The sequence below is a fragment of the Cavia porcellus genome, unplaced genomic scaffold (assembly GCF_034190915.1).
Source record: "Cavia porcellus strain 051 isolate PalLab524CR breed Dunkin Hartley unplaced genomic scaffold, mCavPor4.1 scaffold_14, whole genome shotgun sequence".
NCBI lineage: Eukaryota > Metazoa > Chordata > Mammalia > Rodentia > Caviidae > Cavia > Cavia porcellus.
The window spans coordinates 63,884,656-64,009,163 of record NW_026947497.1 but is presented as its reverse complement, the minus strand read 5'-3'; the positions used below and the strand labels follow the sequence as shown (position 1 = coordinate 64,009,163).

At 53.0% G+C, this 124,508-nt stretch overlaps 6 protein-coding genes, 1 long non-coding RNA gene and 1 other non-coding gene across 25 annotated transcripts in view; 3 read left to right on the top strand and 5 right to left on the bottom strand.

Annotated features, from left to right (window-relative positions):
• Positions 1-8,688: 8,688 nt before the first annotated feature.
• LOC100720816 (probable threonine protease PRSS50) lies at positions 8,689-12,641 on the top strand. The gene is made up of 6 exons (XM_063260504.1): positions 8,689-8,949; positions 9,028-9,306; positions 9,955-10,117; positions 10,853-11,136; positions 11,955-12,121; positions 12,379-12,641. Exons 1-6 carry the CDS (start codon positions 8,853-8,855, stop codon positions 12,613-12,615), a joined length of 1,227 nt encoding a protein of 408 aa, XP_063116574.1. The 5' UTR covers positions 8,689-8,852; the 3' UTR covers positions 12,616-12,641.
• A 783-nt stretch (positions 12,642-13,424) lies between these two features.
• Positions 13,425-20,519, bottom strand: Tmie (transmembrane inner ear). The gene is made up of 4 exons (XM_003477031.5): positions 20,059-20,519; positions 17,208-17,325; positions 14,584-14,733; positions 13,425-14,376 (listed from the first exon to the last, which is right to left on the bottom strand). Exons 1-4 carry the CDS (start codon positions 20,140-20,142, stop codon positions 14,276-14,278), a joined length of 453 nt encoding a protein of 150 aa, XP_003477079.3. The 5' UTR covers positions 20,143-20,519; the 3' UTR covers positions 13,425-14,275.
• Positions 20,520-24,354: 3,835 nt separating this feature from the next.
• Positions 24,355-41,924, top strand: Als2cl (ALS2 C-terminal like). Of its 16 annotated transcripts, XM_013160251.3 has the most exons (28): positions 24,721-24,738; positions 25,269-25,359; positions 25,908-26,107; positions 27,074-27,186; positions 27,736-27,934; positions 28,158-28,223; positions 28,532-28,697; positions 28,918-29,049; positions 29,712-29,831; positions 30,197-30,255; positions 30,365-30,431; positions 30,516-30,712; positions 31,119-31,184; positions 31,412-31,513; positions 31,604-31,765; positions 32,047-32,158; positions 32,614-32,691; positions 33,164-33,294; positions 34,430-34,603; positions 34,692-34,788; positions 34,873-35,030; positions 35,421-35,492; positions 35,696-35,869; positions 36,685-36,727; positions 36,971-37,032; positions 37,125-37,274; positions 37,461-37,557; positions 37,711-41,924. In XM_013160251.3, exons 3-28 carry the CDS (start codon positions 26,094-26,096, stop codon positions 37,789-37,791), a joined length of 2,892 nt encoding a protein of 963 aa, XP_013015705.1. In that variant the 5' UTR covers positions 24,721-24,738; positions 25,269-25,359; positions 25,908-26,093; the 3' UTR covers positions 37,792-41,924. The 16 variants fall into 16 exon arrangements, with proteins under 16 accessions (XP_063117129.1, XP_013015704.2, XP_023416069.1 ...); XM_063261059.1 differs by lacking the exons at positions 24,721-24,738; positions 25,908-26,107 and adding an exon at positions 24,355-24,370 and having other exon boundaries at positions 25,239-25,359; XM_013160250.3 differs by lacking the exons at positions 24,721-24,738; positions 25,908-26,107 and adding an exon at positions 24,451-24,621 and having other exon boundaries at positions 25,239-25,359; positions 37,136-37,274.
• A 3,688-nt stretch (positions 41,925-45,612) lies between these two features.
• Fam240a (family with sequence similarity 240 member A) lies at positions 45,613-52,000 on the bottom strand. Of its 2 annotated transcripts, none has more exons than XM_013160121.2 (3): positions 51,683-52,000; positions 46,469-46,614; positions 45,613-46,011 (listed from the first exon to the last, which is right to left on the bottom strand). In XM_013160121.2, exons 2-3 carry the CDS (start codon positions 46,609-46,611, stop codon positions 45,924-45,926), a joined length of 231 nt encoding a protein of 76 aa, XP_013015575.1. In that variant the 5' UTR covers positions 46,612-46,614; positions 51,683-52,000; the 3' UTR covers positions 45,613-45,923. The 2 variants fall into 2 exon arrangements, with proteins under 2 accessions (XP_013015575.1, XP_013015572.1); XM_013160118.2 differs by lacking the exon at positions 51,683-52,000 and adding an exon at positions 47,230-47,318.
• Positions 52,001-55,964: 3,964 nt separating this feature from the next.
• Cripto (cripto, EGF-CFC family member) lies at positions 55,965-57,643 on the bottom strand. The gene is made up of 4 exons (XR_010051368.1): positions 57,538-57,643; positions 57,249-57,358; positions 56,422-56,530; positions 55,965-56,150 (listed from the first exon to the last, which is right to left on the bottom strand). It is a non-coding gene; the product is annotated as a cripto, EGF-CFC family member (transcript).
• Positions 57,644-69,882: 12,239 nt separating this feature from the next.
• On the top strand, positions 69,883-105,845 carry Lrrc2 (leucine rich repeat containing 2). 2 transcript variants are annotated; one of them, XM_063261056.1, is made up of 10 exons: positions 69,883-70,522; positions 74,906-74,984; positions 77,067-77,212; positions 78,123-78,330; positions 80,275-80,431; positions 86,154-86,290; positions 97,475-97,620; positions 98,999-99,154; positions 102,494-102,630; positions 103,758-105,845. In XM_063261056.1, exons 3-10 carry the CDS (start codon positions 77,088-77,090, stop codon positions 103,805-103,807), a joined length of 1,116 nt encoding a protein of 371 aa, XP_063117126.1. In that variant the 5' UTR covers positions 69,883-70,522; positions 74,906-74,984; positions 77,067-77,087; the 3' UTR covers positions 103,808-105,845. The 2 variants fall into 2 exon arrangements, with proteins under 2 accessions (XP_063117126.1, XP_003477078.1); XM_003477030.5 differs by lacking the exon at positions 74,906-74,984 and having other exon boundaries at positions 69,884-70,522.
• On the bottom strand, positions 104,308-107,478 carry LOC106025072 (uncharacterized). The gene is made up of 2 exons (XR_001198663.2): positions 107,295-107,478; positions 104,308-106,588 (listed from the first exon to the last, which is right to left on the bottom strand). It is a non-coding gene; the product is annotated as an uncharacterized LOC106025072 (long non-coding RNA).
• Positions 107,479-121,487: 14,009 nt separating this feature from the next.
• Positions 121,488-124,508, bottom strand: part of Rtp3 (receptor transporter protein 3) — a 4,217-nt gene continuing 1,196 nt past the window's right edge. The window contains exon 2 of the mRNA XM_013160360.3: positions 121,488-123,379. Coding sequence (XP_013015814.2) covers positions 122,074-123,379 — 1,306 coding nt within the window. The 3' untranslated portion in view covers positions 121,488-122,073. The remainder of the gene's footprint in view (positions 123,380-124,508) is intronic.

Genomic DNA, 124,508 nt, shown 5'->3' with positions numbered 1-124,508 from the left:
ATCCTCCCGGCTCAGAAGTCCAGGTTGGTGGGATGGGTCCTCACCAGCCTCCTGCCCAGGCTGCCTGCTGGCTAAACCCCCAGCGCTGTGAGGAGCTTCACTTCACGAGTTTAGCTCTGTTGAATGTCATGTGGAATTGCACAGTCTGACTTCTGAACTGAGATGGTTTATGTTGCAGTGGCAAGCAGAAATTCCAAAACAACACCAAGATTTGGAGGCAGGTTTATTCAATATCGACAGGTGCTGGCCTCAAGAAAAAACATCAGGCCCAGAAGGCTCAGGGAGTGAGATTTTTACAGGGTTGTTGCAGAGGGGAAGTACAGAGGCAGAATGGCTGTCGACTGGGGATCAATTTGTATAACGTGCATCGTACTGAGTGGCCGTTCCTAGGAAACAGAGGTAACAGGAACTGTAACAGGAACTGAAGCAAACTAGTGGTTACCTGGGAAACTAACAGCAGTTGTGCAGTATACTGGCTGGTGGGGCAGCATTTTATGCTGCAATGTGACTGTGTAATAAAACAAGTAAAGAGTTCTGGTTCTGCCCATTGTTACCCAGAATTGAGCAAAATACTGGCCTTCTGAGTACACTCAAAGGGGCAGAGGCTTGCTCTGGGCTCAGTGTCTCATTCATGCTTTGCCCTGTGTCTCATCCACGTGCTTTCACCAGACACCACTGTTTCTAGTGGACGTGAAAATTGCATCATCACTCTGTGATACTGAGTGATGAAGGAGCCTTCTGTTTCTATGACTTCATTTCAAATGGTTTGTAAACATTTAAATGTGTGTGTGTATTTAATATGGAGAAAGAATATAAAGCAAGTATGTTAACATGCTGACATAATGAATTTGGGCTAAAATATTACACTCCTGTCTTTTCTGTGAGTCTCAAATTATTTCAAAATGAAAAACTTTGGGCACTAAGAATTTTAACCCTTTGTAAAATGCTTTATGATGTTTTATCCCATTTGTTCATCATTTACATTTTTGGGGTGTGTGTGGTTTTTTCCCCCCATAGAACTATATAAAATTTTTGTGTGCATCTTTATTGTTATTTCCCTTGATGTTTTTAGGGTTTTCCCCCCATGTTTAGTGATACTTTCCACACTCTCAAATTAAAAAACTATTTATCCATGATGTTCTATTTCCTTTTAAAATATATTGACTTTGATTAACTAGGAGGTTGAGAAAGAGAATCCAGTTTTATTTCTCTCCCCCTGAGTAGCTAGTTTTGTGGACATCTCTTACTAAACAGTAATTTTTGCTGATGAATTAGAAACTCTCCCTTATCACACTGTTGGTTAACTTGACTTTGGTCTATTTTTGCCTGTACCATCTTACCTCTATGCCACTGTCTATCTGTTTTTACTGTTGTAGTTTATAATTCTTGTTTGTGGTAAGGCTAGTCCTCTATTCTTCTTTTAAAGAATTTACCTGGCTATTCATTCTAATCAAACAATCTTAAATAATGTGGTCAAAAGAAAAATCACTTGAGGTTTTTGGTGGAAACTAAAAGATCAATTTGGAGAAAACTCACCCTATTTTGCCCTTTTCTGTACCCCTGAAGCAGGAGTTGGCAGGTTTCTCCATGTCATTACTGCTGCTGCTTAAGTTTATTCCTAGGTACCACATGCTATACCCTGACTGTGAGCCCTGTGATTTTGTTTCATTGTGATTTCCATTTGTATTGTAGATTTGTGTGTCTACTTTGTAATAAGCAACCTTCCTGAGCCTAGTCAATTCTCTTCAGTTTTATAGGCCCAGAGACAAAATGGGCATTTAAAAATGATGATGAATTTACTCCCTTTTCAATGCATTTATCTCTTCTTTCTTTTTCTTGTCTAATTGCAGAGTCCAGAGCTGATCCTCCAAAACAATCGCTGTCTTTAGGAGACATTGTGCATGTAATTTAGCTGTGTCTCTTGCAAACAGCATAAAATCAGTGCTATCTGCCCCCATCCCCACTAGATTCTCCTTAAACCTAGTTTCCAAGATTGTTTTTTGTTCTTGCATTTGGGGTTGAGTTTTCCCCTTCAGCGCCCTTTTCTCCTTTAGTGATCTGGAAGTCACACTTGCAAGTTTCAAGCTGTTACTGGTCACCTACAGTGGTTTGAACACAAGGGCTGAACTGTGTCCTTGGGGCACAGGCTGGTTCCACTAGGGGGCAGCAAACACTGGAGGAGGCGGGGTCTGGGGGAGTCGAGGTCAGCAGAGGTGCATTCTTCGAGGGCAGCTCTCAGGCAGCCCCTTGAATTTTTGCAAGGGGGCTGCTGTAGGCGGAGTGTGCCACTCCACTCTGTCTCTGCTTCCCTCGCTACCACCGCCTGCCTCAGGGCCCTCATCAAGCCATAATCAAGCCATGCCGGATGCAGGCACAGTGCTCTTGTACCTCCAAAACTGTGAGCTAAAGAAACCTCTTCTTCCTTGGGTGTAGGCTGTGCCAGCTATTTCACTGCAGTAATAAAAAGCCAACTGATACATAACCTTTCATTTTCCACACATGCATTCAAAACTGAATGAACACTGAGAGTCAGTCCACGTATGTGGCCTCCTTTGCAGCACCAGCACCTTCCTGCACCCATGCTGCACCCCGACTCCCTCTCTTGATGAAAACACCCATAGCTAAGTCCACTGAACCTCTGGAGTCTTCAGCAGACCCTCCAGGGCTTGGCAGCCCCTCCTGCAAATGGACTGCCATGGGCCATGATTCCCCCGGCTGCCGTGGTTCTTTCTCTTCCCTTGTTTTGGGTCCCACCACCCCAAACATCCTTAGTCAGGCGCTGTGCCTCTGTTTTGTTTGCTGCCAACCTTCACAGCAGTGCTTGCTCCGGTGAGCACGGATGGAGTCTGCTGGGCACATCGCTGAGAGGAGTGTGTGTGCCGCTAGGCCACCCCGTGGCCTGTCCTCCCCGGCCACTGCGGCCACTCTCAGCTCACAGTGCTGAAGATTCTGCCTGTCCCTTGCCCCTTCATCCCTGTTGGTCACACCCAGCTTTAGCCCCATTTATCTGTTGGATTTAAACTCATGTCTTTTTTAGAGCATACTTTAATTATGTTTTAAGGTCACTATCCTGACTATAAAAGACAGAAGCTTTCTAGGTTATAACAGTGAAAATAAAAAATAAATCTCTTTTGGAATAAAGGCTTGTATAAGAATAGCTGCCATTGGAATGCATAGTACTGGGCCAGCTGTCCACACAGAGGACTGTGATATGCACCTAGCTGCTCTGTTAGGACCCTGTGAAAAGCAGGCAGGGGTTCTTAGTGAAGCAGCCATATAGGTTTCTAGCTTCAATTAAACTTAAGGACTGTACTCCACTGCTCAGTTAGGCATCCTAACATCTGAGAAAACCTACTGATTAAGTTTATTTAAATCCAGCACCCAGGAGGTGCTGGGTCCAGGATAATGTCGATCCAGCCCACACAGGGTACTGGGCTCGGGAACACACAGTACCACCACATGGACATTTATCCCTCCGGCTTTAAGGAGCCAGAGGAAATCACTTTGCCAAGCTGTAGTATCAGGGATATCTGTGCATCATGCGAAAAGTATTTGTCCATGTTCTGGAACATTTGAAATAACATAAATTATCTCCTCCTTAAACACTGGAGAGAAGTTGCCTATGAAACCGCAAAGCTGTGTTTTCCTTTGAGTCGCTGTTCTTGGGCAATATTTTCAGTTGTTTTGTACATAGTTTACTGGGCAAACCAGGCTTTCTATCGCTGCTTAAGTTAGTCTAAGTGATTTGCATTTTCTTAGAAATTATTCACTTCATCCAGAGTTTAAATTCTCGAGGAGGAAATTGTAAACAGTCTTGAGATTCTGAGAAAATACATTTTACTCGACTGTGGTTCTGGTCTCCATTCAACTCAAACCACAAAGTATTTGTATTTCTTGCTCTCTTTCTCTCTTTATAAAACTTACAAGGTGTTTATCTATTTTGTTTTTTAAGAACTTGATTTCATTTCCAACTCCATGCTTTTTCTGGTTTGCCTTTGTCTTTCTTAATTCTTTCTCAGGTGTCTTGACTGAATGTGCAGTGATCCATAATTGTTGGTAATACTGAATAATTTATTTTCATCTTGTCTTGTTTGATGCTAAAAGTATTTTTTTTTTTTTTTGTCTTTTTCGGTACCAGGGATCGAACCCACAACTGCCTGCAGGCACTTATGCCGCTGCCTGCTTGCAAGGCAGGCGCTTATGCCGCTGAGCTAAATCCCCAGCCTCACTAAAAGTATTTTAGACCAGAGCTACCCTTTGTGCAATTTAGAGCTCTGTACCATGGGCTTTGTAATATGTGGTTGTTCTTATGTTTCTATATTCTAACTATAGATTTTAAATCTGATTTTTATTCTAACATTTGTGAAAGTTGATTTTTGGTTTCCATGGTGGGGGTGGGTCATATTTTATTTCTGAATTCCGGTTTTATTCCTCTAATGATGTTACTCCCCAGTTCTCTTCCCGCATGCTCTCTAGTCGCTGGGCCTCTAGGGTCTCCTCAAATCACGGATTTAGGCACAGGCCTTCTCACTACAGTCCTGATTTGATTAACATTGGCTTAATATTTCTCCTTCATCTTTCTTTTCTTTTCTTTTTTTTTTTTTTTGTCTTTTTCTTTTTTATCGGTACCGGGGATCGAACTCACAACTGCCTGCTTGCAAGGCAGGCACTTATGCCGCTGAGCTAAACCTCCAGCCCCCACTCTCCTTCATCTTTCATGTTCCCTCTTCCTAAAAAGGATCTATGACTAAGCACGGTCGTCCATAGCTCTAACCCTAGCTACTCAGAAGGCTGTGCCAGGAGGATCCAAGTGTGAGGCCAGCAATTTGGTGACTCTCCCAAAATAAAATGTTTAAAAAAGGCTGGGAATGTGGCTCAGTGGTAGAGCACCCCAAGCACGTGTGAGGCTCCGGGGTCAGTCTCGTGCAACACAGGAAAGAGCATGTGTCTGCTCAGATCTGCTCAGTACATCCCGAGCTATGGGTTCATTTGCACAAGCGCTACTGTGCTGTTTCCACCTCCATTTGTTTATGCAGGAATTTCAATGTATTTGGCTAAAAGTTTCATTCTTTGAAATCTCTGCCCCATATGTGCTGCGGACAAATCTTCCTTTGTCACCCCAACATCGTTCTAATCAGAATTCACAATTTTCGGTCACTTTAGTTCTTAAACACTGCCCCATTGAAGATCTTGACTTCATCGATTTGATCACAGTACACTTCACGCTGCTCCCCTCACACGGCTCTGCCTCACCCCAACAAGTCCCCTCCCTGCTTGTCATTTCTCCCGGACCCTTAGTTCCTCATCTGTGGTCAACGACACCTCAATCATCATCTGCCTTCACTGAATCCGTCACCTGCATTTTGCTGTAACTGAGCTGGACGTACTTTTCCTCTTCAGTTTTGTGACATTTGTTTTTTGTTTTTTGTTTTTTTTTTGAGACAGGGGCTCACTGTGTAGACCAAGTTGGCCTTGAACTCATAGCCATCCTCCTGTCTCAGCCTCCCAAGGATTACCTATGTATACCACCAAGTCCAGGCTTTGAATCTTGTTTCTGAAAAATGCCTTGTGTCATGGCATAAAGCCATGGCCCTGTATGCTTTCAATGAGACTTTTTCCTTTTCCCATTTAGAGTTTCACTTCCTTTGGATCACTTTATGGTAGGATGGAGCTTCATTTGTCTCCAGCTGGTGAGTCAGTTTCTCTATTGCTATCACAGAGTTTTCCTTCTCTGGGGACTCCATGCCTTCATAACACAAGCCAGATGCCCCGTGGGCACAATCAGCTTGGGGATGCCCCACTGCCCCCTTGACCTGTGTTTCTGCTTCTGTGCCAGTCCACCCTGTTTTTGTAATTGTGTTTAAATATGTATAGCTATCTGCTTGCCAAACCTGCCCCCAGCCCGACTCTTTGTTTTCTCTTTCTCAAAATTTACCAGTTCATGGGCTGTTACTCTTCATCATTATTTTAGAATCAGATTATAAAGCTTATGGGAAAAAACCTGCTCTAATTTCAACTGGATGCTCTTGATCTTTAGAGATGTATGTGAGAATGAGCCCTGTTATCATTTTTAATTGTTCTGCTCTATACTGAATGGAGATAATATGGTATGTAAGAAATATGTATGGAGAATAAAGAACAGCACAATACCCTCCCCCAGCTCTCAGAACAGTGCCTCACACAAACGGGGCTCAGGCCCAGGGGCGAGGCCCCATCCTAAGCCTTGGGGGCTCCAACTCTTGGTTTCTTGGGGGCACGTGGCTTGTAGTGCCTCAGTTTCCCTGTGTGCATGTGGTCTTTCAAGTATTATCTTGGGGATTGCCCTGAAAGGTATCGTGAAAGGTAGGCACTTGTTGCCAGGTGCCAGGAGGCACTGCCTGTACTTCCAGTGCCATCCATCCTCGGCCGAGACTTCTGAATCCCCAGACAGTATGAATCCAGGCTAAACATTCACACCAGGGCCATTTCCCGGTGTCCTGTGGGGTCCCTCTTCCTTGGAGGAGTCCCCTCCCTCACAGCCTCCTTTGGCTGGCTCTGGACTGGGTGTCTATCCCTGGCACTCAAGCACAAGGCTGTACACTGAGTGTGACGAGGGATTCTCCTTGCCCTTCTGGGGTCCAGTCCTCACTTAGTTGGGGCTCCGAGGAATCTAATCTCTGGAAAGCTTGTTTGCATACTTAAAATGATCCTTTTTGAAGCCTGCCCTGCCCTGTCACCCACCCAGCAGGTCAGACAGGGTATGTGTCCCCATTCTGCAGGAGGCCCACTTGTGAATCGGTGGCGTGCCCCCTGTGGGCAGCGTTGTGTGTGTGCAGGTCTTCTTTTGCATTCTTAAGAATATTGTTATTTTTTCCGTTCAGTGTCTTGTGGATTCTTGATTACATTTTGTCCCATAAATCTTGGCTTGTATTACATGAGGCAGATAAATCTAATGAGCTGCTTTTCTGCCTCATAAAATTTCCAGCACTGCAGACCAACATAAAGCTTCAGAAACGGCAAGGACCCCACCCTCACCAGCAACATCTGTGCTATAAACACTGTTCTGATATGAGCATTGATTTTTGCAGAAGAGGGGAGATGGTTTGCATTTCCAAGGGCTCACTTCCTAAACAGGACGGTGAGAAGGAAAGTCAGTGGCCACACCTAGGGGTGTACAGGAGTGGACCTGGTCCTGCAGGGTGGCCTCCTGCACCCCCTGAGGCCTCCCTCCCTGCCCCCACAGTACATCTCTGGCAGCTCCCTGGCCTGCCAGGTGAATGACATCTGGATGCAGGTGGGGGTGCTGAGCTGGAGCTTCGGTTGTGGCCAGCAGAACTACTTCCCCATGATCTACGCCAGCACCTCCCACTTCGTGCCCTGGATCTGGAAGCAGATGATCCGCCTGAACGCCTTCAACAGGGCCTGGCACGCCTTCCCGAGCCCACTGCTGATCGCTGGCCACACCCTGCTGGTCTCTTCGGCCCCGCTGTGGCTCCTATGAGCTGCGTCTCCAGGACAGGCACCTCAGAGAGATGCAGGGGGTATGGGGGGGACTTGGGGGAGGCCTTTGCCCTGCTGTGTCTCCTCAGTTCTTCAATGGAGAGGCTCCTGACTTTAACATCATCTCGTCTTTGACCCTGGCCGGGGCCTATCAGCCCACCTCCCCCACAGTCTTATCTTGTGTCCATGTGTTGGTTGCATGACCTTGGTAGCCTGTCCACCATCTCTGGGCGGCAGTTTCCTTTCTACCAATGGACTTGCAGTGCCTGCAGAGTCTCCCTGGTGACCTCTAGCAAACCCAGTCCCCAGGATCCCAACCCTGAGCTTATGGACGGCCTTCTAGAGCCCACAGGCTCAAATCCCACCTCCCATCCTAAAGGTCCGCAGCCTCAAGCAGGCTGCGTGCTGTGGGGCAGGGCTGAGTGCCTGCCTGGATGTGTGTGTGGTGACAGTGCCCTGGGCAGTGCAGGGGCCTCGGTAGCTCTGTTAGTCTCCAGAGAGCAGGCAGGTGAGGCCCAAACTGGCCAGGCTGAGTGGCAGTGAGGTCCCCCTCTCCCCAGTCTGGGAACCTCAGGGTCCATGAAGCCAAACACCACTGCTCCTAGGGCACCCAGCATCTCCAAGGTTCCTGTGCTGTCTTTCCAGAGGTTGGAGCACAAAATGGCCTCTCGAGTGTCTCTCCCCAACCAGAGGCCTTCGCGTGTTTCAACGTATCCTGGCTGGATTTGCCTTGTCTTTAATTAGGCTGGAATCTTCCAGCAGGTTTGTGTTCTGGCAGGATTCCCCCATACTACTCTTTAAAAGCACTACCTGTAATCGGGCCACAAACATCCTCCAAAATACCAGTGTCCAAAGTGACCCACTCCGACAGTGGCTCGGTGGGGACCCTCATTCTCTGCAGTGGGACATGGCTGGAGGGCTGAGAGTAGCTGCTTAAAAGGACACAGTGTTCCAAATAATAATAAAAATTATTATTTTGTACCAGGAATCGAACTCAGGACTTTGTGGTTGCCAGGCAGGCACTTGTGCCGCTGAGCTATGTCCCTGCTCCAAATCATTATTTAAGGACTAATCTGTTTCCTTTTTGCCAGCCAGGCTGGCAGGACCCCGGGGTGCTGTTGGAGCTACTGGTGCTACCCAGGGGCTTGGGTTGGGCTTCCTGTCACTCGCAGGGATGACAGCACAAAGAAACTCCTGTCACTGGCAGAGGTCAGGCTGTGACCCAGCTCCGGAGGAAGAAAGGGGCCGGGTGAGCACAGGGGCTCAACCAGGTGACTGCTGGGCACCGTTGCGGGGACCCGGCCTCCCAGGGCAGCGGCTGACCGGGGGGCGCTGTGGTCGCAACCCGGGAGGGCACCATCGCTGCTGCCCCGATGGAGCCCCGCTGCAGGACGCGGACATGCGGGCAGGGCTCCTGGGGTTACCGCGCGCTGCTCCTCCTGCTACTCCCGTTCCTGCTCCGGACCGCTGGTGAGACCCCGACCTCCCCCGGGCCCGGCCCCTCCTCCAGAACCCGCGCCCTTCCTGACCTCTCCGTATCCCCCTCAGGCAGTGTGATTGCAGGCCGCGCTCCCGGGGTGCTGTCCACCGAGGCCTCCACCGGCCCTGCCAAACCCTGTGCCCCAGGAGCCAGCTGTGCACCCGGAGGGGCTCGCCTTCCCCGCGAGGCCCCCTCACCAACGCCGGGGCCCTCGCCAACGCCGGGGCCCTCTCCATCGCAGGGGCCTAAGCCGCCGACACTGACATCTAAGCCACCAACGCCAGCGCTTAAGCCGCCAATGCCAACGCCACCAGGGGTTGCTACCGCCACTTCCTGGGCCAAGCCTTGTGAGTATGCGAGGCCGCCGCTGTGAGGCTGTGAGCGCTTGTCTTCAACTTGGTGTTGCCGCACCCACAACACCCGCCCCTCCCCGCCCCGCCCCGCCCCGCCCGTGGGGTCTCCCCTGCTGCCCTTTAACGTGCTTGCTCAGGGCTGGGTTGTCTCCAGGGGACCCTTGCATGAGGACCTGGGCTCCGTCCCCAGCATTGCGCACAAGAAACGAACAAATGCAGTGCTGCCCTGGGCCCACTGAACACTGATGACGCAGCCCTGCTTCTTTTAGAAACATCCTGGAGTCTGACCTTAGCTGGGGGTGGGGGTCTCTTCCATCTGAAAACACCCCTCCAGGGTTCGCAGGGTTTGGCACTCCAGCCATCAAAGAGAGCGGTCAGAACCAAAAGACGTACCAGTCCCGCTCCTGGGAACCTCGGAACCGCAGCCAGGCAGCTACTGGGGACATTCACCGCCAGCCTTTCCCTTCCCCCACGGGAGGGGGTGCCTGCTGCCTTGCGCGTGTGTCTGCCGGGTCACAGGAGCCTGGGGTTGGGTGCGGTTGTGGAACCTGGTGGACAGTGGAGGCCACCGTTCAGGGTCTGGCTCGTGTCCAGAGATGGCCAGGAGTACCCCAGTCATCAGGCCATCTCCTTCCTCCTCAGCCTGCGGCTTGTCATTTGAAGGAGACCCCCTGCTCCGAGACGCAGAAGCCATGGCCCGGAGGGCACCTTGGATGGTCAGCGTGCAGGCCAACAACACTCACCTCTGTGCGGGCACCCTCATTGCCTCCCGCTGGGTGCTAGTGGTGGCCCATTGTGTGGCCCAGTGAGTTGGAGCCGGGGGTAATGGTGGACAGACACTGGAGGGCAGGGAACGATGTCACCCCACCCGGCTGGTCCACCGTGGCAGCAGCATCCCCACCTGGCTTCACCCCCCACCCCCCTGGGCAGGCGGGATCTGAGTCCTGCAGATTCTCTCGAGGCCTGGGCTTGAGTGCCACGCAGTTGTCCCACGACAGGGAACAGAGTGCTGGAAGTGGCCTCTGCTACCTCCTCCGCTCTGCTGTCTTTCTCCTCCGACCCTCCCTCCTTGGAGCACAGAGGGCGGAGAGGGCCAGAAGGGGAGGCCCATGAAGGCAGTTGCTCCCTGAGGAGTCCCTTCAATCTGGGGACAAGAGAGAGGTTGACCCGTGTTCAGGGGCCTGGGAGCAGCACAAGGAGAGGGACCTTGCCTGTGGAGACACATGTTCCATGGCCACACAGGGACCCCAGTAGTGCACCAAGGAGGGCAACCTGAGAGCCAGACTGTGGGCACCTGCACAGGGCCTCTCCCACCTGCCAGTGCAGTATAGGATGCTGGGAAGAATCCACGTGCAGTTGCTAGCTGTGCAGCCCAGAGCAGGGCGCTGAGCTGGTACTAGCCTCCGTTTCCCCGTCATCGTACAGAAATGGGGAACACCGTTCACATTGTTGTGAGGAGCATGCTGGGGTTGGTCGGAGCAGGGGATAGGAGTAGGGTAGGAGGCAGAGCTGACAGCAGACCCCCTCCTACCTCCCCCAGGAACAATGTGAGCTACACAGTGAGGGTGGGGAGCCCGTGGATTGATCAGGTAACCAGGACCACCTCCGACGTCCCGGTGCTGCAGGTCATCCTGAACCCCAGTTACCAGCCCCAGCGCTACTGGTCCTGGGTCGGCCAGGCCAATGACATTGGCCTCCTCAAGCTCCAGCACGAGCTTAACTTCAGCAATTACGTGTGGCCCATCTGCCTGCCTGACCTCAACTTCCAGGTGGAAGAGGGTTGCCGCTGCACCGTGATGGGCTGGGGACTTTCAAAGGCTAAGGGTGAGTCCCAGCCACTCAGACCTGGGTGCAGGCCAGGGCGCTCTGGGGTGGATGTTTCTGGAACTCCTTCCCCAAGGGGCCTGCTGCCCAGGGTACTGTCCTGTTGGGTCTCCAAGGGCCCAGGAAAGGCACACAGCATAGCCATTTGAGCCTTGGGGATCCCAAATGCCCTTGAGTCCTCAGGCCCAGGCCAGGCGGATGGGCGGGACTTTCATGAAGGGCACATCTAATCAAGGACAATGTCTGCCAGGAGGCGAGCAAGCCCTATGTCTGCACCTAGGACCAGGGGTCACTTAGGGCCTATTCCAGCTCCTCCCATCTCTTTGGGGGCCTCCATCCTTTGTCATTCCTATGTGGGCCAGAAAGCAGGTGTATTCTCAGACCCATTTGGTTACCCCGCGAATGTCTACTCCCTCTGGAAACCTCCAGATGAGAGGGGTTGGTCCCTGTATCCCCAGGGGACCAACATACCCCAGAACTGCTGGGGAGGAGCTGGGAATGGCCAGGAGCCTCCTTTCCCAGCACACATGGAGCGGCTGCTGGGGAAGCTTGGGAAAGGAGGGCTTGGGAGAGGAGGCCTGACACAGCCAAGAGCCCGAGGTATCGAGGGAGGAGACAGAGACACCACAGGAAGCAAAGCCGGATGGCAGGGGTGGTGGCCTGCTCTGGGGTCTCCAGAACCAGGTGCCCGTGGAAAGTGCCGGCTGGAGGTGTGGGTGGGCTGTGCCACTGTGCAACAGGCAGCAGAGGCTGGTGGGAAGAGGAAAGAGAGGCCAAGCCGGTGGCCAAAAGCCGCAGTAAGCCAGGCCATCCTGCAGGCCTGCAGCCCCAGTTCCGGACCATCCAGAAGAAGGAAGTCACCATCCTGAGCAATGAGGAGTGCGACAGCTTCTACCGCAACTACTCCCACATCCCGAGTCTAGTCTGGATCATCACCTCCCAGATGATCTGTGCCTCGGACCCCAGCAGGGAACAGTTCTGCTATGTGAGTGTCCTGCCCTTCCCCCGAGGCCCAGGGACCTCCAGGAAGTGGAGTGGGTGGGACACAGAGAACAAGGACTAGGTGGGCACAGAAGGTGGAAGAGGGGAGCAGAGGGCGGAGGAGATAGGTGGGGATGGAGGGAGAGTGGGGGGGGAGGGGGAGTGCTGGGGTGTGAAGGTGTGTGCTTGGGGGTGCCTGAGCCAGGCCCATCCTCCTAAGCCTCTCCTGCTCCCCTTACCCTGTTTACTGTCCCCCTGCAGGAGGGGTCGGGTGAGCCCTTAGTGTGTTCCTTGGGGGCCACCTCCTACCTGGTGGGCTTGGTGAGCTGGGGTGCAGGCTGTGAGAAGAACATGACACCGCCCATCTTCCTCCGAGTCTCCCCCTACCAGTTCTGGATCAAGAACCAGCTCAGTGGGCAGCCCCCTCATCCGGGCGCCCCATCCCTGGCTCTGCTCCTGGCCCTGCCACTACCCCTCCACCTCCTGGCTGTTCTGTGATACTGGGCACCATTAAATGCTGCTCTTTCCTGGTCTCCTGCCTGGGTTCCCCCTCCGCTCCCCAGGGCTGGCTGCAGTGGGAGACAGGTGTACAGGGAGTGGGGAGTGGGTGGTGGCCGTTTATCCCGAAAAGCATGGGGCTGGGTCTGCCTCTGTCCTGCGGGACTTGGGATCTTGAGAGTGACATGGTGTTAGACCACAGTGGCTTAGAACATACTGTGTAGCCTGAAGCTGCGGGGACCCCCAAGCAGGGTGGGGCTGTGTCTCTGGGCTGGGAGGAGTGGGCTCTTCCCCTGAGCTTCATCCATCAGCAGCCAGCAGAGGGCCGGGGGCCAGACGGGGTCATGCATCACTAGGCTCCACCGAGGCTCTTGGTGGTCTCTTTCTCTGCCCCTTGGACTTCCCCAGCCCTGCTACATGCCAGGCTGCATCCTGAGGCCACAGGGCAGCAACTGCACCTGTCAGAAGGCAGGGTACCCAGCTCCCAGGGCAGCCCCCTGCCGTGTCTTCCACTCACTGTTGCTGAGTCCCTGAGCCCTTCCGGCCTGCCGGGATTAGCCTCGCCGTAGGCTGCTGATCTGCAAGTCCCCAGCACCAGGCTCAGGTGTTCAAGGCCACTGGAAGCCATGGGGCAGAGTCCTGGGGCTCCTCTGCCTTGATGGACCCAGGTGGCCACAGCTGCCCATCAGGCTCTGGGCCCCCTTTCCTTGTCACCCTCATTGGGCTGGGAGAAGAGTTGGGGAGAGAAGTCCTGCCTAATCTGTGCCACCTCTGTGTTGCCCCCACATAAGAGGCCCGAGGACAGAGTGTGCCAGGGTCTGAGAAGACACTGAGCTTTATTTACAAGTTGGCAGCTGCTTTTCCAGCAGCGCCCCTGCTCAGGAACCTCCTGTGCTGTCTCTTGAGTCCCCAGGCTCAGGTTTGAGAGCCGTGTGCAAAGTTTGGTGCCACGTGGAAGTCCCTGTGTCCCTCTCCCTGCCCCCCAGGGGTCAGGCCCCTTGGTCTTCGGCTCCTCTTCTTCCCAGAGATGCTGCTGTCACTAACGAAGAAGGAGGAGGCTGTCTCATGGAGCGGCTGCAAGCCTTGCCTTGACCCCCTAGGACCTTAAAATCTCCAGCCTCCTCAGGGTATAGTAAGAACCACCACAGCAGCCTGACACCCCTGAGTGTCTGCACCCAAAATGCGCCCTGGAGCGCTGAGTCCCAGGGCCTCACGTTAGTGTCTTGCTGCTGAGCTCCTTGGTGACAGGTGAGGCTTGTGCATGGCATGGTGCTGCGCTTGGATCCGCCGGGCCAGGGTCTCCAGTTCTGAGGCCCCTTCACCCCAGGAACAGTACCTTGCCAGGCTTGGGTCAGGCCCAGCAGCATCAGGGCAGCCTCTCTGCCTGCATCCAGCTGGATGTGACCCATCACTCCAGGCTGGTTGTTCGGAAGGTAACCACCCACTCCCCCTCACTGTGGGGAAGGGCAAGGTGGAGGCACAGCCGCTGGGGGCGGCAGTCCAGGAGCATGCCCTGTGGCTGGGAGGCCGATGCCTGCGTAGTCTTGGCCCTGCACCTGCCGGGCTGTGGGGACTGACCATGACCGTGGCTTCCCGGGACACAGCTCTGCAGGCCACATATGAGCTCGGAGTCCATGCTGCTGGCCTGTCCACCACTGCCTCATTTCTCTCCTTTCTTCTTCTTAGCCTCGCTCTTCTCATCCTCCTCTACCTTGATGGCTACCGTGTCCACACTGTCCTCCTTTTTCTTCTTCTTGTCCTCTATGGGGAAGGAGGAATGGCTGAGGTTGGGGTCTCCAGGAAAGGTCCCCAGAGCCTGCCTTGGCTTCACCTTTCTCCTGCTTCCTTCCCACCCAGCCTCGCCGCTGTAGCTTGTCGTTGCCACCCTGGTCCCCCTCCCTGACCCTGCTGCAGGTGCAAGGCAGGAGCAGAGTGACTGTGGAAGGCAGGCGGTGCCCGCCCACTCACCTCCGGGGATCTCCGTGAGCTCGTTGAGGGGCGGCACGGTCTCCAGCTTGTCCGTGTACATCTTGGCGGCCTTGCGCTGCAGGTACCGGGCCTCAATCTCCTTCCGGGTGCGGGGGACTCGGCAGTTGAAGACGCAGCACAGGGTGATAACTGTGGGGAGGACACGGAGCCTGGCCGGGGCTGGGCCTCACGTGACTCCGGGAAGGCTCCCAAACTTCAGGCCTGCTGGCATCCCCTCCGAGTGCCCCCTGCTCAGATGCAGGCCCGTGGAGCCCCCCTCAGGCCATGTGTGGCCATGGACTTTGATCTGAGTTTGATTTGAATCCTAGGCCTGATCTGGGCTGACACCAAGGCCACACTCTACCCCACGCTGTTCCCCTCCCCCAGGCCTCTGGGTTGCTCTGTGCACCTGGCTTTCCCGCCCAGGCTCTGGCAGCAGAGCCAGCATGGCCTCAGACCACGTGTCCTGTGGACCAGGGAGGGGCCAGGACCCTGCCCCAGACATTCACCTCAAGGTTATTCTAGGAGCGGTTTTCTGGCCAGGGCAGCTGCACCCACGCCAGTTGGGCCAAGGCACGGTGCTGGCCCGAGTAGTGAAGGCAGAACAGGGCGCTGCTGCCAGGACCTGGCGGGCCTGAGTTTATTTTTCTAAGGCCCCCACAGTCTGACCACCTTGGCTGTAGCTCTGGGGGAGGGGACAGAGCCTTTTCTTATAAGTCAGATGGGCAAACCAAGATTCTTGGCCAACTCCTGGGGAACAGAAGGGCCTAAGCAGCACCCGTCAGGTCTATTTTGAGGAAACGGATCAGACCTAGGTAGCCTGGGCTGGACAGTCCCAGTCTCATTAGCACTCATAGAGAAGCAGCAGCAGATGAGTGATGGGATGGCCCCAGAGCCTCCGCTGTGGGGACAGGGCTGGGCTGAGCAAAGGGGCTGGGCGCCAACAGCTCTGAGCCTGTGCAGCTGTCTCTGGTAGACCCTTGCAGTCAGCCGGCCTTCCTTGTCCAGAGACCTGGGCTCTGGCTCTCTGTCCTCTGTGCACACCCGAGATCCAGGCTTGGTCTCCCATCTGACCCTACTAGCTTGGGCCACTGCTCTTGGCCACCCATGGGCACCTCCTTGGACTGCCCACTCAGGCTGCGGGCAGGCCTGCTTGCTTCTCTTTAGCAAAGGGAAGAAAGTTTGAGTCTGTGGCTGCAGGAGACCCACATGGATATCCCTTGCCCCAGCCCCTCCAGCCACAGCGCCCTGGGCCAAGCAGCCTGGTGAGCAGAGGTTTCTTCGACACCTCGGGAGGAGTTGGGTGCCCACCGCACCTCAGGCCCCTGGGATTGAGCCTTCACTTCTGGAAACCGGGGTGGGGCAGAGGCTGCTCTGTGTGATTGATGTCCACGTGGAGGCTATGCTGGGCCACTCGATGCTGTGGCCCTCAGCAGTGATGCTCGAGGGCTGAGCACAGCCATGGAGGGGGGCTTGCAGCTCCTTCACCCCTGTTCTTGGGATGCCCCAGAGCTGCTCCCCAGACCTGTGTTCAGGGCTGCTCCAGGGGCTCCTTGGGACAGATGGGTCCCCAGCCCTGTCCCCTGCATATGGGGTTGGGGGTGTCTGTCCTTGGGGCCTCAGCAGGGAGCACAAGGCCGCCTCCCGCTCAGAGGGGGAGGAGACACTTTGTCTGGCACCATGAGAGGCACATGGGAGTCAGATGCTGCCTCTTTCATAGAGCTCCCCACATCCAGGCAGCTGGCCCTGAATATCTTGCCCTGCCCCTAGGCATCCCCTCCTGGAGAGCTGCTAGAATTCAAAGTGGGGTGCTCTGGGTGGACACCTCACAGGGGGTCTCCGAGCCCTGCCAGGGAGATGGTGCCCCTTCTCCTCTGTTCACCCCTTCCCTCCTCCTGGTGCCTTTCTGGCCAACCCCCTAGCACAGCCTGCCGTCCCCCTCTTCTGGCCTGGGCAGGGGAGTGAGTTTCCCCTCCCTTTACCACCTGCACCCCCACACTGCTCCCCATGGGACTCTGACATGACCCCGCCTTGCGCCCCGGCAGCCTCTTGCACCTGGCCTGTATTTCACGCACATTTTCTGTCCCCCTTCCCAACTCCAGACCCTGCCCAGGAGGAGGCCCAGGAAGGGTGCCTGCCAGGCTTGCCTGGCTCTGACTGCACAGAGCAGTGCCTAGAACCCAGGAGAGGAAGGCCTCCTGCTTTGATTTGAGTCACTCCCCGAAATGGAATTTGACGAGGCTGAGTTTGAGCCACATCTGCCAGGCATCTGGGATGTGTGGGCCCCTGGGTGTGGGCCCTGTGAGCTGGCCAAGCTGCGGGAGCAGCAGAAGAGGCCTCAGGGAAAATGGCTTGCCCCGCCCTCACAGGAGTCCCCTGTAATTATTCTAATTGCCGTGTGGTTGCCTCCTGCATCTAGCAGCAGCAGAAATCTTTGGGTCACCACAGGCCGTCAGCCCTCCCTGGGGACAGTGCACAGATCCAGAGATGCCAGAAGCCACAGTGGGCCTCTTGCGGGCGCCTGGCCTGCTTGCACTGCCCGGAATTGCTGCCCTGAGCCTCAGGGTGGAAGGGTCGGGGTGTGGGGTGCAGGCAGTGTGGGCAGGGGTGGAGCGGCTACTCACTGATGGACAGCACGAAGAGCGAGAAGATGCCCACCACGTGCCACAACCGCATGTCCCAGAACACCACGGTCTCCTTGGTCAGAGGGGGTGGCTTGGGCTTGGGCGGAGCAGTGCTGGGCTGTGGAGAGAGAAGAGTGAGTCAGGGGTGCCCAGCAAGTCGGGTCCCAGCTGAGAGGTCTCAGCAAGGACTCGGCCCAGTTTCAGAATCTCCTGGAATTCAGTGCCTGGGACCTTGGGCCTAGCAGCCTAGACCTCTGTCAGCTCAGACTGGGAACCAAAAGCTGAGTGGAGTCACAGACTGTAGCAGTGGGGTCCTGGAGGGCAGGCAGGGCTGGTGCTTGGGAAACTGAGGTGGCAACAAGTCCAGCCAGGTCCAGGGCCCCTGTGGACATGTCCTGAGTCCAGTCCAGAGCCCTCTCACAGGCTTCTGTGTTGGCCACAGGATTTACTCTCCAGCCTGTGTGGAGGAGCCAGGCCCAGGCTGTGCTGCTCTGCCCCGGGTACCCACCAGGTGGCCCCCCAGTGGCTGGTAGGGCCCAGCTAGCGTCCTCGGACGGGAGAAATAATTGTAATGCAATGGCGACATCTAGAGGCCAGAATATGTAAGCGAGGCTGTGATAGCCCGGGGTCAGGGTCCAGCAGGCCACCCCTCCCCCCACTGCCCTGCCCTGGGGGTTGTGGGGTCCGGACCCTGCTCTGGGTTTCTAGGAGACCCCATTCATGCTGCCCCAGGTTTGAGGGCCCTTCTCCAAGGGACACTCACCCACCTTGTGTTTCTAAAGGACACAGTCCTACCCCACAGAACAGGGGACATAGCCCTGGCCTGGGCATTTCAGAGGGCTGTGACCTTATCCCAGGCATCTGGAGGACTGTAACCTGGTCATGGGTGTCTGTGGGGGCCATGAGCTCATCCCAGGTGTCTTGAAAGGCTGTGACCTTTCCTTGGGTGTCTGCAGGGGCTGTGACCTTGTCTGGGGCATCTATGACCTTGTCCTGGGTGTCTGTGACCTTGTCCCAAGTATCTCAGGGATGTGACCTTGTCCCAGGCATCTGGAAGGTTGTGACCTTGTCCCAGGTGTGGGGGGGGGGGCATGACCTTGTCTAGGGCATTTTGGGGGGCGCTGTGGCCTTGTCCTGGACATCTGGGGACAGAGCTCTGCCCAGGGCACATGGCCCTGCTATGTGGAATCTGGGCAGAGCTGGCCTGACCAGAAGTAGTGCTGACCCTCTCCTGGTCACCAACTTTGAATGAGAGGCAGGAGTGGGAGCCAGAGCTCAGGGGAGCCAGGACCTTGAGCCTCCATGCACAAAGCCAGAGGGACAGACTGCTCTCCTCCCCACGTGCTGCACCCACACCCATGGCCTGGGCACCCCCACATGCCTGGCACCCCTCCTCAGGCAGATGCCACCCTGCAGCACAGTGGATCCCAGCCATGGGGTCCATGATTCCCTGGCTCTGTCTGCCTTCTTTCCTCTGGACCTGTTTCCCCGCCCTGCCTGGCCTCCAGCAGCTTGGGGGAGTCTCTGGTTGGCAAGATATGACCTCAGCATTGTCCCCCAGCTGCAGGTATGGGTCAGGCCTGTGGGGCAGGCACAGTTGGGGGTGAGTTGAGCCTGTGGAGCAGGCATGGGCTTGTGGATGCTGGGTATGAGTGGGTGTCACCAGTCTCCTGTCTGGTGGCAGGGCTGGTGTCTGGCCGGTGGCGGTGGTCTCTATTTCTAAGGCCCAGGCTGTGACCTGGCTGGCTGGTGAGCCTGAGTGAGGGCCCAGGTTCAGAGCTCACATGCTCCCCTTCCTGGCCTGGCCTGGGCAGCAGAGTGGGGCCTGCAGGGGACTGGGCCTGGCCCAGCAGTGGGTGGTAGGCCCTACAGGGGTCCGGATTCTGAAGGCTGGGGTGGATGACATGGACGTAGCCCTGTCATTCTCTGGTGCTTCTGGGGTGATAGGTGATGGGTTCTGAATGCCAGTCCTTTGGATGAGTGGGGGTAGAGGGTGGGGAGATGCATTCCAGGGGGTGGGGTGATAAGTCTTGGGCTCAGAATGCTCTGGACCCCTACCCAGCCTTCCTCTTGTGCCCAGGCCTGCTGGGTTTCTGCACTCAGGGCCCCGGGGCTGCTCTAGAGGCTCAGGCCAGCCTGGGTCCCCTTACAAGGACACTGGAGCTGACACTGGACCCAGCTTGCCCTCCCGTCATGCCCCCTGGTCAGCAGTAGTGGGGACAGGCTGAGTAACGGTGCGGGGCTCTGACCCTTGTCTCCCAGCCATTCCACTTCAAAGCTATATCCTTCAGACGCCTGGGCGTGGCTTTGTCCTCCCTCTCACCTCCTGTCCCCCAGCACAGCACTTTGGGGGTCCCCTGTATACCTTTCCCTGTCTCCTGCACTTCTGTCTCTCTTCAGTTAATGCCAAGATGCAACCAGGTCTCTACCTGGGTCCTGCCAGCTCCCTCCTGCTCAGCCAGAGGCCTCCACCTGGACTGGGACCACCTTGTTCCCAAGAGCAAAGCCTGTGTCCCCCAGGGCACCCCAAGTTCAGGGCCTGCCTCCCTCAGCAAACTCGAGATCAAAGGGACCAGTGCCTGTGCTCCCTGCCCAGGAGACCACAGGGTGGACCATAGGGGCTGGGTGTCCCTCCCATGGGGCAGGGCTGTGTCCTCAGGTGGACAGGGGGTCAGGCAGGAAGTGTCTCCCTGCTCCACTTGTCCTAAATCTTCAGACCAGGGGACCTAAGGCCTGGTCTCCCACACAACTCAGCCCCCTGGTCTCTCAGGTCAGAGAAAGAGATCAAACCAGCTCCCCACAGTGCCCTGCCTGGATCCGGACCCCCCACGCCCTCCGCATTCAGCCTTACCTCCACCAGCTGGCCGGCGACCCTTGAGAGGCACAGCCCCACTGCCCACAGGGGCCCTGTGCCCCACCACTGCCCGGCCATCATCTTCGGATGGCTGCAGCTGGGGTAGACAGGGTGAGGCAGGTGGGGGCCACCTGGGGACTGCCCTGGCCAGCGGTGCTGGCGCTGGGTGGTGGCGGTAGCCAGCAGCTCTGGCTGCAGCAGGGGAGCATCATTTATTCATCCTCAGTGTCAGGTTCCGGCTGCTGACATGGTCCCCGCCTGCTGTCCCTCCTGGGAGATCAGACTCCAGACACCCTCCCGGACCCAGCAAAGGCATGTCGAGGGGGAGGCAGGATGGGTGCGGGTCCTCAGTCAACAGGTTTCCCCCTCCTCCTTGCTCCTCTTGGGCCTCAGTTTCTCCACCTGGGACAGGGGAGGAGCTGGCATCGGCTGATCTCAGAGGCCCTTCCCATTCTGACGTACTGAATTTCAAAAAACCCTACTGGACTGAGGCAGGGTGTGTAGCAGGCACGTTGCCATGGTGACAGGCACTCAGGGATGTCCTGGGCTTTCTGGCTGGCTTCCTGCCCAGAGGCAGCTCTGGTCACCCTGGACACCAGAGCTGGGAGGGGGATGGACAGGGGAGGATGGCTCAGCCAGACCCCGCTGGTCGCTGGTGCTGTGGAAGGTTCTGGAAGGAGCTGGCATCTTCTGCCCCTGGGGTGCCACAGGTGCTCTTGTCTGACCCTGGGAGCTTTCCTTCTGTCCCACCTGAGTCTCCCTGGCCGACTTTAGCCTGGACACCGAGCCCCACTGAAGTCTGCCCTCTGCTTCCAACTCCTCCGAGCCCTGAGGGTTCTCAGTGCAGCCAGGGGAGGAGGGGGGTCCACAGGGGCTGCGAGACCTGGGGGAGAGGCAGAGGCGCCTGAGTAGGGGGCCCCCTCCTTTCCTCCTGTCCATTGTGGGTGACTTCCTGCCTGTGCAGCGCTAGGAGAAGGGCCCAGGTCTCGCGGATCAGCGAGGACGCGGCAGAGAGGGGGTGCGCAGAGAGGTGGGCACTGGGCTGTGGTCTGGAGCTCGGGGCTGGGGAGGTTCGAGGCTGGGGCCGGCCGCTTACTGAAAACAAACGACGGCGGCGCTCCTGGGGACCCCGAGCTTCTCCCCAGCACCAGCACCTCAGTCTCGACAGCCAGGGCGCACGTGTGGGACAGACTCTGGGACAGCGTGGGAACCCCGGGGCCACCATCTGTCCCCCCACTCCGCGCTGCTCTCTGCAGACCTGAGGCAGAGGAAGCGGGCGCACGGTTCCCCCAGGGCAGACCCACAGCCCTCGCTCGGCCTGCAGCTTCGCCCGCCCTGGAGGTGGCGCAGCTGGGCCACACAGGCCCTCAGCAGCCAGGGAGCTCCTCAGGCGAGGCGTGGGCCCTGAGACGTTACCTACGTTACCGCGCCGAAACTCCATTCCCTGACCGGTGGCTGAAACGGGGTGCAGAGCTGGCGGCGTTAGCTAGGCATGTGGGCACACGCCTGTTACCCCAGCACTCGGGAGGCTGAGACATAGGATCGCTGTGAGTTTAGAACCAGCTTGGACTAGAAGTGAGCTCAAGGCCAGCCTGAACTGCATGGTGAGACCTGGTCTCAAAAAGATGAGAAAAAAACCCAAAACCAATTGGGGACTCTCTCACACCTCACTCGGCCCCCTTCTCTCTTCGCTGTCTTCACCCTGCCCCCCCCCAAGCACTGCCCTTGCGGGGGTGGGGGCAGTGGGTGCAGGGCTTGGCCCCTGTCTGGTTTCTTCCATATTTGAGTCAAGCCCCCCCAACTCCCCCCTACAGGGGACCAAATATAGTTCTATCCCCGAGGATTCCGGTCAAATTGACTCAGTCTTAAATAGCAGGGTGTTCTGAGAGAATGCAGTTTTACACTTTAATAACCTCAGCGGCAGGAAGCTGCACACCAGAAGCTCCATGTGAAAATTGAATTAATTAAATTTGCTTTTTTGCCCTCTGAAGATGGCAAAAGTTGAATGGAAAAAACTCTTAAAATTAACTTACAATCCTAGTTTGTAATCGTGGAGGCTGAGGCAGGAGGATCAGAAGTTCTAGCCCAGTTGGGGTGACTTAGCGATTTAGTGAGAGTCTGTCTCACATAAAAAGAAAGAAAGAAAAAAGAAAAGAAAGAGCCAGGATGTAGATCAGCTTGAAGGGCCTGGAGTCAACACTTAGTATTGCAGGCAAAGTAAAACCCAAACCAAAACCTCCCAAGATGGGTCTTTTAAATTATTCACATATTGAGCTGGGGATTTAGCTCAGCAGCATAAGTGCCTGCCTTGCAAGCACATGGTTGTGAGTTCAATCCCCAGTACCAAAAAAAAAATCACATATTACACAACTGAATTAGCATAAAGAAAATTTAAATAATGGAACTTTTGAATTATAGTTCCTGCAAATGTGTTGCTTTATGCTTCATGACTTCTTTTTTAGTTCTGATTTTTATTGGCTCGTGTCTGCAGCATATCATGATCGCATGCCTCGCAAGGAATTGGTACCTCTGCAGAACATATCTCCAGTCTGATGCCAGCCCCCCCGCCCTTTTCTTTGTCTTCTGGTAACTTCTGAGGTTATTAAAGTCAAGAGCCAGGCACGATGACATATGCCTGTAATCCCAGCACGCAGGAGGCTGAGGCAGGAGAATCACTAGGAGTTCAAGGATAGCCTGGGCTATATAGTAAGACCCTGTCTCAAAAATAAATACCCTGTCTGCACTTGGGTCCAGTACTGAGCTCTCACAAGGCCCGAAATCAACCCCAGGTGAGTCCAGCGAGCCTGGCTTAGGGGAGCTCTAGGTGTCCACGCCCCTGAAAGACAGCGCCCCCTCTGTGCGTGTTAGCATGAACACTGGCCATAAACGTTACTTGTCCCTTCTGTACTATTCTTAGCTCCTGAGGGTTTCCATAGGGACTGGCCTGGCCTCCGGGGCCTCTGGGTTGGAACTATGGCCAGCCAGTGGGCGATGGCTGGGGGACCTGGGAACAACTCCCCCCACCCTGCAAACAGGAAGCTCTGGTGCTCGGGGTTTATCACTGGAGCTGTGGTGAGGGAGTGAGGATCTTCCGGTCACAGAGCCAGTCTGGGATCCAGGGTGGCAGGGACTCAGCCAGAGTGGGGGTGGAGAGGGCCTGACCTGTGACACAGCTACTGAGGCCTGCTGGGAGCTGGCTGCGGCTAGACTTGTTGGCCCCAGGCCAGGCCTGGAATAGCTAAGGTCCAGGCCAGGCCTGGGTCAGGCCTGTGTGTGCATGAGCGTGTGCTGGCTTGCACCAACAGCGCACTGTATGCAGGGACACGTGTGCATCCGTGTGTGAGTCCTGGTGTCCAGACTCACAGGCCATGGATGCATACACGTGCATCCGTAGCAGAGTGTCAGGCTGCATCCCTGCTGGGAACAGAGCTCCTACAGTGCCGCACAGGGGCCCAGGCAGCAGGCCCGGGAGCAGAGGGGTCCACAGGGCTGCATGTGTGTGCAAGGAGTGTGCACGGACCCTGTGTTACAGAGTGAGGTGAGGAGGAGGGGGAGAGGCAGGGCAGGCCTGCCCCATCTGGAAGGCAACAACACTGGGTCTGCAATGCCGTGAGGCAGCCTGAGAGTGCAGGCTGCTCCATAGGCCCAGGCTCAGCGGTCTCATTCCCTGCGTGTGGCTCGGCAGAAAGCCTGTGCCCTGGAGAGAAAACTGGATGAGATCGGCCTGTCTGGTCCTCCTCCCTCCGATGTGCACAGATGGGAAAACTGAGATGAGGTGGGGGGCAGAACAGGTCTAGAACCTAAGCTCTGCCCTGTGACTTGGCAAGGGAGCTGGGTAGCCCAGGCCCCCAGGCCTGGTTCCAGTTAGATTAGGGACTCTACCAGGCCACCCTTTTCCCCGGTCCCCAGTCACCTCTGGAGCCCTGGCCTTGTCACTTTATCTCAGCTCCGAAAGCCACAGTAGCAGCTCGGGCAGGCTGCTCAGCTCAGGAAGCTGGAGCCGGTGCCGCTGGCAGCGCTGGGTGACTGACCAGTGGCCGAGGGCTCCTTTGTTACAGATTTGCTCCCTCCTCTTTCTCAGACTCGGCGGCCTGGTCTTACCCAAACTTTCCAAGGTCTCAAGCCCTGGCAGGAAATGCGGACTTGGGCTCCACTGGGAAGCAGGCAGAGGGGCCGCCCCCAAGGTCACACCCAAGGACACTCAGCCTGGGTGGCTGCAGGGCCAACTTCTCTTTCAGTTACGGGTCCAACGGATCCACTGGCCTGAGGGGTGCAGAGCGGTCAGCGAGGGACTGCACCCCAGGCCAGGGTATAAGTATGGGGCCCACTCAGGGTGCAGGGCTAAGCCCCAGACTCCCCAGCTTTCCCCTGCCTGGGGTTCCAGCAGCCCTGGGAGCTCAGCAGTGGCCCGGAACCTTGGCGGGTGACTCTGGGTGCTGCATTCCGGCCCCTCCGAGGCCCTGCCCACAATGACACTGGGGCGGGACAGGGGCTGGGTGGGCTCAGCACCAGGGTGGGGCGGCGCAGCGCGACACAGCGGGGAGCAGCGGTTGCGTGCAGGTAAGGGGCGGGGCTGCCGCCGCCTCACACTGCTGGCTGCGGAGCGCCCAGTCAGGGCCGCTGCTGCCGCTGCGCGGCTGTGCTGCGCTCCGTCCCGCGGGCTCGCCTAGGACTGGGGTTTGTGCCTGCACCGTCCTCCCCGCCCTGTGGCCACCTTGTGGGGGTTTAAGGCAGCTTAGGGACAGTGCCTGAGCTATATCCAGCTGGAGGAGGACGCCGGCAAGCGCAGGGAGAAGGGCTGGACGGAGGGAAAAGCAGGATGCTGGCGTTATCTCACGGGGCAGCGTGGACGGTGCCTGACAGCGGGGACAGAGCTGAGTATTTGGAAGAGGCAGGGGACTACATAAGTGACCGCAGAGGCAGGAGGTGTCGGGAGCAGACACGACAGCTTCACGATTGCCTCGTGTGCTGGTTGACAGGGGCCAGCCAAGAATCGCAGGAGGCCCCTGCCTGTCTAGACCAGGAAATACCAGAGCAAGGGCGGGGACAGGGTGCGGCCAGGGCGATGGGGCTGGCAGGGAAGCAGGGAGGCCTGGTGACCTTAGCGGCCACCGAGTGTGGACAGGAGCTGGGCTTGTGGGAGAGAAGGCAGGTCTGACTGGGGCTGGTGGCCACAGGGACAGAGGTGACGCACCTGTGCATGCCAGGACTGGCTGCACCACACCCCGCTGTGACACTGAGTCAGCCCAGGGAGCTCCGAGGAGGCTGGGTGCTGCCGGGATCTCACTGTGCACTGGGGTGAGTCACCCAGCCTCTCTCAGAATGGTGGCCAAGGTCTGGGCTTGCACAGGCTCTGCAGAGAGCATCTGGGGACCTCCGATCTTTCCCAGGCCTCCATTTCCCCATTCGTGCATCATGCACAGCCTGCCCCTTAAGGGAACTTTGGACTGGAGAAAGGGAGAGAGGGCCTTGACCACAGTGGGCTGGGGCTGGGCAGTAGTGTACCTGGTGTGGGGTCCCCTAGGGGTGGCAACCTGGAAGGACCCCAGAGTGGGCAGTTGCCAACCTAGGTCCGCAGGACTCATTCTGAATGGTTCACAGGGGCTCAAGAACCAGGTCCCAGCCCCTAGAAGTTCCTTCCATGGTTAGCTCTTTGGAGGGGCGACTGTGGTAATTTGGAACGCTATGATCGCGTTGCACCTCCATTCCACCGAGTGAGGACAGGCTCAGAGAAGAGCAGGGCTGGGCAAAAGCCGGGGCATGGAAGGGGCCCATCGGGGAAGCGTGGGGCGACCTCGGGTAGTTTAAGGCTGGAAAGATGGACGTTCACTTCCATCCGTTTCCAGGAATGTGGGTGAGGGTCTATGAGCCTGGGCCACTCTTGCCCCGCCTCAGGCCTTGGAGCCCGTGTCCAGCTGCTTCCCCTTCCTGTGCAGAGCAGCAGCAGAGCAGGAAAGGTGGGGCGGGAATGAATGCCTGGCCCTGGGCCAGGTTCCGCCCCTCCAGCAGCTTGGCTGTGCTGAAGGAAGCCTATGGCATCCTTGGGGTGAGTCCCCTTCCTCTGTCACATGCCCACCATCGAGTGCCCTGCTGATGTCCCCACCCAGGCCAGCTAATTCCAGAGCCTCTGTTGGGATCAGGGAGAGACATGGCCCCAGGGGCTTGGGCTCGGAGCCCTTCCCCCACTCTCCATGACAAGGTTTCTGCCTGGGTCATTTGGGACCCTCGCTGTCCTCCCTCCAGCAGGGACACTCCATTTCCGGTGATCCTTGCATGCTTGGAAGCCCCTCTGGCTGGGGACAGGAAATCCTGCCTTCCTCCTGCAGCACATGGCTTCCTAAGGGGTCCCTTGCATAAGACTGAGCCCAGCTAGCGGTGGTGGGCTCTGGACCCTCACCTTCCTCACTGCCTGCACCGTCTCCTCTGTAGTGGTCACCAAGTCTGATGCTGGGTCCACTGTGACATTGCTGAGGCCCTCATGGCTCTCCATGGTGGACAGAGGCAAAATCAGGCCTCTGTGGGCCGAGTCAAGAGGCCGAGCCCGCAGGCCCTGAGCTTGACACTCCCCCAGCTGTGTTATGTCCTCCACGGCTCCAGCCAGAAGCCTCCAGATCCTCTGGTCCCATCCAACCTCTCCTGACTTACACGACCCTGTTGAGTGACAGATCCTGGGGGTCTCGAGGACAGGCCTGGCCCCTCTGACAGCACGTCCCTGCTTCTAGAGGCCGCAGGGTTCTGATGTGATGGTGAGGTGGCTAGGACCCCGTGACATGGCTCTTCCCAGGCACATGGGAGCCACAGCAGGTGTTTGAGTAGCTGGAATTGAAGGACGGGTATCCCGCAAGAAAGGAAGGGCGCTTCCCTTGGCGGTTCTGGGCTGTCTCACCTGCCCCTGCCCCGCTTTGCCTGCCAGGGTTTCCCCGGGGACATGAACCAGACTCCTGGCTCTGTCCAGATGTGGGTGGCCATGGGCCTTGCTGCTGTGCACTGGCTCTGGTCTGTATCCACCCAGGGGCGCCATGTGCAGCCGGGAGGTGGAAGCAGCCCTGCTGCGACTGGAGGAGACCTTCTCAGCCTCCCTGGCCCATGTCAACACACGCATCCTGCAGCCTTTGCTCTTGGCCGGTGAGTCCAGGCTCGAGGGGGTAGGTAGGGGACCAGGGCACAGTCCTTGGACAGGAGTTCCACCTTGCTGGGCCCTCTGAGCTGCAGGTTTCTCAGTGTCAAGGGGCAGTGCCAGCACTTGGTGTCATGGCCCAAAGTTGCTGGCTGCTCCCTTTGTAAAGTGACCCCAAGGGGTCAGGCTGTGAGTCCGGGCTGACACTCGGAGGTGCTGACCTCTCCTGGGTTGATGGGAGAGCTCTGACCGGAAGGCAGCACACCTGGGCTTTGCTCCTGTCTCTGGTCTCCCTTGTGGAGTGACCTTGGGCAGGTGTTGTCCTTTTGGGGCACCTGGACATCTGTGAGATAGCCAAGGACCATCTAGTGACACTCTGAGCTCTGAGTGGGTAGGGAAGCCACAGTCCCAAGGGGTCCCCAAGATTGCCAAAGTCACCCCGAGTTATCAGGTGGTGACCATGCACTGGAGTCTTCTGCAGGGTACTACCCACTGTCCTGGCTTGGCCCCCAGCCGCCAGGGCCATGTCCCATTCACCATGTGACTGCCCTGTGCAGACCCAGAGCCCTGGGAGCCCCGGGGGCGCGAGCACCTGCAACTCTTGCAGCAGCTGCTCAGGAGCTCCCAGCAGCTGCGCCAGCTGACGGAGCAGAGCCTGCAGTCCCTGCTGAAGAGGCTGCACCAGCCACGCACCACCGGCCTGGAGGCCCTGCCGCTGCTGGGTAGTGCTGACGGCGTCCTGCAGGTCCATCTGGAGTAAGAGGGCCAGGGCGGGTCTGGGGTGGGGCTCCCCAGGTGTGGGTGTTACCTAGTGGGGGGAACTTGGACATCCAGGCCTCAGCCTCAGAGCCTCCTGGGCATATGTGTCTCATTGGGTCACAACATGACGTTGCCCGTGGCCAAGCCTCTGCTGCTCAGTACGGAGGACTTGGGACGAGAAGGCAGAGGCTTGGGTCTGGAGCCAGGCTCTGTGCCACAGGTACATCGAGTCCTACACAAGCTGCCTGGTGGCGCAGGTCTTCCAACAGGTGGCAAAGGGGAAGAGGTGAGCAGGGGTGCTACAGGGGACCTCGAGTGGGAGCAGGGATTGGGGAGCCTTATCCCCAGAGCAGCAGGATCACAGCTGTGGAGCATCTTCTGGGCTGTAAGGGCTCCACACTGATCCCTTTGGGAAGCGGAAGGAGAAGACCAGTGAGAACGGCCTCCAGCCTCCAGCCCATTGTCACAGCCCTTCCTGCTCACAGTGACCCTGTACTCAGCCTGCCTTCCTTCAGCCTGGGCGCTGTGGATGGGGCAGTAGCCGGGGCAGGGCAGAAGGGAGGGTGATGGGGTGCATGCCCCACCTCTCCACAGAGAGCACTGGCTTGCTCAGTGCAGGCCGCTGCAGAAGTACCTGGCTGGCATGAGCTTCGAAGGCTCAGTGGACGCCGTGCTGGGCCAGGCCCTCTGCCAGCCACTTGCCCAGCACCTGCAGCAGTACATACTCCTCCTGCTGCGCCTCAGGGACACCCTCAGGAAGGTGGGTTAGGCTGGGTAGAGAGGTAGGGGAGAGGCTGGGGCCGAGGCTCAGGGGTCCCTGCCTCTCCTGAGGGGTCACAAATTCCCCACCCTGCCCTGAGGCTCCAAGGGGGTCACAGCTTTGCCTTGGAGGTGGGAGAAGACCCAGAGGGCAGAGGTGGAATCTCATTCCGGCTGCCCCCAGCCCTCCAGCCCCTCACAGTCTGTCCCACCCCTCACAGCACCACCCCGCCCAGGAGCTGGTGATAAATGCCATCACCCTCTATGGGAACCTGCAGTCCTTCCTGCAGCAGGCACTGGACCAGGCTGTGGCTACCCAAGCCCTAGGGCACAGCCTAAGCAGCCGCCTGAAGGTGGGTCTGGGGCCAGAGGGGTGGCCAGGCCAGGGGTCCACGTGGGCACGAGGATGAGGCTGCTGGCTGGCTCCAGCTGCTTGATGTATGCTCCCTGCCTCAATTTCCCCATTTGGGAGAGGCATTGGGGGCTGAACCAGAGAGCTGCTGGTCACCCCCATCCAGCCACTGAGCAGCTCGTGAACCAGCCTTGACCTGGCTCTGGGGAAAAGCAGTCAGAAAACTAGATGTGGAGGTGCATGCCTGCAATGTCACCACTCAGGAGGCTGAGGCAGGAAGATCATTGGCAGTTCAAGGCCAGGCAGGCTGCAACTGAGTTCAAGACCAGGGCAAACTACACTGCTAGACCCCATTTCACAAAAGCCAAATCTCCCACTCATGCTTAGTATGGCAAAAAACTGCAGAATGGGTTCTCTCTGGGTTGAGGGGTCACCAAGCACCCCTGAGTCCCTGCCAGCTTGTCACACCCTGCCCGGGGCACAGAGAGCCCTGTGTCTGAGAGGAAGTAGACCTGGGCACAGGGAGGGACAGCAGAGCTGGATGGAGCCAGCCGGCAGCAGAGGACACAGAGGAGCAGGTGGCGCCACTTGCTGGCGGTGCCTGTCACAGGCCTGGGCTCCCCTGGAGGTGTCTGGGGAGCCTGCCGATCCTGTATCTCCCAGGATGCACTCTGCACGCCTGGGCACCGCCTCTTGCAGGACAGCCAGGACATTCCGGTGACGGCCATCCCGTTGCGGGCTGAGCGCGTGCTGCTCTTCGATGACGCCCTGGTGCTGCTGAAGGTGGGGGCTGACCTGCTTCAGATTTCACACCCATGCCTGGGGTTGGGGGGATGCCCTGCCTATAACAGGCCACTGACCCCTGGGCCTTTGCATCGGCCACTGTCTTCCCTGGGCTTTTGTACTGGCTGCCATCTCTGTGGCTGGCCTGTGTCTGTCCAGCTCCTCCTCAGCCTTGGGCCTGGGCCTTGCACTCCTTTCTTGCTGGCCACGGAGCTGTGAGTGACCTGGCCAGGCTGATCCTGAGGACACAGCACAGATCTCTCCAGAGGCCTGGCTGGGGGTGAAGCCATCCAGAGTAGGCAGGCAGGAGGCAGCCTGGGACCACGTGCAGGGTCAATGCCAGGTGACTGAGCCATCCTTTGCAGGGCCCCAATATCCACTCCTTCGATCTGAGGCTGGTGTGGGTGCATCCCGTGCAGGACAGGTGAGCCCCTGCCCCCGCCCTCCCTCCACCCCTCAGTCCCTGCCTGGGAGCCCCAAGCTGCCACTCCACCCTGCCCGTGCACTGGGGCAGCTGTTCACCCCCACCCTAGGTGCATGCTCCGCGTCGTCACGCCAGAGGACGAGTTCTCCTTGTGTGTCAGGGACCCCCAGGACCTGGTGAGCACCGTGGGAATCGGGGATCTTGGGGGTGGGAGTGGAAGGGTCTCTGGTAGAGTGGCAACTGTCTCGTGTTCCTGTCAGGTGGTGTGGCAGTGGAAGGTGAGCCAGGCCGTGTGCCAGGCCCTGCGTGGAAAGAAGGACTTCCCAGTGCTGGGGGCCGGTCCTGCACCCTCCGAGCCCCCGGCCTGTCGCTCCGCAGCCTACACCTTCCGCACCAAGGGACACCTCTGCCGGGCCACCTATGAAGGCGAGTGGTACTCGGGCAGGCCCCACGGCAAGTGAGTAGCTGCTGGGGGCGTGGTGGGGTCAGGATCTCACCTGGAGGCCAGGCTGGCCTGGAACTCAAAGTGATCCTCCTGCCTCAGACTCAGGAGTGCTGAGATTACAGGCGGGCACCATCATGCCCCACAGCAGAGCAGTGCTCTTCCGTGGTGGTGTGGAGGGGCCCCCTGGGGCAGGCTCTCACCTCTTATAAGGGAATCTAGAGTGTCTGGGGCTCCCCAGGGGTCTGGTGAGTGCCCCCACCAGGCTGCTGGTGTGGAGAGGGTTAAAGGGATGTGGAGGGAGAAGGGGCTCAGCTCAGAGGTTGGTTTGGTGGTGGGGAGGACCTCCGTGGAGTCCCAGGGCTGTGGTAGGCTGGGTCTGGTGGCCTGATGGTTGGGGGTGCTGTCCGCCGTGTTCCAGGGGGACCCTGAAATGGCCGGATGGGCGGAATCACGTGGGGAATTTCCGCTGGGGGCTGGAGCACGGGTAAGGCCAGAGGAGAGAAGCGGGGTGCGTGTGGTCTGGCCCAGAAGCCCCATCTGAACCCCGAGCAGGAGCACAGAGACTGGGGAGCTGGGGCCCTGCGCTGAACAGAGAGGATCCTGCGGGGGAGGGACAGGCCCAGGGCCAGGAGGGTCTCAGGGCTTCACGGCCTGGGTGCAGAGACGGGCGTCCCGGTGGCAGGGTGGGCACTGACGCCTGCCTGCTCTCAGCAGCTTTGGCATTTACCTGGTGCCCAAGGCCATCGAGGACAAGTTCGACTGTTACAAGTGCCACTGGCAGGAGGGCACCATGCAGGGCTACGGCATCTGTGAGTAAGTGGCCCTCAGTGGCAGTGCTGGGCGGGCGGGGTGGCCCTGGGTGTCCTGGGAGGCGAGTGAGGCCAGCCTCTGTGAACCCTCCAGGTACAGCTCGGAGGAGGTGTACAGAGGCTACTTCCAGGCTGGCCTGCGGCACGGGTTTGGGGTCCTGGACAGTGCGCCCCAGGCTCCCCAGCCCTTCCGGTACACGGGCCACTGGGCAAAGGACCAGAGGAGTGGCTACGGCATCCAGGAGGATGGCAACAGGTGAAGCCACCACCCTGTTGTCCCCATGGCCCCCCAGCACCCCACTCCCTCTGAGCTCTGGTCCTGGCCTGGCATTCGAGGCCACACCTCTTCCTCACCCCACTGCAGCCCCCGCACCCCAGCCTCGCTCTGAATCCCTGGCCGCCCCCTCGGACCGTCTCAAGCTCTGGCCTCCACAGCCTGCACACTTGGGACTTGCACCCTCTTCTGCTGTCCCCCTGGGAAACCTTCCTCCCCAAGCCCTGGCCCAGCTGGATTCTGCCCCCCACCCTGTCCCCTAGTGGTGAGCGCTACATCGGCATGTGGCAGGCTGACCAGCGCAATGGCTCTGGCGTCGTGGTCACCCAGGCAGGCATCTGCTACCAGAGCACTTTCCAGGCGGACAAGATGGTGGTGAGCAGGAGTGGCCCAGTCTGTCCCATATGTCCCAACTCCCAGGGAGATAGGGAAAGCGCTGGAGGGATGCCACCTGCTGCCCATGTACCCTGATCTTGCTGAATCCCAGCCCCAGAGCGACTCAGGTTAGGAGTATTCCTTCAGAGCCCCAAAGCAGCGTGCAGTGACGCCCCTGTACCCTGGATCCCACCACCCTGTGGGGTCCTCAGGGAGCCTCAGGGGAAGAGACATGTAAATGACAAAGACAGAAAGCTTAGAGGGATCCGTGTGGCCCTGGGGCAGTGACGGGAGTTGGGGGAATCCCAGGGTGAAGAGCCAGGCTGGGCCGTGCATAGGGCACCCAGGAGGGAGATGCCCTGGGCTGGTACTCAGCAGCCCAAGGGTGAGGGTCCCCTCGGGGGTCCCTGCTGTCCTTTCCCACTCCTGATGCATCTCTCCCCCGCACCCCCCAGGGCCCTGGCGTCCTCCTCTCGGAAGACGACTCATTGTACGAGGGCACCTTCACCAAGGACCTGACCCCTGAGGGGAAGGTGGGACCACTGGACCTGGGGTGCAGTTTATTGGCTGCACCTCTGGGCCCCAAATTCAGGCTGGATGGAGGGCGGGGCAGAGTCCTCCTGTGATTGGGAGTGGACGGAAGCTGTGTCTTGCATCCAGAGGACACTGGTGGTCCCTGGCCATGTCTCCCCAATTCCCCCACCAAGTTCCGGGAGCTGTCCCTGGGATCACCGTCTGGTGAACACTCCTGCCTCAGCTGACCAGCCAGAGGCACTGGTGCTGCCGTGGGACTCTGGAAGCCTTTGACAGGGAAGAGCAGGCACTGCTGGCACAAAGGGGTGGACCCTGGGGTGCTGGCCCTGCCCGTCCTGTACCCGCTCATTCCTGGGCTCTGTCCTCCCTCATTAGGCTGGGGCCCCCATCCATCCTCAGCCCCTCTGACCTGAATGGCCAGGCATGAGGGCATCCTATCAGGTGACAGCCCTGCCTCTGCCCGCTCCCCAGGGCAAGATCACCTTCCCCAACGGCTTCACCCTGGAGGGCTGGTTTGGCAGTGGGACAGGCAGAGGGCTGAACACCCAGGGAGTGCTGGACACAGCTGCCCTCCCGCCGGACCCCAGCAGCACTTGCAAGAGGTGAGTGTGGCCGCTTGGTCTGGCTGTGCTGAGGCCTCTACAGAGACGCTGGGCGCTGCTGAGAGCCTGGGGGCCCAGTCACAGGCAGCTCCGGACAGGGGAGCTGCGTCCTCCACACACCTGTGGGGGACACGCGGGGGGTGGGCAGAGCTCAGGCTCGAGAGTTGTTCTAAAAGGGGCCCCTGAGTGTTTACAAAGCACACACACACACACACACACAAGAAAAGGGTGAAGCGAAGGAAATCGTGGATCAGCCATAGAGGAGACAGATAGACAGAGCCTGTGAGGGTGGTGGCCAGATGCTGGCCTGGCGCTGGTCCCCTGGCAGTCCTAGTCGGGGAGGGAACTTGCCAGCTGAACTCACTGTCACAGGGTAGTGTTGTTTTGTTTTTGTTTTGTTTTGACTTTTGGAGACAGGGTCTCAGGATGTAGTTCAGGCCAGCCTTGAGCTCACTTTGTAGCTAAGGCTGGTCTCAGACTCTCAAAGATCCTCCTGCCTCAGCCTCTCAAGTGAGGGGATCATAGGTGTGCACCACCATGCCCAGCTTCCTGTAGCAGTATTTGAGGGGCAGACAGACATTTTTCTCCCCTGTGAGGACCGAGTTCTGCCCTGGGGAACCGCAGTGACAGCAGCATCTCTTGGAGGCTCTGTCCTCTTGGAGGGACTTGGGGGACAGTGGTGTTCAGACACAAACAGGGGGTGGCGTCTGAGTGACCTGCAGTCCCTGCCCGCAGCTTCTCTCGGGCAGCAGGCATTGGAGTGCACAGTGGTCCCTTGGAGACGCCAGGTGGGGCACAGCTGTGACACACTGCCTACTGCACATGAGCCCAGCCGGGTGTCTTCCAGGGGTGACCCACCCCAGGCAGAGGCACCTGGGCTTTGGGCACTGGGCTTTTCTTGGGCTAAGACGCCTGCTGGCCTTCCTTGGCCTCAGCGCTCATTCCCTGCGTTTTCTGTCTCCTCTTTCTGGAGTCCTGGGATTCTCTGTCCCAGAGCTCATCCTCTTGGCCCCCCTTGTCGAGGCCACCCCATCTGCATGCTGCCGTCCACCCCCTTTCCCGGGGCCTGACCTCCCCAGGCCTGGGTCAGGGGCCTGCAGCTCACCTGTGACCTCCTCTCACTGTCCCTGGGCAGGCAGCTGGGTGTGGATGCCTTCCCCGTGGAAAGCCGCTGGCCTGGCGTCTATGGCCCCTTCCGGGTCTTCATGGTGGCCGGCTGCCCCGGGGAGCTGCAGGAGGCCCTGCTGGGCTTCCATGTCCAGAGATCTCGGGTGCCACGTCGTGCCCAGGACTACCTGCGCTGTGAGAGGTGAGGTGGGCAGGGGGACCGCAGGGTCTGGCTGTAGGTGTGAGCACAGGTGCAGGTGAGGGATGACACAGGGCTCCATACTGCCCAGGAGCTGCCTGGAGGACGAAGCAGGTCGGATGGAGGACGCCCTGGAGGAGCTGCTATGTCACCGGGAGCCCGCAGCCCTGCAGCGGTACCTCCAGAAGGTGAGGTCCTGGGCCCCCGCCCGGGAAGCCTCTGGGATGCAGAGTGGGTGCTGAATGTCCCTGTCACCTCCACCCTCGGCCCAGGCTCTGAACTCCACCTGGCACCCACTGGGGAAGCTTCTCCGCACCCTGATGCTGACCTTCCAGGCCACTTACGGGGGCTTCGGGGCCAACAAGCACCTGCAGGGGATGGCGCAGGGGGAGGTGAAGCAGCACGCCCGAGAGCTCTGGGCTGCCTACAGGTGAGCCTCCCTGGGACCCTCCCCACCTGTCCTATCCCTGCAGCTGGGGGCGTGGCTCCTCCGACTCCTCTGAGGGTAGCCAGTGTGCAGCTGTGAGCAGCAGAGGGGACTGGGACCACGGCCAGGCCATGGCAGCTCTGGACCAGCATCTGAGGCTGTCCTAGGCTCTGGGGACTTGGAGCCACTGTAGGCTGGGCTGTGATCCAGTGGTCACTGCAGACAGAAGTCCCCTGCTACTGGGCTAAGGACACTCCGGCCCGCGTCCCCTGGCGCCAGCCCTGAACCTGTGATGACTGAGGCGCTGACCTCAGTTGCCCCATATTCCTGGCTTTGGGAGAGGCAGCTGCCGACCACAGGTGGCCGCAGATGTGTCCCTCTCACTGGCCGCAGGGGTCTGCTGCGGGTGGCCTTACAGCGCAAAGGCCAGGCCCTAGAGGAGGAACCTGAAGACGCAGAAACAAGGTGACCAGCTGGCCAATCCCCTGGGGCCTCCCTGGGGAAAGGAAAGCCAGCTGGGCAGGGCTGGGCACCCGCACTGGTGGCCACACTTCACGTATTGGTCATTTGTGGATCACGGCAACCTATGACCTCTGTCCTGGGAGAGAGGGGGGACACACGCAGTGCACCGCCTGGGGTGGCGGTCCCCAACTGTCTCTATCTCTCAGGGACCTGCAGGTGCACAGGCTGATGTTGCCCCTGGTGCTGCCCAGCTTCTACTCCGAGCTCTTCACCCTCTACCTGCTCCTGCACGAGCCAGAGGACGCACTCTACAGCCAGGGCATTGCCAGCCTGAGCCTGTTTCCAGACAGCAAGCTTTTGGAGTTCCTGGACGTGCACAAGTGAGCCGCCCCTTCTGCCTCTACCGGCACCCCCTCGGGCTTCTGCGACACCCAGAAGGGTGCCAGGATCTGTGCCCAGGTGGGCTGGATCTAGGTGCCTGCAGAGCCCAGCGTCTGTCCTTCGCCTTTGGTTTTCCTCTGGCTCCCCCTGGTGATGATAGATGTTCCTGCAGCCGCTCCAAAGTCAGAGCCTTCCAGCCCAGGGTCCTGTGTCCCCGAGGGAAGCTGGCGTTTCCTTCCCAGCAGCTCAGGCAGGGCCCCCTTGAGTCCCTTACTGGCTTGGCCTGGGCCCTTGGGCCCACCCTGAATGCTGCCCTCACTGGTCAGGCTGGCCCCCGAATCCAGGCAGGTGTGGGCACTTGAACGGAGAGTAGGGACAGGAAGTCCCCTGTTTTTTTTTGTTTTCTGAGACAAGGTCTGGCTCTGCAGCTCAGGCTGGCCTTGAACTCACTATAGAGCCCTGGCTGGCTTGGACTCTCCGTGATCTTCCTGTCTCAGCCTCCCAAGTGCTGGGGTAACAGGCATGAGCTGCTAGGGTACCCGTCACTGAGAGAAGACCTTTTCTCCCTGGCCATGCTGATGCGTGGACACCACGGGTGACTACTTGGCCTCTCTCCCTATGGCCACACAGCCCCTCTTTCCAGCTGCACATGGACCCATTTGTCACACGGGCTGGAGGATCACTTCCTCCAGAATCTCTGGTTCCCTGCCTCGGCTCCGTGTGCGCACCAGGGTGGCGGAAGTGACTGAGGTAACTGATTCCCCGCCTGCCTGGCTGCCTATGCCTCCTCCCTGAGCCTTGTTTACTATTCCAGGCACCTGTGGCCCCTCAAGGACCTCCGGCTAACCAGCAATCAGGTAAGGGTCAGGACCCCGGTCACCCTGCTGTCACCGTGATTCCTGGATGCCCAGCCCGGAGCCCACCAGCCCCAGTCCTTGTTGCTTGGAGCCAGGCCAGCGGGGTAGCCAGGGTCACTGTGTCCTCTGCATCTGGGATAGCCAGGGTCACTGTGTCTTCTGCATGGCTGGGCTGTGTCTGCGAACATGGTGGGTGGCAGAGGGCTTGGCGCTGGGACCCAAGCTCACCCTGCTCCTCCACAGCGGAGCTCCCTGGTCAGGGACAGATGTTTCCTGTCAGCCACTGAGTGCCTACAGAAGATCATGTGAGTCTTCTGGGGAGGGGAGCATGGGGCGGGAGCGGGGGACAGCACCCCAGGGCTGCGACTTGGAGCCTGGAGCTGGCAACCTGCTGCAGCACCACCGTAGACCCCCGGGAGAAGCTGGAGGTGTTGGAGAAGACGTATGGGGAAATCGAGGCCACTGTGTCGCGAGTGCTGGGCAGGGAGCACAAGCTGCCCATGGACGACCTGCTGCCACTGCTCATCTACGTGGTGTCGCGGGCGCGGTGAGGCCCCCTGGTTCCTGCCCCTGGTCCCTGAAATCCATGAACATCGGGGTCAGGACAGGTGGGGAAGCTGAGGCCCGGAGAGGAGCCCCACCCCTCGGGCATCCAGCCCACGTCCCCCACATGACACTGCCTTGATGGCCCCCTCTCCCCTCCTCACCATCTTGGGGATGGGGTGTTCTCCAGAATCCAGCACCTGGGCGCCGAGATCCACCTGATCCGGGACATGATGGACCCAGTCCACACAGGCGGCCTGTATGATTTCTTGCTCACAGCCCTGGAGGTGAGCCTGGCGTGGAGCTGGGGTCACCATCCCGGAGACCTCCAGGCTGCGCCCTGGGCACAGTAGGAGGGGGAGCCCCACATCCCTCAAAGGGTGGAGCTGGAGCTGAGTGGGCCTCTTTGCGAATGATCCCAGCCTTGCCCCTCTCCCCAGTCCTGTTACGAGCACATCCAGAAGGGAGGCATGAGGCTGCGTCGCCTACCTGGCCACTGGGACCTCAGGGACCTCAGCTAGCTCTGCACCAGGACACGGACCGCCCCCACCCCCCAGACCAGCACTGGCCCGTCTCTGATGATCCTTGAAGCTGAGGCAATGAGCCGCTCTTGTTTTCACCTTAGCCCGTACGACAGGTCCCTGTGGCTGTGTTCCTGGGAAGCAGGCTCCGGGCTGTAGCATGCTGTCCCCAGGAGTGTCCCAGACCTGCCGCCTCCCTGACTCTGCCCTGGGCCTGTGGGGCAAGGGATTGGGGCCCAGGAATTGCAGTCTACTCACCTGTCATCACTGTCAGTGAGTTCCAAGTGGCCTGTGAAAGACATGCTGTGGTCTCTGTGGACCTTTCGGGGAGCACAGCAGACACCCTGAGGCCAGCCTGGGCCCTGACGGATAAACACCCTTCAAAGCCAGCTGGATCTTGGGCAGCCTTATTGCTGCAAGAACACTGCTTGCACTGAGCCAAGGCTGGGCTCCCCGAGCCCCTTTGTGCCCTCCTCCAGAAGGACCAGGAGAGACTTCTGGTCTGGTTCTACCCAGTGTGTCAGTCTGAACACAGGGCTGGAGCTGGCTTCTGCCAGTGACTGGTCGGCTTGTTGTGGCTGTGACAAAATTTCTGGGAGAGTGACCGAAAACAGGAGAGGGTTATTTGGGCTCAGGGTCTCAGAGGCTTCAGTTCATGGTAGGCCAGTGGACATGTGACTGAGGAGAGATGGAAGGGAGGAAAGGGGACGAGAAGAGGGTGACGGGGCAGAGGGAGGCAGGGTGAGAAGAAGCCGAGGACACAATCACTGACCCTGTTACACCCCCAGTGGCCCCTACTTTCAGCCAGGCCCCGCCTCCTGAGTTTCCACCTCTCTGTCATCAGTTGGGGACAGCTGTCCATGCAGGGGCCTGTGGGGTGCATTTCAGATCCAAACCATAATAGCTAGGAAGCTGTGGCATCCCCAAGAAAGTCCCTGGGGGGGGGACAGACCCACTGGAGAGGGAGGACAGGATCTCAGTCCTCTAGCTGTGGGCAGGAAGAACCCCTGCCTCCTGTCCTGCTGTGCCAAGGAGACCCCAGCACCATTCTGGCCTCCTTTGGGGGGTCCACCTTGCCCCCAACATGGCTTACAGTGGCCATAGCTGAACACGGGCGTGGAGGTGGGGGCAGCAGAGTGACCTGTAGAGCCAGGGCCTCCTCCCTGCCTCCCATGTAAACACTGTATTTGAGGGGTGCTTTTCTGGGGAATTCCCACAATTAGAACCACATATTTCTTCCATTTTTGTGAAGAGTCCATTTGATCTTTTAGTGGCATCTGCTGTAGGTGGTGGGGGTACTAACCATCTCACAGATGCCCACATAACTGCCCACTGTGGGAGTCCCAGCTGGGAGCCGAGCACCCTTGAATAACTGCTGGGCTCTGTATGTCAGGAATGCAATCCTGTCTGTGAACTGGCAGAGATCTGTCCCATGGCCAATGCCCAATGCTACTCTTGGGAGACTGTGTGCCAGGACTGGGTGGTACCCCTGCAGTGCCTTTGGCACTCAACCCCGGGGCTGGCACTCAGGCACATTTGCCAGCTGTTGTGGGCCTCATGTGTTGATCTGGACTCTCATGCTTGTGTGAGGCTGTGTGCGGGGGACTGAGGTCCTTCCCTGGGCTCTGCAGAGTGGGTCACCTTGCTGGTTCTGCTGATGTCCACTGCCATAGGGTCCTTTGCCACAGACAGCCATGTGTGTCATGAATAGAAGGCACGGGCCCGTGAAATCTGCTGCACAGATTTGGACTAGATCATCAAGTCACTCTGTGGTCACAGCCAGTACACTTGGTTAGCACACTGGCCACTAATGTGGAGGATGATGCATTTAAGAGGGAAAGGACTTTCCCAGGCATCTTAGCTTTCCCACTGCTGGACACTGTACCTGCCACCCACGATTTAAAGGAGGAGAGCTTGAGTTGGGCTCACGGTTTCAGAGGATTCAGTCCATGGTAGGGTACTCCAAGGCAGGAGCATTGTGCCAAGCTCTTTAAGCTAATTGTCCCTAGTGACTATTGCTCTTTCTTTTAAAGTGCCACTCTGGCACACCACTCAGGGACTTTGAGTAGGTTTATAGGACCTGCTGAGACAAGGCTGCCTGAGAAATATATAAAAGCAGATTGTAAGACCACTGGAGTGAGTTTGACTTTAACAGGGCCTGTGTGGGAGCACAGGATTCAGCACAGTGGACAGAGCCCTCCTAGTTTACCCAAGAGGTAGGAGGAGAGGCTGCTTATATGGCAGTTGCAGACCTCTGATTGGTTCAAGTGTAAGTTAGTGATTGGTTCAAATTTGGGTCTTTTGATTGGTCCAAGTACAAGCTGTGGTTGGTTCAAACAATTGGGCATCCAGGGAAGCCCAGCCCCCATGGTGACAGGTAAGCTGATTGCTTGACAGCTGTCAGACCTCCCTGAGTAAGGGGGAACTGAAATGAGCACTTTCAGGAGGATTATCTGTCCATCGTATCTATTGGGACTTGGGGGTGTTAACAATTTCAGCCGTGAGGTGCTGGGGATTTAGCTCAGTGGCATAAGCACCTGCCTTGCAAGCAGGTGGTTGTGAGTTCAATCCCTGGTACGGATAAAAAGTTAAAAAAAAAATAATAATAATTTCAGCCGTGGCAGGGTTGTCCCTTTCCTTCTTCAAAGAGGAGGCAGCGGTGGCCAAGCTGCACCTCCTGTTGGAGCAGCCTGGGTGGTGGCTACGAAACAGCTCCATGAGAAAGGCAGAAGGGAAGCTGTCCTGGTCCACTTGGGTGTGACAGCCATTGGCCAAACTGTGCCCCTCTCCTGCCTGCACAGGAAAAAGGGGGAGTCAGGGGCTCGCCATCTGTCTCATGCTGAGTGCCCTGGGGATCTAGGAGTTGCACACCTGGGAACCTGTGCCTGTTGAACCCAACAAGTTAACCTACATTTGAACATCAACTTGCTTTCTTCCCTGTCCCTGTCAGGGGCTCCATTTCCAAGAACAATTTCCAGAATGACCTTCAGACCCGTGGCCATGAAACGAGGCAGCCGGCTCGGCAGTTGTGTAGTCCTGGGCATGGGGAGAGGGGCGAGGCCAGGTGTTTCATGGCCTGATGCTGGAGGTCAGCAAATGCTCTGTCCCCAAACTGTCTGAGGCTGGCTCCATGTCCTGGTGCTGCCGCCCCCAAGCTCCTCCACTCCCCAACAGGCTGTCCCCAGCCGTGTAGGGGACCACACGGGTTTCCATTTCTGGTCTCTCTCCGCATCAGCCCCAGGATAAGCTGTGTGGGAGACTCAGAGTTAACGTGGGTGAAGAACCCTCACACAGGTGCCGTGGAGGCTGGATTAGCTCTTCTAATCTCGGATCAGTGGCTCAGCCTAGTTCTGGGTTCACCTTGGCTCTAAATAGCTGAGCTGGGCCTTGTGTACTTGAGCAGCTGCCATGGGCAAGGCTGATGCTGTGTGACCAGTGTGGGACATGGGAGGCCAACTCCTCGTGGAGGCCGGCTTCTCCCTCTCTGTGATGGTGACACTCGTCACCGTGTCCCCAGCTGGCTGTGCGGTTTCACCACTTTCCCGGGGCTGTGGTTTGAATGCCTCCTCTAGGGTTCATGTGTTGGGACAAGGTGACTGGGTCCCCAGGGCTCTGTCACGGCTGGAGTGGGTTTGCTAGCAACACCGTTTGTCCCTCTGCCGCTCCCTTCCTGTGCATATATTTTCTTGCTCTTTCCGCTTCTACCAGGGACGCTGCTGTGCTAACTTTCCTCACCCTTGGACTTCCCAGCTTCTGGGATTGTAAGAAGTAAATCTCCCTTCTTTATTCATTACCCAGTCTTGGTATTTTGTTACAGCAACACAGTACAGACTAAGAGGCTGTTACGGTTTGAGTCTGGATGCCCCCACAGCCTCGTGCAGTCAGGGAGGTGGGCATCTAGAGTGTGTGAATGACTGACAGTTCAGTGCTGGGATGGTGGGTGAGTGCTACACCCAGGTGATGTGGCCTGCATGCAATACAGGGACAGAAAGAGTCTTCTGTCCATGCTCCCCACATTTTGCCCTTGTCACCCTTGGTGCCTGGTGGTGCCCCTGTGCCATGTCACCCTGCCTTGTAGATAATGGACTGGAAGCTCCACAAACTGTAAGCTAAATAAACCTTTCCTTCCCTAATCTTGGGCATCAGGTATTTTGTCTCTGCAATGAGAGAAAAGTAACCAAGACAGACACCCAGCCTCCTGGAAGTCCTCTAGCACCATTTGTTGCCAAACTGCTGCCACACAAGTTGAGTTTACCTTGTGGTCACTCGCAATGTGAGTCTTAGTTTGCTATGTAACAACCCCTCCATTGCAGCAGCACCCAGGGGCGGCCAGGTCACTCTGCCTTGGGCAGGGGTGTGTGTCTGGGTCTGCAGGGATGACCTGCTTTTGGCTCCATGTTGCATTCAGTGTCACATCTGGGGGCCAAGGCAGCTACCTGGACGTCTGCATCTTATAGAGGTCAGGAACTGGCAGCACCCACGGTCTCCGAAGGCCACGGCTTGGACCTGGCTGCCAGTTACATTGATTAAAACAGGTCCTGTAGCCAAGCCCAGCCTTCTGTGGAGGTAGAATAAAACATATGTCCAAAATATTTTAAAATCTTTGCCAATTTGTTTTGCAAGGCTGGGGATGAACTCAGGGCCTCTTGTGTGGTAGACAAGCACTCTATTATTGAGCTCCTTTTTACCTGTAGGGGCTTGGTAACTGGTGGTGGACTTAAACACCAGCTGAAGTGCATCAGCGTGGTGCTGAGCGTGGACGGCCCACGGGAGGGCTGCTGTCAGCATAAAAGGAGACCTGGAGAGGAAGAGTAGCATTGTGAGTTCTCCTAAGTGTGGTTGTTTGGAGCTGTTGGTCCTCCTGGAGGAGCTTGTCATGCTGGCCTCACCTGCTGGCACAGATCCTTCACCCCACGGGCACAGACTTTTTAGCTTCGACTGCTGAGTTTTGGGCCTTCCCAGTGCAGATTTATGAAATAGACTTGCATGAGTCATTGTTGTGGGCTTCAGGTTTTCAGTTGAACTCAGGCAGGTTATTGCCAGGGGATCCAGGCCTTCGGCTGGATCTTCTAGGTCTTCAGTGTGTGGACAGATTTCCTGTACTTTCTCTGTATTTGACTCCTTGTGTGATCATTATAAATAATACTATAAATTAGGTGCGCTGCATGTAACTGTTCCCCTTGCAACCCCTGACCCACAACAGCACCTTTTATTTTGAGATAGGATTTTGCTAAATTGCCCAGACTGACCTGGAATTTGTGACCCTTTTGCCTCAGCTTCTCAAATAGCGGAGGTAATAGGCAGGTATCGTGCCCAGCTCTATTAACTTTTAAATTTTATTCCATGTATTTGATATTCACAATTTGGGATGCTCAAAAATAATCCTTAAGTCAGATTTCACTCTTTGGTACCATGCTTAGAAAATCTATCCTTCTATCGCATCTAATTCAACCCCTGAACCCCCTAATTTAAGAAGAAAGGTTAGGTAAGAGGGGGACCAAAGTCCAGGACACCCGTCATGTACGCAGGGGAAGTTCAGGAAGTGAGACCGTTTTCACAGCTTTGTTGAATACATGTGTAGCGTCCATTCTGTCATCCTGTAGGTGACTTGTTCCTTAAAATTGCTCATAAGAGACCTTTGAGGGCTTAAGGAAATAGCTCCTGTGGCTCATTCACCTCTCCGACAACTTCAGAGAACTCTCCAAAATGAACCCTCTTGGTCCCTGGGATACCTTTGTCCGTACACCATCTGGGCATTTTCCTCTATGCCAGTTTAAAAGGCTGCTGTGAAATCTGTCCTTTGTCTTTAGTTCCTTTTTTGTTACTGAGACATAGTACCCAGCATCTGCACTTGAAAGGAGGAGAGGTTGGAGGCTGAGGCAGGAGGATCGCTGTGAGTTGGAGGTCAGTCTGGGCTCCAAAGTGAGTTAAAGGCCAGCCTCAACTGTGTAGCCAAACCTTATCCTGAGAAAGGCAATAATAATAATAATAATAATAATAATAATAATAATAATAATTTTCCCAGAAAGGGAAGACCTTCAAGTTAACCACTACCATAGCAGGGACACACCTGGGAAAGCCATGTCACAACCCACGTGGGCCCTGCTGAGTCCTTCATGTGGGCTGCTGTGGGCCTCACGTGGTCCTCTCCTCCTCTTCTTTCTTCTTTACCCAACAGGCCCCTGATAGAATCAGCCAAGCTCAGGAATGAACTCTTCTGAACTCTGTGCAGATCTTTCTAGAAAGCTGTACTCTCTCCTAGTCAGCCATCTTGGCATTCTTCCCTGAGTTCCCTGTAGCCTCAGGAGCTGTCCCCATGGCAGCCTTCTGGGCCCAGGGAGGCTCTGAATGGGGACAACTGTCCAGAATGTCATGGAGCACCCACTGTGGGAGATCCACTGGGTAGGTGGGAGCTCCTAGTGGAGAAGTGGAGCAGAAATGGAGAGCAGGGCCCGACTTCAATGGGCCCAGTGGGAGAAGGCTCTAGAAGACCACGCCCTCAGCACACTCCCTTCCAGAGGCCAGATGGAAGGTCTGGGCAACTATAAAGGGTGAAGGCTTCCTGGTCAGCAAGTGGCCTTTGAAGCTGAGCGACCCAGTCTGTCCTGCGCTGACGGACTCACACAGCTAAACTATGCCCTCTGTGATGGGGAACATGCCTGGAGTGGACCCTTCATGCTCCTCAGCCTATTCTGGAAAACAGGAGCTGTGTGGAGCACAGGCCTCCATTCCTTCCTCAATGCACCGGTGCTGAGTCTAGGGACCCCGAGTTTCTGCGTCCACGCTCACACTCGGGGCCATGGGTGGGGCCCCTGCCTTCCTGGTGCTCCCTGGTCAGCCTGGCCGCGTGGCCACAGCCGTACTTCCCGTCCCTCACCCAGGACACCAGGTCCATGAGCTGCTTGACCTGCTGACCCTGTAGATGAGACAAGGGGAAGTAGGGTCTGCCCTTCTTCGGGTGCCAAGGCTGCCGGGCAGCAACCAGGACCATTCAGACCCCGAGGGTTACCAGGGAGCCCCTAGGATGGACTGAGAGCTGGACTTCTGAGCTGCTGTGAGCCTCCAGGGCTTTTCTAGAACTTGAGCAAACCAAACCTGTGTAACCCACCTACCAGGTTCCAGGGAAACATGTTTTTCCTGGAACACATGGTACATACCTATAATCCCAGTGCTTGGGAGGCTGAGGCAGGAGGATCTCTGTGAGTGTGAGGCCAGCCTGGACTACATAGTGAGTTCAAGGCCTGAAATTTAAGAAAGATGCACACCTATCAGTCCTTTAAAAACAACTTCATTCTGTGCATACTGATGAATGTAGATTTTGCAAACCACAACAAAAACAAAACATTGTAACCCAGACATACCAATCAGTGAAAATTAGATTCAGCCTGGAAGAGATTCGAGCCCCACCCCCACCAAGAAATCATGAACCGTTTCACCTGTTGGCCCATCTATACTAAGAAACCTCTCCCTACAAAAATGGTTTTCCCAGCCCAAAGCCTCTACTTCCCTCCCACCTCTTGAGGCAGAGTTCATCGCTGTCCTGGAAGAGGACTGTGGTGACCCACAGCTTCAATGGATCCAGCTGGGATCCCTGCAGATCTGTCCCTGGCAGGACAGCAGGCAGGCTGAGTAGCCAGCCAGGTTGCTGCCTTTGTGGTGAGACAGGGTCTCACTCTGCAGTTCAGGCTGGCCTTGGGGTTGGCATTCAGGCTGGACATGGGCAGGGGCATGCTGGGCCCATGCGGATTTTATCACCCCCACATTGAGGTCATCACTGCTTGTGTAGTTCTGAAAACCAGTTAAATTCACGCAAGGCTCAAGGAATTTCAAACCTGACTTTGTTTATTTACACTAGTGTGTTTCTGCAGGGGGCGCATTTCTCCTTCCTCCAAAGCAAGCAAGGGAAGGGTTACAGGGAATCAGGTTTCCTAGGAGGGGCAGAGACTGCGGTGCGGGGTGTAGGCTGAGCGCTGGGTCGGAGGCCCCTCAGTGCGCTCCGGAACTAAAACCAAGCGGATTTCAAAATCAGAAGCTGGTTCCGTGGCAGTCTCCCGGGAACCGTGGTCCGTCGGGGACTCAGGCTGATGACTCCATTGCAGGGGCCCCGGTGGTCAGGGACAGGAGGAGGCCACTCAGTTGGGGCTCAGCCGCTTCTCTGTCTCCTCTGGGTTCCGCAGCCTCAGCTTTGATTCCAGCTTCTGCCTCCATTCCTCCCGCAGCCTGGGGACCAGAGCCGGGGCCCAGGAAGAAAAGGCTTGTCCTCTGTCCGGGGATGCCACCTTCCTTCCTCTCCAGCCCCCCAAAACTATATAAGCCTTCAGATTGTGAAAGGACATGCAAGGGACTTGCAAAGTTAAATATATGCCAGTCTGTATTTGTTTATATAAGTAGAGTCTCCTTAGGTAGCCCAGACTGGCCTTGAACTCATAGTGATCCTCCTGCCTCAGCCTCCTGAGCGCTGGATGACAGGTATGGGCCACTGCGCCTGGCCAGTTTTGCCTTTAAAAACAACAAAGTGGACAGCGAGGCCCTGAGGCTGGGATTTCGCAGGTGGGCAGCTGGGGGAGGGGCACACAGGGAAGTCCGCTGGCAGCTGCTGCCCGAGCCCCCTACGAGCTACAAGCGATCTGGAAACACAGGGCGGTCAGGAGCACCCCCCCCCCCCCCCCCCGCCTACTTCCTCAGGGCGCTGCGGCCCAGGCGGTGCTCCTCTGACTGCCGCTGCCGTGCCTGCTTGCCGATCTCGTGCTCCCAGAAGCGCGTGAGGTCGTGGCAGGTGTTCCCGCAGAAAACCTCGCGCCGAGTGTACTGGTGGTTCATGCCCTGAGGGGGCGAAGGGGCGATGGGGTCCTGTCTGAGTCTCCCCCCCTTTCTCCGTCAGGCATGCTATGCAGTCCAGGCTGGCATCAAAGCCTTGGCAACCCTCCTGCTTCGGCCTACCAAGTGCTGGGCCTGGCCCCCTGCCTGCCACTTTCTGAAGCAGTTCTGGAAATCCTCTCTTGTGTCTTTATGAGTTGTGACCAAAATTAGGGCGAATGTAGCTGATGGGTGCCATTAGGCAGAGAGGCAGACTCATGAAAAGGCTCCTCCCCAAAGTCAAAATGACCCGGAAAGGGGACTTTTTAACCAATTCCGGACATCAAGGCGAGAGCTGCTGCTGGAAGTGGCCGGGACACTGGGATGAGTGTTCCAAGCCGGTGGAGGATCTGGGGGCTCTCAGGCAGTGGGTCTTTTACTGTAATAATTTTTTGGTTGCCGGGGGTTTAGCTCTGTGGCATAAGAGCCTGCCTGGCAAGCGTGAGGTCGTAAGTTCGATCCCCGGTACCAAAAGTAATAATAATGTTTTGGTTTAAATATTCACCACCATATTTGTCTTTCACATTGTACATTCTGGATAATCAAACGTCTCCCTTTTTTATATGAAGAAGATTTTCTCACCTCAGGGTGCAGGGGGTCCTACACAAGTGCCCAGCAGTGCCAGAAGCAGTTGAATCCGAGTTGCCTGGGTGTCCACGTCCCAGGGGAAGTGCTGAAGGAGCAGATATTGGTCACTTTCTTACCGCTGGGACGGAACGCCCAACACAACATGGTTAAAGGAGGAGAGGCTTCATGGCTCAGGGTTTCAGTAGGTTCAGTTCAGGGCAGGCTACACCCAGGCACAGACAGCGTGGCAGAGGGAACTGGCCCAAGCCCTGGCAGCCAGAAAGCAGGGAGAGAGGAGAAGCCAGGGACAGGAGCACATCCTTCTGGGTCACCCCCCAGTGACCACTTCCAGGCAGGACCCACGTCCTAACAACTCACTCAGGTGGGACCTGTCCAGCACCTGGCAGTCCAGTCACTGCCCACACATGCAGGACTTTCAGGGGACATTTTAGATCTGAACTGAACCAGGGCATTTGCATGCATGGCTGCAGAACTCAGCTAAGTGGTGGTCTGGGGTCGCCTTGGAGACAGTGACCGGGTCGGCAGGGCAGGGGAGGTGTTGGAGGCCAGCCTCTTACTGGCCCTGCTGCTGCCCGGTCTAAGCCTCTCCCTCACCTCCAGCTTCCTCTCAGGTTCAAGTCTGGTCACAGATGTAAAATATTTTGCCATTTATAAAGCTCTGAATAAATGCAGAGGCTGAATCTCCCTTATCCAAAATGCTTGGGATCAGAAGTGCTTGGGACTTTGAATTTGTCCTTTGATGTGGTGATATTTGTGTCTATGCAGTGGGATATTTGCAGGGATACGACCCAAGGTGAAATATGAAATTTGTTTATTTCATAAGCATCTTGGACATATGACTGGAAGGTGATAACTGTGTAGCTGAAACAGCATTGTGGTGTGCAGTTGTCTATTTTAGCATCATACTGGTGCTCAGAAAAGCTTCAGATTTTAGCTAGGCATGGGGATGCATGCCTATAATTCCAGTTCTCTGGGAGGTTGAGGCAGGAGGATTACCGAGAGTTTGAGGCCATCCTGGGCTACACAGTGAAAAACAAAACACACACACACACACACACACACACACACACACACACACACACAATTAAGTAGAGAAACAGAGTGAGCTCCAGTAGGGAACCTTGTGATGAACCTCAAGATGCTAGAACAACAAAAGCTTCCGGAACCAGGCAGACTGGTCAGCACCCTCATCCCCACCCTTCCACCTTCGCCGGGTTCTTTGGCAGCCCTGCTGGTGGCTTTGCCCGAAGCTGCTGATGGCACCATGATGGAAATGAGTGACATCTCCTCGGAGGAAACAGCACCCTTCCCTTGAGGATGAGAGACGCTGTCTCCTTCTTAGTCTCTGCCCTCACCGTGACCATGGCGGGAATTAGCACTGATGCTATAGCCTCGGGAAGGAATGCAGCTTTAGGAATGCACGTTTAGGAAACCACAGAAATAAGACAGTGGCACACATCTGTGGTCCCAGGCTTCTGGGAAGCTGCAGCAGGAGGGTTCCAATTCAAGGCCAGCCTGGGCCACCTAGTGACTGAAGATCTTGTCTCAGTAAGAAAAGGGGAGGAGGAAAAGCACAGGAAGGAGCAGGAAGAGAGGAAGGGGGGAGGAGGATGGCAGGGAGGGTCCCCCCAGGAATAGAGAGTCGCCTAGGGCCCCGACCAGCCTCAGCAGTGTCTCATGGCCAAGGTTCACCGGTGCACAGTGAACAGCTATGTCTCTGGGTCTGTGCTCCTGTTTCTCGCCTTGAGAAAGGTGACAGGGGGGATGGACAGCGGGACATGCAGGGCACCGTCCTTGAGGGTGACCACACTAATCCCATGTCTCTTCAGCCAAGAAGAGACACTTCTGGCAGTCAGCACCTCTGTCTGCACACAACTGCCATTCCAATATATTCAGGAGGCTGAGGCAGGAGGATCTCAAGCAGGAAGAGGCCAGTGTTGGGCATATAAAGGGCCCCAAAGACATATAAAGACAGAAAGAAAGACTGGGCCTCTCCGAAGTGAGTCAGGGCTACTGCTTATGGCTCCTCACCACTGCCTGGGGACCCTTCCCGCTCCATGCCACCCGGTGACTGAGTGCTGCCCCTTGCTACCTGTGAGGCTCACTCCGTGGAGGGCAAGCACCGAGCAGGACGCCTGTGTCCTGTGAGTCCCCGCGCTGTGCCAGCAACTCACCTCCCTCTCCCCTTCTCAGGTCAGGCAGGCCTTGAGCCCGATCTAGGTGTCTTGCCCTGTTTGGAAGAGTTTTAGGGTGTAGGAAGGGGTCCCAGGACTCCAGCCAGCATGGCTGGTGGAGAGCGGCTGCCTGTGTCTGCTGCCGAGACCTCCAGCCTGGCCCACACCTCCAAAAGGCAACTGTTTTGTGATTGTTTTTCTCATTTCTGTGTTTAACCACTTTTTACATTTCCTTCTTCTTTGTGGTACTGGGGATTGAACCCAGGGCCTTCCCATTGAGCTAATCCTTTAAATATATTATTATTTTGAGACAGGGCCTTACTAAGTCCCTAAGTTGCCCAGGCTGAGCTCGAATTTGAGATCCTCCTGCCTCAGCCTCCCAAAGTGCTGGATTTACACTACCATGCACACCTGTTCACATTTTTCTTTATGATGCAGACCAGAAGGCTCCAACTCCAGACGATAGAGGAAGTAGCCCCGCACTGGGGCTCCGGATCAACAACTTGGCCTGGGCAAGCAGTACAGGGGTGGGGAGTGGGGGAGGTGGTGGTCCCTGGAAGGAGACCCCGCGTGCAGAAGCCTCTCATTCCTCCAGGGGGCGCTGTGGTCCCGACCGCGGGAGCAAGCCTGCCCACCCTCCTCGCGGCAGCCCGCGTGTCTCGGTCTAGGTTTTTGGTCAAAGGACCGACCGAAAAAGGCGAGTGCAGAGAGATGCAGAGAAAGAGGGAGGCGCAGGAGAAATGTTCGAAGAAATAATAGCTTAAACGCTCCCGTTAAAACTGGGTGTGAGGCGCACACTTATAATTCCAGCACTGGGGAGGCTGAGAGAGAGGGTTGCTGCAGGTTCCTAGCCCACCTGGACTACCAAATCAGTTCAAGCCAGCCTGAACTACAAAGCAACACCCTCATTAACTAACACTATGCTGACCCCACTCGCCTTAAAACACCTAGGTATAAATCCCACAGAACACAAGCCACATGTGCTCGCTCCAGACTGAAAATGCTGGTGACTGAAACACAAGAAAACCTCACAGAAGGGTGAGAGGGAGCCTGTCAGTGAACTGGGAGACAGCGTAGCCAAGGCAGCAGTTCTCCCCAAGTAATGGATTATTTGTATTTATTATTATTATTAATTGTATTTCTATTATTAATTGTAATTCTAATCAAGATCTGAGCTGAAGGGGCTGGGGATTTAGCTCAGCGGCATAAGCGCCTGCCTTGCAAGCAGGCAGTCGTGAGTTCGATCCCTGGTACCGATAAAAAGGAAACAGACAAAAGAAAAAAAAAAATTAAAAAAAAAAAAAAAAAAAAAGATCTGGGCTGAAACCAGGCACGACTGCATATGTCTGTAATCCCAGCACTCCGGAGGCTGAGGCACATCTCTGCGAGTTCGAGACCAGCGTGGGCTATAAAGTGAGCCCAAAGCCAGCCTGAACTGCGTAGTGAGACCTTGTCTAAAAAGACAAAAACCAAAACAAAACAGAAACATCGGCTGGAGCTGGGCATGCTGATGCATGCTTGTAATCCCAGCACTTGGGAGGCTGAGGCAGGAGGGTCACCATGAGTTTGAGTCCTGCTTGTCCCACATAGTGAGTTCAAGCCCAGCCTGAATTATGTAGCGAGACCCTGTCTCAAGAAGACAAAACAAGACAAACAAACAAAAACTCTGAGCTGGATTTTTTATAAATGTAAAGTACATGTAAATTTTCTGAATTTCTGCTTCTAAAATTTCCATGTAAAAGGGAAAGACTCAGGCCAGTCACTCAGACGCTTGGAAATGATGACTTTGTAGGGACTTCATTACCAGCGGAGAAAGGACAGGGTACACGGATCAGTTTGGGAGTGCAAGGGTGTTAGTGAAGGCAGCAGCACCAGCAAACCTCAGTCCCCACCCTGTTTTACACAAAGATTAACCCCGGGGACCAGAGATCTAATATAGAATGCATAAGAGAAAGCAGGGGAGAAGCTTTTCATGACTTGAGGTTTGGCAAGAGGAGTTCTCTGATGTGAGAAAAATAATAAACCGTGCTTCATCGAAGTTAAATACTTCTGTGCTGCTGGCACACACCGATAATCCTGTTCCTGAGGGAGGTTGAGGCAGGAGGATCAACACTCAGCCCAGTCTGGGGAACAAGGCCTGTCTCCACAGAAAACTAAAAAGGGCCGGCTGGCACAACCCCGATCTGATGGCTGGGAAAGGAGAGAGGCTTGAGGGACACCGGCCCCCACCCCGGCTCCAGAAGTGCAGGTGACCCCCTGACCTCCACGCTTACCTTAGAGATGAGCCTGGGCTCCCCAAGGCCGCTGCCTGGTCCTCAGCCTCAGGTCCCCACTTTTATACCCCCAGGAGGAGGCACAGAAACATTTGTCAAGGTCACGGGCACCAGATGGGTGGCAGAGTCACAGCATTCTCCTCTCAGGACCGGGTGGCCTCGGTCCACAGCCCTGGCTGGTCAGCTGCCGGGGGGAGCTCGGCACGGCCCCGGATTATCTGCGCACGGGGTCTTGCTGTGTGTGACCAGCACTTGTGGGGTCACCTTACAGCAGGGCTGAGTGGGGCATGCTGTTCGTCAGAGCCTTTAATCCCAGACAGAGCTGCTGGCAACAGGACATTTGCCGAATCCTCAGTCGCCATGCAGGCGGGGCCAGCACTCGGACAGGGCGCGGGCTCAGAGCAAGAGGACATATTGGATGCAGGCTTAGGACCGGGTTACAGAAGTCTCAGCTTCCAGACTGAAGGCAACTCTGGGGTCGCTGAGCAAGTGTATTTAAGAGTAAGAACTAACGATGGGAGCGGTGGTGACATCCCAGCACTCAGGAAGCTGAGGCAGGAAGACCTCTGTGAGACTGAGGCCAGCCTGAACTGTGTAGTAAGACACTGTCTCAAAAAATAAGACAAAACAAAGAAACAAAAGCTCACTTTGGGTTGTGGGCGCAGCTTAACGGCAGAGTTTAGCTTAGGGTATGCAAGGTCTTGGGCTTGATTCTTAGCAAACACACACATGCACATACATGCACAAACATTCTGCTTTTACTGTTTTTCTGCTGCTAAATGTTATACATGCACAGAGAAGATAGGATAAAAACGCTAGTGAAATATATTTGCTGTAAGATTTTGAGGTGTTTATTTGTTCACTTTGTCTTTTGTCAAATTCCTGGGCTTGAGAGATCCTCCTGCCTCAGCCTTCTGCGTCACTGGGACTCTTGGTGCCTACAGCCTTGCCTGGATAGGATTTTAAATACCTATGTCCTCTTTTTAAAAATCTACAGTGAAACTGAATATTTAGTAGGTGGAAGAGTGTCTTGAAGGATTGGTGATGGCTGGGTGGTCGCACAGAATCCTGGAAAGCCTTTTGGTGACTTTAGCCTTCTCAGACCTCTGTGGAGCTATCAACAAGTTTGCCAAGAAAAAGCTCATAAAATGGAGCCTAATGGGGCGTGGAGGGCCGACAGGAGTTCCAGATGAACCTGGGCTGCGTGGTAAGTGGAGGCCAGCCTGGACTGCACAGCGAGACCCTGGCTCCAAACAAAGGAACAAAGGAACAGACCAGCAGGGTGTGAGGAGATTGAGCTCAGCCCGGAGGACTCGGCTATAGGACTCTTGCCTGGTGTGTGCAAGCCCTGGAGTCCACCCCATACTGTAGAAGAAAAACACCAAGGGATGTGTTGTAATGGCCCAGTGGTCAGGGGTGGCCGCTCTTTGTGGCTTCTGGAACCACATTTCGGTCTCCAGAGCCCACAGCACATGTGGGTCTTTGTTCCTCCTAACTGGGGTCCAGCTGTAGAACCCCGACCTGCCCTGCGGGTTTGCACCCCACCTCCTCCTGCACCCTGTGGCTTCCTGTAAGCACAGGACACAGATTCTCCTGCTAGGGAGAGAAGAGAAAATCAGTTGTCAGCCATGTTTCTTCCCGGTTCTCCACTGAGAACCCCGCCTGGGGCTGGGTCCCTGCAGACCACGCCTGCCTGCCATGTCCTGGTCCCACAGCTGGGGCCCGTGGAGCTGGCTCTGGGAATGACCTGGCCGAGTGCTGGACTTGCTCTCAGTGCCCACCCTGTGGGAGGTGGCCACAGCTTGGGCACACAGACAGGGACGGTGAGCACCTGCACAGGGTGGTCACTGTGTGTCCTCCAAGACAAGGCGGGGCAAAGCCGTGTCCACGGTCCTGGTCACCATGTACCACGCTGGGATGGGAAATCAAAGGTCAACGGATGATGATGAAGATGATGGAGGCCAGGGGAGACTAGCCAGGACAGGCTGCTGGAGGGAGGTGGTTTGCTCAGTGGACACCTTGCAGCATGGAGTCCTCTTGCCCTGGGGGTTCCCTGTGGCTCTCAGGCAGCTGCTCGGCTGAGGGGCGATTGGGATGCACAGCATGGGTGTAGCGCCTCCCACCCAGGACTTCGGGGAGCCAGGGCTGATGCCTCCTCTCTTGGGCAGCCTGTGCTCTCTGGGGACCCAGGGACCATTCCACAGAAGCAGATGATGCTTTGTCCCTGACCCAACTGGACTCCTGGCTCCCAGACTCCCGGTGACCCTGGGCCAGAGTTGCTGGGACACTTTTCAGCTGTCTGCAAGATCTGTGATGGTGTCATCTATTCTAAAGCGTCATCCTGGGAGGAGGAATGGGGAGAGGTGACCCATGACGGAAGAGAAAGGGGGAAGAGGTCCCACGTGGTACCCCTGCCAGAGCAGAGGGAATAAGCCTGAAGGACAGACAGGCTGTGACAGACTTCGGGCGCCCCAGAGGGGTCCCCGAGGCCCTGACAACATGTGCTGGACAGCTCTATGGGGAATGAGAAGCCCTCCCCTGCCGGATGAGTCATTGTCAGGAACTTGCTCAACCCTGCAGGACACGGGGTACGGTGGCACAGGCCTGTCAGCCCAGCTATTGGGAGGCCGAGGCAGGAGGATCACAAGCTCAAGGCCAGGTCTATCTTAAAATAGCAAGGGCCAGGGCTGTAGCTCAGGGACAGAGTGCTTGCCTGGCACACGGAGGCCCTGGATTTAACCCTCAGTACCAAGAGGGAAAGGCCAGCCTGGGAGAGGACAGGTGCCCCATGGCCAGGCCTGGCCGTGTCCTCCTGACCCGACCTTGGCCAAGCCCTTGGAGTCTGATCCCTTAGCTGTCAGACTGGGCCATGGAAGTGGACGGTGTTGTCTTCCTGCTCATCCTCTGAGGACAGATGAGACTGGGCAAGGCTCCTGGGGTGATCATCAGGGCCACCAGCTTTTTGGGGTGTTTGCAGGCACTGGGTGGGGTGCTGAGCTGGGACACTGCTGCCCAGGCACATCCCGCTTCCAAAGGGCACGGCTCCCAGGGCAGCAGGCTGAGGGCTGAGCAGGACCAGAGGCCTCTGTCCTTGGCCACCAGGCTCTCTTTGTGTCCAGGTCCCCCAGTTTTCCACATCTCCCCTTTCAGATGGGGTGGGGGTGGGTCACTGTGGCTGACTTGGGACAGCACAGCACCTTCCCCTCAGCACACCTGGGGACCCAGGGAACCCCAGACCTTGTCTCCCCGCAGGGTGCCTGCCCCAAGGTAGGTGCCGTGGTACTGAAAGCCCACAGCCCCTAAGGTGTGTTTCGAGCCAGGTGCCAGCTCTGCAAACGGGGAGTCCAGGGCTGGGAGTGGTGCTCAGGGTGGAGCACTGACCGGAGGTCCCGTGTTCCACTCCCAGGGCTAAAGCAGGGAAAATGTATTTGCCAAGTGTGGTGGGGCTCACCTGTAACCCCAGCACTTGGGGAGGCTGAGGCAGGAGGATGGCAAATTGGGGCCTATTCTGGGTGACTTAGGGAGATCTTGTCTCAAAATGAAAAGGTAAAACTGAGTGTGGTGGTGCATGCCTGTAATTCCAGCACCCAGGGAGGCCGAGTCAGGGGGATGGCCCATGTCCAAGGCCAGCCTGGCTGCACAGTGAGTTTGAGGCCAACTGAACTACATAGAAACACCTTGCCTCAGTAATAATAATTCAGAGGGGAAAAACCCACTACCGTGAAGCACCTGTCAGCTCGACAGCCAGTACTCCTCGGGTGCATTTTGGTCAGAGTTTTCGCAGGCTCCAGTGTGTGCTCAGAGATGGCACAAATATGACACACAACTTTGTATCACTGTTTACAACTAACCGTACTTCATTCTCTCTATGACGAGCCGGGTGTGGTGGTATACACCTGTATTCCAGCACTGGAGAGGCGGAGGCAGGCAGATCACTGGGAGTTTGAGGCCAACTTGGACCAAACAGCAAAACCTTGTTTTAGAAACCACAAAACAAGGGCTGGGGATATAGTTCAGTGGCACAACACCTGCCTGGCAAGCATGGGGCCCTGAGTTTGATTTCCAGTTTCAACCCTCACCCAAAAAACCCCAGTAGAATTGTCTCTTTTTTTTTGCTTTTTCATTTTTATTGGTACCAGGGATTGAACTCACGACTGCCTGCTTGCAAGGCAGGAGCCCATGCCGCTGAGCTAAATCCCCAGCCCCTGAATTGTCTTAATTGACGCTACTTAAGATATTTCTGGCCAGTCCCACATTAGGATTATTCTTTAATGACCTGTAGATTTAATAGTTTAAAAGAAAGTAATAGGAAATTTTTTTTTGTAATAGAAATTCTTTTAAAAAGTTACACATATCAACAAACACAGACTTGTATTCAGGAGGCTGAGGCAGAAGGATCGTTGTGCATTCAAGACCAGCCTGGGCTACAAAGTGAGGTCAAGGCCAGCCTGGACTGCATAGGTAGACCCTGTTTCAAAAAGAAAGAAAGAGAGAAAGAGACTTCAGTGCTAGGTAGGACTTTTTTTTTTTTTTTTGGTACCAGAGATTGAACTCATGGCCACTGAGCTAAATCCCCAGCAGAATTTTTTTTTTTTAAACAGCTTTTGTGAAGTGAAGCTGCTGGTTCCTAGAAGCCCAGGGATAGGTGTGGAAATTGCTCATTATTTTAAAGCAGCCAACAGCAGATTGTCTTTAGTTCCAAACCAGAGCAGTGGCCTTGAGATTCGCAAGGTACCTACACTGGAGCCTCCAGGAGGAGGCAGGCAGCAGCCAGCAGGAGAACGGAGCCCATGGATGGCGCGGATCCCGGAGTACCGGAAGCCGGGCTGTTGTCCCTCACGTGGCCCTCTGCAGGGACAGAGAGGTCGTTAGAGGACAGCCATCCGCAGCGTGGACTCCTGTGAGCTTCCTCTCCCTGGACACTCGTCCCTGGTCCCCGCCCCAGCAAGGGACACCTGGCGTGGGGCCACCTTGTTGAGGCTCTGGTGCTGGGAGACAGCACAGGGGGGCCCCAAATCCCAGGAGAAAACCAGGGCTCTGCTTGTTCAGTCACTGGACCTGGGCTTACAGACCCCTGTCCTGGGCCTGCTGATGGGAGTGGGGGCCCCTCTTGTGCAAGGGGGGGGGCATTTGCTGTCATTCACTCCCCACCCCCAGGACACATTCAACACAGGACAGCAGCAGCCTGGGGTCAGAGGAGTCGGTGACGGGTGTGCCCAGTCTGAATTTGGGGCTGGGTGGGGACAGTGCCTCCAGGGGGCTCCTCTGGGTCCCGCCCTTCTCTCCTTTCTCCTTCAAGTCAGTAAACTCAAGGGGACGGGCCCCATTCCTGGGGGGCCTTTTGGGAGAAAGGAAGGGGTGGCTGAGGACATCAGGGACAAGGAAGCCTGGGGGCCCGAGACCCCAGGCCTCCCACCCACCCTCCGAGTGGAGACCCACAGGAGTCAGTGCGGGCGGCAGGATGGCGGAACCTCAGGGACAGCATTCCAGGGGTGCCCAGATCTCTGGCCCTTCCGGGCTTCCTAGGCAGCCAGCTCTGCCCTGTCACGGGGGCACCCCTGCTCACCACATCCAGGGAGGAAGGCCTGGGGGAAGCAGTGGATCTGGCCCAGCCAGCACTTGCACATTAAACACTTTCGGGGCAGCCAGGAGCCATGGGGCACGGAGCCACATTTCCTGAAAAGGGACAGGTGACAACTCCTCAGTTTTCTTTTTGAGACAGGATCTTGCCATGCAGTTTAGGCTGGCCTTGAACTCACTAGGTAGCCTGGGCTGCCTTTGAACTTGCAAAGATCCTCCTGCCTCAGCCTCTTCCCGAGCCTTTGAAATGACCTCCCTCTACTCCTGTGGCTTACTGTGTGTGTGTGTTGTGTTCACAGTTGCGTCCATAGTAGGATGGGGGGCAGGCACAGAAGGACCCCAAGATGCAAGTGCCCCCATTCAGACAGCAGGTTTTGTTTAGCTTCTTACCTGAAATGAAGAGGGAGGGAGGGGATGGGAAGCCCACAGTGCTGGCTCCCATCGGAGGTGTGCCCCGCCCACGGACTGCATCTCCCTGTCTTGTGGGTAGATGTCTGGACCCTCCCAGGACAGGACTCTGCTCTCCAGACCTCTGAGCAGTGACACCAGTCACAGGTGGTTGCCAATGTGACTGCCCACCCAGCAGACCCTCTCTCGGTGAAAGGCTCACAAAGGAGCCACTGGGGGGGACAGAGGTGACCAAGGACAGGTGGCTCTTACTGTCCTGGATTCCCACTGGTGGCACGAGCTGGGAGGGCCTGGGACGAAGGGGCAGTGCCCCCTGGGCATGGCTGCTGTCCTCTGTGCGGGCTAGGTCCCCCAGGGGCGGGCCAGCAGGTGCCTGGCGGCTGGAGCCTGAATGACAGAATCAAGGCCTGCAGTCTGTGTCTGAGGCCCCAGGAAAATTGGGAGTGACCAGAAGAGCAAAGACACCAGGGCGGGGTTTGGCCCAGGGGTGGGGTGTCCTTCCCCGCCCCGCAGGTCCTGGTCCTGGATTCCCCCGCAGTATGAGAAAAAAACTAATCAAAAAAGCACAGATTCCCTTACCAGCTTCTGCTCCCAGGTCAAACGCGTTGGAAATGGCCATAATCAAAATCACCCTGGGAAGAGGAAATGGGGCAGCGTCAGCAAAACAAAGCATCCCAGGGTCCCCTCAGCCCCAGGGTGATGCCTCAGGCAAAGGGGAGGAACCTCAGAGCCCACTTTCTCTTCCCCCTCATGCAGTGCCTAACACAGGTAACAAAATGTTGAGCACAGGTCACTGCTATCTAATTCTTTCACATATGTACACATGAATGACATGCACATAATTTTAAGTAGTTGCAAAATCCTCTCCTAGGCTGGGTGTGGTGGTGCAGGCCTGTAATCTCAGCCTTCAGGGAGGCTGAGGCAGGCTGGGGTGCACAGTTAAGTTCAAGGCCAGCCTGAACTACAAAGGAAGACCTTATCTCTCTCTCTCTCTCTCTCTCTCTCTTTTTTTTTTTTTTTTTTTTTTTGTCTTTTTCATTTTTATCGGTACGGGGATCAAACTCAGGACTGCCTGCTTGCAAGGCAGGTGCTTATGCCACTGAGCCAAATCCCCAGTCCCTGAAGACCTTATCTCAAAAAAAGAAAACAAATTAAAAATAGCTATTGACATTTTAGTGTTTTGGTGAGTTCCAGTTTACCAATGAGTTCATTTGAATCTGTCATTTAAAATTATTTCAGGTTTAAAAATTTTAGTACTATTCTCAACAATTCGGCAAACCTGCCTCCAGAAGGTGATTTTTAACTCTGTAAATGGCTCTGCACCTCCAGGAATAGGAAAGAGTCTTTCTCAGGCAGAGCCACCTACGGCAGCGGAGGACGTCTCAGTGGGAATTCCCAGGTTTTCCTGGAGCAGCAGCCTTGAGGTTGCTGCACCTCTAAGACTCTAGGGAGATAAAACTCGGGCAGAGGAAACCTCCTAGCAGCGGGAAGGTAGTGACCAAGATGAGTTCCTACCTGGAAGAGATGTGCTTCATCCTCCAGCCTTCTGGAGCTCGTAACTGTAGGGGGAGACACAGACGCTGACGGTGGCTTCTGCTCACAGGGTCTCGGCCACAACACCCAGGCTTAAGCTGGGACCTCCAGACCACGCACTAGAGGACAGCGTGACCCGGGCGAGACCCTGCCCCGGGTCTCGGAGATGCCAGAGCCCAACTGTCTGGGACAGTAGGGGAGCCAGGGCTCTAGAGGATGTTTTGACTTTGGGCAGGGACTTCTGGGACCCTCAGGTGGGCGGGAGGCGGGACTGGAACCCAGACAAAGCCCAGCGCTGTGGGCTGGGTGGGGAGACACTGGGGGTTGGGGGGGCGGGTCTCACCCTTTGGGCTCCTCTGCCGGACTGCGGGGCCGGTCCGTCCCTGAGGACGAAATGGATGCCGCTCTTCTCTTCTGCAGGGAAAAGGCTGAGCAGTTTTTGACTGGGGTCCATGCTGCTGAGGTGCAGGGGTGGTGGGCAGCCTTTGAGGTTTCACCCGCCAGCATTAATTACTGAAATTTGCTTTTTTACCTTTGTTTTCCTGAGAAAGAGGCCTTAAAACTGCGCCTGCCCAGGGGACACTTGTGTGCAGGGCTGAGGCCAGGTGGGGAGGTGCTGAGGGTGGGAGGCACCTGAGAAGCCTTCTTGGAGTGCACCTGGGAAAAGCCGTGGGCACTTGGCCGGCATTGGGCCATCAGCCTTGCCCTGGGCTCGCTATGGGTATCCTGTGGACAGGGTCTCCTGACTTTACCCAGGCTGTGCTCAAACTTGTGATCCTCCTGCCTCCCAGAATGCTGGGATCACAGGCAAGCACCCCCATGCTTGGCTTTCCCTCGACCACCAGCGCACATGTGTGCCTGCTCCCGGACCCTTGCAGCCCAGCACCACGACATCGGGGACTGAGCAGTGTTTCCTGGCTGGTTCCACGATGACTAAGGATGAGGTGTGCATGGGACAATCTGGTCCCCTGATCCCTCCGACCTCCAGCTTCCTCGGTAGAAACGCCCAGTCAGGGTGGCTCGAGGCTTTAATTCTAATTTCTAAAGTGAAGCCCGGCTCTACCTGACATATCGGTGTTCAGGAAGCTTTTATCAGGCCCCACGCTCACCGGCCTCAGGTCCTTGGCTTTAGGCCGAGCCAGGCAAACTGGCAGCATCTGTGGGCCCCTGTGCCACCTGGGGTCACAGCTCCCTTCTGGCCACAGTGGGGTTTGGTGGACCCCAGCACTGTTCCTTGCAAGGGGATGGAAAGCCTCTTTGGGGCGCCTGTAGACTGGGGTGCCAGGGAGGGGATAGGCAGTCGCTAAGCACCGTCCCTGAGAGCCCCATGATGGTTTGCAGCTGGCTCTGCTGGTGGGGGCAGGAGTGGACTCAGCGCCAAGCGCCCCTGGATGCCACTGCCCCTGGTCCCCACAGAGGCTGCCCAGGCTGAGCTGAGCGCTGTGTGCCGGAGGCCCGGGCCTGGGGCGGGGGAGGAGGACAGGCAGGTGCCCTTGGTCCCAAACATTCCACAACTGTCTCGGGTCAAGGTGATGGAGCTGTGTTTCCTTGGACATCAAACCAGCCAGGCAAAACCAGGGAATCCAGAGCCGTGATGGAGGCACAGACTGCCAGTTGCAGGCCAACCAAGGGCCAGGTGCTGGAGGGACAGACCCCAGCTTTCGGTCCGAAGCCAGCCTGACCCCGTTTATAGCTGCATCCATACAGGATGAAACCCTCCCTTCAGCCAAGAGCAGACGCTCTCATCGGGGTGGTGCATCCTCCGTTCATTGTCCTCCCACCCCCAGGGTGGTGGGACTCGACTAAGCCATCAAGGTGAAGCCCCGCAGCTTCTGGTCTGAAGGACATTAAGGCTAAAGTCTGGCTGGGTCATTACCATGCTAATGGCTTTCTGTTTTTCTCCACGAGAACTTAACAAACAACAACTCTGGAAACCCATTGGCATTTGCCGCTGGTATTTCCGTGGGGCATAAAGGCTGGATTCCTGCATACAGAGGTCTCTGGTCTCACAGTTGGGAAGACAGACTCCAGCTGGGCGCCAGGTGGGGTGGAGCCAAGGCTGGGGTGGGGGTGTTATGTGCAGGGCTGGCTACCAGCAGAAATGTGGTCCCGAGGTTCTGGAGACATGCACGGATAAAAAAAGTACAAAATATACAGGAAGTCTGGGTATGGTGACGCATACCTGTAATCCCAGCATTCGGGAGGCCGAGGCAGGAGGATTGCTGCAAGTTTGAGTCCAGCCTGGGCTATAAGATGGGTTCGAGGGACCTGCATAGTGAGACCCTATCTCAAAAAGACAAGAGAAAAAGAAAGAGAATAAAGGAAAGGGAGGGACAGTTTGGGGAGAGGATTCTACCTAGTCTCTGGGCGAGTTCATTTTTAAATTAATTATTCTCTTAAAACTGGATCATCTGGGGCTGGGGATTTAGCTCAGCGGCATAAGTACCTGCCTTGCAATCTCGTGGTTGTGAGTTTGATCCCTGGTACTGATTTAAAAAAAAAAAAAAAGAAAGAAAGAAAGACTGGATTGTCTACATTTGGCAGTGAATTTAACTCCCCTGTACATAGATACCCTGGTGAACATCTGGGAGAGAAACTGTCCCGTAAAGCCCTAGCCCTGGAATTGCTTGATTAAAGGGTGGCCATTTGCAAATTATTTTGTAGGTTGCATCATGGGCCTAGTTTCTGTTAATTTGGTACATGAAAAATAGTATTTTGTTGTTGTTTGGAGTTGTGCTGTTTCCTGTGCTTATTGGTTGTTTATTTTGTTTAAGTCAGGGTCTTTCTGTGTAGTGCAGGCTAGGCTGGAACTCTACCTTCCTGCCTCAGGCTCCTGAGTGCAGGGATTACAAACTTGCACACCCACCCTGGCCTCAAAGGAAAGAAAGACAAACAGTGGTGAGTGCTTATGGCTCCGCCCTGAATATGCGGAACTCAGTATAGCTTTTCACCCTACACAAAGCCAGATCCCCCATGCCCTTTCTGGAAGCCTGGGGAGTGGAGGGAAGTCGGGCTGAGACCAGATGTGAATATAATTTAGACTCACATGAGTGAGGCTTACTGGTGCCTGCCTGGCAAGGGTGAGGTCCTTAGCTCGAGTCCTGAAACGCCCCCCTCAAAATAAAGAATTATAAGGGCAATCAAAATATTTGGTGATTGTTTACATTTTAAAAAATTTACCAAAGGGCCGAGATACAGCTCCATGGCACAGCAAGTGCGAGGTCATGAGTTCAAGGTCTCGAAGGATACTCCAAGCTTGTCTGGAATTCATTGGAATCCTCCTGCCTCTGCTTCCCAAGTGCTGAGATCACAGGCGTGTGCCACCACGCTTTAATTCTAGCCTCTTTCTGAAGCAGTTCTGGAGTCCTCTTTCCCAAGTGTCTTTACAGCTGTGATCAAAAATACGGTGACTGCTGCTGCCTCACAGCACCCTCCCGAAAGGCAGCTGGTGAAAACAGAACGATGGGTCCTTGTCCACTTATCCACCAGAGCTGGCGTCACTGACTTCTGGCTCTCTCTGAAAGTCAATATGACTAGGAAAAGGAAACATTTTGAACCAAAGCAGGACATGAGTAGCCAGGACAGCGCAACGGAAGGAGTCCTCAGGAAAGAGGACTCTGGAACTGCTACAGACAGTGGTGAGGACGAGGGGACCAGTGTGTGCAAAATGGTGAGTGGGGACCCATGGCAAGGTGACTTAGTGTAATACATTTTAAAAAATCTGAACATTCACTGTTTTTGTATCAGGGATCGAACTCAGGACCTCGCACTTGCCAGGCAGGCACTTATGCCGCTGAGCTAAATCCCCAGCCTGACACATTCACTGTTGTTATAGATTAAAAACTGGTGGTCTGGGGCTGGAGATTTAGCTCAGCGGCATAAGCACCTTCCTTGTAAGCAGGCAGTTGTGAGTTTGATCCCCGGTACCGATAAAAAGGAAAAAGACAAAAAAAAAAAAAAAAAAAACCAAAAAAATACTGGTGGTCAGCGTAACACCAGCGGAATTAAATCACCATGGTGCTGAGCATAAGTGTTTTACCTGAGGGAAGTTGCCAGCATAAAGAGAGATGTGGAGAAGGAGAAGCTATTGCGTTGAGGCCTTGAGGCATTGTGGGTTCCCCTACAAGTTACTGTTTGAGCCGTTGGTTCTCCTGGAGAAGCTCTGGTCCTCACATCAAGCATTGCTTCCTAAGCATTGCTTCCTGGCTCTGGAGAGGAAGACATGTGCCGCTTGGTCTCCAGTAAGAACTCATCACGCTGGCTTCCTGGCATGTACCTGACTGTGCTTGTCGTCGTCAGAGGAGCTCAGGGCCTCCGTTTCGCTGAGGATGGCTGTGGTGCCTTCAGGACAGCCCTGGTCTTTGTGGTGAGTATGACTTCTCGGCTCCAGCATAGAACCCTCATCCCACCGGCACAGCTCCTTCACCCTGCTGGCACGGACTTTCTGGCTTCCACCGCTGACCTTTGGGCCTTCCCAGCATGGATCCGTAAAAGAGACTGGCGTGAGCCCTTCTTGTAGGCTCTGGCCCTCTAGTTGGACTCGTGGGAGGCACTGTCATGAGCTCTGGGTCTTCATCTGGACTCATGTGGGACATTGCTGTGGGACCCAGGTCCTTGGCTAAATATTCTATGTCTTTATGTTGTGGACAGATTTCCTGCATTTCTTTGTGTTAACTCTGGGTGACTGTCATAAAATAATATAAATTCCTGATTTTAATTGTTCTCTTCACAACCCCTGACTACAACAGCTGTGCTTTCTGATTGCACCCCATCATTTTGAACAAAAACCTTTTCTCTTTCCCATTCAACCCAACAGTTACTGGTCAGCTTTCCAAGCTGAGAACAGTAAGGAGCTCAAGTTTCCCGGGTTGTCTGCCTGTAGCCTTTCCTGCCTCCTGAATAAGACACCCCAAGAATCTAACCCACACAAGTGTGGGGACAGACAGATGAGGTGGTCATCTGACCACCCACGGGCAGGGCCAGGCCAGTTGGGCCCTGAGCAGATGGCAGACAGGCTCCTAGGAGCTAAGAAGGAGGCTGGTTTTCACAAGACCGGGACAAGTGCCTTTAAATTCTCTTGTAAGTGGGTTTTGTCTAAGAGGGTTTTGTATGGCTGCCACACAGGCATGCTTCAGGACCCCTAAAGGTTCTGCAAGGGATGTGATGGGAGTGGATGGTGGAGACTTGTGTACCAGGTCTGCGCTGCTATCGGAAATGGCTGATGAGCTCTAGCTGGCCAATGTCCTCTGCACAGGTGACCTAGGATTCTGAAGCTGCCCTCCCCTAAGGGAAATCAGCTGAGCCCTCTGACCTGCGGAAACTGTAAGAGGAGCGGGCATTGGATCAAGCCACCAGCCTGTAAGAATCTGTACATAGCAATACAGTGAATACAAACGCTGTGGCGGAAATACACCTGTAATTGCAGTATTTGGAAGGCTGAGGCAGGAGGATCATGAGGTCTAGGTCAGCCTGGGCTTCACAGTGAGTCCTTTTCTCAAAAAATCAAAAGTAGCTGGGTGTGGTGGTACATGTCTGCAATCCTATATATATATATATATATATATATATATATATATATTATTTTTTTGGTACTGAAGATCGAACTCACAACCTTGTGCTTGCCAGGTGCTTATGCTACTGAGGTAAATCCCCAACCCTGCAATCCCAGAACTGAGAGGCTGAGGCAGGAGGATAACAGCAAGTTTGAGGCCAATCTGGACCACAGTGAGCTCAAGGCTCTCCTGGGCTACATAGCAACATCTGGTCTCAACCATACTAAAATCAAGTGTACAATTAATGAGGGTCCCAAGCTGAAAAACCGTCCCCAGGTGAGTATGTTGCACCCCTGAGGTCTGCCCTGGTCTCTTTATAACCAGTCTCCTCCCACGTTTCTGATTTCTAGCATCCTAAGTTGGTCTTTCTGAGCCTTTGAACTTCACCTAATTACAAATGCATGCGTGCTTTTATTTCTGTTTGCTCAGTTGAGAGACATTCTCATGGTCGGTAGACCTCTGCTGGTTTTTACCACTATGTAATAATCTACCATGTATCTCACAAAGATTCTGCACCATTTATTGAAGAGACTGTCCCCTTTTCTTCAGGGACTGATTGTTGCTACACTCCTGGGCCTGTTTCTCTCTGTTTCCATGTTCAGTAGGGGCTGGGGATATAGCTCAGTGGCACAGTTCGAGGTCCTGAGTTCGATTCTCAGTACCAAAAAAAAAAAAAAAATTCGTCCTGTGTCCAAATGTTCCACTGCTTCTCTGCCTTTTACCGTACAAGCCTGTCTCCATTGTTGTAACCTTTTAATGGCTCTTGGTACTTGTTCTACGAAGTCTGCTCTTTTTTCTTGATAATCAAGATTATCTTGGCTGTTCTTGGCCTTTTATAGTTCCACATAACTTTTTAATTTTTCTTTTAAAATATACTTTATTGGTAGTACGTATTTGTGATACATAATAATTACACTCATCTTGGGCATTTGGTACATACACATACTGAATCTTGGTCGTTTTTACCCCATCCCATATTTCTGTTTTTCTGTGAGAGGGTCGGTCTTTCTGTGTATAGCCTAGGCTGACCTTGGATTTGTGATCCTCCTGCCTTGGCTTCCCCAGCATTGAGGTTATAGTATGTGCTACCTACCATGCACAACTTGTACACTGTCAGTCTGTTTGAATGACTTGCTATGTAGCTCGGGCTGGCCTCCAGTGTCATCCTCGTACCCCAGCCCCTGAGACCTGGGATTACTGCTGTGCACGAGCATAATGTGGCTCAAGACCTTTTCTCTTAGAAAAGTGTTCTGCCAGTCTCTTTCTGATTGGAGAGTTTGGTCCATTTATGTTTAATGTAATCATCCATAAGGATTTATATCTCTATTTTATTTGTATTCTACATGTGTTAATCTCTCCTACTTGATTCTTATTGGTGGGTCCACATTTTCTAGTGAATCATTTTAATTTTAATGCTGTTTATTTTACTTCATTTATTTATTTGATACCAAGAACTGAACTCAGGGGCTCACACTTGCCAGACAGGCACTGTACTATTGAGCCACATCCCTGGGCCCTATTTTACTGTATTTTTATTATTATTTTCAAATTATTTATTTATTTTTATTTACTTACTTTATTTTTAAAAGATTCTATTTTTTGCTTTTTTAGTGATCATCCTGGGGATTGCAATTGGTGCTTTGACTTGAGATAATTTAGTTCATGTCAATTTTGATAACATATAAAACCTTTGCTCCCAATATAATATTATTTTGTTTTCCTTTTATCTTATCAATTACATTAAAAAAATTTTTTTAAAACTTTTTATCGGTACCGGGGATTGAACTCAGGACCGCCTGCTTGCAAGGCAGGTGCTTATGCCGCTCAGCTAAATCCCAGCCCCATAAATTACATTTTTTTTTCCTGTTTAACTCTGGGTGATCATACATTTTTAATAAATGACCACAATTAAATAATCATTGGCTTATTCAGCTGTCTTTAAAATCAGATAGGAAGCCGAGTGTGGTGGTTCACACCTGTAATCCCAATATTCTGGGAGGCTGAGGCAGGAAGGCCAGCCAGGGTTACACAGAGAAACTGATCAATGTCTAAAAAAAGGAAAAAAGGGCTGGGGATAGAGATCAGCCACGTGAGCCTCTGCCTGGCAAGCGAAAGGTTCTGAATTCAATTCCTGGTACCAAAAAAGAAAAAAATTTTAAAAATTGGGTAACCGAAGGAAAAGGTTAGAAACAAGCACGCGTACCTGCTGTGGTTTACAGCTGCGGGCATGGGTCCCTCTGCCGTGCTCTCTTTCTTTCTTTGTGTGCTTTTTCCTTTCTCAGCTCTAAAAGCTACATTCCAACAGTGCTTGTAAGGCGGGTCTGCCAACTGCAAGCTACCTTGTTTTTCTTTTGAGATTTAGGGTCTTCCTCTTTCTTTGATGGAGACTGGTCTTGCTGGGCACCCAGGGGTATTTATTTTTGTTTCCCTTTGCTCTTGGTGGTGCTGGGGCTGGGACCCAGGATCTCCCACCCCTTGGCAGCTGCTCTGCCACAGAGCTGCCTCTCCAGCCTGGGACACCATGCTCATCTTTTGCCCTTTTTATTTTAAAAATTTATTAGTTTAAAAAAATTTATTAGGTGTTTTTTTTTTTTGAGACAGGGCCTCACTATATAGCCCAGGGTGGCCTCGAACTCATGTAATCCTCCTGCCTCAGTCTCCCAAGAGCTGGGATAACAGGCATGCACCACCTTGCCTGACTCCACAGGTCACTGTTACCCAGGCTAGCCTCAAACATTTGATCTTCCTACCTCAGCCTCCCAAATGTTGGGATTACAGGTGTGTGCACCACAATGCTCAGTCTTGATGTGGGGTTAGTGATGCGTGCACTCCGCAGAGAAGCCCACCTGTGCACAGAGGCCGAGCCCAGCGGGAGCCAAACTGCACCTCTAAGGGCTGAGCCTACACTGCAGCCTGGGCGCTCAGAAACTGTGCAGTGTTTTGGAGACGCCTTGCCAGTGATCTGTCCACGGTGAGCTTACTAGTCAGACAGTGCTTTACTGGTGTAGAAGCACATTTTGCAGGTTTATAATTTATTGGTACTGGGAATTGAACCTGGTACATCCCCAGCCTGTAATCTTTATTTTACTTTTATTTTGGGGCAGCAGGGTCTCACTAAGTTGCTTAGGCTGGGCTCAAACTTGAGATCCTCCTGCCTCACCTCCCAAGTAGCTGGGGTGATAGCCCTGGGCCACCTCATCGGGTCACATTTTGTGTCTGAGAACTTCCTGGTTCATCTTCCTGGCAGTGAATGGGTTCATCATGGCTCATGTGAAAACAGATCCCCGGACCCCTAGCCAGGATCCACCCTCCACCCCGGCAGAGGGGAGCCCCAGGCCGTGCCAGCAAGCGAGGAGCCCTTCCTGGGTCCCCCTAGCCACCTGTGCTAATTGCAGACACCGCTCAACACCCTTTTTGTGTAGTAGTGAGACCATGCATGGCCAGGAGCAGGTTACCAGGTAAAATCCAGGACCGGTTTTATCTAAATTTCTGATTCCTACCAACTACATTTTCAGGACAAATGTCACCTGGCAATATTTGAGGCATACTTTTGCAAAAATGTTAATTTTTTCCTGGAATTCAAATTTAATTTTTATTGGCTAAATCTCTCCATCTTTTTGAGGTGCACATTGTAGTCCAGAGTCTGGGCCTCATCTGTCCCATGTAAGTGTCACAAAGAGGTCCTGTGGGCTTTTAAATTAGTTCCTGGGATAAGGTTTCCTCCGAAAGATGATTAAGCTTTGGAATATTTGGGTTTCTTGAAAACTGAAACAGTCCTGACCTGAAACTGCCTTCTAAGGTTGGTTCTTTGGTTCAGAAAATCAGGAAAAATGAAACAAAAGGAAAATTAAACACCAGTTACTAATAATATCAAGTTGGAAAATGGGGAGGGGAAAGGAGTTAAAAAAAGGACCAAGGTGTGTTATGCACACGGACCCCTCCCCAAGGTGGCTTACAGCCAGAGTGCTGCAGGCAGGCACTGATAGAAGGATCAGAAATAAGACAGGGACGCAATTCTAAGATTCTACTCAAATAAGCAAGCACACAACACTTTATAGGTAAGAGTTAATATCGTTGCAAAGATTCGAGCACAGCTAACAATTTAGCATACAATTTAAAACAGTTTAAGCCAGTCATGGAGGTGCAGACCTGTCATCCCAGCACTCAGGAGGCTGAGGCAGGGGGATTGTTGTAAATTTGAGACCAACTTGGACGATAAAGTGAGCTCAAGCCCAGCCTGAACTGCATAGCGAGACCCTGTCTCAAAAAGACAAAAAAAAAAAGAAATTATATATATAAATAAGCTATGAATAAGTAGAAAACGTTTTATGTAGAAGGGAGACTCAGAAGGAGGGGGCTGGGGGAGGGGCAGGCAAAGTGGTGCAGGAGGCCTCAGAGTGATCAAGCCTCTGGCCCGGCCACAGTTACACCACTCTGGGTAACTAATACACACTAAGAGAAGCCAGATAAAACCACTGCACACATGTACCCATGGGGATATCGGGAGCTGTGGCCCTGCACAGGAAGGAGAGCGGCTGGGAGCTGGCTCCTGGCTGAGGGTCACATCCACAGTCACAGGTCCCATTGAGGCAGTGATGGCTACCAGCAGGACAGTTAGGCAGCCAGTGACCTGTCTGACACAACCTAAAAGTATTCGGGTGCTGGGTGCAGGCCTGTGACCCTAGCACACCGGGAGGCTAAAGCAGGAGGGTGGGGAGAGTTCAAACTCAGATGTCTCAAAAAAAGAGAAAAAGAGGCTGGAGGTTGTGGCTCCGCTGGAATGCTCTGGGTTCATCTCCAGTTCCACAAAATGAAGCAAAACACTCTTAATCCAAGGGCAGGGGATTTAACTCAGCACCATAAGCAGCTGCCTGGCAAGCAAGAGGTCATAAGTTCAACGCCCAGTGCAAAAAAACACAAAAGCACCCCTCCCCAAATCCACTCAATTCATATGTTAGAAAATTAAAAAGTATAAAGATGAAATCAAGACCTCATATACCTTCTGGGAAGCCTCCCCACTTCCTGGGTTCTATGGCTTTTTTTTTCTTTTTTTTTTTTTTTTTAGTCAAGGCTGAAAGAATTTTGCCCCATTTGGGACACTGTAGCTGGTGAAAAGCTTGGAGGCGGAACCGTTCCTTCCCCACCCCCAGGAATTTACCCATGGCGCCAAATGAATAGCAGTGGGCTACCTGTGCATCACTAATGCCCCTTGGGCTCCACCCCAAGCCTAAGCTGCACCTATGCCCCTACTCCACGTGTCTGACTGAGAGAATCTCAGCGCCCGGAGACCTGAAGGGTTAGGGGGTCTCTCCCCGAATTCTTAAAATAAAGGTCATTTATATTTCATACTTCTTATCTTTCCAGCCGCGCCAAAATTCTATCAAAGGCCCGGCTGGGAAGTGCAGGCCGGCCTTGAAGTCGGGCAACCCTCCTGCCTCGTCCTCCCGGGCGCTGGGAGAACGGCCTTGCTTTTTCCGCAGTTTTCTAGTCCCATTTTCCGCTTGGTCTCCAGCCTTTTCCCTCCTCTGTCCCGACGCTGGCCGGTGGCCCAGGTTTCCAGGTGGACTGGCCTGGCCCGGTGACCTGGATGTCGGGGCGCGCGCGGCCCCCTCCCCGTGTTGTCCCCGGCTGAGTCACGCGGGAGGCGTAGAAGGTGTCCCGGGATCGGGTTCTCCGCTTACAAATATAGCCGCTGAGCACAGGCCGGACCGGCGGCACCTCTGCGGGTCGCTGCGTGGTGTAGACGGATCGGGCTGCGGCCGGGGAGGTGAGCGGTGCGGGGGCCCCGGGCGGGAGTCCGAGGGGCGTGGACTCCGCGTCGGGACCCCCTACGGACCCAGGGGAGAACTGCGCTGGCTCGGAGGACCGCGGGTCCCAGAACTCGGTCCCCAACCGGTGCGGGGCGCAGGGCCGGGTGGGAGGGTGTGATGACACCAGGCGGGGCTGCTCGCAGCCGCAGGTGCAAGGGAGGGGTGGTGGGAGGCCCAGAGGAGATCTGCCTGCCGCGTTCTCGGGGCAGCTGCCGATGTCCACGGGTCCCCTCCTGTCCCCAAACAATTCGCCTCTGTTTCATTACTTGGAGACGGTCTCGCTAATTTGCCCAGACTGGGCTCAAACCTGCGATCCTCTTGCCTCAGTCTCCCCAGCTCTGGGGTGACAGCATAAGCACCTGGCTGGCCTTAGTTTCCTTTCTTTGAACAATGGGCCTCTGAGCCCTCCAGGGTGCTCCCAGCTCACTTCGGTTCCATCCTGTGTCTGGGGCCTCCATCCAGGGCCAGGGGACCCTGACGCAGACCAGGCCTCCTAATTCCTGCTCCCCAGGGCACCACGGTGACCTTAACAAATCACCAGCCCGGTGCCCCTGTGCCACAAATGAGCTGTGACTCAGGATCTGGTGAGCCCTGTGCCCACGTGTCCCTGTGATGAGGAGGAGGGAATCTCTGAGTCACCCTTGGCAGCTGGCGGCCCCACAGTCCCGGCTGGGCCCAGCCTATCGATGGCCGTGGTCTCCCCACCTCCAAGACTCCAGCAGGGAGGAAGGAAGAACCAACCACCCAAAGAACCCACCCTGTGTCTCCTGCTGGGTCCCTCCCAGCCTCAGGAGAAAGGCGCACAGATGCTGGACTTTGGGGGTCCTCAGGGTCCCCCAGTCCTCCACTCGGGGTCCCTGAGCTGCCCCAGCCCGGCTGTCATGTGACATGATGGGACAGGACTGGGGGCATGACTGCGTCCCCTCCCCCACCTCTGGCTTCAAGGGGACCGGCTCGGTGCTAGGGGACTACATTCACAGTCACCCCTCCAGCTCTGGCTCTGAAGGGCGGTGCTGTGACAGGTTCCGAGGTGACTGTGTGATGCTCCAGGGCCAGGGGCGTCCTGCTGTCTGGCTTCCTGGTCCCCTGCTGCTCAGTCCCAGGCAGGGGTGTGGCTTTCAGCCCCCTCCCCCCTGCAGTGGCCCTGGCCACACTGGGTTTCAGGAGCCTCAGCCTTGCCCCGGGCTTCTCACCTGGCCTCAGTGTCCTCTCTACAGGAGGCATCTCCCCTGGGCTGTGCAACCCCCTCAGGGTGCAGAGGGCTGGCCATGAGCCCAGGTTTAGGCCTCCAGGGTGGCTGCTCGGGTGATAAACGGTGGCTCTTACATGCATGAGAATTTGCGTGTTGCTGTGAGCGCCCCTTAAGCCTCCCACCCTGCCCGGGCTCTGCAGCGCTCAGAGGCCTTGATCCCCAGGGCCCGGAGGTGACCTGGCTGCCTCGGTGTCCTAGATCAGTTCAGAATGTTGGCCTTTCACGGTCACCTTCACTTTGGGAAGAGCCAGGGGGTCACACACAGGGTGCTAAAAGTTACTCCGGTGAGTGAGGTGGACGGGGCAGCTGTGGTCCCTGGACTTTTAAAATCACACTTTATTTTTCAAGGTGCTTGGGATGTGGGGATGTGGGGCAGGCTCATCCCACATGGAGGTCTCAGATTTGCGTCAGGTGGTGATGTGACCTTGCTCTGCAACTGTCACTCTCAAGTGGGACTCCCGTGACCCGCTAGGCTGTGAGTGTGACACTCAGCAGTGTGAGACATACATGGCCCCCAGGCCCAGTGGGTAGAGGTAAGGGCAATGGGAATGGGTGTCCCCTGCATAGCAGGTGGCAGAGGGGACCAGCCCAGGGAGGGACTTCCAGATTGTGCTAGCAGATAGCCTGTGCCTTAGGTGAGGACAGCAGACCAGGCTTGTCTGTGGCTGAGTGGCATGGATTTGGACGCTGGCATTGCTGTGGGTTGGCACTAACTTTTAAAAAGTGCCTCTTATTTTACTATCCACTCTCTTTGCTGCTACGTGAAGTTCCCCAGGGCTTCCCTCAGAGCCACTGGAGAGGACAACAGACAGCGCCTTTGGGTGCTAGTCTAGGGACACAGGTCACCTGTGTCACTGCGTGTGGTTCATCAGATGTGTGTCAAGAAGTCCAGCTGCATCAAGGGGCTGAGGAGCAGGCACGGCCTCTCTGGAGGGAGAATGGGAAGAATTTGTGGGTATAGCTTAAGGCCAACGCATGCTCCAAAGCACCCTCTTTTTTCCTCTCCTGCCCTTTAAAGCAAGGAGCAGCAAACCGTAGGCACTGGGTATGCAGTTTGGGCTGGCCTTGAGCTCACTTTGTAGCCCAGGCTGGTCTTGAATTTGCAATGATCCTCCTGCCTCAGCCTTCCTGATGCCCCTGTCCATGCTCCTGGAGCTGGCTTGAGGCCACACTGACGTACCTCCCTCTCTATTTTATTTTATTTTTCTCCTTTTTTATTACTGAGGATTGAACCCAGGACTTCTACATTAAGCTAGATTCCCCCCCCAAAAAAAATATATATATTTATATATATATATATATTTTTAAATTTTGAGACAGGGTCTCACTAAGTTGCTAAGCTGCCCAGGGCAGGCTTGAATTTACAGTCCTCCTGCCTCAGCCTCCCAGGGTGCTGGGGTGACAGGTGTGCACCACAGGACCCAGCTGGCCTGCCCCCGCTCCGTTCCCACCACCTGTCAACGCTGGTTGGCATTTACATGTTGCAGACTCCTTTGCTGACAACCACTGGGTGGCTTGGCTCAGGATCTTGGCTCAGGAGTTGGGCTGAGCGTGGACCTGGCCTGCAGCCAGGCATCCAACTCAAGAGGACTGCAGGTGAGGAGGACACAGGTCGCACACTTGGAGGTCACAGGGCAGGGAGCAGGTGGTGTCCCATCCACCCCAGAGGCTGCCCTCCCGGCCTGCAGGGCTGCCTCTCAATGTCCCTGGCGGGTGACGAGGGGCCTGACACCTGCTCACCCTGCCATAGCCTTGCCAAGGCACGTGGGCAGGGTGGGCAAGAGGTCACCCCACACGTCCTTGGCCCTGTGACACTGCTGTCGGCCCACAGAGTCTAAGAGGCTTCTTGGTTTACCTTCTCACCCTCTGCTGGAAAATCTGCTCATTGCTATTTTGGGGGGGTGGGAATCTGAGTGTGGTCAGGAGATCTCACATTGTCACCCAGCGTTGCTGTGGCAGCTGCTGGGATGCAAGTATCCCTGGTGCCCCAGGCCGGCTAGGATGGACTCAGCCTCGGGGTACGTCTTTGCCGTCAGGGTCCCTGGGTGAAGTCTTGCACTTGTGCTGCTAGAGGGAACTCTCTTGGACGCAGTTTCTTCCCCCTAAGAGCCTCTGGACTCCCTGGAGAGGTCCATTTCTCTTTTGTGCTTTGCCGCCCTAGGCTATGGTGACATTTCTATCGTCTCAGAGAAAGTTCATGCTTAGGAATCATATGTTACACAGTCACCTTGAAGATGGGAGCTCATTCTACAAAGAAGAGATTAGCTTTGTAAATTTGATAGGAGCTCCCCCAAACTGCTAGGCATGGTGGCACACCCCAACATCCCAGCACTTGGGAGGCTGAGGCAGGAGGATCACCCCAAGTTTGAGGCCAGCCTGAACTACACAGTGAGACCTTGTCTCCAAAAACCAAACCAAACCAACACCAACAAAGTAAAGCTGTTTTCCCAGCCCAGCACCGACTCATGGAGCTGTTAAGTCCTCAGATCAAGGTGAGCTTGTCCAGCTGTCCAGAGAGCCATGGTCAGCCTTGGCCTGCACAGAATGCCAGGGCTGTACCCGGCACTTAGGAGTGTGACCGCTGAGCATTACGTGTAAATCCCTGCAAACATGGGCGTCAGCTCCTGTCCCTGGAGCCTCCAGGTCTCTCTCGTTTATGTTACTCGAGTTTGCAAACAGAACCCCACGCACAGCCAAGGCCCGGGCTTCAGTCCTGATCCACCTGGAGCTCCCTGAGTTGAGGCACAGAGCCTGGTCTCAGCTGTGCCAGAAGCCAGGGTGTGGGCTTCCCCCCAGGCCACGAGAGCAGCCCCAAATCATAGTCTTGTGTGAAACTGTCAGGGCCTCTGGGTTCAAGTTTCACACACTGCCTGGGCCTTATCAGAGAGATGATGCTGTTTTTTGTTGGCATAATCAATGTTTATTTATTGATTGATTGGTAGAAAATTTCCAAACCACTTCTTTTTATTATAGAAAAGCATATAGAAAGTCAAAAAAACTACATGGTACTCCTATATAGATTCCCCTCCTAGATTCAACCACTGTTAACATTTCTTTCTTTCTTGGGTTTGTTTTATTTTGGAGACAGGGTCTCACTGTGCAGTTCAGGCTGGCCTTGGATTCATGCTGATCCTCCTACCTCAGCCTCCCAAGCGCTGGGATAACAGGTGTGTTTGTTATCAGCCTGGCTCCCTTTTCTGCTTTTTAAACTGATTATCTCAGGTCCTTTGTTACAGTAGTGGGAATGTAGCAATAGCAAGAAGGGAAGGGCTTCAGAATTCCAAGGGTCACGGAAGAGGAACTTTTCCCCCTCTGCCTCTTCCGCGTCCCAGCCTGGGCTCAGGTTGGTTGAGATCCAGAACCCAGCGCAAGCGTGCTTGTAGAAAAGCCCAGGACTTCCACAAAGGGAGCCGATAGGGGATGCCCATGCTCCCAGAATAGAATAAACCCCTAATCCACGCCCAGCCTCAGAGGATCCACTGGTGAGGGAGGGCAGGGAAACTTCCTTTCTTTTTTACATCTTTATTAAAAAATTTTAAGTTTCAGAATGAATATTTTTAGTTGCCAGGTCATAGTTACATATGTTTTAAGCTACAAGGGGCGGTTTTGACATGCATGTAATATAGAAAAATTAAAGTGAATGACATAAGCATCACTTCTATACCTCTTATTTTTATGGAAAGACATTTAAAATGTGCTATCAAGATGTCCTGAAAGTGCTTGTTTATGTGTGGTACTTGGGATTGAACCCAGGGCCTTTGCACTGAGCCACATCCCCGCTCTTACTTATTTTTTATTTTGAGATAGGCTCTTACTCTATTGCTAAATTGTTCAGCCTGGGCTCTGATTTGCAGTCCTCCTGCCTCAGCTTCCTAGCTGGGAGCTGTATCCCAGTCAACAGTTTTCTGAGCCTTCCATGATTCTGCGGGTGAAACTGATCACAGAGATATGTCTCAGCTGCTTTCTCCTGCCTGAGACACAACCCCCAACCACAGTTGGGGACGAAAGCCTTATTTTGGCTGTAGAGTTATCAGTCTGCTGAGCTGTCGGCTGGCTCTGAAGGCAGGGTGGCATGGCAGAGGGGCCTGGCAGCGGAGAAACAGCTTGTGGCATGGTGGACAGATACACAGAGGGACCAAGGGAGGAATAGGGACAGACTAGGCCCCCAGTGGCCACCTCCTCTAACCAGGCTTTGTCTCCCAGTATCACTTTTGGCTAAGATCTCATCTGTGGCCTAATCCACGGTGAGTGTTATATCATTACCCCAGTCACCTGAGGCCCCACCTGTGAGTATATGAAGCTTTGGGGGGACCCCTAGCTATAAACCATAACAGAATGATCAGCTCTAAGCTCCCACTAAAGTGTGGGGGTCGAGACAGGCCCAGTCCACCATGCTTGAGCCCAGAGGGCTGGGTAAGCTGAACGGACAGCTTGTGAGGGTCTGTGCTGTGGGCACTGTGCTGGCATGGGTCCTGAGTGGGAGGTACCCAGGGGGTTCTGGGCCACCTTTCACTGCGTTACCTGCGGCTATGGCCCCTCTGTCCTGAGGGAGGGAAGGAAAGTGCCCTCGTGCATTTAGAAGAAATCTCTATGAACTTAGAGGCGGTTCTCTGGATTATTCTGCCCTAGTGTTGTCTGTGGTCATTTGGGGGCCTTGGGCATGCGAAGCATCAGCTTTGCCATGAACTGCACCAGCCCCCCACAAACCTTACTGAGGTTTAACCCAACTGAGAAGTCAATCCTGTTCCATTTCAGCAAGTTGTGCGTGCACTGCGACCCCCCAGCTTGTTGTTACCCTTGAGAGAGACAAGCACTCTCTAAATCCAGGAACAGGAAGGAGCAGCCCTGAGGCTGAGGAAGGTCCAGGGGGCTCTGGGGCCCTCGAATTCAGTGGAGGGCTGGGGAGGCCAGGGAAGCAGACCCCAGGCTAGTGTTGCTCCTGGTGCCTGGATGCAGGGGGCCCTAGGATCAAACCCCGAGGACCTTAGCAGGCTGCTACCTGGAACAAAGCAAGAGGTGACCTGAGGCAGTGGGTCCATGTCTACTTCAAAGATCCCGTTAAAGCTTTTAGGCCAGCTGGTCACCTCCCAGCTCTTGGGAAGCTGAGGCAGGAGGATCACTGTGAGTTTGAGGCCAGCCTGGGCTATAGAATGAGACCTTGCCTCAAAAACTACCAACAGCAACAGGGACAGCGGCTCTTGGTGTGCTGGGTGTGCAGGGAGCTGACAGATGTGTGTTTTCCCAAACAGAGGTAATTTCGTGCTTCCAAAATGGGGCACAAGGTGGTGGTGTTTGACATCTCTGTGGTCAGAGCCTTGTGGGAAACCCGAGTCAAGAAGCACAAAGCCTGGCAGAGGAAGGAGGCAGAGCGGCTGGAGAAGAGTGCGCTGGAAAAGTAAGAGACGCTCGGTGGCCTGGCTGGAAATGACACAGTGTGAGGGTTGGATGGGGCGCAGTGGGGCCGCCCACTGGGGAGGCGCTGAATGTCAGGCATGGCTGGGTCCTGTGGCTGGGTCCTGTGAGTGGGGGCTCAGGCCCTGAGCTCCTCCTCCACTTGGCTCCCTGGGATTGAGACCTGGGTACCTGGCCTGCCCGTGCTGTCAGGAGAAAAACCAAAAAGCACACCAGTGTGGTGGTACATGCCTGTAACCCCAGCACTGGGGAGGCTGAGGCAGGAGGGTTGCTGTGAGTTCAAGGCCAGCCTGGGGTATATAGCGAGACACTGTCTCAAAACCAAAAGCCAAACCAACCAGATAAAAAACTCCCGAATGAAAGTAAATATATATGGGGGCTGAGGATTTGGCTCAGCCGCATAAGCACCTGCCCATGAGTTCGATCCTCAGTACCGGTAAAAAAAAAAAAAAAGAAAGAAAGAAAGTAAATATATACGAATGTGAACAAATATTGGAATCAGAATATATATATTCCAAATGTTCCTCCTCCCCTCCTTCAGCTTTGTGGCAAGGAGGAAACCCTGGTAACAACTAAGTGGTGGTTTCCTTAGAGCCAAAAGTCCACACAGACTGGGGAGCCAGCCCTGCAGCACTCGGACACAGGGGTCTCGGCAGACAGAATGGTGTGACATCACTTCGCAGGAAACCGTGATAGTCAGATGCTTGGTGGCTTTGGTAGTAATTTCAGCCAGACACTCCCTCTAACTCAGCCCCTCTGTTTCCTAAGTGAGGGGAACTGGGACCCATGCAGAGAACTGGGCTTCGCCTGCGTACAGGGACAGGAGGCAGGAGCAGGGCTAGGCAGGTGGTGGCCGGCCCGGGAGACTAACCGTGGCTCCCTGCCCATCCCAGGATAAAGGAAGAGTGGAACTTCGTGGCCGAGTGCCGGAGGAAGGGCATCCCCCAGGCTCAGTACTGCAAGAATGGCTTTGTGGACACCAGCACGCGGCTTCTGGAAAGGATGGAGCGGGCCTCCCTGACCAGGCAGAGCTCACAGGCCAAGGCTGGGGCCAGACACAGCAGCCCGTTTGTGTTTGAGCTCTGCGGAGAGCACTGGAAGGTGAGTCCGGGTGTCTGTCCCCATCCTCCTCGATATTAAACCAGCTCTTCACCTCTTAACATCTTCAGCTAAATGCCCGGCCTTTGTACATCCCCGGTATGTCCCGGGGCGATGAAGGGGCTGGGGGTTCCTGTATTCCACTCCTGCTGCCCGGTGGTCCAGTGATGCTGAGGCTGGGCAGAGGGGCCCCTTGTTCTTCCCCCAGGGCTTTATGGGTGGTGTCCTGACCTGCTCCCCCTGCCTGCAGCTGGGCCTGTGATGACCTGCTGCCCTGTAGGAGCAGCACCCAGGCTTGAGGCTCAGTTTGTGAGATGGGGAAGGAGCTGGGCACAGGAGCTGGTTCTGGCCCATCTCCAGGGCTCTGTGAGAACTCAGTGTGGAAACACAGTTCTCTAAATCCAGGAGCCCTCATTAAGCAAAACCCCTCTGAAATCTCGTCTCTTCGTCTCATCCCTGAGATAAGCAGGTGAGCAAGGTGTGTGTGTGTGTGTGTGTGTGTGTGTGTGTGAATCGAACCCAAGTGTACAACCCCAGCCCTTCCTATTTTTTCCATTTTATTTTTGAGAAAGATAAAGGCCCTTGCTTGTCTTAGTGATTGGCTGTCACAATACTGAATTTTTTTTGTCTTTTTGAGACAGGGTCTCGCTGTGCAGTTCAGGCTGGCCTTGAGCTCACTTTGTAGCCTAGGCTGGTCTCGAACTCACAATAATCCTCCTGCCTCAGCCTCCCGAGTGCTGGGATTACAGGTGTGAGCCATTATACCCAGCTCACAATACTGGAATTTTAAACAAGGGCTCAATTTTCATTTTGCACCAGGCCCTGTGAAGGACCCAGCCAGTCCTTAGTGTAAGTGATTCCTGTAGGCATTTCGGGCTTGTTTCCCTCTTTTGAATGGGCCTTCATCATGGCACCCTAGCCTGTCCCAGGCACTGCTGTGTGATGATCCTGGGGTGCAGGGACTCCCACAGGTTAAAGGCCTAATCGTCACCCCCAGCGATGACCAGGAAGCCTTGTAGAAGTAGCCAGCACTAAATCAAAGGGTCACAGTGGACTTCCTGCTGCTCCTGCCTTGGGACCCCCGTGCCTGGGACACAGGTGTCCCGCTGTGCCGTGCCCATGCTTTGCCGAGGGGATGTCTCACGCAGCCGTAAGAGGCCAGGCCCCCTGCACCCCTCCCTGTGTTGGGTTTGGGAATCGCACACACAGCTCCCTGCAGTCTTGTAGGGCTTCTCAGGGCCTCCGCAATCTCAGCCCAGAGCGCCCGGGTGAGGGGCGGCCTTGGACACCATCGCATCCGGCCCTGTCACTTCAGAGACCATCACCAGTGCAGAGGGGTCTGCTGCTCAGTTTATACAGAAATCACAACCAGGCAGAGTGCAGTGCTTGTAGCGTGAGGAGCTGCCGGCAGCTCTCAGCTCTTAATCTCGGCAGCCTTCTTTGCGGCTCAGGCCCAGCAGGCCAGGACCCTGTTAGGACCCCAGATTGCAGGTCCTAGCAGTCCTCCATTGTCCTTCATCACGGGGGCCTTCAGCTCCAGCTCAGTGGCAGCCTCTGCTACCCCGGCTCGCCGGGGCTATCCCCCACTGGGCAGCTGGTGTAGCCACAGCTGGAAAAAAATAAAATGCCTCATGGAGGCACTGGACCCTTCCCTCCTGTCTCCATGCCAGGCCTGAGGACACGGTGAACCCAAGAAACTGTGGGGCCTGGGTTGGGACCCCAACACTGACTTTCTGTGCTCATGGGATTTGATTAAACACTATCAGGTGTCAGCAGTGGGGCTTATTGCTCCTGAGACTGGTGAGGCCTGTGGTGTCTATTTTCTTCTCCAGTGGCCAGCAGCGAAGTCTGACACAGTCAAATTTGCTGTCCTGCTCTAGTTTTCTGAAATAAAATGTGTGGTCGCCCCAGGAGCTGCTCTGACTGCTGCGATCTGTCCCATGGCAGGAGCTCCCCGATTCGCTGAAGGAGCAGACACACCTGGAGGAGTGGCACATAAGCAACACGCTGATTCAGCTCATTCCTACCTACATCGAGCTGTTTGAGGCCATGAGAATCCTGGATCTGCCAAAAAACCAAATATCGCATCTTCCAGCTGAAATTGGTATGTGAGCTAGCAGGGACCTGCAGCCCCTCGGCTGGGATAAGCAGGCAGTGGCTGGGCAGGTGATCGCAAATCGCAAGTTTCTTCCTCCCGTTACCATGGGATTTGCCAGGAAGGGCGAGTTCCGAATTCTGAGCTGCTTGCTTGCAGTGTCCCCTTTGGGCTTCCATACTATATCCCTCAGACCTGTAGTAAACCTTTGCCAGTTGTGCAGAGCTAGAAGCCTCTAGTGAGAATGCTCTGGTTAGAAGCCTTTGGCTTATTTTCTTTTAATGTATTAGTGTAAGCACAGAACGCATCTATTGTATGTGTACTGTGGTCCATTACTTTAGTTTAACTTACAGTGATTGTTGTTTGCTGTGACTGAAACTCAGGCAGCCTTTATTCTAGACTTTTTTCTTTTCCTTCTCCTCCTCCTTCTCTTTTCTTCCTCCTCTTCTCCCTCCTTCTTCTGTTTATTTTTATTTATTTATTTATTTTTTTTGTTGTTTTTTTTGAGACAGGGTCTCATTATATAGTTCAGGCTGGCCTTGAACTCACTAAGTAGCCCAGGCTGGTCTCGAACTGGAAACGATCCTCCTGCCTCAGCCTTCTGAGGGCTGGGATCACAGGTGTGCATTATGTCTCTCTGATTACTTAGAAGTCTATGTCTCTCCATCATTTCACTGTTGAGTTCTGTCATTTTAAGATAAGATTGCTGTGACCATGGTTGCCTGTCTTTTTCTTGGGGTGTGAGGACCAAAGGTCTAGGGATGCCCCAGGACCCGGGAAGTGGTGGAAGAGGTAGCGGAAGCCCAGGCAGTGTGGGCTCTGGCCTTTGTTCATGCCTTACTGGGTGCGGAGCCTGGGCTGCCCGGCTCACACGGACTTGGGTGGTATCGGAGCTGTTTATGCGGCTGCCAACCCTGCGGCGACAGCTGACAGCTCCTTGCTGCTTGCTGTGAAAGCAGTGGGCCCCCCAGCTGAGTTGTCCCTTGGGTGTGATGCACCTGTGGACAGCATCCCGCAGGCCACCTGTATCCCCCAGTGGACTTGACCAATATGCTGCCCTAATGGGAGGGAGTCTTAACTATTGGCAGGAACAGGCCACTTGCGGGCCGGTGGTGGGAGGATAAGTGTGGCCCAGACCTGGTAACTGCCCTGTGTCCTTGCCCGGTGCGGTGTTGGGAAAGGTGAAGAGGACCCTAGAATTCCCTGCCAAGTGTCATCTTGGACATAGTGGGGGCCACACGGATCGGGGACAGCAGGTTCCCTGACACTGGCTGAGGCAGCCACCACTGTTAAGGACACCTTGGCAGCTGGGGCCGGAAGCCAGAGCCGACTGTTACCAGGTCATTTTGAATGTGAGTAGCCAGTGCAGTTTCTCAGGACTGGGTCCCCTGGAAAATCCTTAAGCACCTGAGAAGCGCGTCGCTGAGCCCAACGCAGGCATCCTTGTCATCCGGTGTCCAAGGTGAGGTGGGTGGGGCACTGAGCTCTGGGCCATCACGGCCCCCCATCCCCCCACCCATTGACATGGTTGTCTCTGATTTTGGACTCTGCTTATCTTTGTTAGTCTCTGAACCGAGCTGCCTTGATGCCCTGCGGGTGGAATGATGGTTCTTTCCCTAAGGGGCGTGGGTGGGGCAGAGAGGTTGCTCGAGTACCTGAGGGAGGACTGCGTGTGCAATTTGGGGTACTCTACTAAGCTCTCTGCTCTTCCATCTCCTTGTCTACAAAGTGGGGACCAGAGCGCTTTATTTATTTAAGTGGGGAGGCCCAGATGCTCTCAGGGCTTGGTCTCCTCCTCTCCTCTTTCCAGCAGCCTTCTTTCCTTCAGGGTCCCAGGGCACTTGACACAGGAAGCTGTTGCCAGGGCCAGGTGGCCCACCCAAGTGGGAAAGCACCCAAGTTACTTCCCCACACAGGGTGGGTGTGGCCGAACAAGTCCTGGGCATGAGGCTGTCTTGGTTACTTTTCTCTGGTTGCTGGAACAAAATACCCGATGCCCAAAATGAAGGAAGGAAAGATTTATGTAGCTCACAGTTTGTGGAGGTTTCAGTCCACAGTCGGCTGGCTCCAAGGCAGGGTGGCATGCCACTGGGGCAGCACTTCAAGGCAGCAGCTAGCAAAAGCAGCAGGAGCAAAAGGGGCAAACGAGTCTCTTCTCCTCCCTTATATTGTTTGCAGGCCACGCCTACCCCTGCCCTCTAGGGTGGTGTGGCACTCACATGATCTGTGTGCCCTTCTCCTGGCTCCCTGATGAGCCTTTGTTAAACTTTTTTATTTTTATAGGTACCAGAGATCGAACTCACGACTGCCTGCTTGCAAGGCCGCTGAGCTAAATCCCCAGCCCCTAGCCTTTGTTAAACTTCTAAACTGCTCAAGCTGACACAGTGTATCAACTGCAACCAGGCCACCAGGGTAGGACATCTCCCATCACACTGAATGCCTGCTTGGCTCTCTGGGTGCTCGGCTTTTCTAGCAGAGGAGACTGGACTGGGGAGACTTTATGACCGCATGTGTGTCCAGGTGACACGGTCAGTCAGTGATGTGGCCACCACAAGGCTGATTATTTTTGGTTGATTCCTCCTATCTTTCCTGGCTCCAGTGGGCCTGCAGAGTGATGGCACGTGTCACCCTGGGAGCCAGACAGGTGGCAGAGGTGGGCGGGTCCAGGCATGGGTCGGATGAGCAGGCAGCCCCAGCTGAGAGGAGAAGGGCAAACTGAGCTCATGGTTCTCCTGTCTCAAAGCTCAGATGACCGAGTCTTCTCTCTGGTCACCTTCTGCAGGCGTCTGTCCTCAGAGCTGTCCCAGGCTTCCAGTGGAGGCCCCGAGGTCACGGCAGATCACAGACGCTCTGTCCCTCAGCCCGGGAGGTGCTTGGTTTACAGGAATTCTGTGTGTCCAGAGTGACACTTGTCCCTTCCACCCCATCCTCGGGACAGCAGAACAAACAGTCCCATGGGTTGCGTCCTAGCCAGCTAGGCACCTTGGCACTGCATTCGAGTGCTGGGATCTGTTTGTCCATTTCTATAAAAAGCTTCCTGGAATTTTGATAAGGAGTATATTGAATCTAGAGATCAGTCTGAGGCTGTCCTTGTTTCATTTGTCTGTGTTTGCATTCATTGTGGAGACTGATAAAACTCTCACTTCTTTTTTTGGGGGGGGCAGCATTTCACTCTGCAGTCCAGGCTGGCTTCAAACTCACAGCAATCCTCCTGCCTCAGCCTCCCGAGTGCTGGGACAGCAGGTGTGCGCCACCATGCCTGGCTTCTCAGTTCTTACCTTCTTCTCCCTCTTCCATCCTCCTCCCTCCATCTCTTGTCTTCTCTTTTGCAAAAAAATCCACCTCCTGTTTCCTGTTGTCTTTTATTTTATTCTTTAATCTATTTATACATTGGCTTTCTCATATAAGAGGAACCATGCTTGTGCCCTGATTTATTTCACTTACATTTAGGGCCAGTAGGCACCCATCTTCCTACGACTGTTATTCTTCCTTAGAGCACAGCACCTGGTCCGTCAGTGTAAACATGACAGTGTGTGCATGCATCTGGTGATCCGCGTAGAGGCCGCTTCTGAGATTTGGCTATTATGAGCTGTGCTGCTGTAAACACGGCTATTTATAGATCCCTGTAATATGAGGTCTCTGACTCCCTGGGAAGAAGCCTACAGGGGGAATGGCTAGGATAATGGGATTTCTAGCTTGTGTGCCTGACGTTACATTTTATTTTTTTAATTTTTAAAAAATTTTTTATTTTATTTTTTATTCTTTTTCTTTTAAGTTTTTTTATTTTAAAAAAAGCAAAACAAAAAAGGATAGAAATAATATAGAATTTCAATAAAAATAGTAAGAAATTGACACTGGTTAATATATTGCGCATTGTTGTCTTAGAAGTAGTTGTTCAGGTTACAAGATCTAGGCATAAAAAATGATCAAACAATCAAACAAGGACAGCATGAACTGTTCTTTTTGAAGAGTTCACAGAATTAGTACAGTTACCGTCTTGCACACATACACATACATACAGTTATATGTGTACACCTACATAGGGAGAATTGTTTTCTTTCTTCCTTTTCTCCTTTCCCCATTCCCAATTAGTCTGTCCTTTAGTGCACTTTCTTTCCCTTTTATTATTACAGTTATCAGTTGTGTATTTTGGATCTTATTACTCTTTCAGTTTATTATTATTATTATTATATTTTACCCCAGGGAGACAATAATGTATTCACAAATGTGAGTCGGATTGGTTTTAGTGTCTTGAAGGCTCTTCCTCCAGATTTCCATGGAGGCTGTACCAGATGAGCTCCCACCCACAGTGCAGAGGGTTCTCTGTCCCCCTGCAGCCTCTCCAGCGTTTGTTATTTAACTTCTTAATGGTGGCTGTTCTGTCTGGGTAAGATGGAGCCTCAGTGTTGTTTTAATTTGCTTTTGTCTAGTGGCCAGAGCTGGCAAATTTTTTTTGTGTATTTATCGGTCTTCTGCACATGGCATCTGGGAACTGACCACTCATTTTGGGCGCCCAGTTTCTGGCTGAGTCCTTCGCTTTGCCGCCTCTGCCCACTCTCCTGGCCTTACTTACATAGAGGGCAGATGCTGTGGCACACACCTCGGGAGGAGCAGAGCCATGGAAACCATCGGGTGAGCCTTGGCCCGCTGGGAGCGGCTCCCTGGTTTCCCGCACCCTCTGCTCCTGCTGTTGTTCTGGTGAGGAGGCTTGCAGGGCGCCAGGTGGCTGGTCAGCAGGCTCCTGGTGTCAGTGTCACTAGTGCTAAGTTCTATCACGAGAACCAGGAAGGCTGATCAGAAGTGGCCTCTCCCGGTCACTGTATCTGAGCTCTTTAGTTTCTTGTTTATAAAATAGCAAGAGATTTGTATATTGGGTGTTTCCTCTGCAACAGCCAAGCATAATTGTGGTTTTCTAATTTAAAGTTAATTTGAGCATGGTTCAGCATTCAAATTCTTAGAGCACCCGTGGCACAATATAGTACTCTGTGTCTGCTCTTGTGTTGGTTTCTAGTTTGGAAACGTGTGTGCATAGTCAGTCAAAAGTCAGAATCAAGTGGCTGGGTGTGGTGGCCCATGCCTACAATCCCAGCACTTGGGAGGCTGAGGCAGGAGGATCATTGCAAATTTGAAACCAGCTTGGGCTACAGAGTGAGCCCAAGGCCAGCCTGAACTGCATAGTGAGACTCTGTTTCAAAAATACCCAAAAAAGGGGTCAGGGATTTAGCTCAGTGGCAAAAGTACCTGCCTGGCAAGTGCAGGTCGTGAGTTTGATTCCTGGTCCCTCCTAAAAAAAAAATTATTTGAAAAATACTGAGGGAGAGAGACAGAGACAGAGACAGAGAGACAGAGAGACAGAGAGACAGAGAGAGACAGAGAGAGACAGAGAGAAAGAGACAGAGAGACAGAGAGGGAAAGAGAGACAGACAGACAGACTGAGAGACAGAGAATTGGAATCTGGACTCACTGTTTCCCGGTCAACCCAGCCGCCTCCTGTGGTTCGCAGGGTTCTCTCTTCCTGTCTGTGGGGTGACTGCTGCCCACTCCTGAATGGCACAGCCAGGTTAGGGCAGACACAATCTGGAGACATGTGGTCAGCTGGTGCCCCCCACCCCTGTAAGCAGCCTGCTTGGGATTTAAGTGCATGCGTCTGGCTGACCTCTTAGTTTTGTTCTTGTTCTTAAAAGACCTGGAAGGCTGTGCTCAGTGGAGGTGACCGTTTTTCCGCTGCCAGGTCGTCTGAAGAACCTGAGAGAGCTCAATGTGAGTTTCAACCACTTGACAAGCGTTCCTGCCGAGCTGGGGGACTGCACGCGTCTGGAGAGACTGGACTGCTCCGGGAACCTGGAACTGACTGAGCTGCCATTCGAAGTAAGAAAGCAACATATACTGTTCTTATGACATGGGATGAGCAATACGGGTAAGACTTGGTTTTTTGGTCTTTCTGAGACAGGGTCTCTCTATGCAGTTCAGGCTGACCTTAGGCTCACTTTGTAGCCTAGACTGGTCTCAAACTTGCAATGACCCTCCTGACTCAGCCTCCTAGGTGCTGGGATTACAGGAGTGCAGCACCATAGCCAGCTAGGTGAGACATTTAAAATGATGGAATCCATCACAATTTTCAAATCCAATCCAATCAAAGGAAAACCAGGCCAGACATTCTATTTTCACACTTTACTTTTAGTTTTATTTATTTATTTAGAACTCAGTTTGCAGCCCAGGCTGGCTTTGAACTCACAGAGGTCCTCCTGGTCCAGCCTCCTAAGTGCTGAGCAAGACATTTAATTTAATGCCTGTCTGATGTATGCCTGTTGTGTATAACAGACCCCAATTTGTTTTTCTACCATGTTGGAGCTGGAAATAAAGGGAGTGAAAATTTTTTTCATATGTTCACAATGGAAGTTGTAGGTGATTAAAGTTATCTTGTGGATAGGATGCAGCAAATGCATTAATTTTAAAAATATTCCTTAGTTTCTTTTGGTCTGTGTTTGTGGGAAATGAACACTGTTAGCATCTAGGTTGCCCAAGAAACGCCTGACGGCCGTCCTGAAAACACTGCCTTCTCTGAGGTCCCACTCCCCCTTCAAGCTCCAGGGCAGGGCTGGCTTGACTTTCCCTGGATGCCCAGCCTGGAAGGATGTCCTGTTGTCCCCGACCTCCCTTGCTGTATGCCCTGTGTCTAGTCCAGGGTGGACCTGCTGACCACTCAGGTTTGTAGTCTGTGTCCCCAGTGGGCCCTCCCTCCACTCACGCCCCAGCCCCGAACCAGGGCTGACCTCTGGATGGGGAACACAGCTGACTGGGGAAGAGCATCTGGATGGGGCAGTGGCCTCCTCCTGGCCTCTGTCCCTTCTTCTCCCCCCGCTGCTTTCATGGCAGCGTCATTTCCTTGCCTGAAGTCCACCCACCCTGTGTGTGCAGCTCGCCGGAACTCAGCTTAGGACACGTCTGTCACTTGCCCTGAGATGGAACTTGGGTTGGCTTCCTGTTGACCCTGTTCCTTCCCAGCACTGGGAAGCTGTGGAATTTCAGGGAATTTCATGTTTTGGAGCCTGGCTCCTCTCATACCACCCGTGTGGAGCAGGACCTGTCCCACCCGGTTGCTCGGCATACACAGGCTTTTAGGATTTGTGCTGAAAAGATTGTCCCTTCTGCCTCAGGTCATCTGGGCAACTCTGTTCATAAATCAGCTGACCCTAAACAAAAAGATTTCTTTCCAGAATCTCAGTTCTGTTCCACTACACTGTTTCTCTATCTTATGTGAATTCTGCGTTGTCTCCATGACGGTAACTTTCTAGTAAGCTTTGAACTTGCACACTATACAGTAAGCTCTCTGGCTGTGTCGTTTTATTTCAAAACTGTTTGAATATTCTAGATCCTTGCATATCCATATAAATCTTAGGATCAGTGCCAGGCACAGTAACATGTTTTTCTGTAATCCTGCCACTTGGGAGGCTGAGGCAGGAGGGCTGGAGGTTCGAAGCCAGCCCGGGCAACTTAGCAAGACTCTGCCTAAAAATGCAATTTTAAAAAAGGAATTGGTCTGGAAATTAAAAAAAAAAAAAGCCTACTGACATTTTATTGAAGATCATATTTAATTTACTGATCAGTTTGGGGAAGAATTTCATCTCTGAAAACAAAATGTCTCTCATTTATATAAACCTTTAATTTTTTTGACAGTGCTTTATAGTTTTTAATATATAAATTCTTTTATTAATTTGCTTATTTCTAAGTTTCTAAGATGTGAATGCAATTGTTTTCTTATTTCAGTTTTAGTTAGGTATGAGAATATAGAAACAAAACAGATATTTGTACATTGGTTTTGGTTTGTTTGTTTGTTTTCTTTTTTTGTCTTTTTAAGACAGGGTCTTGCTGTAGTTCTGGCTGGTTTTGAGCTCACTTTGTAGCTCAGGCTGGTCCTGAACTTGCCAACAATCCTCCTGCCTCAGCCTCCTGAGTGCTGGGATTACAGGCGTGTGCCCCCAAGCCGGGCTTGTTACATCTTTGATTCATTCCAGATTTTAGTGTGGATTCCTTGATATCTTGCCACCTGCAAATAAAGGTATTTTTCCTCCGCATTTTCCAAGCTGGATGCTTAATCTCTCCCTCCCTCTCCTCCTTCTCCCCACCAGCGCCAGCTGGGCCCATCATCGTACAGTGTTGAGTCCAAGTGGCGGAGGTGGGTGGGCTCACCTTGCTGCCCTAGAAGGGGAACCCCACCTTTCATCCAGGCTGTGGGCTCTTAGTGGACGCCCTCTATCGGTCTGTTTTCCTGCTTGTTTTAAATCTCAAGTGAGGGTGGGATTTTGCTAACTGCTCTTGTGCTTCTACCGCTGTAGTCTTGTGGGTTTCCTCCATGTCTTTTATTCTATCAATATTATATACCGATTGATTTTTAGATGTTAAACCAACTTTGCATTCCTTGGTAAATCCTTCCTGATCATGGTGTATAATGCTATTTGTTACAATATTTAGTTTGATAATCTTTGGCAAAAACTTTGTGTCTGTGCAAGCCAATGAAGGCTACTGGCTTTGGTCTTACTTGGCATCAGGGAAAGGCTGGCTTCAGAGAATGAGCTAAAAAGTGCTCGCTTCTGTATTTACGGGAGGAGTTCATGCGGGTTGCGGTTATTTTCTCTATTTGTGTTACCTGTGAAGCTGTCTGGGCCTGAGGCCGCGTGTGTGCGTGTGCGCGTATGCGTGTGTACGTTTAAGCTAGTTTTTCAGTTTATTTGCACTGGACTTGTTCAGGTGTTCTGTTTTTTCTCTAGTCAGTTTCAGTAATTTCTGTCTTTTTAAAAAAATCTGTCACTTTTCATGAAGGTTGCCAAATCGGTCAGATGTGAAGTGTTTATCGTAGGCTTTTGTAATGCTTTTAGCTTGTGTGTGGCTGGTGGTGCTGTGCCCGCTTTCCTTCTGGATTTCAGCAGTTCATGTCCTCTCTTTCTTCCTCTTGCTTTCCGTGGTTAATTACTAACAGCTGTTTTGATTCTGTGGCTTTCTCACATGACCAGGCTTTTGAATTTTCTCTATTCCTTTTCTGCCTTCTATTTTACTGATTTTAACTTTCACCTGTATTAAATCCTTTCTGCTGCTTTCTGCTGTCAACCGAAAGTCTCGGTTGACAGTTTTTTTCTTGTCTTCAGACGTGGAATAGATGGTTCCGCTTCTTCCGTTCCCCGTCCTTTCTGAAGGGAAGTCGGCTCCACACTCTCGGTTCTCTCCTGGGCCTGTGCTGTGTCCTGGGGTAGATTGGTCTTTGCTTTTAGGCAGGAATCTGCTCCGCAGAGTCCAGGCTGGTCTGAAACTTGTTCTGTAGCTCAGGCTACCTTTGATTTATTGATCTTCCTGCCTCAGCACCCTCCTCCCCCGAGGGCTGGGATTATAGATATCAACCATTGTGCCTTTCTCTAGTTCTCCTGTGTGTCCATATATGGGGATCCTACAGGTCTCTGAGGCTTTGATAGTTTTCCTCTTTAAACTGGGTAGTTTTTATTTTTCTATCTTTAAGTTCACTCCTTTTCTTCTGCCATTTTGGGTCTAAAGCTGAGTTCCTCTAATGAATTTTTTATGTCAGTCATTTCCTTCTCCAATGCTAGAATTTTTATTTTTCTAATTTCTAGATGCTCCTGGAGAGTCTCTTCTTGTCAATTCACTAAACCCCCGTTTGGCTTCGTTTTCCATCTCAGCATGGATTCTTCACCCGTGTCCCCCTCTGTTGACTGTACCTTCTGCAGCCAGGTCTTTACCTTATCTTCTCTTACATCTCCAGTGCTCTGAGCAAGACCCAGGAGGTGATATGTCATAGGCACTAGGTATTTGTGAATGAGTGAGAGAATGGATGACTATTTGATGGATTTTAAAACTGTGGAGAACTCGTGCATATCTTCCTATTTACGAGTCGGCCTTGATTCCATTTGTAACCCAGCCTACAAATCTGGGATTTACTTATGGATCGCAAATTCACTTCTTACCAACTCCAGCAGCTCTGTCCACTGTGAACCCTGGTTTAGTTAGATCTCCCAGCAAGTAAGGCCCCCAAGTAAACAGCAATTAGAATGGAAAACCTAAGGGAGATTATGCAAAAAGAAAAAGGTCTCGACCTCCCAGGTGATCTGGCCCGCAGATCAATCCGTGGGGTGTACCTGGAGGAGGAATGGGGATGATAAAGAACAGGGTGGGAGACAAAGAGAGATGGAGACAAGTTGAGGAGTCCAATCAAGTCTCATTTATTCAGGAAGAGGTTGCAGCTTTTATGGGCCAAGAGCAGGCTAGTGGGACAGGAAGAGGCTACGGGGTGGTTTCTGATGGGTCATTGTCACGTCCGGGTATGCAACATAAGCAGGAGAGGATTATGGGTAATGTAGGCAGGCGCATTATGTGCCCATAGGAGAGAGAGGCATGGAGGCAGCAATGGGGCTGTCACGCCGCTCCCTACATCTTCCCTATATTAAATAATATAGAAAGCTATATTATTTAATTAGGAGTATGGCAGGCCTTGTGAGGACAGCGCCTGTCTTAGGTCAAGGACCTCATTACATGAACCCAACCGGGCCTTACCCGTCATGGGCTTGCAGGACAGCAGTTGGTCCTGTGCCTGTCTTAGGCAGCCGATGGTGTAACATGTATGTCCTAGTTGCCCGTCTCTGCCTGCCTGTCCATTGCCCCAGGGCAGCTAGGCTGCATCGTCATATGGGCCACTCATGGGAATTTCTTTCCTGGTAGGTTTGTTGATCTGCCATCTCCAGCTGGTGATAGTGTACCTTAATGGGCTTTGCCATAAACTCGTCTATCCGGTTATTAATGAGTGTCATAATCCTCTGAAAAATATAAGGACCCACAGAAAGGAGAAGCAACAGGGCAGCTAGGGGACCCAGGAGGGGCGCTAGGTAAGGGAAAAGCCCTCCCCACATCGAGGAGAAGGGGTTAGCAGCCATTTGTTGTCATCGCTGTTGAAGTTGTTCTTTTATTTCTTAGAGCTTGCCTCGCACAACACCGGACTGATTGACATAGAAGCAACATTTTTCCTGTAAGGCAAGACAGATTGCCCCCTGCTCTGCCGTGAGCAGGTCTAGCCCTCGTCTGTTTTGTAAGATGACCTCTGCGAGTGAGTCTAATTGGTTTTACTGTAAAGGATAAGGCTTGAACATCTTCAGACAACTGGTTGGACAGGACAGTATATTTATCTAAGGTAATGGTGAGGCCAGCAGCACCTGTGGCTACAGTGCCAGTGATGCCCATTCCCACCAAAAGCGGGATCAGTGTTACCGCTCGTTTTTGATGGCCAGCAATGTAATCAAGTGTTGGCACTGGGACAGGTTGGTCACCTGAGACAATATCTATGTCGGGCAGGAGGGAAGCAGTTATGCATGTACCTGTCCAGTTGGCTGGAATATAGGTATAGGCCCTATTATTATCGCAGACAAAAATGTGTCCTGTTGGGGGGCACAGGGGGCCTGTATGAGTGAATACAGGCAGTGGACAGGAGATGGCCCATATCTATAAGGGTAGAATCATTTTGGAGAGAGCCCTGTAGGCAGGTCATGGATATGTTGGGTATTATTAACGGCTGGACAAGAAATGATTGAGAAGGTCTACAGGTAAAATTATGTGGATCACGAAAGGGGTCAATTGTTGAGTTGGAGGGGAAGGCTAAGGGCATAGGAGTGCCTAAGGCCCTGCACAACCAACAGTCTTGCGCTAAAGCAGGGTTAGTGAGGTTAAGTACATGGTGAGTGGCTGATAGGATATCATAAGTTTGTGGGTCTAAATCCACACCCCGTGATTTGGGGAGAGCTAACGGGTGGTAATTAATCTTTGGGAATAGACTGTCTTCAATTTCTTTTAGTTTTTTCTCAACATAAAGTTCTCTCATTTTGTCTTGAGGACCTCCCCAATCTGAGACATGGATTGGAGCCCTCTTATACCAACAGATGGGCTTGTTGATTTCGCCTTTGCAGGAGGCTTGGGTGTATACAGGGCTTCCTGATACAGAGGGGTTGAGGCCCCAATCGCCTCCGGCTGCTGCCATTTTTATTTTTGTAAGTATGGCTGTAAAATAAGTGGCATTATCAAAGCCAATACATTCTTGTACAGCATCATAACAGGAGCTATGCATCTCTATCTGATATGACTTACACTCCTGTGGGCAAGGCCCCTATGGAAAATGGCCTAACCTAGCTTTGGCATTGTTAGGGGTGGGATCAGTAATGCCCATGATGGGATCAGTAATGCCCATGTTTTTTTTTTCTAAGCCCTGTTTTGGCAGGTAGCCCTTGTTAAGCATTTGCACTGTGACAACGTTATTAGGGCTTCTCATAATTAATCCCATTGGGAGAGTTCTTCCCCATAAATTAAGAGGCAGACTCTCTATGACATAAGGTTGTAAGTGTCCCTGATTACCTACTTGATCTCTCCAAACCAATTGTTTGGAACTGTGTTGTGGATTTTTTGATTGTCCAATCCCTTGGAGGTGTGTTAAATTTGTTTCTAAAGGCCAGGCGGCAGGCCACTCCTCCTTTTTGATAATGGTAACATCTGTGCCTGTATCAGTGAGGCCTGAGAAACATTTTTCATCTAAATATAGAGTCATGAGGGGCTTTTCTATGGAGATATGTTGGGCCCAATATACATCTGAAGTCCCAGGAAAGGAGTTCCCCCTATAGGGAGTTATGTATTTGTTAGACGTTTGAGCCAACGGCAATAGCAGCAATTGAGCAAGGCGTTGCCCTGCCCTGACTGGTATGACACCAACAAGGGGAGAAGCCATGACTTTTATTTCCCCTGTGTAATCACTATCTACTATCCCGGGCAGAACTTGTAATCCTTTAAGCGTGGTGCTACTACGTCCAACAATAAGTCCAAAAGTCCCGGGGGGAGAGGGTCCATAGATTCCTGAGGGGATGACCTGGACACCCATGTCAGGGTTAATGCTGTGTTGGAGGTGGAACAGAGGTCCAATCCTACACTCCCTGGGGTTGCCCTGAAGAGGTCTAAAATGGATTGTTTTTTGCTGGGACAAACCTTAGAGCCCCAGGGGTTTGTCTGGAATTGGGGCCCTGGGGCCGGCCCCATGTCCCGTTTCCCTGTGGGGGAAGAGGGTTACTGTGAACATCCCTTTTGGATCTGCAGTCATTAAGCCAGTGGTCTCCTCGTTTGTATCTGGGACATAGCCCTGGTTTTTTTGTAGAGGACTGATTTTGATTTTTACTTTTGCAATCATGAGCCATGTGGCCAATTTGGCCACATTTGAAACAAGTAATATCTTTTTTAGGACGAAAGAGGAGCTGTTTAACTGTGCAACCTTGTTGTGTGGCGGCCATGGCTAGGCCTTGATGATAAGCAGGCCCAATATCTGCACATCGGCGAATATAACCTGATAGGCCCGCCTTTTTGCAATGTGGTCAAACTGCAGCTTGACAAGCTGAGGTTGCATTTTCATAAGCCAATTGTTTGACCAGGGAAGAGTTTGTTTCTGTGAAGCCAAAAAGACTCTCTGCCGCCTGTAGGAGGTGATCGACAAAATCTGAAAAGGGCTCCTCAGGCTTTTGTTTTATTTGGGTGAGAGACAAGGTAGGCTCGCCTCCTGAGGGGAGCTGCTTCCACGCTCTAGTGGCTGCCACGTTAATCTGCGCAAAGAGGCCCAACTCGAACCGCATTTGACACTCTTTTGTGGCAAAATCTCCTGTTCCTGTAAGCATAGCAAGGGTCCAGGGGTTTTGTTGTGTGGCGTTATCCCTGGCTATGCCCTCATATTGATCAAAAAATTTAGATTTTCATAATAGATAATTGCCTCCAGAGAGGGTGGCTTTTGCTAAGTCTTTCTACTCATTAGGAATAATCCAACCCTGAGTCAAAGAATCTAGAACTGCAACAGTATAGGCGGCAGTCGGGCCATATTGAGAGACTGCGGCCTTTAACTCTTTTAGGGCTGTCACGGTGAGAGGTGTGTGTATCCTAACTGCTTGTGGTTCAGTGTCCTCTTCAACATCCTGCAGGGGAACAACAGCCTCCGTGACTGGGAACGCCATTTTGGGCTGGCTGCCAGATGCAGGCACCATTTTAACAGTGCCATGAGGCTTGCCAGAGGCAGTTGCCATTTTAGGAGAACTATAAGGCTGTGTAGCTCGGAGGGCCTGCAATTGAGTTGAAAGATTTTGGCATTCTTTTTCTAGCTGTATCTGTTTTAACAGATCCCTTTTTCTTTGTTCTAATTCCGCTAGTGTGCTAGAAGGTTGAGGGCAGACATTAAGTGCATCATGATAGTCAGGGGGCGGCTTAATGGCAGCCGGTGCCGCAACAGGGTCAGGGTGGTATGTAGAGGCTTGCTGTGCTAGGTGTTCCCAGTCGACCTCTTGAAAATCAGAGAGGTCGGGGTATAAAAACTTATATGAATCTCCAATTGGCCGTGGAGGGGTGGGCGGTGGGGGGCCGCCATCTTGGAACCTATCAATCATGTCAACAGGAGGAAGTAGTGGCAGATTGTCCTCCAACAGGCCATCAACCTCTGTGTCTCAGAGGTCAGAGGCTTCAGATTTTTCTGAGGACAGTTTTGGGGTAGGATTAAGGGAGTCGCGCAGGGCAGCCTCACCCTGTGCAACCGTCTCCTCAATCTGAGGATCTGTATGCCGCTGAGTAAGCAGCTCAGAGATTAAATTCCAGGATGCAAAGGTGGTCACCGGAACCTTTTCTGGACCAAAAACTCTGTAAAAATCTTTTAGAGCATCTCCTACTCTTTTTCACTGCTTGGTATCTATAGAGCCCTCTAGGGGGAACCAAGGGCACACTTTATGAATAAACTGAAAATACTGCAACAATTCTTTTGTTCTAACCCTTACCCCTCTTGTCTTTAATGCCTTGCTAAGGCCTCCCATGAACAATTCATGTTCGCTCAATGCTTGACCCCTTGTCGAGGAAAGGGGATGGGGTTGCCGTTCACTCACTGTGACTTGGGCAGCACGTCAGGCAGTCATCCGCGCAGGCCTCGGCCTTGATTCAGTTTACTTTCACTTTCAGCCGGCATTCTCTAACGGCTCCCTCGTTAACTCCCCCGTGCCAGGAGCCCCCACGCTGGGCGCCACTTGATCCGGCCCGTGGATCAATCCGTGGGGTGTACCTGGAGGGGGAACGGGGATGATAAAGTACAGGGTGGGGGAGACAAAGAGAGATGGAGACAAGTTGAGGAGTCCAATCAAGTCTCGTTTATTCAGGAAGAGGTTGCAGCTTTTATGGGCCAAGGGCAGGCTGGTGGGACAGGAAGAGGCTACGGGGTGGTTTCTGATGGGTCATCGTCATGTCCGGGTATGCGACATAAGCAGGAGAGGATTATGGGTAATGTAGGCAGGCACATTATGTGCCCATAGGAGAGAGAGGCGAGGAGGCAGCAATGGGGCTGTCAGGCTGCTCCCTACACCCAGCTGCGTGGCTGCTCTTATGTGGATGAGTGGCCTGGGTGCTCCCACTCGGGTCTATAGGACCTGGGGATTTTCAGACCAGCATAATTACCTTTGAAATGATTTTATGATGCTTACATTTTGTCCTGGATGAAAGTGGCTAATGGGAAAACTACTCTCATCTTCAAATAACTTCTCTCTCTGCTGACTTAATGCTCCTGAGATTTTCCTTATTCTAGTTTTCACAGAATTCTTCAGCTATATAGTTTAAAAATCCTTAGTAAGGTATTTTCCAGCCTTGTACCCATTTTCTACGATTATGGGGAAAAGTAACGAAAAGAGAGACCAAGGGAGATCCGATCCTGAGTTCTCTGCTCACCCAGCAGCGCTGCACCTCGGGTAGAGGTGCGGTCTGAATTGGAAGCACTTGAATTGGAAGCACCTTGGTTTACCATGTGCTGTCCTCGAACTTCCCCAGGTTCCCAACAAAAGCAAAATCAGGATGTGCACAAGACCCATAGGGTCTCTACCGCGGCTGTGCAGTCCAGCTGAGGCTGATGGGTGTTAAGAGAGGCTCAGGCTGCCACCTTCCTCCCTCCCCATTTCAGCTGTTCCCTTCTGGCCCGGCAGGCGCTGTTTTGTGACAACACTGAAAACAGATTGTGAGGAGCAGCCTAGATTTTATGTATGCACTCTCCCCATACCTCAGTAAAACACTGCTGCTTTTGTGTTTCACAGCGACTGTCAAACTGAGGCAACTAAATCCAAACAAGAGATGCTTTCCTCCTTATCACACCCCTAGAGTTGCATGGAAATAAAAGTGTATTTCCCATGGTATTTCAGTCAACATATTAAACACAAGAATCACAGATGTAAAACATAACAGTTGAGATTTCTGAGCACTTGCCGTGTCATTTTATCAACTCAAATGTGGGTTCCTTTAAGATTTGTTAGGCCGGGAGTGGTGGCACACGCCTATCATCCCAGCACTCGGGAGGCTGAAGCAGGAGGATTACTGTGAGGTCATGGCCAGCTTGGGCTACATTGCCCTAAGACTCTGTCTCAAAAATCAGAGACAAACAAAAAATATTTGTCAGCCTGGTTGACACAGTCTTCTCCAAGTCACTCCACCCTTAGGCGTGGTGCTTTCTGTCTTCTGTGACGTTGCACACACTGCCCCTCCCCACCCCAGGATTTCCTCCTGTACATTTTCATTTGACCAGGAGCCTCAGGACCTCACTCCAGTACCCTTTTACTTTCCTCTGTGATATCTTTTCGTTTTCTGAGTTAGGATCTTGCTTTGAAGTTCAGTTTGGTCTTGAACTCACTTTATAGCCCAGGCTGGCCTTCAACTGATAGCAATCCTCCCGCCTCAGCCTCCCGAGTGCTGGGACTACGGGTGTGTGCCACCGTTCCTGGCCTATGCTGTCTTTTCTGACCCCTGTTCGCCCCCCTGTGACGCTGGCAGATGTTACCAGATGTAGTCACACAGTTCTCTCTGCTTAACAGCACACCCCTGCCGCGTAAGCACCGCCTCCTGCAGGGCCTGGTAGCTGGGGGTGGAGGAGGCACTGCGCATGCTCTGGACCGGGAAGCCGGAAGACGCACTGGTCTGCAAAGTGTTAGTCGACTCGGTTCCCACTTTTTTATTATTCCTTTGCAGTTAAGTAATTTGAAGCAGGTTACATTCGTCGATATCTCTGCAAACAAGTTCTGCAGCGTCCCCGTCTGTGTCCTGCGCATGCCCCGGCTGCAATGGCTGGACATCAGCGGCAACAACCTGAGCGACCTGCCCCAGGACATAGACAGGTAGCTGCTGGCCCAGGCGGGGCTTCAGCCCGGCCTGGGCCGCCTGTGTTCATGGACTGCCATGTGTGCCCACGAGGAGCCCTTTGGAGCAGCTCCTGGCCTGGAGTGTTCAGTCTGCAGCACAGTGTCCATGTGTGTGTAATCTGCTTCAGTTTTTCATACAGTGGGACAGTCAGCTTTCCACTACACCGCAGAAGGAGGGCCGCTCCGTGTAAAATAGAAACACTCTCACCGGGCATGGTGGTGCACGCCTGCATTCCAGCATTCGGAGGCTGAGGCAGAAGGATCCCTGGGAGTTCAAGGCCAGCCTGGGCTACAGAGTGAGACCCTGCCTCAAAGCAAAACAAGACAAAACCAAACCCGCGCTGTGTTTAGGTCATCAGTGAGGACATTTTTGTTAGTTTCATTGTTTTGGTCAGACCTAATCTTGCACGCAGAATCGACCTCCTTAGCCAGGTTTTCCAGTGATTCCCTTGTGGCTGTTGCGTGTTTAGAAACTGAAGGTTACAGGGAAGCCTGTAGGATCGATTCATTCGTTCACCAATACTATTAGGCACTTGTTTGGGGGCCGGCTGGGTTTTAAGTGGTGAATGAGACACAGGTCGTGGCCTTCTGAAATCTCTGATCTTATTTATAAAGAAGCGTAAGTGACCCCTGTACAGAGGTGGTGCTCCGGTGGCACTGAGCGGGAGTCATTCCAGTTGGAAACCCGAAAGGAATTTTGTGGAATATTTATGGTGGCAGTTAAGGTGCTGCTGGCCACTGAAAGAAGAATCAGGGCTGGGTCACCAAATTAGAATGGGGTGGAGTTGAGGACCCAGGCTCTGGGGGCCGTGGCTCCCTCATTTCCTCACCCTGCAGCTCTTTTCCCGAGTCCTGTTAGAAATAAGCAAGAGCTGGTGCATTAGGGCTGAGGAAAGAACTGGAAGTGGCCCGAGCCTCCTTATTCTCCTGCTAACCTGGGTACCATGGGCCCACGGGAGATGCTGGGAGGCAAGATTTCACATGCTGCAAGGGTCTTGCACCCCGCTGTGATATTTGTGTCTTTAACTGGTGATTAAGTCTGTGCCAACTTAAAAAAAAAAGTGACATCACTTAGCAAGATTTTCTTTATTTAAAATTTTTTTTAAAATGATGTCTGGGAAAGGGTCTCACTATGCAGTTCAGGTTGGCCTGGAACTCAAGGTGATCCTCCTGCCTCAGACTCCCCAGTGCTGGGATCATAGGCATGTGCCAACTCACCTGGCTACAAATTTGTTAGTACCCAGGCTGCATGGATGCCCTGAACTGAGCAGGGCTTTTTTCTTTTTTGCTGCAGTGTCTTTGGTATTCACTCTGAGGCCAGCTGTTCTCTTCAGACCCTTTTCTCCCTCCCTAGGCTGGAAGAGCTCCAGAGTTTTCTCCTGTATAAAAACGAGCTGACCTACCTGCCCTACGCCCTGCTCAACCTCAAGAAGCTCAGCTTGCTGGTGGTCAGTGGGGACCATTTAGTGGAGTTTCCAAGTGCCCTCTGTGACGGGTCCTTGCCTTTAAAGTGAGTGGGTGCTGTGGGTGGCCCTGGGGAGCATTCCCAGCGGGCAGGGCCCAGGGCGCTGGCTGCTGTCTGAGTCAGATGGTTCTTGTACTGAGAACCTGTGCCCTATCAAGTTCTTGGGGGCTCCTAAGTTGTTGACAAAGGTTGCGAACCCCAGAGCCACAAAGAGCTGTCGGCTGCCTTGGGACGCAGCTGCTTGAGGTCAGAAGCAAGCGCTGACCTGTGGCTGCACACTGGAAGGATCTAGCACGTGAAGGAGCCCTCCTCCCTTCCCTCGTCCTTTGACGTACCTGAGTCAGCTGGTCGGCCACCCAAAGCAAAAACAACAACAATAAAAACCCCAAATGTGAAAGAAACAAACTGTGACCTGGGCTGAGAAATGAAATAGTTTTCCTTTCCTTTCCAAAGTGGAACTGAAAAGCCCCAGCACCGTTCTCTTCTAAAATGACCCCAAGGCAGCTGACAGCGAATGTTGGTGGCTCTGTGGTTCCCAGTCATCTCTACCCCAAGGTTTCTATCCTCCCCTAGCAGCTCAGAGCCTCTTCATGAGAGGCTGCTCTGGTGAGAGCCCATGTCTGTGTCCAGGGCTGCCTCCAATGTGACCCCAGACCCTGACCAAAACCATTGCAGGGACTTTTCCCTGGGGTTCCAGTTGCAGGTGCTGGTGAATGTTTCCTGTCGATGTGGTTAAACTTCTGACTCCCTGTTCCTGCAGTAAGATCTGAGGCAAACTAATAAGGAGGCTTGACATTGGGAAGAGAGGCCATGCTCATGCTCGTGCAAGCAAAGGTTTAGCGACGCATAGGCCTTTCCCACTTTTGGGCCACTGGGAATAATCTTAATAGTTTTACATTCAAGAACATTTGTGAGGAAAGCTGGGCGTGATGGTGCATGCCTGTCACGCCAGCCCTGGGGAGGCTGAGGCAGGAGGATCGCGGCAAGTTTGAAATCAGCCTGGGCTACAAAGTGAGCTTGGGAACACCAGACTGAACTGCTTTTTGAGACCTTGTCTCAAAAAGACCAAAAGCCAATCAATCAACCAAACCAAACAAAATACCAAAACAACAACAACAACAAAACAAGCCCAGAACATTTGGGGTAAAGCAGGTCTTCCTGAAGCAGGAGACAGTGGAGACAGAGGAGCATAGCCAAGGCCAGAGGGAAGTGGCAGAATCTCGTGAAGACTTGAGCTCAGCTTTTCATACTGGGTGACCCAGCCCTGCCCTCCTCCTCAGTAGACACTGTGGTCCACAAGGGTAGACAGGAAGTGAAGTCCTCCTCGTTTTGACCGCTGCAAACAGACCTGGAGTTCTGCAGGCTGTTCACACACGTGCTTAGTAACTAATGTTGCTGGAAAAGACAGTTACTCCCCCCTATTCCCCTGTTGGCCCACTTCTTGGCAGGTGGTAACCAAGGTTGGATGAGAGCCACAGGAAAATTCTCCAGAAGGCTATGTGTGCCTTTAAATTGCTTCTTTCTTGGGACAGGACATTTTTTCTGGCTATTATCAAAAGAATAACTTTTTTTTAAACTCCACTTTTTTTTGGGGGGGTGCCAAGGATCGAACTCCTGACCTCCTGCTTGCCAGGCAGGCGATTAAGCTACTGAGCTAAATCCCCAGCCCCCTGTACTCCACTTTTGACCTTATGCTTTTCATGGTATATAAAACAATAATGTATAAATAATGTTGCTATACAAACTCTTGGCTTTTTTTAGACTTTCGATATCATTTGATACTGCACAATCTATTAAATATAAATTAAAGATCTACATGACAGATTTCTTTCGCTATTCCCCTTAGCAGCTTTGTGTGCTGTGATGGATCTATTTGCTCTAATTTATTATAAATGTGTCAGTATAATATAGATACATAAACTTTTTCTTTCCTTTTGTATTTAGTTTGTGATAATTTTTTACTGTGTGATATTTATAGCTCTAAGTTGCTACACAAATATTAAAATATGCATGGGATTTTTTTTGTTTTTTGGTACCGGGGATTGAACTCACGACTTTATGCTCACCAGGAGGCGCTTAAGCCACTGAGCTAAATCCCTGGCAGCATACGTATTGTTAAAAAAAAAAAAAAAGTCCGTATCACAATAAAACACCCACAGCCTCCAGCCTCTCACAGCCCTCCTTCTCGCTCCCCGAACACTCATCCCATCGCTCTGGCTTCTTCTTGATGCACGTCTGGAAATCCTCTTTCCTGAGTGTTTTTTCACTCTGTGATCAAAAATACGGTGACCGGCCGCCAGGTGCCATCCAACAGAAAGGCAGGGTCCTAAAAACGTGACCCCCTGTCCTCCTCTTCCTCCTCCTCCTTATTCACTGGATCTGGCACTGTGCAACTCCTGGCTGTTCCTCAGAGTCCACGTGACCATGAAAGCTCAGCGTTTTGAAGCGATTTAAGACACTGAGGCAGCCAGGCCAGTGCAGCTAACGACCTCAGGAAGGAGGGCTCCAAGCGGCTGTGGAAAGTGGCGAGAAGTAAGAGGGGGCATTTGGAGGGTCCATGGTGATGTGTGTTTTACTGGACTGGAATACATTTTGGAAAATGTAAACACCATGTTTTTATCCCACCTCATTTGTGTAGTCTGTATATAGCTATATCAATATTTATATGGATATGTGTTTATATCTCACTGCTTGTGAACCAATGAGAACATGGTAACACTCCCAGAGAGGTGGGCTATAATTGCAGCCAAAGACTATGTAAGTGATTTCCGATTTTGAATTGGAATAATTATATCATCTTACACATTAAAATGTCTTTATGAATCGTGAAGGCAGAAGATCCAATGTGATTTTGATTTCTCTTTTAGTTCCTTTTTTGTAGTAGTAATTTTTTTTTTTTTTAAAGACAAAACTCTGGCTTTGTAGTCTAGGCTGGTCTTGAATTCACTGCGTAATCCAGGCTGGCCTCATACTCCTCCTGCCTCAGCCTCCCGAGTGACAGGCCTTTGCCCCCACACTGGGCAGTAGTAGTTCAGAACTTCACTTCTGGGCTGTTTTCTGAATCCTCTGATGTCAGTGGCTGTGGGGCAGAGTTTGACACCTTAGAGTTCAGAGTCTGACACAGAGAAAGTGTGGGTGTCCACTTCTGGCCTCCCTGCCACCAGACAGCTCCTGTGCCCCTGGCGAAGCTCTAGACAACCTGACCCCCAGCTCCCGTTGGGCTTTTCCACTGCCCATTTCCACTGTGAGGTTCGGACTGTGGGGCTGGCTCTCAAGGATAAGAGAGATCTTGGGGTCCTGAACCCCATGGGTGGCCTCTGGGTGCGCGGTCTGCAGGTGCTCTGTGTGACGGCGATGTGAGCTCCTCCGTGCTTTCCCGAGTAGGTTCGTCAGCCTCATGGACAACCCTATCGCTAAGCCTGGCCAGGAGGAGGAAGAGGAGATTGCGGAAAGCGAGCAGGACCGCCGGCACTTCGATAAGGAATTTATGAAGGCCTACATTGAAGATCTTCGAGAGAGAGGTGGGTTGCCTATGTCTGAAATTATGTAAAATGGATCGTGCAGTGTGTTCTTTCTTGTCAAATGGACAGAAGCGAAACCGATAGGGGGCAGGTTACTTTGTAATCAATCATTCACCTCCCCCCAACCCCTAAAAGGATGAAAATTTTCCTAGTGACCTGAATTCTGGCTATGTCATCACCTGTCTGACACACAGATGGAAAAATATACTCTTTTTTTTTTTTTTTTGCTTTCTGTTTTGTTTTTGGTCTTGAGACAGGATTCACTGTGTGACCCAAGCTGGCCTTAACTTTGAAGCGATCCTCCTGCCTCAGCTTCCCAAGTGCTGGGATCATAGGCGTGCATGCGCCATCCTGCCCAGACAAAATTTACTTCATGGTGCAGTGCCCCTTGTCCCTCTTTTGCCATCAGAGCTGTGTCTGAGTCAGTCCAAGAGTCCTGCCTGTCGGGACAAAGCAGATGTAGCTGGGCTCGTGGACCTACACCTCTCTCGGTCCTGGGTGCTCAGGGTGGAAGGCCTGACAGTTCTCTGCAGCGGACACTGGGTCAGAGTGTAACAGGCACGAGGCCCGGAGGCTGCACGATGCTATGGTCACTCAGGTGACATTGCATTGTGGGTGCTGAGAGCCACATTGGGAGAACTACCGGTCTGGACCATCTCTGGACAAGGGCATGGCTGTCGGTTCGGGAAGATCCTGTGGTGGGGGAAAGGGGAGGAATGGCCGGGCTTGTCCTGGAAACCACACTGCCAAAGAAAACAGCAGCCATGACAAAAGAAAAAGCATGCTGCCTCCCAGCCTGCTGTCCCTGGGCCCATGGCTCTGAGCTGCTATTTGGCGGCTGGATATTTATTGCTGTTGGACCCTAAAACCTTGCAGTAGCTGTGTGAGCTGACCGGAAGGATCCAGAGAAGGGCGATAGGTGCTTCTTCACCTCAGATCCAAACGCTGTGCACCTGGCTGCCCGGCTGTGGAAGACACAGCAGCCCGGGCCGGCAGCTCTCCCAGAGACTTGTGTGGCTGTGCATCAGCTGTGGTGCGGAGTTGCGTTTCGTAGTAAAAGGGTTGGGAACTGCTTAGCTGGAGCTGTGTGTATTTACTGCGTGTTTTTGTTGTCATTGTTGTTACAGAATCTGTTCCCAGCTACACCACCAAGGTATCTTTCAGCCTCCAGCTTTGAGGTCGTCCTCTGGAAGCCTGCACTCGCCGTCTGTGGAGCTGAGTCCTTGTGTGTGGGTCGTGTCCTTCAGGGGTTATGACATGCTTCACGTCAAAGCCTAGGAACCACTGTGGTTGGGGTTGTTTAAAAAAAATAACTTTCAAGCTGAGTGTGGTGGCCTACTCCTATGACCCCGGCACTCAGGAGCTGAGGCAAGTGGATCGCCATGAGTTCGAGGCCAGTCTGGGTGACATAGTGAATTCAGGGCCAGGCTGGACTACAGAGTAAGACTCTGTCTCAAAAATGCAAAGGGGAGAGCTGGGGATTTAGCTCAGTGGCATAAGCACCTGCCTTGAAAGCAGGCAGTCGTGAGTTCGATCCCCGGTACCGATAAAAATGAAAAAGACAAAAAAAAAAAAAAAATTGTTCTGTTAAAAAAGCAAAGGGGAAAAGTTTCAAATTTGTCAAGTCCTCCGTGGGTTTGAGACTTGATAAATTATACATGAATATCCTCAGGCTCCTTTATGTATTCTTGTTTTCAAAGAATGCACATTCAGGGGGTGGGGATAAGCGCCTGCCTTGCAAGCAGGCAGTCATAAGTTCGATCCCCGGTACCAATAAAAAAGAAAAAGACAAAAAAAAATTGCAACTGAATGACCAAATTCTGAGACTGAGTTCACTGCTCAGGCACCAGGGCTAAGGGACTGTGGAAAGAGCATTTCTATGGACTGTACAGAGGAGGGCTTTGCTGCCACTGGGAAAACACCTCCGTGTGTTCTTCCTTTACTGAGAATAACGTTCCTTGGGTTTATACAGACTGCTGTCTCCAGATGCTTTATTTATTTTTTTAATTTTGTTTTTTAGGGTACCGGGAATCAAACTCATAACCTTGCACTTGCCACACAGGTACTTATACTGCTAAGCTCTGGATACTGCCCGGTCCCTCTCTGGATACTTTAAATTGCGCTTTGGGGTGTGTTTTAAACTCTAACCTGGCTCTCCTGAGACTTCACATTCGGTCTGCACCCCGTGGCCCAGAGGAGGGGCCGGGAGGTCACCATGTTGGGGGCTGAGACCCTGGAGAGGGCGGGGGTCTGTCTGGTCCCGGGGAGCGTTGAGTGCCGGTGTGGATGCCACCCCATCCTGGTGCTCACCTTGTAGGTCTGAGGCTTCCTCAGGATGAGCAGCAGGGGCCTTGTCCTCTAGGCTGTGTCCTCCATGATGGTCATGTAGCACAGAGGACATAAGCAGGCCACCTGGATGAGGGTGATAGGGTTCTTAGGGAGCCCTGCAGGGCAGCCATATCCTTGGCCACTATGGGCAAAGACCGCCCATCTGGGGCTGGACTCCTCTGGCGCAATATGCCAAGGGTATTTTCTCCCATTGTCCTAGGTCTAGATAAACAGGAAGTGGCCTATTGTCTAGAGGAGCCCAAAGAAAGGACCCCCCCACCTGTTGTCACCGAATGGCCTGGGGCTCCCAAGCCCCAAGCAGTGACTTCTGCCACCCAGCAGCCAACTCAAAAAACAGGATTTAAAACAGCTGCCTAAAGGTGGACGGCCAGGTATAGCCAAGGCGAGCTTTGGGAAGTTCACCTGGGGCGGGAAGAAAGGGTGATTTTTATTTTCTCATACTAGAGGAGCTGAGCTGTTCCCTGAGCACACATTTGGAAAGGGTTCTGTGGTGTTTTTCCCATGTGAGTCTTTGGATTTCTCTAGATACTTTATCATCCATGGCTGCAGGCTCAGCAGAGTGTGGTGAGTCCTGTAGCAGTACTGTGACACAGGAAACAAAACTCTGAAAAGCAGATTAAAGAGTGGAAGAGTAGGGAAAGAAGTCACTTTGAGCCTTAGACAACTGTTTTTTTCTTCTTAACATTTAAGAAAATAAAATTCAGATTTATTAGTTGTACTTCAGGGAGGATTTTGGAATTTTTTGTTAAATATAGTCAAATGGAAACTGTAAATGGGGGAGGAATTTCGGGCTCTGATGCAATTAGACCACCTGTAATTTATGCAAATGTTATTTAATAAAATCAGTCTTTTGTGTAAAAACTTTACTCAGTGTCACACATAAATAAAAAAAGCAGTGCATCAATATATTAACCACTTCATGTCATTTAATAGTCCCAAACAGCCATATTAACTGAATGTTTATAGAGATACCATTTAATCATCCACACACAGGTAAAAATGCATCCATTTGTGTAATACACATCCTAGTGGAATGGCCTAACATCTGAAAACCTTACCTGATGCAGGACAGGTACCTAGTGGAAAGGTTGGTCACATTGTGAAGACACGTAGAAACATTAATGAACAAGATACAAAATACCCTTAGAGGAGATGTATTCTGGTTTCAAAAGGTTATTCAAAGGTTATTTCAAAAGGTTAGATCCTTCTGAGATTTCTCTTCTCTCACCTGCCCATGGGCTCATGGTTGAGGCCCCGCTAGTAAAAGACAGGAACGAGACAAATCTACACATTTAAGTAACACATGTTTTATGAGACATAGGAGCCTTTGGAAATGAAGACCCAAAGAAACAGGTAGATGCATGCATTTTTGGGAGATGAGGTCTTCCTATGTAGTTCAGTATGTACTTGGCTGGCTTTGAACTCACAGTGATCTCCTGCCTCAGCCTCCCGAGTGCTGGGATTACAGGTGTTTGCCACCACCCCTGTTAATGAGGATGGGGCAGCTCACCAAGGTCAGCCTGGATTCAACTTGGTGCTTCTGGGCGTTCAGGGGCTTTGCTTGACTTTGGGGGCACGGAGGGCACTTCCAGAGTGAGGGTTTTGGGAACTATGAGAGAGAGAGAGAGACAGACAGATTTCTTGTCTGTCAAGGCCAGGGTGACCTTCCTGCTTCTGCTGTTATCTCAAATGTCACAGTGCTGGATTGTGGGGTACTATGTCCTGAACCCGACAAGATAGTGGGGAAAGGTAAAAAGCCAACTGAGCTTGGTGATAGCTGGTTATCCAAATAAAAATCTTAGTTCAGCTTTAAGTTTTCCCAAAATATTACCAAATTCAATGAAAACTTAAAACTTAATTTAAAGAGGGACAGCTCTTTAAAATAAGGAAACAACCTTCAAGAGTGGGTAAAAAACACCTAGCTGAAGTCCTTGAGTACATTTTCATTAATAATGGGGTGCATGCCAGGTTTCCTGGCCCAGCTTTCAGTTTTCTCCGATCCCAGTCAGAGGCTTTGGGCAGCTCTGTTCCCGGCCCTCAAGACAGCATCCCCAACACTCAGGTTGTTCATAAAGTGAGTAAAATCTGCACCTGGCCCCATCCAGGTTGGAATCATGGATGGATACAACTGTCTCTTTATCTACAGAGAAAGACAAAGGTCACTGCAGTCCTGGGGAGCAGGTATGGGAGGGGCTGCTCCTCCCCACACCCTCAGTTTCCTTGGGGAAGACCCAGGATCCTCAGCTCCCGCTCAGCTCAGCCCCAGGGGACGGGCTCTGCTCTCAACACCCACTTAGAGCAAGGGCTTCCCTCACCTTCATGGCTCTGGGACACGGTGTCTTCCTCCCTGAAGACAAGTTTCTCCTGCCAGGTGTGATCTGTGACAACTGCAGGACTTCAGGAGAAGGGAGCAGTGGCCTCAAGGACCCTCACAAGGATAGGTCCCAGGAGGCTCTTCAGCCAGGGTCCAATTGGCTGGACAAACGTGGAACCACATGACTGGTGACTGTCGGGGTGCTTGGTAAACACAGGTTCAGGCAGCTTGCCAGATGGCAAGCAGTAAGCACCACACTCTTGAAAGATTTTTTTATTTCGAGACTGAATCTTGCTATGTTGCCCAGACTGGCTTTGAATTTGCAATCTCCCTGCCTCAGCCTCCTGAGTAGCTGAGATTACAGGTGTGCCCCAGCATGCCCTGCAGAGACTGTCCACTTTTCAGGACCCCAGTGGGCTATATTGGGTCCAACTGGATAACCTAGGATGAGCTGCTGTCTTGGGATGTTGTATACTAGCAAAAAGAGCTTCATTATATTTGTATTATACCAAAATACCTGTAATGTGGCCTACTGTTCTATATGCGGGTTTTTCTTTTCCTCTGGGTGACCTAATTGATATGTTAATCAATGTTCCCCTCTGTAAAGAGTTGTAAATACCTAAAAACCTAGCCTAATTGATATGTTAACCATTGTTGCCCCTCTACAAATAACAGATGTGGTGCTAAAGTTGTTATACTAAGATGCTAAAAATTAGAATAATTGATTAAAAGATAATTAACAAAAATAGTTACTTAAAAAGATAGTTATTAGTAATGTTGTCATTCTGTACTGAGCTCATTACCCTAGTAACCAAGCACCAACCTCATAGTTATAAATTAACTGACCACGTGTTCTGCTGTTCTGTAATGCAGTCATCCCCCCCACCTTAGTGACCTGTGTGCTATGTCAACTTTTGTTGCCCTTGTAAGAGACAAATGATGCTGTGTCAACATCAACAGGACCTGTTCCCTTCATGAGAGACAAATGTTCCTGGAATTGGCAGACCAAGGGCTATGAATTGGCTAACCACCCATTGTGAAATGCCTCTTACCCTCAGGCAAAGGGGAACAAAGGCCCATCTTGTTTCTGTTTCTCATCACTATGTACTTAATGATCAATGAGCTAATCATAAATGAACTGTAAAAATCAGTCAGAACTCTAACTCAGTTGCACAGCTTTGCAAATTCCATCTGCACTGTGTTGCTGGGCCAGCTAAAATAAAAGCGCTTCTTTTAAAAAAGACGTCTTGCCCCGTTTGTCATCTTGGGGTCTTGCCCTGTTTTTCATCATGGGGCCTTGTTTTTTGAGTGGAATACAACAAAAATAAGCTAACAAAGATTGTTAATTACTGTTAGGCTACTCTATCCTCTGCTAAGGAAAACAAAGGTGTTCTTCATTAGCAGATTTCCTGATCCACGCCCATACACCCTTACTTTGTGAGCTGTGATGTATACTTAAGGGTGACAAGTGTAGAAAAACGACACACAGCTTTTGCAATCTCCAACTGCACTGTGTCGCTATGCCCAGGATAAAATAAATCAGTGCTGCTTTTTAAAATGTGTTTTTGCCTCATTTTTTGAACTCGAGTTTGGGGGCTTGTTTGTGGATTACAAGAGGGTCCCTTATCCTAGTAACACACACTGCACCCTTGTGCCAGATGGTAACACTGTCGTGGGGGCTGAAGGCTGGGATTTATTTTTAATCTTAGGGGGCCAAATCCAAAGTTGAAACATGAAATTGTATCTCACTACAATATTAATAAGTAACTCAAACATTTCCCTTTCAGGGACCAGCACTATCTTCAGAATGAAAAATTTCTCAAGGCATTGAATGCAGTAGAGAATAAACCCCAGGCAAGGCAGGCGGGACCTCAGCACCTGCTCAGAATTCTTTCCAAAAAACCAAAGGCAGATTGGCCTGGGGTACAGGACCTGCCTTCCTTCTGAAATTCACCTGGGGTGGGGCACAAGGGCTCACAGACAGGAGTCAGCACTGGCAGCACTGTCACTCTGCCACTCTGCAGGGAGGAGGGACCCAGCCTTTGCTGACAAGCTGCTAAACCACAGCCTAATCCCAGGGTGCCTACTGCCCGAGGGCCAGGGTCAGGCGGTCAAACTGCCCCAGACAAGCCCAGGTTCCCAATTATGTGACGTTTATTTTTAGGACTGAACTTTGAAGGGCACCGACCCTCTTTGACCCGTCTCCGCAGATTATTCAGTGCATCTCTTGACTCAAAACCAAATGACCTCTGATGACAGTTTTTGTTTTTTTTCCCAGCCTTCCTTGAAACCGGAAAAATAAAGAAAGATTTAGGGAAGAGATGACCAGGCCGGGTAGGGTGGTGCACACCTATAACCACAGTGCTCTGAGGCAGTTTTTTGTTCTGTTTTTAAATAGGACCTTACCTCACTCAGGCTGGCCTCGAACTCTTGGTGATGCTCTTGCCTCAGCCTCCCATGTGCTGAGATTACGGGCATGCGCCACCATGCCCAGGTGGGATCACAAGTTGGAGTCTTGCTGCCTGAGGTGCCTGGCTCAGGGGTGCTCTGTCTTGTCTACTGTACATTTCTCTCCGCTGCTGCTCTCCACTCAGATTGGGATGAGCATGCTTATTTTTCTCTGTGTTGCAAATTTTATCGCAGCTTAGCACCCCTGGGAGGTGGTATAAACCTCAAGGCACCAGGACCATGAGGTCTATGGCCACTGGGGACACGCCCTTGGAGGGGACTGTGGGACCAGGTCTCTCTGTTCTCCTTTTCACTTCCTGGCCGTGCAGGGAGAGGTTCTTCCACGTGCTGCTGTGGTGTGTGCCTCGACCAGGGTCAACCTGTCATGGACCGAGACTTCCTTCCAGGACAGTCGGCCACATGCACTAGCCGGGCATCCTTGGGCTGGGTTCCCACGCCCGGACGCTGCAGTGGAAGCAGAAGGCAGGCCGTGGAGGTTTCCAAAGGGGTATTCCTTTCCGTTTAACTCACCTTCTTGCCAGTGTCAACATCATCCCGAAAACATGCACCTCGCGGGGGTGGGGAGTCCTTTGTGACTCTCGAGAGTCAGATTCTCCCTGGATTGGTGTGCCTCACGGTGAAGGCCAGTGCGGGGTCCCTGGCCTTCGAATCCCACCCTCCCTGTGCCCGGAGGCGAGGTGCGTGGAGCTCAGCATGGACCTCAGCGTTTCCTGCAGCTGTTACTGAAGACCGGAAGCGCGAGGCACCTCCCCTTTGAAGCATCCCTGAAAGACTGCAGAGGAGAAGCAGCGGTCCCACGCTGCCCTCTGCACAGTGCGCAGGGCCGGTGACCGGAAGGCCGGCCTGGTGGCGGGCTGGGCAGGGACTTGCGGCTCCCCGACCTCTCTCCTGGGCCCCAGGTTAGCAGGTCCCGGCAGGGCGCGCTCGCGGTGCGCTCGGGCGATTCCGGTTAGAAATGGCCCCTAGTTCCATGCATCCCAGGCCCTCGAGCAAGGAGTTGAACAAGACAACCAAAAGCTATGCCCAGAGTTTATTTGGAAGCGGGGGAGAAAGAAGAAAGTGGCCCTCAGAGTGAAATTGGGTAAAACAACAGAGGAAACCAGAAGAGAAAGAAGATGGGGAGAGGAGGTATGGGGAGGGAGAGAAGAGAAGTACAGCCTATTATTGGCAGACACAACACCCGGGCTCTTTGTGCCCTGCATGTCTCACGGGAGCCCGGAGAAGTCCCACATCCCGGGCCTGCGAGGTGGAGCGGTCTAATGGCTGGGATCCCGCCAGGCCTAAGGCACACCCTCTCTCTGCCTCAGTGGTATCAACTGAGATATAAATCCCTTGGCTCAGGATGAAGTGCTTTCACCCAAAGCCTTTTGTTTCCAATCTGAGCAGGATTTAGTGCTTACAATTTTACCAAAAATAATTATTGCTAGGATTATTTCCAAAAGATGAAAAATATTTCCAAAAGATGAGAAGTATAAAATAAAAAGCAGCCTTTATTCTGAGAACACGGAGGTGACCAGCACCCCACCGCTGGCGTCCGTCGATCTCTCTGGCAGACACCTGGTGTGGGGGCATGTAAATAGCCTCGGTTTGGGGTGGAACCTAAGGCGGGCATTAGGGATGCACAGGTAGCCCATTGGTCCTAGGTTTGGCACCATATGTAAATCTCCAGAGGCGGGAAGATGGCGTCACAGGTAACTTCCTAGGGGCGGGGGAGATTGGGGCTTCCTGCTTCCAGTTGAGGCTTTCCTGGCTACAGTGTTCTATCTGGGCCAAAACCCTTTCAATTATCTTTTTTTTTTTTAAGGGGAAGGATTTAGTTTAGAGATGATTGACTACCCAGTTCTCCCTGGAAGGCCCACTGACATCTAAAGCAAGCATGTTACAGATATGTTTCTTTCCCCACTTTTCAAAGCTACACTGACAGTATTCTCTTGCTTTTCCAGATGTACAATTCTAACACATTTCCTTTAAAAAATTACACACTTAAAAATGTATTACACTGGGCCAGGGATTTAGCTCAGTGGCATAAGCACCTGTCTGGCAACACAAGGTTGTGAGTTTGCTCCCTGGTACTACAAAAAAAAAAGGAGTACATATAGACAATGAAATACAACTAGGTCATAAAGAAGGATAAATTTGAATCATTTGTGTAGAATGACCAAGTGGAGGGCTCTGCTTAAATGTGGAACTATTATCTCTATGTTATTTATTTATTTTTTTAATCAGTACCAGGGATTGAACTCATGACCACATGCTTGCAAGGCAGGTGCTTATACCTGCTGAGCGAAATCCCAGTTCCTGTCTCTGTGTTACTTAAAGCAGCCCCTGTTTCCAGGTACTGATATGTTCAGAGCTGGCTATGCTAATTCCTTTTCCCTTCAATTGGCTCTAAGTGATGCAAATAAGGCCTGCTAATGTAATCTTTCACTGACAATTTCCTGTTTCCTTGCATTGTGTTTCCTGTAGAACTGTTGAATGAAATAGGATGGCAGAGCCAGTCAGCTCCAGGAATGTCAATAGGGTAGGAGCCTCAAAATAAGAGGCTGTGATGCGCCTCCCCCCCCCCCAGGTACAAAAGTTTACATATCAAAACCTGAAGCAACCTAAATTTATTCATATGCTATCTTAATAGAAGTATGCAGACTGGTCCTTCTGCTTATCTCTCTCTCTGCATACCGCAGAGGTGCCTGCTTTCTGTCCAGCCAGCTCAGCTCACCTTACTCATGCAATTTCTGCTGTCCACCGTCACTTATCCGCTCCCTTCTTCATGAGATAAATTCTGGGGGAGGCCTTGAATCAAAGCCTTTGTCCGCACATCCTCAGGGCGATCAGGCTTAGGACTCCTTGGCTGCCCCTAACTTTGCATCTGTCTTGGTTTCTTTATTTTTGCCATGGGTTGCATTGCGGGTGGTAGATTGGAATTAACTTGCTGGGATTCCAGTCACATCTCAATGGGATTACAAATACAACTTTCTGGATTGTGAGGAGGACTGGAAAAGGGAATTCAGTACCTGGATTACATAAACAATATTTGGATTACAATGTCTTAAAGGAAAATGGATGACTTTGAGACTATAATGTCAAGTGAAGTAATTCAGATAAAGGAGGTATTATTATTATTATTATTATTATTATTATTATTATTATTATTATTATTATTTGGTACCAGGGACCTCGCACTTGCCAGGCAGGTGCTTATGCCATTGAGTTAAATCCCCGGCCTGCAGAGGTTAAATATTGCATGGCTTCTCTTCTGTGTGAAACCTAAAATATAATTTAAAGAGCAAAATAAGAGAAGACAGGGAACAGGGAGGTAGGCTTTTTGAAGATGGAGAAGGAGAACCAGGGACAGGGTGGAGAGAAATGTAGGGGAAGAGGATCAATATGTATATGTCTCTTGTATACAAAATTTGTATATATATTAATTTCTCACAATGAATGTATTATGTATCACAAACGCTACTAAAAGTAAAAAATAAAAACATCCACTAAGGCAGTGGAGCTCAGGGAAGGATCTGATCATTTCTACATCTTTAAGACGCCAATGCCAGGTTTTCTCACTCTAGTTCTGGTGCATTCCTGGCCCGCCGATGTTATGACAGCGTTCTCCAGACCTTAGCAAGTATGCAGCTTTCCTGAAATTAGAGCTCATGACTCCCATCTCCAGTGACCTCACAAATAGTTTAGCTTCCATTTCCCTCACTGTCCAAATTACCTCGGTGACCGGCGCAGCCCCCCAATGAGACAGGAGACGCTTTAGGTGGGTAACAGGAACTGCCGCTTTATTTATGTGGGCTCTGGTTTATATATTTGGCCGTGACCAATCACAGGCTGTCACGAGGAAGCAGGGCCGGAATGGGACGCAGGCTCTGGCTAATATATCTAGCTGTGGCCAATCAGGGGTTGCCAGAGTCGGCACGGGGCGAATACGGAGTGAGCACGAGGTGCGCACGGGTTGGCTAATTTAAAGAGGGACGTAGCACATTGCGGAAGCTGACGTGGTCTTATCGTCCTGGGAGGGGTGTGTTGAGCGCCTGCGCCCGACACCTTGGTTTTCTAGTTAGTTTTCCTTATTTACTGGCCTCCAATCATCCCCTATGTCCCTTTCTGACTCTGCATTCAAGGGGTCAGTAATTTTTCAGGCTGGCTTCAAACTTGCAATCCTCTTGGCTTAGCTTCTTGGAGTCTTGGTGTTATAGGCAGCTAAGCTAGAAATATTGTAAGGCTGTGGAGATACTGGGCCTCTTCTGCACTGTTGGGCTGTGAAGTGGTGCTGATACAGGGGAAAGATGCTCCCACTCTACTAGATGTCTGGTATGAGTTCGTGTTCTCTAAAACGGAAGAATGAATTTTAGGAACCAGGAGGTTAAGAGCAGAGTGTATTTATTGAGAGAAAGAAAGCTTCGGTCTAAGAGAGAGTCAGAAGGGATCCCAAGTGGGTTGCCAAAGACTGTCTTTCCTAGGGACTTTTATAGCAAAACCATGAGGTGAGGTAGGTCCAAAGTGGGGGAAAATGGGAACTTGCAAAGGTGGGCATGAGGTGGGACAATTATGGTCTACCAATAAGATTTGAGTATAATTGCTCAGATAGCATTGATTAAATTGGGATCCAATAGGGCAGCCAGTCGTGTAGCACGTGGAAATAGGGCCTTTGCCTGTAGGGGTTTGGATTAGTGACTTCTGGCTTCCTCATGGTGATGAAGGTATCAGGGCAATATCTATTTAGAGCATCAGTCCCTGAGGTTTGTGCTTAGGGCATGGCTACGTTTGTTTTGTCTTTTGCCTTGAGATCTGGCCCTCGAAGTTATCTGTCTCCTCCAAGGTTGCAAGGTATCTGGCCTCCGGTAGGGGAAAACAAGAATGAAAAGGAAACGGAAAATGAAAACCAAAACCAAAACCAAAACAAAAAGCATGTTCTCGGGAGTAATTGGCATTCCCGTGTTCACAGCAGCACTGTTCAGGCAGTGGAGAAGCTCTCGTCTCTCACAAGTCCACTGGGAGAGGAAAGTCTCAGGAAAGAAGGCAGTTCTGACGCATGACACGATATGGGTGAGCTGTTTTTTTCTGGTGAGGGGTTTTGAACCCAGAACCTCAAGCCTCGCTGGGATGTGTGCTGCCCCTCACTGCCACTCTTGTGTTCATGGATGCGCTGCAGACACCATGCCAAGTGACAGAAATGGCCATAGGATGGTGAACGCCAAGTGAGTCCACTCTTCGGAGATGTCTCACATGGTCAGAGCCACCAGAAGGGACAGCAGAACTGTGGGGAACTACCTGGGTGACCTCCTTGAAAAAGGAGCAGCTGTCGCCATGGTGGATAAATGTGGCCCCGTCCCCATGCATTGATGTGTACACAGCTGGCCAGGCCATTTCTTTGTCCCTTCAGTTGACTTTAAGCAATGTAAACTGGGCTGGCTGGGGAGCTGATATGTCACCTCTGAAGCAAGGTGGCAGTCACTGTTTCCCTGTCCAGTGACTCCCCCAAAACATGGCTGAGCTGGGCAGGATAAAGAGTAGTGCTCCCCGCCCTCAGCAGGGATCAGACCTCCAGGTAAAACGCTGTGACTTCCCAGGGCAGAAAAGATGGCACGTCAGAGCTGAAGCACCAACCAGACACATTAGATACTGCCTCAGTTACGTTATACAGACTACAGTCTCTGCATTGCTTTCTCTTGGAACATCACAGACTGATAGAATTGTGGGGGCAGCGGCTGAAAAGATAAGTATGAAATATAAATGACCTTTATTTTAAGAATGTGGGGAGAGACCCCCCCAACTCCCTGGGGTCCGACATCTTCCCCTGGGGTCGGGGTCAGTGATCTTTCTGTGGAACGTGTGGAGTGGAGGCATACATGTAGCTTAGGTTGGGGGTGGTGCCTGAGGGGCATTAGGGATGCACAGGTAGCCCATTGGCACTTGTTTGGCGCCAGGGGCAAATTCCTAGGGGTGGGGAAGATAGAGCCATAGGTAAATTCCTAGGAGTGAGGGAGACAGAGCTCCTTGGTTCCACTACGGTGTCCTGTCTGGGCCAAAATTCTTTCACAGACGTGATCTTGGCCTCTTACCTAGCCCAACTCACAGCAGTCACATGTTTCCTGCCACTCTGTCACCCGTCCCTGAGCCCCTCTCCTCATGGAGAATAATAAAACCCAGGTGGCCCTGGGTGTGGCCTTTTGTTTCAGTGACCACCACTGGGCTGGACTCAGGACCCCTTGGCTCCCAATAACTACCCGTATGTCTTAGTGTCTTTATTCTCTGGAAGTGGTAGATTGGAATTAACTTGCTGGAATTCCAATAACTTCTCATGGGATTACAAATATAAACATCCTGGCCGTGACGAGGACCAAGCGGGGCTCTCCGTACAGACAGCTGTTTCTAGACCTAACTGCAACCATTTCATTCAGCACAGCTGCAGTTGTTCTTTCTCTGCCATAGAACTCAGCTAAGCCATGATTGGTCATCAGACTAAGACTTCTGTGAATGTGCTAATTGCTACACACAACCTTCGGCTGAAAGCTTACTCGTTCCTGTAATTTCTGTTTGCCACCCCATAAATAAGATACCCTGTCAAGCCTCCTGCATCCAGAGGTGGGTTTTATAGAAGCTGTCTATACCCAGGGCCTCAGATTTTGGAGATTATACCCCTGAAATCCACTAGTGCCAATAAAATTTCCTTTCTTCTCCTGAGCTCCTGGCTACTGGTGTCTTAATTTTTCCACAATGCAGGGCTGGGGATTTAGCTCAGCGGTATAAGCACCTGCCTTGGAAGCATGCAGTTGTGAGTTTAATCCCTGGTACCAATAAAAAGTTTTTTTCCCACAATGCCAAGGCCACAGAGGAGGAGGGCAGAGGGAGTGAATCTTTCTACAGCATCCAGTTTTAGCTCTGTGAAATTTAAAAGTCCTGGAGAGCTGTGTTATGATGATGCGAATGTGCTTCCTGGGTCAACAGTACCCTCACAAATTGTCACCGTGGTCATTTTTTTTTTAAAAAACACAATTTAAACAATTTACATTTTCTTTTGCAGACAAAAACATCCAGCCTGACTTCCAGCCTTGCTTTGTGGGAAGCCCAGTTTCCAGGGGTCCTCAGCTGAGCACTAATACTTGCTCTGTAGGCAGCTTCTTGTTGTAACTCCACTGTTGCCAATTTGACCTTAAAAATATTCTCAGCATAGAACAGCGCACAAGATCCCCACCAAATAGCACTGTCATCAAGGAGGCAGCAGGACTCAGGGAACTAGAGTCCCTGGCTCAGAGTTTAGTAACTGAATCTGACAAATTAGAATAACACTCATCGAAGGAGATGCTGTTAATCTTCTCAGAGAGAAGGAGCCTCTCTCCTGGAGGTTTCTAATTGCTAGCTATTATTCGTTCAAGTGCAATTTGCAGGACTGAAGGTCATGGGTCCAGCTGGCTGTCCCCCCTCCCCCCAGGGTTTTGGGGTGCTTCCCCTCTGAACCTCCACTTGTACTGCTATTTCCAACACCCCCACTGAAAATACTTGGGAAAGGCCAGTTGGAAGCTTAGCTTGTGACCCAGGAAGGGACCAAGAAATTGTCAATTTGCTTCATGAATGGGGAGACTGAGATGTATGAATTTCCTGCTGCCGTTGGAAGAAATAAGCACAATTTAGTTGCTTAGAACACAAATTGATTCTCTTGTGGTTCTGTAGGCCAGAGTCCGATGTGGTTCTCCCTGGATTCAAACCAGCACATCGGTAGCCTAAGCTCCTTCCTAGAGGCTCTGGGGAGAAACTACTGCTTCCTAGGACTCACCCCTGTGCTTTAGGGGCCCCAGCTTCCTCTCTTCATCTTTTTTTGTACTGGGGATCGAACTTGCATTTACCACGTAAGCTCTTGAACCGCTGAGCTAAATTCCCAGCCCCTTCTTCATCTCCAAAGCCAGCAAAACCACATCTGGCAGACCCTTCCTCAACAGCCAGAGCCCTCTGATGTCAGTCTGAAATGATCTCCAGCCATACTAAAGTAAGAATAGAACCCAAGGGGCTGGGAATTTAGCTCAGCGGCATAAGTGTCTGCCTTGCAAGCAGGTGGTTGTTTGATCCCTGGTACTGATAAAAATGAAAAAGACCAAAAAAGAATAGAACCCAAGGCCTCACTCATGCTGGGCAAGTGCTCTGCCATTGAGACCTTTTAAAAAATTTTCTATTTTGAGACTAGATCTAGCTAAATGGCCCAGGCTGGCCTTGAATTTGCAATCTTCCTGCCTCAGCCTCCTGTGTGACTGGGATTACCGATGTACGCGCCACAGCCTGCTAAGATTCTCCATTTTAAGGACTCTTGTGATTCTAGAGGACCCCGCCAGATAATCCAGGGTGATCTCCCATCCCAAGGGCTTTAACTGGATCACATCTGCAAGCTTCTGCCATAGATGGTAACAAGACCTTCTGATGATTGGGAAGGGGACGTCTTTGGGGATCGGAATAGAGGAATTCACCGCTGGTAGGATTCAGGCCTCAAGCATCTCCTCCAAAGCCTCCCTGCGTTCAGAGGTGGGGCTTTCAGGAGGTTGACTGGATAATGGGTCGCCACACTCACACCCGAATACACTGCTGGGAGGCAGAGCAAGGACAGGAGAGGCAGTTGCTGGGGGTGTGGCCTATACGGCCCCTCCCATACCCCACCCTCTCGTGACTCCACCCTCCCGTGGCCCTGGCCCTCCAGGCCTCTCCTCATTCTTTTTTTTTTTTTTTTTTTTGGTCTTTTTCTTTTTTATCGGTACCGGGGATCAAACTCACAACTGCCTGCTTGCAAGGCAGGTGCTTATGCCGCTGAGCTAAATCCCCAGCCCCATTTCTTCCCTCATTCTTTCTAGCTGCTGGACCGTGACCCTGTTTTTCAGCTACGCCTGTCCAGTCCACCGTGCTCTTCTTGCCTTGGAGCCAGCCGACCGTAGCCTGAAAACCTGAATCAAAAGAAATCTCTTCTCCAAGTTATATTTTGTAGGTGATGTGATTCCTTACTTGGGAAACTCAAAAATATCAGCTATTACTACAAAAAATAATAGAAGCAGAAGGATAGTGGGATTTAAAATAATATACAGAGCGCAAAGGCCTTCACATAGACACCAGAAGATAAAGCTAGGAGATATAATGGGAGAGAAAAAACCCGGAGAGCTTCACGTACCCATAGGCCAGGCCCTGGGTTTCAGAACCTTGTTACAGACTTGGTTAGGAGGTAAGGCCTGATTGGAGGAGGCTGTCACTGGGGGCGTGTCTCCCTTCCTGGCCCCTCCCTTCATACCCTGCTTCCTGTGCATCATGCAGTGAGCGGCTTCCTCTGCCACGCCTCCCTGCCTCGGAACCAGCCCGCTATGGACTGGAACTTTCTAACGCTGTGCTGTGCACGCTAATTAGAATCACCCCCTTGTAGACATACTTGGGACTAACTGCAGCTGTCTGTGTGAAGACTCAGATGAAGAACTGACAAATGCTGACTGCCTACCTCCAGGATGTGTGCCCATGTGCAACAGGGTGTGGGTGAAATGTTACCACGAAGTCAGAGGTGAGCAGGAACCCCAGCGTTTCCCAGGAAGTCCAGGGTTTTCCTGTAAGTCCACAATACCCAGTGTCCTTTTATCCCAGATCTCTGCTGCTAGACTCAATGTGGAGCTGATATCTTAACTTACACTGCTTTAAATTTAGATTTCAAAATGGTTTCTCTGTTCCACTATTAAACAACTTTTTGTGTAGAACAACCTGGCCAAGGGAAATCCAATTTTTTAACTGCAAAGTTTTGAAGTCTAAACACAGAGGAGGTATCTTTAATATCAATCTAGTGTCTAAAAATTTGTGGCTAAATATAAAATGCACACTTGATCTCAAAGATTCAGTATAAAAATATCTTTAAAATATCTCATTACTTGGATGTGGTGACATGTGCCTTAATCCTAGCACTTTAGGGGCTGAGGCAGGAGGATCATTGCAAGTTCAGGACCAGCCTGGGCTACAAAGTGAGACTTTGTCTCAAAAAGACCAAAAAAGAAAAAAAAAAAGTATTTGGGTCCTGATTCCATGCTAAGATGATGACATTTTTATACATGGGGGTTAATAAAATGGGATATAAAAATTAGTACCACTTGACTTCCTTTTTACTTTTTAAAATGTGGCTGCTGGAAAATTTAAGGTGACACACACATAGCTGACACTCTCCTCCCTGCCCTCCTTGGCCTGGGCTGTGGCCGTAGGGGGAAGTGGCCTTGAGCACACATAGCAACACTGAAACTCCACTGAGATGTTAGTGACAACCCCAGCTGTCTCTCACCATGGGCACAGCTGGGACTGGACCAACGCTACCAGGTGGCCTTAATGGGCAGAAACAAGAACAATGTTGGGAAGCATTGAGGGGCACCCAGGGTGGCCAGGCCCGGGGAGCAGGCCCTGGGGAGGGGACACACACCAGGTAAGATCTTACTTGGAGACCATTTCCAAATTGCGGCAAGGCCATACTGCAAAGCAGAAAGGGGTCGTTTTAGTTAAGCTTGAATCTGAGGGTGCCCAGCGAGAAGGATATTTCAGAGAAGATCCCTACAATTCTTCTTCAAGCAGATGGGCTGATCCCAGGATGGGCACCCCGGGGTGCTGCTGCAGGAAAAAGGCAGGCGGAGGCAGAAGTCAGGCTGGAGTTTTGGCAGCTGTGCTGTGCTGGAAAGTCAGAAGTCGAAGTCTAACTTGGTAGGGTGGGGTGGGAGCTCTGATGAATGCCACTGATTTGAGGGGGCATCACCACGAACCGCTGCCTGGTTCTAGCAGCGCCCAGGAACGAAAAGGACTCGGCCCACAGGCACGTCAGGTGAGAGGAAGAGGGGATGCCTGGCGAGGTCCCACCAGGCCCCGCAGAGTCTTTCCAGACGTTGGAGCCATCCATCCCGGCCTTTAGGGGCTCTCAGCTCTCACTGCCAGTTCCCAACCCTGCCAAGGTGCCACCCTGCCCTGCGCTGGCTCTGCAAGGCCGGCAGTCCCTGTGCCTGCACCCCTGTTCTAAGGACAGGTGGGGACGACTGGTGCATTTTCCTAACTGGTTACCACGCCTCACGTCTCGTGAGCTGAGCTCACAGTTTCAACTTAGGAAGCAGCGTGTTTGTTGCCACGGAGTGAGCTGGGATCACACACAAATGCACACACGGAGAGGAAGAGCGGCTGTCCACAGCTACGCATGCGCAGAGAGCCCAGGCCGCATGGGACAGCCCAGGCATAAGTTCCGCGCCAACCCTTCTCATTTCTTCCCCACCCACCTCCCTGAGCTCCAGAGGAAGAGCGGAGAGGGAGCCGGCTGGTCCACTAGACATCTTTTTTTGGTCTTTTTGAGACTGCATCTTGCTATGCCTTTCAGGCTGGCCTTGGGCTCACTTCATAGCCCAGGCTGGTCTTGAACTTTCAGTGATCCTCCTGCCTCAGCCTCCGAGTGCTGGGATTACAGGCATTTGCCTGACGGAACAGAACATTTTTGGAAAAACTACTTTGGTTTTCCAATTCGGGTGATCATCTCCCACAGACTTCCTCGTTTGTTTCTTTGGTTTCCGCCCAACATTTTCTTTTCTTTTTTTTTTTTTTTTTTTTTTTTACCGGTACCGGGGATCGAACTCATGACCACCAGTGCTTGCAAGGCAGGAGCTTATGCCTCTGGGCTAAATCCCCAGCCCCTCGCCCAACATTTTCGATTGCATAATTCAGCCAACAAAAGACACTGAGCAAGCACTACAAATTTATGCCTATTTGCCATTTATACATATTCATGCAAATCACTGAAATACATTAGCATGTGTTGTAAACATTTTAAAATACTACATTTTAAAGAAAAGTTAAGCGCACCTTTTAGGCCCCCCCCTACTCCCCGCAGCGCTGTGCTGTGAGAACCCAGGTTTCCACCGGAAGCCTCCGCAGGCTCAGCTCAGAGGGTCTCCAGCTTTGCTAATGAGGTGGCCTGAGGGGCTCAACAAGATTTCTGCAAGGCAGAGGGGGGAGTCTAACCACTGTGGACTGCACTGTCCAGAATCAGCAGCACTGCAGGAGTCCTCTGCAGGGAAGTTAAGTTTTCTCACCGTTTTCACACAACCACGTTGGGTAGCTTGGGCCCAAGGACTGCACCACACAGCCGCAGCCGCAGCCACAGCCACAGCCGCCACCTCAGTTTGCTTCTGAACTGTTTGCTGCCTTCCCCAAACCCACCCCAGATGGATCAGGTATCTGATTTCCGGCTCCCTGGCCCCAGGACCACCTACCCATTTCCTGTCGTGGGCACCTAGGCTGCAGCAGTGGACTCCCCGGGTCAGTTTTCTCCTCATCCAGCGTCACGCTGTGACGCCCCACGGGACTGTGAAAGCCACCACCAATCCTACCAGGATTAGAAGGAGGCAGCAGCAGCCACTGCAGCCACAGCACGGGGGCCTGCACCTACAATCCGGAGACTCGCTATAGATGGGGGGCATCAGGACCCTGCTGTCCACTGAGCTAGTGGCTCGCCCCCTTTGGTCCCAAGAAGAGCAGCCCCTGTCCCACGTGGACCTGGCAGGCCTGGGGGCTGGAGGTGAAGGCCGCATCTCTCCCGTGGTCACCCTGGTATCCCAGGCCACGCCTGCTGTTGTTCTGCTGTCTATGGGGGGAGACTCTTGGGCAGCCAGCCAGGTGTACACTTTGTCCTCCGTGCTGGGAAGGCTATGGACCTTGGGGGTCCCTATTAATGTGGGCATTACATTTTCCGTTGGGTGCCTTGGAGCAGCTAATGGTTTGGGGGTGTGGCTGACCTTGAACTCAGTTTTGGCCAGGCAAGGGACTTTGGGGGTTGCTATTAATATGGGTGTTACATCTTCAATGGAGTATTTTGGAACAGCTGATTTTGGGGTGTGGTTGACCTTGGACCCAGTTTTGGCAAGGTTAGGGACTTCGGGGGTTGTTATTAATATGGGTGTTACATCTTCAGTTGAGTATTTTGGAACAGCTGATTTTGGGGTGTGGTTGACCTTGGACCCAGTTTTGACAAGGTTAGGGACTTTGGGGGTCACTGTTAATGTGGGTGTCACCTCTTTGGTGGGGTGTCTTGGAGCGGCTGATGGTTTTGGGGCATGGCTGACCTTGGACTCAGCTTTGGGAGGGTTCTGGTCCTTGGGTGTCACCGCTGACACAAGGAGCTTGTCCATCTTGGGGGGTGGTGAGCAGGGGTGGTGGCCATCAGCAGTAGTGACTCTAGACATCCCAGTGTCCTTGGACAGGGTGGACAGTGAGGGGGGCACTGATGGCTTTGAGGCCAGCCTCCCCCCACCCTGGGCACAGAAGCCCTGCAAACAGGCCTCGCAGTGGAGACTGTCGTGCGGCCCTTCCAGGTTCACATCCTTGACGGCGTGCAGCTCCTCCATCTGCTTAAAGCCCTCTCGGTAGCATTTCTTCAGGATGCGGAACACCAGGTTGGTCAGGACCCTCCTGATGTTCTCCAGCGTGAACTCAGGAACCTCAAAGCGGGTCAGCAGGCACCTCTTACAGCTTTGCGAGAAGACCCTCATCTTCACCTGGCCCCGGCCCTGCTTCCCGCTCCAGTGCACATGGAAGAGCACCTGGACGTGGGCAGAGGCCCAAGTGCGGAAGCAGGAGGAACAGCGGAACCTGCGGGCACAGAAGACGAGGGCGTCAGACCCAGCAGTGCAGGCTGGTGGCAGAATGGAGCTGTGAGTCCCTTTCCTCCCCTGCGACCTGTAGGTGTCCCCAGGACAGCAGCAAGTCATGCAGGCCGGGGCGGGGACCTTCAGGTGCCTTCTGCATCCAGCCTGCTTGCTGCAGAGATGAGGCGCACTGGGTTCTCCGCACGCCTCCCAGCCCAGTGAGTGCCAGCGGCAGTACTGGGGTTCCAGGATCTGGACCCTGAGACCAGCTTCCTTCATGTACACTGAAGCCTGTCGAAGCCTGTAAGTACAACAGCTCCCCTAAAATCCTGCACTGAAATCCATGAGTGGATGCTATTTAATCAGAGCCACACAGGAGAGAGGCAGCCCGATAGGTCCTGTGCTGCCCTGGGGTGCTCAGAGCTCCCGACCTGAGCACCCCCGACAATCACTGTCTCTAGCTTTTTGTTCCGCTGCTCCCTGCCCTCCTTCTGTGTGCTGTGTTCAAGGTGGCAGTAAATTTGTCATTCTGAATGCCTTGACCTCCAGCTGGGCATGAGGAGGGCCCAGTTTTCTGGGCTAAGATATCTAAGGAGCTGACTGGACAGTGGAGAAAGAGGACAGCACCGGGGAGGAACCACAGGAGTGGCGGAGATGTGGGATGGTCACAGAGTGACCCACACTCTCCTCCCACTTGGAGTTAGGTTGGAGTCATGGGATCAGCTGGCCAGCAGGGAGTGGGCAGCAGTGATCTGGGTTTTTCCGAAGATTCTCCAGCTGTCTCTCCCGCTGCCTCCATGCTCCTGAGTGCTCTGTGCTGGGTTCGTCCTGGGCTGAGCCCAGTCTTGCTTCATTGCAGGCAGGGACCTCATTGCCTGTGACAGAGTTGGTGGGGCCTGCAGAGCACATCTTGAGCCTGGCTGTGCTGCAGGTAAGGAAGCACCCAGGGGGAGCTGCCGAGCCACCCCAGAGCTCTGTCCCAGCTGGGACTCAATACTTCTGCTCCATGACACACCAGTCCTGAGTTTTAAAGTCTCACAAATAAACACATGGAGACTTGGCTGTGGGGCTCCTGATGGCAGCCCCTGGCCTGGGAAAGCTCTGCCCTTCTTTCACTTTGACCTCTCCAGAAA

Excerpts from the sequence above, each read along its gene's own strand:
- Als2cl (XM_013160246.3), top strand. The coding sequence starts at position 24,531 with ATGACACTGGGGCGGGACAGGGGCTGGGTGGGCTCAGCACCAGGGTGG. Across the intron at positions 32,159-32,613 it reads TCCAGGCGGACAAGATGGTG|GGCCCTGGCGTCCTCCTCTC; the intron begins GTGAGCAGGAGT and ends CGCACCCCCCAG. Across the intron at positions 35,870-36,684 it reads GAGTTCCTGGACGTGCACAA|GCACCTGTGGCCCCTCAAGG; the intron begins GTGAGCCGCCCC and ends TTACTATTCCAG.
- Lrrc2 (XM_063261056.1), top strand. The coding sequence starts at position 77,088 with ATGGGGCACAAGGTGGTGGTGTTTGACATCTCTGTGGTCAGAGCCTTG. Across the intron at positions 78,331-80,274 it reads TCTGCGGAGAGCACTGGAAG|GAGCTCCCCGATTCGCTGAA; the intron begins GTGAGTCCGGGT and ends GTCCCATGGCAG. Across the intron at positions 97,621-98,998 it reads CTGCCCCAGGACATAGACAG|GCTGGAAGAGCTCCAGAGTT; the intron begins GTAGCTGCTGGC and ends CTCCCTCCCTAG.
- Fam240a (XM_013160121.2), bottom strand. The coding sequence starts at position 46,611 with ATGAACCACCAGTACACTCGGCGCGAGGTTTTCTGCGGGAACACCTGC. Across the intron at positions 46,012-46,468 it reads GGCCGCAGCGCCCTGAGGAA|GCTGCGGGAGGAATGGAGGC; the intron begins GTAGGCGGGGGG and ends TCTGGTCCCCAG.
- LOC100720816 (XM_063260504.1), top strand. The coding sequence starts at position 8,853 with ATGGAGCCCCGCTGCAGGACGCGGACATGCGGGCAGGGCTCCTGGGGT. Across the intron at positions 8,950-9,027 it reads GTTCCTGCTCCGGACCGCTG|GCAGTGTGATTGCAGGCCGC; the intron begins GTGAGACCCCGA and ends TATCCCCCTCAG. Across the intron at positions 9,307-9,954 it reads CACTTCCTGGGCCAAGCCTT|CCTGCGGCTTGTCATTTGAA; the intron begins GTGAGTATGCGA and ends CTTCCTCCTCAG.
- Tmie (XM_003477031.5), bottom strand. The coding sequence starts at position 20,142 with ATGATGGCCGGGCAGTGGTGGGGCACAGGGCCCCTGTGGGCAGTGGGG. Across the intron at positions 14,734-17,207 it reads GCTCTTCGTGCTGTCCATCA|TTATCACCCTGTGCTGCGTC; the intron begins GTGAGTAGCCGC and ends TCCTCCCCACAG. Across the intron at positions 14,377-14,583 it reads GCTCACGGAGATCCCCGGAG|AGGACAAGAAGAAGAAAAAG; the intron begins GTGAGTGGGCGG and ends CCTTCCCCATAG.